This window comes from Adiantum capillus-veneris, chromosome 26 (genome assembly GCF_014529385.1).
Source record: "Adiantum capillus-veneris isolate H3 chromosome 26, ASM1452938v2, whole genome shotgun sequence".
NCBI classification, from domain to species: Eukaryota; Viridiplantae; Streptophyta; class Polypodiopsida; order Polypodiales; family Pteridaceae; genus Adiantum; species Adiantum capillus-veneris.
This window is the reverse complement of record NC_140956.1, coordinates 133,411,256-133,555,434: the sequence shown is the minus strand read 5'-3', so window position 1 is coordinate 133,555,434 and position 144,179 is coordinate 133,411,256. Positions and strand designations below refer to the sequence as shown.

The following is a 144,179-nucleotide window of genomic DNA, read 5'->3' as shown; positions in this document are numbered from 1 at the left end:
GAAAAACAGGTCACTGACGGAAATGGCACGATGTATGGTCAAAAGTCAAGCTTTTCCGCATTCTTTTTGGCTTGAGGCCATCATGTGTGCCACTTATGTACTTAACAGGTGTCCTACGAAAGCTTTGCAGTCTATTACTCCATATGAAGCATGGCATGATAGAAAGCCTCCTATTGAGCACATGCATGTTTTTGGCTGTTTGGCATATGCTTTGGTGCCACAAGTGTAGCGTTGAAAATTGGATGATAAGGCTGTGAAATGTATTTTTGTTGGTTATAGTGCTGAAAGCAAAGGTTACAGGTTGTATCATCCGCAAACAAAACGTATTTTGGTTTCACGGGATGTAGTGTTTGTGGAAGATTCTATTCGGCCCTTGCTGTCATGTACTAGAGACAGTAATGTAAGCTCACAGGACATTTATGACACTTTGTTGCCTCTTTTCAGTGGTGGAAATACGAATGTAATTTCCAATGAGGCAAATGTACATCCTATGGGGGTTTTTGAAAATGTTCTAGATCAGCCTATTACTGATGCAGATGTACATGATGTACTTGATGAGGAAAGGGCTGAAAATGAGCAGGCTAGAGGTATGCCAAAATGGCTGGTGCACACTTTGCGTGACAGTAAATTGGATGCACCTTTGTCTGGTCGTACTCGTTCAAGCTCTCGCCATGCATCTTATGCATCAGATTGTTATGCTTTGGTTGTGTCTAGCTTACATGATGTTGAGGATCTGTCTTTTGATGAAGCACATAATTCAGAAAATTGGATGGCTGCCATGCAATCAGAATATGATGCACTTATAGAAAATGACACATGGACATTATGTGATTTGCCTCCTGGCAAAAAGGCCATTGGTACGAAGTGGGTTTACAAGTTGAAACGCAAGCCGGATGGTGAGATCGATCGCCATAAGTCTTGACTTGTTGCAAAGGTTTATGCACAGCAAAAAGGCATTGATTATGAAGAGAATTTTTCTCCCACTTGTCGTATGACTAATGTACGTTTTCTATGTGCATTGGCAACTCATTTTGGTTGGGACGTACATCAATCAGACATTGGTACTGCTTTCTTGAATGGTGACATATTTGAGGAAGTTTATGTAACACAGCCTCGCGGTTTTGTCATAAAAGGACAAGAGGACAAAGTGTGCAAATGTAACAAGGCTTTGTATGGGTTGAAGCAATCTCCTCGTGCTTGGTATGAGAAATCTGACACTCATTTGGTCAAACAAGGCTTTCGTAACAGTCCAACAGAAAGCACATTGTATGTAAAGCGTGAGGGTGATGTACTTCTCATTGTGGTTCTTTATGTTGATGATTTGCTGATCACTGGACCAAATGAGAGACATATTGCTGAATTTAAGGCTGATTTGAATTCTACTTTCAAGATGAAAGATTTGGGGCTGTTGCATCATTGTTTGGGTATACAGTTTAAGGAGTGTGATGGCGGTATTGGCTTGTGTCAGAAAAGTTACATAGAGACATTGCTATGTAAGTTTGGACTTGAGGATTGCAAACCTATTGCCACTCCCATCGAAACAGGTTTGAAGTTGAGTCTACATGATGGTGGTGATCCTGCTGATGTCGCTCTTTACCAAACTGCTATTGGCTGCCTCATTTATGTATGCAACACGAGGCCGGATATCCAGTTTGTAGTCTCACAGGTCAGCAGATTTATGCATAGCCCAGGGTCTAAGCATTGGCAGGTTGTCAAGAGGATTTTCTGCTACCTTAGTGGCACTTTACATCTTGGCTTGTTTTATCCCAAGGGGGGATCATTGCCACCAGACTTACATGCTTTTTTGGACTCAGATTGGGCTGGTTGTTTTCACACGAGAGTGTCCACAAGTGGTTTTTGTTTCATGCTTGGCAGTTCATGTATATCATGGTTGAGCAAGAAGCAACCTACTGTGGCCACTTCGAGTTGTGAGGCTGAGTACAGGGCAGTCTTCACAGCTACAATTGAGTGTGTTTGGCTCAGACGCCTTATGGTTGATTTGGGTGTTGGACAGGACACTGCCAACACTATCTACACTGACAGTCAGAGCGCATTGGCAGTTGCGAGGAACCCAGTTTTTCATGGTCGCACAAAGCACATTGAGGTGCATTACCACTATGTCAGGGAGAGGCTCTCAACAGGAGAGATCAGCTTGGCTTATGTGCCAACACAAGACAACCTTGCAGATCTTTTCACAAAGGCATTGTCTCGTAAGAAGCTTGAAGCTTTCCGCAAAGCTTTGGGCTTACTCCCCTTTGTGGACTGATCATGTCCTCAGGGCATGGCACTTCCCTTTACTCATGTGCCAGCTCTCGTTCACCGCATCACTCCAGGGGGGATTTGTTACCATATACATGTGGTAGTGACGTGTGTGAACACACTAGGACCGCCGGGGCATTTTTTTCCTCTTTAGGAGGTTTTTCCCCCCGAGCATTGTATATACGCCCATCACTCTAGGGCTATCTATCTTTCCATTGCACACTAAGTAATACACTCTCTTTTGTGTTCCTTGAGCTTCCTTTGTCTTCTCCAAGCTGTGTGCGTTTCTCTGCAACCCTAATTCCAACAGTCACTGCTGTTGCTTTAGTGTGGGTTGCCCTTGTACCACCACACTAGGGTTCCCCAAGGCAACCCTCTCACAGTGGCTCTTTGACACTCGCACTTCCTGCTATTCGTTTGCTTTGCTTCTGACCTTGGATGCTCCTGTGGTTCCCAGGTCAGGTGCCTGCACCTCCTCTCTCCTCCTTCGATAGGTACATGGCAGTGACTTGCAGCCTGTTCGACGGCTGGTTCCATGGCACCACTGGCCTCTCTCTCTCTCTCTCTCTCTCTCTCTCTCTCTCTCTCTCTCTCTCTCTCTCTCTCTCTCTCTCTCTCTCTCTCTCTCTCTCTCTCTCTCTCGCCATGCCGAATTTGATGCACGCCTAAATCCCCTACTAATCTACCCGACTCCTACTGTACCCAGTTTCTCCTTGGTTTTCGATTCTCTGCACAGAAAATGGATTCCAAACTGCTTGATGTGAACCTTAGCCGATGTAGAGCAATACGCGCCAAGAAGCGAAGGGTACTACCAAAGCTCTGATACCAGTTGTAGGGGAAGCGGACTGCGTCCCTAAGAGACATAGCTATGGAGAATGAGAGCGCAGATAAGAGACGAGACGAGAAAAGAAGATAACACTCTAATATGTACAATATGTAAGAGAGTTCCAATTAAAGTTTGATGAGCCTTATAAAGGCATGTATAAGAGTGCATACACGGTGTCCACTTCACACTGTTCGCCCAAGTTAGGTTGACCCCAATAGAATAGGTCCAACCTTTCATGGAGAACATAGAGGGTGTACTTAATTAGCGATAGCAACATAATCGTTATACTTAATTAACTTGGAATGAAAAATACTTTTACAAGAGAGAGTATTGAAGAACATGACAACAATTGAGGATCGGATTTACTTGGAGCCGGTCGCCCTCAATAAGGCTTTTGTATTATAGATTCTCCCATCAAGAGAAACTTGGTACAATACAATCTTTGTGTTCCTTGTGACCTTGGTGATTCTATGAAGATGAAAAGCTTCACACATCCCGAGCATAACATAAAGCTTGTGAAAGCATTAACCATCCCCGGCCTTAGTCCCAAGGTCTCAAACACCTTCGAAGGTGAAAAGAGCTAGCGAGGAATGAGGGTAGGGAAGAGGAAGAAGAATCATTCATAGGAGAAAGAAATAGTTCCTCACTTATCATCACTCTTTTTGCTTAGCATAGCATAATAGCATAGTAATGAAGATGAAGAAGATGACAAGCTTAAGCATTGAAGCATAGCTTTTGGTTGGATTTGCATTCCATAGCCAAGAGTGTTGATGCAGGCTTTGAACTTCTCAACAAGCTTGCAAAAGGAGATGGATCTCTTGCAGTTTGCACTTTACACAATGAGAATGTGTGTGTGTGTGTGTGTGTGGGAGAGTATACTCCACTCTCATGCTTGGTCCCCTCTCCCTCTCTCTCTTTCTCTTTTGTATTATTTAATTATTTCATTTGGACATGTGTCCTCGTTTTTCTCTTTGCGAGAAAGAACTTACTTATTTATCTTTATGTATCTAAATTCTCATTGGACCCCTTTAAAGCCTATCCAATAGGATTCAAGCACATCATGAGGGCCAAATGGGGAGGATCTTGACATGTGTTTTTTATGCTTCTTAAGAGATCATGTTTGAATTGAACACTTCAAGCACCTTAGTCATTTAAGCATGAAAATTGTTTATGCCTCTTGAAAGATCATGTTTGAATTGAACACTTCAAGCACCTTAGTCATTTAAGCATGAGAAACACCTCAAGCTTGGGCAAGGTTCCCACCTTAAGATCAGCCCTATCTTGCATAAGGTCAAAGGACTTTTTAACACTAACTTTTGGAGGTCTTTAATGAAGCTAACCCTAAAGTCTTTAAGCTCCATTAGAGGTAGCATTGCTCTTTAACATACCATCTCTCATTTGGACCCCTATAACCTTGCCCCCGTGTTTGAGAGAGATCCATAAGACTATGCCTATATTCTAACCCTTGTTCCCGTTTATTATCCCACATTAAATGATCAATTTAATATGAGAAAATCATTTGGGTTGGTTGAATATTACATTTTATGACAAGTTACCTTTACGGAAGGGGAAGATGTATTTTTGCATGTGCCAGAGCATTCAAAACACCTAAATTGTCTCCGAGATATTGTGGGTTTTCAGGATACTCAATCGAGTTGGTGATAGAGCTTACAAACTCTCATTACCTGCGCACTCTTGTATTCATTCGATATTTCAGGTAAGTGGTTTGCTTGCATGGGGATGACAATGACATTGACCAACAAATTCTGGTTGATTTCATTAAACCTCAAGTCCAGCCGCATGAACCTGAATGCATCTTAGACTATCATGATTTTATGTGCTCGTCATCATGTGCGTCGACAAGTTTTAGTCAAGTGGAAAGACTAGCTTGAAGAAGATGCCACTTGGGAAAACACTTCTTCAAGGAGGGAGTAATGTAAGGCCAAGGGCATCCCAAGAGGTCACGGACTCAGACTAAGGGCCAACTGTCTAGATGTGAACAGGGAATCCTAAACATAGAAGGCTAAGGGCTTATAAATAGGACTGTAGGGAAGAGAATTCTCAGGGAAGTTCCCTGAGTTCTCTCTTTCTCTCTCTCTCTCTCTCTCTCTCACACACACACACACACACACACACACACACACACACACACACACACACACACACACACACGCACGCACACCTCCTCACTATCTCACACGGACATGAGTAGGAGGGGATTAATATTGACCCTGGTCTGTTGAGGGGATTGAGTTCAATCTTCTTTTTGTAATTAAAAAAAAAGGCAAACTTGGGTGCGTAAAACATGTAAATTCAACACCCCCCCCCCCCCCCCCCCCCCCCCCAATTTCGAAATCGGGGCGTCACGTTTACTAGCCTATCGGGAGATGTGTTTTTTCTATGATGAAATCGCTGCATTGTAAATTCGGGTCAATTTAGTATACTCGGGCAAATTGGTGAATTAGGGCGACGTCGCAAGATTGGTGGCCCACGATGTCTGCGCTCCCCGAAATAAGCGTGCCTCCTGCCCATGCCCATGTGAGGCACGCACGCACGCGGGCCTTATAAGAGACTTTGAGCTTTGAAACTGAAATGAAACTAGAAGAGAGCCTACGTGAATGGAATGGTCGGCAGGCTGGAGGAGAGAAACGTCATGAAGGCAAATTGACAGGCCTCGGCCCTCGTCAAGAAACAGCAGTGAGCAGTGAGCAGCGGCCAGCCGCCCTAGAATTCAGGACGCCCAGGACTCAGGAGCCGTTTGAGGATGGTGGGTGGACGGCAACTGCCAACATAAATATAGTTGAATAGATAAATAAAGAAGTACGTCGCACGTATGGCGAGACAGAGAGGCGACCTTTCCTAATACCTACAAGGTGTGTGTGAAGTCACCGCCTCAGAACTCGTGCAACCGGTACAGAAACTTGAAAGCCATTGACGTTCGTCCGCAGTGTCCGGACAGGTGTGAACTTCGAAGTATAGTATGTTGGTACCCTCGACCGTTGTACACAAATGGGGATTTGGAAACAGCAGGCCTAATCAAATTCTTATGAGTCGTGCCCGGAAAAATCATTTTCACAAGCACTCACAATTTCTTTGTAAGCGAATTCTCAAGAGAAAATTTTGGACTAATTTTCACTAGGCTAGGTGGAATTAAATATTTTTCCTTTCCGTCTCAACAGTTTGAATTAAGCAAAAATTACCAAAATACCCCTATAGTTTGTGGAAATTCCCAATATACCCCTCAAATTTCCAAAAATTCCCAAAATACCCTTGTATCTATTTTCGTTGGATCTTCAAGATTTTCTAAACTTTATTCTTATTTGACAATTGAGATCGGTTTTTGAGTGCTTAGCATGTAATTTTTTGCAAATTACCTCCCAAAAAAAAGGCAATTATGTCTAAATATAATGAAGAAATTCATCTCCAAAGCCTACATAACCAACTCAAATTTTAGTTTTAGCATCTTCTATGGTAGACAATCACTCTTCTTACGAAAAGCTACAATTTTTTTTGCTTTTGGAGAAATTTACTCTCACAACCGGGGGTATTTTGGGAATTTTGGAAAATTTGAAGGGTATTTTGGGAATTTATGACAAATTATGGGGGTACTTTGGGAATTTTTGAAATTTGAGGGGTATTGTGGGAATTTCCACAAATTAGAGGGGTATTTTGGTAATTTTTCCTTGAATTAAGGAAAAATTACCAAAATACCCCTCTAATTTGAGGAAATTCCCAAAATACCCTTGTATCTATTTTGGTTGGATTGTTCAAGATTTTCTAATCTTCATTCGTTTTTGACAATTGAGATCCGTTTTTGAGTGCTCAGCATGTAATTTGTCACCAGTTACCATCGCAAAAAAGGCAATTATGTTTCAAAATAATGAAGCAATTCATCTCCAAAGCCTATGTAACCAACTCAAATTGTAGTTTTAGCATCTTTTACGATGAACAATGGCTCTTCTTGTGAAGACCTACAAAAAAATTTATTTTTCGAGAAATTTACTCTCACACCCAAGGGTATTTTGGGAATTTTGGAAAATTTGAAGGGCATTTTGGGAATTTATGACAAAATATCGGGGGTACTTTGGGATTTTTTTAAATTTGAGGGGTATTTTGGTAATTTTCCCTTGAATTAATTATTTTTGAATTCAATTTGCTTGTAACTTTGACATAAACTCTTCTAGTTATTGTGGTTTCGCTGAACTAACCAATTTGTTAGTGTGTGGGACTGTTTGCTTCGGTGTCTTTTATTTCTTTTTTCCATCATAACTTTTTGTATTATAGAGAGCAAGACCTTAGTACATCATGGGTTGGATGTGTTGTTGGAGACAAGGTTGCATGCTTATTCAAAAGCTGATACATCATTATGAGAATAGAAGCTAGTGTATACAAGGAAGGGGATGGGGGGATTTCAGGGTAGGATAGCAATAGCATCCTGAATAGAATCCATGAAGTTCAGTGACTTCATGACCAATTGAGAGGCTTCTCTAATCCTGTCCAAGTTCTCTCCAAGAGTTGAGAACTTTTCTCCAACTTGCCTCTGAGGGCCTGCCAGTGAGTTGTACATAGCATGAATGTCCTTGATAATGTGGGTTCTGATGTAGTAGGTGGCCACTTTAGACTGCTTTGTATCTATAATCTACAAATTAAAATCAATAAACAGGGATTTCCGACTTGAGTTCTAGTAAGCCCTGTCAAAATAAACCTTGTTTCTTTGCTTTCAAATAATCCAAAAGAATTCAACACTGATTCAATTCCAATAGGAAGATAAAACACATCAAGGCATCAATTTCAAGGCATTAGCATTGTCACTCTTATTTATGTATCTTTAATCTGCAAAATCTCTCATCAACTTTTCGAAAGCTTTATATTGTTTTGCATGTTTAATTGTAAGTTTGGAGCACAATGGGGCAAAGTACTTGACATCGGGCATTGGTTCAAATACAACAAGCCACCTTGTGACAATGTTAGTTGTTAAGTGTAGGACATAAAAACTAATGTATTTTAATATCTCCTACTTATAAGACATACTGGCGGGTTTCTTATTTTATTGCATAGAATCTTCCAAGATTTGTTCATTGCCTCTTTTGATAGTAGCGCACAACGAAAGAACCCCTCTCAGAATCGAACTCCAACTTGCATGACTCAAGGTCATTGAGCTAACTACCTTGTCATGTTGGTTTCATTGTCTACACAATATCTCTATAGGCTACTTTAAGAAAAAAGAACTCCCACAAACTGCTTCCTGTTGCCTGCAAGTGTTTCGGCCGATGTTGAACGTGGACAAGTGCTACCACCCTATTGCTCATCATGCTCACGCTTCTGTCACTTGTTGTCGTCCTCGCATCGACATCTACACGATTCCCCCTGTTTCGCGCAACAATTCTTAATAATTCTCACTTTTGAATATGGCCCAATACTTGTCACATCTAATGTGATTCGCCTCCTACTTTCTTCACACTAGTGTGATAGGTTGGTCTACCGGCTGGCCTATTTCATTTTTTTTTTGTCCCCTTTGTGGACATAAATGAATGTGAAAATATAGAATCAACAACTACTTAAAATCACGGCTGCACATAGAGAATGAGAGACTGAGACGCAAAGAGAGAGAATTGACAACACTTAAATAAACAAATTCACCATCAAAATGTAACTTGTTGTTTACATCTAGGGGGGGGGAGAGAGAGAGAGAGAGAGAGAGAGAGAGAGAGAGAGAGAGAGAGAGAGAGAGAGAGAGAGAGAGAGAGAGATTTCAACACTTGCAAACACAAACTCATCATCAGTATCAAAATCATCATGATGGAACACTTGTCATTGATAATACAAGATCCGGATCTAAGTTTTCTCGACACAACATTTGTCACCACTTGAGTAAACAATCTCAGTCGATATTATTCATGATAGTCTATAATGGGCATTGCATTTATGGGACGTTGAAAGCTAGCAAACCAATTTTGGTTAGTGTCTTCATGGGAATCAAAGAAAATATGGGAGTATCCGAGAAGGATCGATGTCATTCCCCAGATATTGTAAGCTATCTCGTATATGCCAACAAAAACATGCAGGTGTTTGCAACATTGTTTGCAAAGTAAAAAACAATTTCTAGTTTCAAATAGATATGTTATCTCAACACACTAGAGCATTCTAGCACTTGAATTAATCTTGTTGCCGATATATGCCCTCTCCATTGTAATGGATCTATTTGAAAGAATGCAACAAAGCGTAAGTCTAGAAAATAGGTAAAGTTTTTAAAGCCTAGAAAAAGAGACAGATATGATACATCTTACCTTGCATAAACTCTAGCGGCTCCCCAATAATATAGTAGATATCACTATTACAATCCATCTGTCATCATAAATAATTCTACCACTATACTTGAAAAAAACCAATGGCTAGCACAAAAGTCTACGGAAGTAGGCGAAGACATCATATGCTTCAAGTCCTTCCATTTGCCTTTTGCAACACTTTTCTTGTCATTAATATAATTAGAAGTTCTTCCACTAACTATTGCATTGTCTTGTTGTAGATCAATTTTATTGTCTTCAATCACAACCTTGATAGTGGTAGAAGACTTCACATGTGACATTGCAACATCCAATAGTCCATGGCTAAATGCAAAAGATGCCAAATATAATCCCAAGATTCCAAGTGTTTGTCATTGTGCCTTATTGATTATCATTCCAAATGCAAGCTTGATAGGAAACTGCCACATTGCATCTCAAATGGTAGTCTTAGGGAGCTGGAAGAAATGAAATCATTTCTTGGTATGAGCACTCTATCTCCGTTATTCTTACTTGTGAGCATTTTTGCATCTATGAATTTGTCATATAGTTCCTTTCATAAAAGTCTTGTGCCACTACATAGACAATGCCTTGGATCTAAATTGCGAAGTAGCATGATTGGAGCATTAACTTTTAAGTGTAGCTCATGAGGAGGAAAACCACCACCAAGATCTAAGTTGTTCAAGAACTCAACTATGTATAAGTGGTGGATATGATCATCATTGGAACAAATAGAGCCCGCACTAAGATACTCTTTGTAAGGACCTTGTACTTCACACAGTGGTAGACTATTTATAACATCAACATCCTTGTTTTTTGGTACAATTATACCACACTCTTTAAAAAAAGAGAGAATTTTTCAATGCACATGATTTCTAGATGTATAAAGTCAATAAGAGATTGAACAGAATTCCCTTCAAGGAGCATACTTGAAGGTAGTATAACCTCATTGCACTTATTCATAGATACATCTTTGTTGCCAATATCAAGCACCCATTTAGCATAGACTCACTCACTTTTAATAGTTGTGCAATTTTCCAACCACATATTCTCAGTATGATGAAATAACTTTATATGATCCTAAATATATGAATTGCATAATGAAGCATCCACTATATCCTCACTTTAGGGACAACAGGTTAAATCTGTCTAAAATCACCTCCAGACAATATTATCTTTCCTCCAAACAAATCGTCCAATTGCATAATATCACTTAAGGTTCTTTCTAAGGACTCAAAAGCATATTTGTGAATCATAGGAGCTTCATCCCAGACAACCATACACGTTTTTCTCAATAGCTCTACAAGGCTACTGTTAGCCTTTATGCTGCATGTCAATGCACTATTAACTTCTATTGGTATTTTAAAATTTGAGTGAGCGGTTCTACAATTGCGGAGAAGCAACCTAGCAATACCTGAGGATGCACATGCAAGACCAATTTTCCTTGGTCTCAAATTTTAGAAAGTAATGCATTATATAGAAATGTCTTCCGAGATCCACCAGGTCCATCAAGAAAGAATACAACTATCTCATTTTGTTCAATTGCCTCAAGCACTTTCTTGTAGACTTCATGCTTATCTTGATTTAGTTGTCTTTCCATTTGAAAGGCAATATGTAGTTGTTCATTTACAGCAAACATCGTCTCTTTAGCGAGCAAAGAATTTTCAAGAAAGTGCATTTGGGACCAACAAAATTGAGGCATGGCAAGAAAGTCACACAAAGTCTTTCTATATCCTCTTAAAAGCCTCTACAAGTTTGTGAGCGCTTTTGTTTTGCCACATCACCAGAAACAACAAATAGTCCTCTAAAAGTTCCATTGAAAACCTGTGCATGGTTGTATAAGGCATGCAAATAGTCCTCAAAAAGTTCAATTGAAACCTGTTTCATAACTGTCCAGGAGAGACATGAATACAATACACCAACAATATAGAAAATAACTCACGTAACTATGCTCCACTACAAAAAGCAGTAGTCTCTTCCAAGCACATCAATCACTCTTCATCACTTTGCAGCATTCCCCTGGCATTGCAAGCATCCTTGGTTGGATGAATGCACCCATTAATTGTGCAAAGATTTTCAAATGATTTACAACCCTTGCAAATAGTAATTAGCATTCTCATAAAGAATAGGTCTCATGCAATGGGTGCCACATTGAACACTCGCCCAATGTACTTGCCCTTTTGACGTCGCATCCAACACTTCAAACTTTTGTTCAAAACCCATCTATCAAGAAAATCTATATACAAAAGATCATGTGAATCATTAGACTATTGATTGGCAACAAACCATTCTATCAATGTTGCCTTTCAGTTATTCTCATTACGTACAACATCTTGAACATCCTCTGAATCCCAAAACATCATTGTATTTTCTCCAAGAAGGTGAACCTAAAGACACTAAACACTGGGCTTTTCATGGTGCAAATCAAGAACAAATATTCTCTATACTACCTCCGATAAACATACATAGCGTGCATCAAGATAGCTCTAGATTTCATCGTTCACTCCATCCTCATCTTGCATGAAACCGTAGCTTGATCATGCCCCTTATATATATGTTTATATAGATACTTTACGACACTAATCATGGCAAATATCTCTACATTGATATGAGATTTATATCTCATAGATAGAAATGGATTGTACGGAATAATCCACCTATTATCAAGATTAATATTATTAACAAAAATATAAGTACCATCATCTCTCCTCCTATATGTAGGATATTTATTTTGATCCAATGTCATTGAGGCACAAGGGCCTTCAAGGATATTTAAATCGACATCTTTCATCAACCATGCATGGGAATCGGGCCTATAAAGACCACATGGGCCATGTGCATTGCAACACTGAATTATCTCATAATAAATCAAGAAACATCTGCTTATTAGGAAATTCGGCACATACCAACTTGTCATAGTCATTCAATTTGATGGGTTTGTGTCTTGCAGCAAGAATTAACAATATATGTGCATGAGGAAGACCTCTCTTTTGGAACTCAATTACACACACATGACCCACCACATCTCCAAACAATGCCTTTTTGGTTAGTAGGTGTATCATATTTGTGAATTTTTGATAGAAAACTCTACTCACCAGATCCAAACGATTTGAGGCTGTCTATCTTGACAAAAATTCATCTTGGATCTCTTTCTATTTTGGACTTCAAGTAAATGTTATAAATAAATTTGGCTTTTCTCTTTTCCAAACAATGACTGTAGGATCTTGATATAATTGATGCATATACCTTGGTCCATCTATAAAAGAAGATGGCAAATCAGCTCTCTTCCCAATAGACGTTCCAACAAGTCAATCTACACCATCTCTCCCTTGGACCATGTCAACTAATCTCTTATGGAGTGTAGCTTTTAGAATCCTTTGATTGTTTTGCATCCACAACAATCTAGACTCTTCTATAGAGATATGCATCAATATGTACTGTTAAAGGAGTCTACTACCATGCAACAAACACTTTATAGTATCATCTCTAATTTGTAGACGATAAGAATAATATTCTTTTTGGCTTGGACCCAAAGAGATATGCCATCCATCTTCCCTCTAGGAGTAAGAGTACATAAAGCAAAGGCATATAAGATCTATGTAAGTTTGAAATTCTTTTGAAACTTCCATCACAAAGATTAATTAAAATATCTCGATATCCAATGATAGTTATTTCATCTCCTTGACCTGGTATCATGGATGCTACTTCAGCTTCATGTGGAGCTAGATATTTCCAGTCATTTGACCTAGTTTCAATTATCAACATAGAGATTGATGTAGCAGATGTGACCTACATCATATGACTCGTAGAGTGAATGGCTTGAGCATAAGGATTTCAGTGATGCATCACATCTTGTAGAATTTTGAGAATACTCTCATCAACATTAGAAACATGATGCATCGCTACAATGAAGCTCATGCTCCGTATTAAAAAAGTACAATTGAGCAAAGAAAGGTATCTGATCATTGCTTTCAAAAGGCACCGGAAACCCAATACCATGGTACATCTGACCATGCGCTCTAAAGGTGTAAACTCTTCTCCTTGTAAAAATTATTCATCTATGGGTGCACCCAAAGATGCAAAAGCCAGAACACTATTGTAAACACCTATGCTTTTAATTTTTTTTTTATTGATAGTAGAGTCTCCTTGCGTTAGAGTTTTTAACTCTTCTGGTGGATCTGGCAAGGATAGTATTTGATGTGGAACATTGTCCACAGAACTAAAATTTCTCACAAAGTCTCTGATTGACCTACCTTTGAATTTCTAGAAAAGATCTTTACACTTTCAACACTCATAGTAGGTAATTTCACCTAAATTATGCACCACATATTTCCCATTCAAGAGAGGCAACATAGATAATGTCATAGCTATGCCGTTATTCAAATATCTATAACAAATCAAAATACAACCTTTCTTCACTTTTGTATAGTCTCCTTCTAAATTAGTCAAACACACATGGTTTAAAATGGGTTCAATATCTTCAAGAGCTTCATTTTCTCTATCAACTAAATGAATAGAGTCAATATTTTCTATATTGGAATGATTATGATGCAAAAAGAATTGATCTCAAAGAGAAATCATTTTACATCATGTCAGCATCGGAGGGAGATCACTTCCTTGTCTCTTTGATCTACAGATACTCTTGAAGTTTTTTGATTATTAGCAACATGATCCACAGTTGATCCAAGTACTATCCCCATTGAAGTTGAAATCTTGCTTGCTTGGAGTGGATGAAGGTTGACAAAAGCTTTCTTGCTAAAACCTTCACTCCATGATCTTAGGCTTATTTTCATCTACCATTTTTGCACAATCAAAGACGACCTTATCAATATTTTTGGTGTGCTTGCATTTTCTTTGTTAATAATTGAGACTCCTCCATTGATGCTCTCCTTGTAATAATGAGAAAAGATCATAAACAAATAAAATATTTTAGATGTTATAGTACGATTAACATGTTTGAATGAAATCTATGTCATATAGAGCACATTTTACTGTACCATCGGCCTTACCTAGTTCACTTCTCTGAATTTATTGAATGTTGTTGATTGATTCCTGACCACAACTTGCTGCTTTTTGCCTAGTTCACTTCTGTGAATTCATTGAATGTTGTTGATGATTTCATGACCACAACTTGCTGCTTTTTGCCAAAGCCCTTTTTGCATCATCATCCCTGTGGCCTTGAAATTCACTACGTTTATTTGTATTTTTGTCTTTTTATTGGTTGGTGGGATATGGATCCAAGCTGATACATGGGCTTGAAGACCTTGCCAAGCATTGGAGACTTGCCATGAAGTGTGTAAGTGGGAACAGCTTCCCGCTGTCCACTTTTAGGGTAATGGCCTTTGAGTATGAACTCAAGGGCCCCTGGTGCAACTGACGCGAGAGAGAGAGAGAGAGAGAGAGAGAGAGAGAGAGAGAGAGAGAGAGAGAGAGAGAGAGAGAGAGAGAGAGAGAGAGAGAGAGAGAGAGAGAGGCTGAAAAAGTGAATAATACACTCTTGATCAGCCAGGTTGTGGTATGTTTTGTGTTGATCCGCCATGGCTCCTCCTCCACGCAAGCGGCTGCTCCTACGATCTTTGGCTTTGGAATTCCTTGTTTGTGTGTATGCAAGCCGTGCTTCCCATGTGCCATTTTCAGCCCCGTAGTCATCCTATTGTTCATGGCTTCAGTCATGCTTTCCATGAGCACCTGCATTGTGCCCTACTAACAACAACAAAACATTATTGTGTTTGCAAAACAAAGTAATCCTTAACACTAGGTTGGTAACCTAATAGGACATAAAAGTGTCCTTTCAGGGTTTTGAAAAAAACCTCCAAAACCATAGTAGATCCACTCATTTTGTAAAAACCTTTCATGAGGTTATAGTTCAAGGCCTACTACACATGGAAAAAATAAGAAACTTGTAAAATTTCTCATCTTTTGGTCACACCAAGCCTCCAAAGTTGATGGACCAATACATTTTCATCAAAACAGTCATTTCTTACGTTTTGTTGCATAAAAATAAGATTAGGGATTTTTGTAGGACTTGAGATAAATTCCCTAGTTAACTTCAATGGGTTGGTGATCAGAACATATGATTGCTTCTCACTCACTATTTTTTGTTTTGCCAAAAGAAATAGGTACAAAAAAGTTGAATTTTTACCATTCTGCAAACCTATCATCAAAGTTTCTATAGCCACGCTCAATACAAATAATATATGCATGTTTTCTTAGTTCCCTATTGTCCTTTAGGTTCATAAGGAGCCATGGAGCATGTCAAAAGAATAATACATCTCTTACCAAGGGGAATCTTGGGGACAAAGATGAAGTGCTAAATACAGCAAACATGAAAAAACTGGGTTCAACATTATGAGTTGTAGAATCACATAGAAACTATTCAATATCTAGCCAAATTTGATCCTTATGACTAGATATGGTTACTACCTAGAAAATGCATGTAGTTGTCACAAGAAACTAACAATATTGAAAAAGCTATACTTGATATACTAGAATGTTTCGTTTTCTTCTATAATTGAAAAAATCAACAATCGTTGTCTACTATGCAAAATAGGGTATTAGGTGCCCGAAAACTCAAGGAATATTAGCTTTATGTTACAATATGCGACATAGAAAATCAAAACTGCATTTGGATATCATGAAAGCCACCCAAAAAATCATAGAAGAGCTAAAATTGGCTAAAAAACAGGATTTGACAATTTTTGTAATTTGGTCATAACTTACAACTTTAACATTTATTTCTCCCTAGAAGCATCAGAACATGTTGAGGACTACTAAAGATAGTTCTCCAGCATTATAGACCTCACAAACATGAATTCTAGAGTGGTATAGTTGCAAAAAGTTGAAAAAAGCCAAAAACAGGACCCGTTTTTTCACACAGTTTAGGTTGTGAAATGTTGTGCAAGGACAAGGTTAAAGATGGAATTGATATTCCAAAAAAATGTCGAGTTTTTTTCAGCTCATGAGACAACTTTCTAGACAGATAGCACCTCAAAATCCATTTTGAAACTCTTGACATAATTCGAGGAGAATGGTCACTTAGCAGGACATAAAAGTGTCCCATTACCAACCTAGTGTTAAGAACCATGGCAAACATAAATTGAGGGGAACCAAGAACAAGGTATTGTTGTTCTCCGTACAAGGCAGACTCCTAAACCATACCACATCTGTGAGGAAGTCATTAGGAAAGAGTCCCAAATGAGCTGCTTTGGTGTGCTTACAGCCCTCCAGTGTTTCTCTTCTCAATCTAGTGCATAGACTTCCATTTAATGCAAAATATGTACTAAGAGCAGTGGTCCTTGGTGGTCTTGGGATCGTGGCTTGTAGTTCAAGGATTGCTCAGTGCCTGTCAAAAACATAGGTGACTGGCCTAATCAAGGTAGATTTTTATTCTCTTGTTGATCTCCTTGTGTGTATTTGCGCCCACTTTGCAAAATTTCCTTAAGAAAAACAAGGTTCTTGTTGCCAGCATTTCCCACTCTATATGTCTCTCATTAAAATGGGTTTCAAGAATCTGAAACGCTAGAATGACTGCAACATCCACATCATCAACTTCATGCTCTTTACTTACAGTTTGCAGAGATTGCATTGTCAAAATCAACACATGATGCAAGCGTGCATTTGACATCAACAAGCACATGTGTCATTTGCCAAGAACCATTCACTTATTGTAGCATAGCAAGGTCTTTAAGACCATCTCTTAAGTGAGGCATTTGAGAAAGAAGCCAAGCTTGCAAGCTGGCTAATTGTACCCTCCCCTCGCTGCAGAAAAGGGCTTGCATTCTTGAAAAACTTTGAAGCACTTGTGGCTTGAGAAAAAGCACTAGCACCAGGAAATCTCAAGTGCCTTTGCGCTACAAAAAGTCCCCAATTTCCAAACGTTTACAATGCTTGTATAAGCGCAAAGTGGTGGAAGCTACCTAGAGGCTGCATGTGCTGCAAGTCCATGGCGGGGTGCATCTCTAAAGCCCTTCACTTGAGCTTGCAGTGGCTGGAGGTGCTCCAGGCACACCTTCGCTACTCCCCTTAATCCGAGGAACAACCCTAAATGATACCTCATTGGCGCAAAAGTAGTTAAGGCATAATCCCATTAGCAAAGCAGGCACACCTTTGCTACTCCTCTTAATTTGGGACACAACCCTAGATGATACCACGTCGGTGTGGAAGTAGTTAAGGCATAATCCCATAAACAAAGCAAGCACACCTTCACTAATCCTCTCAATCGGGGGCATAGCCCTAAATGATACCGCGTCCGCACGAAAGTAGTTAAGGCATAATCCCATTAGCAAAGCAAGCACACCTTTGCTACTCCTCTCAATTTGGGGCACAGCCCTAGATGACACCGCGCATAAGTAGTTAAGGCATAATCCCATTAAAAAAACAAGGATATTAGCTTATGTTTTTTTCAATAAATCGTATATCATAAATCTCTTCTTATCCTTGCTCCCCCACAAGTAAAGCCTTTCTTCACACTCTGCCTCGCTCACCCTCTGGAGTATTGAGAATGACAAGCAGTTCATCGAGTCTCTACCCATATCCTCTCCTCTCCTAAATATGCTAGAGCTACCCTTCACTACCCAATTGACGTAGTGCAAGCCATCCTCTACTTGGGCGTCCGCGTGCACCTACAGTTGTAGCTTGCCTCATGAAAAAACCATCTTGCCTCACTCAAGCACTGGCCTAACGCGCGTTGCAATCTGGAAGAACGACAACAATGGGATATTACCCTAAACTGTCCTGCACCGACACGGGAGTAGTTAGAGGAATGCCCAACTTGCATAGATGTAATGTGTGAAATTAATGCAAATTCACAAGGTATCTCCCTCCCTCTCTCTAACGTCCTCTGTGACCTTATAGTGAGTGAATTTCTAGGTCAGGCCCAAATCCCTTTCACAACACCTCACCCCAACACTGGCCTGGCATGCATTGCAATTTCGAAGGACAAGAGAAATGGGACATTACCCTAAACTATCCCATGCCGACAAGGGAGTAGTTAGGGCAATGTCCAACTCATACATATGAAATGTGTGAGATTTTTAAGCTTGATGTGTAAGAGCCTACATGGTTGGCAAGTGTTGCTTTGGAGTCATGCCAAGTTCTATCGATGGCCAGATTATATGCTTTGCCGATGCCAATTAGGGTTGAGGAGGGAACTAGAGTTCACAAAATCAATGCATGCAGAGTTGAAAGGGGGAAAAATAGAGTTGGGAAACATTATAACTGTAGGTATTGAGAGAAAATAAGAAGTTGAGAGATATATGCCGAGAGAACGCAGAGGTTTTGATGATAAGAAGTTGAGAGAAAGAAAACTTGTATTAGTCAATTAAGGTTGACAGGAGGAAAATGGAGCGCAGAGGTGTAGACTATTAAGAGTGAGGAGGAAAATAGAAGGCGTGTAAGGGGTTGAGAGAGGCAAAGTCAGTGTGTGTGTGTGTGTGTGTGTGTTGAATAAAAATCTTTTTCATATAACTCAATCAACAGTTCTAGAAAAATAGAGATACAATACAGGAAAAGAGTGTGCAAAAATCACGGCCAATCCTTATTGACCCCGAAGGAACTCTTGAAGATGATTACCATAGACCAAATTTTATTACTGTCACTACACGGTTTACAATGTACCACATACCAAGCAAAATTGTTCTGTTGCTCCATGTCTTTGGACGTAGAAGAAGGTGCCTTGAAGAGTCTGGGCAATTAGGCGCATAGAGCCTGATTGAAGAATGACATGTTTTGGTGTTCTTCTTGGAGACAAAGTACGTTGTAGTAGGTTCATTAAAAAAAAAAAGATAATGTAAAAAATGGTGTTCTTGCACCTTGCTTTTAGGAAAGGAGAAAATATATACCCGTGGGTGCCAAACCCGGAGAAATTATGGAGGGGTTTGCATGGTTTTCCAATGATAGTAACACTCATGCATGGAATATTGATGTTATGATTATTGATTCCCGGTATTGTAGGTTGTTGAAGCTATGGAAACCTATCTGCTTTCATTGGCGGTTGAGATGCTGCAATAGAATGTATTTGTGCTATGACAAAGTTGCAGCATAGTAGAACGACTACCGTAGTGGGCAATGTGGAACACAATCTAGTAGTTTCCATGCTAAATTCAGGGATGGTAAGCATGTTAGATGGAGGTCAAAATTAACCAAAGACTTAGGAGAGGCTAGCATTGGCAGAAGCATGTAAGCACAACTAGTGAGAGAGGTTATATTGGTATCTGATTCGTCACATGTTTTCCATGTTAGCACTTCTAGCTCGATTTAAAAGGGGGTGACTTATGTTGTGCCCATTGTAGAATTCCTTTGATGTACTTGAGAGGATTAATTAAAAAAGAGTCAGTAAGTGCCTCATGTACGTGCCTTGCAAATACATGTACTTTGTGTATTTTTGTGTCCTTGGGTTGATACTTTAGCTCACGAGTTTGTGCACCAGGTTGCACTAATAAAAGTAGAGCTTTACTAGGGATTGTGTGGGGCCATAGTTTCAGCATAGCATCAATTGTATGAGCTAAGGTTAATAGTCCTCTATGGATTGGCCATTTTTTTGGATTCCTTGTAATTGCCATTGTGAGATGGGTGCCTATTATACTTGTTTTGTTTTGTTAGCTTGTGTTACTTAATAAAGTAGGAATTTATAGTGTAGCAGCGATTACCTTCTATGGATTGACTATTTTGTTGGATTTCTTGCATTTGATATTATGGTAGGGCTTAATACAAAAAGGATTTTTGCGTTACAATTCTCTCTACTTACGCTAAAAAAAATGACACGCTCGGTTTTTTTCGCTCGGTGTATGGATTTCCTGTGGCTTAAATGGTAAGGCTTCTTTGGCCTTACAAATAGCCTTCTTTATGAAGTCTTCAATTCCCACTTTACTTTCAGCGGCGTGAAAATTTTCTTTGTTGGTCAAGTTTGTGACTATGAAACAAAATGTTTTACATAAAAGATTCAAAGATTCCTTTTTTTGGCTTAACTCCAGTATGATTTGCAAATAAATAATTATTATTAGATAAAGATTGAGGATTCTATAAATAGTTTTCTTTGGGAAATCTACACGGGCAACATGAATGACTAAGTGCTATAGCTATATCTAGCATAAACAGAGTTCAACAACTTAAAAAGGCACACACAATCAAATTGTATGACTAAATGTCAGAAAAAGTTGTACATGTTTTTAAATGACACACATAAACAACATGTGTGACTAAGTGTGAAATTAAATCGTGCTCTAAATCTACTACAAAGCAAAACATAGCGTAAATGACACACACAACCATAGAATATGACCAAATGTTCAACAAACTATGTATCTTCTAAGAACAAAAATTATGATCAACATATGATCTTTGTGGAAGCCGGAAGATGCTTTTCTTACACTAACCATATGCAAGCTTGCCCATTTATTCGTAACCGTAACTCAGTCCTTGTATACGGCACACAACCAATTTTTATGGAAAAGTGATGAAAGGATGAACACCTACTTTGAAGAGAGAGAGAGAGAGAGAGAGAGAGAGAGAGAGAGAGAGAGAGATTTACATCAAATCATTTTTTAAGAATATATTATTTGAGGAAATTTTGTCAACAGAGACAGAGGCGAGAGGTGAGATGTTGCTTTTTATAACTTCTACGGTGAGTTAAATTAAAAGATCATCAGGCACTGCAGATAAAAATAGAGAGTATTGTCACTTTTTTTATTGAAAATATTCTTTTTTTAGGTCAATAAATTCTCTATTCAACATTTATATCTTATTATTTTTCATGTTCTTCCTCTCGCTCTCTCTCTCTCTATGATTGTTTGAATATTCTAATTGTCTTAATTTTTCCTATTTCTATATTTTTTACCCTACTTCTCTTTTTGTCAACATTTTCTTTCTATACTTTCTCTCAAATTTTCACTTTTTTTAACTCTCTCAATCTCCCTCTCTGTTTTTTGTTATTATTTTTTCTCTCATGTTGAATGTCTTACCCATATATTCAAATAGTATATATTTTCCCCATCTCTCTCTCTTTCTCTATAAATATTTTTTCCATTTTATTTTCTCTCTTTTGTCTTATCATTGTTTTCTCTAGTATTTGAATGTATAAATAATAGTTTTTAAAATTTTTGTTATATTGTGTGGATTAAATAAATGGATTAAAATTTAGAGGTAAATTTCAAAATTAGAAGGTGTGGTTACACTTAACCTAGGGTTTTTGAATTTTTCAATTATACTATGGTCAAATGATTTCTACTAAATGTTTCTAAATAAATTTTGTAGGTTTTCACCTTCAAATTGAAAAGTTAGAGATAAGTCTCAAAATTCAAAGACAGCTTTGACCCATCTTTGACACCTTCTACTCGAGATTGAAAGCTTTCACTGTCAAGCTTGACAACCCCAGCACTTAATGCGCACTATATTGGTTACAAATTGTAGGCAAGATATCATCAATGTCTCAAAGATGGTCACATGATAACCATGGGCCCCATCGAGTCAGCTCATAGAGAAGGGCTTTTTGACATGGTTATGGGTCAAGCAGCTTATTGTCTGAGGTCGTTGTGGGATCATTGTCAGTCCTTAAAAACCTTTGTATGAAACCTTTGATTCTGTATAGATTGTTGGCTGAAAATGTAACAATCTGAATTTCACCATTCTTGAGGAAACACTTGCATGAAGCTCAAAATGGGTTCATTGAGGTGTCCCTTGAGTCCTTTATAACTTGCAGTTGCTACTCGTCTACTATTTTCTTTTTAACAGCTCAAGCTACTAGGGGAAATTTAAAAGGGATGCAAATTGGCCAAGAACATGTGGTGGCCTTGGGGTTTACATGTCATTGTCACTTTTCTGCTGCAAGCTAAGAATGCAAACATTGGGAAATGCATGAACTATCTAAATATTTACTCACTGTCAGTAGGACTGAATATAAACTTGGAAAAATCTAGCCTTACAGATGTATCTGCATACAATTGCAATAGTCTCATTTAGAGGGGGAAAAGAATATGCAGGGGTATAGTGTCTACGCATCTAGATTAGCCACTTGGTGTAGATGTGACCTCTAAGAAGTTGATAGATTGGGTAGAAGATAGAGTATGTTCCAAGATTGTCAGCTGGCATCATGTGATGAGTGACCTTTCCAAGGATTCTACAAGCTATTTTGGTGCCATATGTGCTGAATTTTCTACCTTTGTTGGATCGGTCTGATTTGGCATTTAATAGGTTCAAATCCACGTACCTGAAATTTTTGCGGTGACCTCGTGGCATAAAGCCTGGTACGCTTGGGACTATGTTGCAATTCCTGTTGAATTAGGAGGATTGGGAATTTAACATTTGAAAATGCAGATGCAAGCTAGAAGAGACACACTTTTTAAACACATGTTGAATCTGGATAAATGTTGGTGTAGGCTGCTCTAGTTTCTAATTGATAAAGCTATTGTTCACTTCCATGGTTTTTGGGAAATGGAGCCTTGGGATAAACTGTTCTCTACTGCTCCTCTTAAGCTATGTGATAAAATTGTTAATATGCTTGTTAAATCATGGAAAGAGGTATGTTCAAAGCTGGTGTGGGCTGGAAGGGCTAAATACCTATGGAATTCCTTAGGAGTGGAATCTTGTTTTTGGAGCTTTGTCTTTCAAAAACCTCCTGCATTGTTATTGGGAAAGAAAGCCTTAACCCTCTTTAAAAGAGGAGTCAATGTAATTGAACAAGTTTTGGAATCTAACAGCCAGTTGGTTTCCTTTTTGGTTGCTAGGAGACTCTTCAAGTTGGACACTGGACTCAAGGTAGCATGGGCTCTGCTTTTTGCTTGTGTCTTCAACATACAAATTCCACGTAATCAAAATTCAAGTCAGAGATTCCAAGATTGGGAGCTACCAAACTCCTCACCTAATTGGTGGACTTCTACTACCAAAATATTCTATCAGATGCTGCTTGATAGAGCAATTCATGTGAGATGTAAAAGAATTTGGGGACTTGGTAATACCAAACGATGATGGATGCAACAAATACAGCTCACTTGGGATGTACATTGTGCCTACATGCATAGAGTCTTTATATGGAGAGTTATGATTGGTGCCTTACCAATTGGGGAGTTGCTAGCCACGAAAAATGTAATGCAAGGAGCTTGTGTCAGATGTAATAAATTAGAGTCTATGAAGCATTTGTTTCTCAATTGTAGACATGTGAGGATATGGTGGAAAACTCTCCAAGATTATGGTTGTTGTGTTGCTAGACTAAAATTACCAAGTTTAAAATGCTCTTTGGGTTCATACAAACTGATTAATTGGGTCTTCATTTATGCTTGTTGTCTATCAAAGTATAGATGGTTTCTCTTATGTGGCAGGCCAAGAATTTAGCAATATTTGACAAGCACTCTCATGCATTTCCACTTGAAAAATAGGCTTCTTGAGGATTATTTGTCGTTGCCAAAGTTTTTGCAGAATCAGATGCAAAAGTATATAGATGCCTTATAGGGGATGATATGTAAAGAAAATGTACCGAACAATGTAATATAGACAAAGTTTTCCACACACACACACACACACACATAGAGAGAGAGAGTGAATATTATTACTCAAACGTCTTGTGAGCGCTTTGGCCTTAGTGATTGGGAACCTTTGTAATTTGCATGGTGGATCAACAAAGAGTACAGCCAGTATGATTGCTCTGAGGCATTGTGCTAGATGTGGCTGGTTTGTCTTTTGCTGTTTCGTTAGTGGTGTTAAACATTGAGGATCACAGTCAGGATTATCATATTATTTTGGGGAGACCATGGTTATGCCAAGCCAGGGTAAAGCGTAATTGGGAGGCAAATATGTTGACAGTTAAAAAGGGTCGCAGAAAAGTTATGGCCTAGAAAATCACATCAGCCATACACAACAGTTGCTACCTGCCTACCCAGGACCTTGGTACCTATTTCAACCCTTTATCCCTCACCTGCTAGAATCCATAGCACTACAACACATATTTCAACACCGACCAACTTTGGTCCCACCATCATTGGCCACCCCCTAGTTGAACTTGAACGAGAATCTTCTCTATAGGGGTATTCCTCAAAGTAGCACTCGATATCACAATTGCTTTAAGCCAATTTAAAAATGATTATGTTTTTTCAGGATGATGAGAGGTGCTTGTGAAATCATCAATACACCACAAAAAATAATACGTGTGTCTTAAAGACCATGTTGGTATGTGAGATTTGTCATGCACGATAGAGCATTCTTCGCAACAAGAACATGATTGTTGCATCTGTTATTGCATGGAAAGCATATTCAATCCTTAGCAAATGTTCACTCTTGCCACAGAACATTATTTGATTGGTATATTTGTCTAGTATTTTATGATTCACTATTTTTCATATTAAGGAGGTGACTCTCATTGTTTAAAACTCATATATTTCCCATTTTCCTGTGATTTCTTGCATCGGTGTTCTATAGCTTCAACCTAGAAGGGTGCATTGATGACCTTTGTGGAGAACCTAGATATGACAAAAATAGTTAACACATGAACATAAATAGGCTAGATGAAAGTTGTGTTAGGCTATGGAGATGTTTGTGAAACTTTGAAGTTGACAAACAAGATTAAAGTGTACCAAAGGGGGAGGGATTTCATGATAAAGTACAATATTCTATGTAGTCTTGATATGTGCATACATTCTAGTGCCTTGAAAACTTATCGAAACATGAATTGGTTTTCCTTGTCAGGAGCATGTAGAGGGGAGCTAGGGAGCTTGTAGCTTATAATGTTGCCAATCTTACAAATGATCAAGTTAATAGATGGGTCTTGTTTGAAGATGCTATGCATTTGGGATGATTTGATATTACCACTATTCACGATAGTAGAGAGCTCTCAAACTTCAAGATGTTGCTCTTTTAGGCCAATTTTTGTTACCATCACTTATTTTAAAACATTTGTTGAATATACAAAAAATAAAATCAAAGAGATAGCATTCTCCGAGTGATTTTTGTGGAGTTTGGCATAGGGTTAAGATGCTTCTTGGTGTATAACCTATCTAGTTTCCTAAGGATGCCTATGTGGCATAAATCATGTGATAGCATGCACTTACTTTTTACCTAAGATGGTGATGAATATGGTGAGGTTTCATTCCAAGACGTGTCCATGAAATTGCCCTTTATGAGTTCCTATATAAGAGGCTTGTAATCTCTCTTTTTTAATGCATAACCAAGAGTTCATTTGGACTCTACAATTTGTCTTTCTATCTTTTAGCCCCCCTCCCTCCTCCTCTCTCTCTCTCTCTCTCTCTCTCTCTCACTCTCTCACCCGCACACACACACACACACACACACACACACACACACACACACACACACACACACACACACACAACAAATACTACTCTCACTAATCCACCCTAACCCTCCAAGTACTATCAAAGATTGAAGGGGATTAATCCTCTTATTGTCAATTAGCACTAATTACTCGTCTCTCTCTATTAGCTCTCCCCAACTTCCAATTAGCATCCAATTAAGTAGTGTGAGCATGTTCTAAAGACGATCTCTTTAGCCACTACCCTCCTAATTATTTAAGCTTAATTGGCGATGGATTATTGCATTTAACATTATTCATAAGATCATTAATTGAGCATTCCCACATCTCTTAGTTAGTATGTGTAGATGCTTGAATTTTCATTTTCATCTTCTCATTAGCCATCAACAGTAGGAGTTCTATTCCCCTACTTATTGTGTGTGCTTAGTCAATAACACATAGATTGTACTTATTGTTACTTTGGACTTTTTTTTGGTCATCCTTGGGTCCACCATCAGAAACCTTCCTCTCATATTGTAGATTGGAATTTGCATGTGGAGAAAGCTCTCATTGAAGTCTTGCAATCGAGCATGGTTGTGCATAATTTAATGTTTTCACTTACCCATTTTGTTGCATTGACCATGATCTTGAAAATTATATTAAAGGACTGATTTGATGCTTGATTATCATTAGCTGTATGTGATTTTCACCTCCAACTAAAGCATCTTTAGTGTGCATGTTCATAGTTTTTTTTGAGAGCTTGTTGTACAAATCTAGTCTTAAGATTTACATACATAAGTGAATAGAAATTTTCTTCATTTTCAAAGGCTATGAAGAATGGACTAATAAAAAATCTTGCTATCTAATCAAATTGGGAATCCATGGCAAATCAAAACACAAGGGAAAATGACAAGGTCAACTAAGAGCAGTCTAGTTGATAATACCGCTTGGCAACCAATTACATCTTGAGAGTCTGACCAATAGACGTGTCACAACCAGTCTCACCGAATCATTGCCATTGTGGATTGGTGGGCTTCACAATAACAAGCTGACACTTTCATTTGGAAATTTACATGTAATGGAAATGGACTATGAACATTGAGAATAGCGGAATTAAGAAAATTGTAGTGAGCATTTTTATGAGAATACTTTGAGAAAGTAGAGGGATAGCAACATAACCATTATACTTAATTAACTTGGCATGAACAATACTTTGCAAGAGAGAGAATTAGAGAACTTGACAACAGTTGAGGACCGGATTTATGTGGAGCCCGGTCCCCCCTCCAAAAGGCTTTTGTATTATAGTTTCTCCCATAAAGAGAGACTTGGCACAATACAAGCTTTGTGTTCCTTGAGACCTTGATGGTGCGATAAAGATAGAGAGCTTCATGCACCACAATTATGCCTCTAATTTAATCTAATGAAAGCATTTCATCCATGGCCTTAGTCCCAAGACCTCAAACACTTTCGAAGGTGGAGAGAGCTAGCAAGGAATGAGGGTAGGGAAGAGGAAGAAGAAGTAACTTACGAGACAGAAATACTTTCCTCTCATACCATTATTCATAGAGCTTAACAAAGCAGAGTAATGGAGATGAAGAAGATAGCTAGCATAACATTGAAGCATGGCTCTTGGTTGGATTTGCATTCCATAGCCAAGAGTTGTTGGTGTAGTCTCTCAAGTTCTCAAGCTTGGAGAAGGGGATGGAGTTCTTGCACTTTCACAAAGTGAGAATGAGAGTGTGTGAGAGTGAATGAGAGAGGGTATATGGTCAAGCACACCCCCTCCTTGCTTGGGTCGACCCCCTCTTCTAGCTCTAGCTTGGAGATGATTGGACCTTCTCAAGCCTATCCAATCACAAGCTTTGTATATAACAAGCAACAAGGGTAGCATTGGGACAAATGTCCTCCTTACACCTTTGGGAGAGAGGACTTGAATAAAGATTAAACAATTAATTAATTCAACTAAATTCTCTTTGGAACTCTCTCAAAGGCATCCAATAGGCTTTAGGCACACTATGGGGGCAACTTAGCTAGGGCCTTGACATGTGTCCTATTTGCCTCTTTGAGCAAGGGGTGTCCCTTGGGTGAGGGAAATACCAATCAACCCCACCCCTACTCTTGGGGCTCATCTCCTCCTTTGTAGGCCTTGCTTTGACTTCAAGTACCTCAAGCATCTTGACCCCCAAGTACCTTAAGCACCTTAGTCATAAAGCATGACAAGCACCTCAAGAACCTTAGTCATCAAGCATGACAAGAACCTCAAGAAATTTAGTCATGAAGCATGACAAGCACCTTAAGAACCTTAGTCATAAAGCATGACAAGAACCTCAAGCACCTTAGTCATCAAGCATGACAAGCACCTCAAGTAGCTTAGTCAGCTCAAGCACGACAAGCACCTCAAGCTTGGGTCGGGTCCCACCTCAAGCTTAGCCCTAGCTTGCCTAAGGTCCTAGGTCTAAGGACTTTTAGCACTAACCTTTGGAGGTTTTTAATGAAGCTAACTCTAAGGTATTTCAAGCTCCATTAGCTAGCATTGCTCTTTGACATACCATCTCTCATTTGGACCCATTGACTTTGGTCTCTTGCTGAGATAGATCCATAAGCACATGTCTATATTCTAACTCTTGTTCCTGTTTATTCTCCCACATTAAATGATCAGTTTAATATGAGAAAATCATTTTGGTTAGTTAGATGTTAGATTTTATGATATTACCTCTCTCTTGAAATCATAGTCGTCCTTGACTATGAGGTAGAGAAGATAAAGACTTAATCATTGGTCTATGTTTCTTAGAGAGTAGAGGATTCCTTCTTACCCTACGACATCATTCCAAGATAGATGACTAATCCATTTGGGGCTTGAGAGACTTAGCTATCGGCAAGCATGTCTGCTCTTGATTCCATTTCATTCTCCCAAAGTAGAGTACAAATTCTACTTGGTGTTTGAGAGATGTCATCATCACAAACATGATTCTAAGCAAGCATACTACTTAAATTTGTGCGCAATAAAAAGAGAACTAGTATTATAAGACAAAAAAAATGATCATTTAAAAGAAACATTTACATTTGCTTACTCTAATGTAGCATTGATAGCATTTAAAAAGAGAACTAGTATTTTAAGACAAAAAAATTGATCATTTAAAAGAAACATTTTACATTTGCTTACTCTAATGTAGCATTGACAAGATTCATACTATCCTTAAGTTGTGTTCCTTGCATCCATCTAGCATCTTCAAAAGGATAATTTTTGAAGTTAATAAGATACCGTTAGATAATCTTACCATGTCTTAGTACCTTGTCTTCATGTTGAAGAATCGATTCGGGTTGAAGCACCTCTTCTTGATCCTCGATCTCGGGCGGGTCCTCAATTATTGGTTCTTGTGGTGGCTCTCCTTTGTAAGGCTTAAGTAGGCTCACATGGAAAGCATTATGAATGAGCCAATGGTTGTGCAACTTGAATTGATAGGCCATCTCATTGATCGGTTTTAGAATTTGAAAAGGACCATAGTATCTTTTTGTTAGTTTAATATAATACTTTTGGTGGCTCGTATAATTTTTGCACGTAGTTTGCCTCAATCGAGCCTTGGGAAATTTGAGTAGGACCTAATTTTTTTCCTTGAAAGCTAAGGCCCTTATGTGCTTGTTAGCAGAAGCCTTTTGCCTTTGTTGCGAGATGGATATAGCCTCCTTAACCTTTTGGAAAGATTCTTGTAGGTCTCGGCTATACTCATCGGTAGATAGCAAAGATCTTACCATGTATCCTAAGTAGCAAGAGGCTTTTAAATCTTCCTTCAATGATTTTGGACAGTATTATTGTACGCATTCTCTATAAGAGGTAGGTACGTTTTTCACTAGGAATGTCGATCTACTTTGGTAGCATAAGTCTTAAGTATATCTAGAATTGTAAGGTTGGCTATTTCACTTTGGTCATCCGTTTGTGGGATGATAGGCAATAGACAAATTAAGCCTACTACCTAGATTCTCAAAGAGACCCTTCCAAAAATTATTGGTCATTCGAGGATCTCTATTTGACACTATTGATGCTGGCAAGCCATCATGTTTACAAATTTGGGATATGAAGAGGGTTTCCATTTGGTGTGCCTTAATAGTCTTTTGAACAGGTATAAAATGTGCTTGTTTGTCAAACCTGTCTACTATTGTCCATATTTTCGTATTCCCATGGATGGACTTGGACAATCCAAAGATAAAATCCATGGATGTGCTCTTCCATGGTGAATTAGAAATTGGGAAAGGATGGAGCAATTCAGCTTGATTCCCCCTATCATACTTTGTCTTTTGGCATACTTTGACACATAGTCTTGTATGTCCGTCTTCATGGTAGCCCAATAGAAATACGTCTCTACTCCGTGAAGGGTAGGTTGAATCCCTTGATGCCCCGCATAGGGCGAAGCATGGTTTTTATATATCACTTTCTCACAAAGAGAGTGAGTAACACATAGCCTATTGCCATAGAGACGATAACCATCCTGCAAGGTGAATGGTTCTTCTTTCTTCCCTAAGGCAAGTGCTGAAATTACATCTTTAAAATCGGGGTCAATAGCATTCTACTCATCTCTCTTAGTAGATAGATCATTGTGAGTTGCTATGGACACCACATTGGCTACTTGATTGTGCTTGCCAGCAATGTGAGCTATATGCAAATTGAATTGTGAAAGAAAAGTTCCCCACCTCATTTGTTTGTTGGAGAGTTTGGTTTGTTTCATGAAGTACTTGAGACTTTGGTGGTCCGTTCGTAAGATGAATGGAGTCCCCAATAGATAATGCTTCCAAATGTCGAGGACTTGTAGGACAGCTAATAGCTCCTTCTCGTAGATACCAAATGCTCGCTCGTCGGAATTCAGTCTTCGACTCTCATATGCTATGGCATGCCCTTCTTGAAGCAAAACTGCTCCAAGGCAATCTCCACAAGCATCACATTGGACCTCAAATGGTTTTGAGAGATCCAGTAGTGTAAGCACGGATTGAGAAGTAAGCTTTTCTTTAGGCTGTTCAAAAGCACTTTGCTCTTTAGCAGTCCATATGTACTTAACATTTTTCTGGGTCAAGTCATGTAGTGGTCTTGCCATTTGGGAGAATTTAGCTATGAAGTGTCTATAGTATGCACATATACCAATAAATCTTCGTAGCTCATGTAGATTTCTTTGGGTTAGGCCATCCTTTTATTACCTCAAGGTTGGTTGGATCCATACGGATATCATCTTGAGAGATAATATGACCTAAGTATTGAATCTCTTGGAGGGAAACCTTGTAGCTTATCAAACAGATCTTCTACCCGTGGTACGGGAAATCTATTTTTGATAGTGATACAATTTAGTGCTCAATAGTCTACACACATGTGCTATGTTCCATCTTTATTTTGCACTAAAAGGACTGGAGTACAAAAGGGAGAGGAGCTAGGTCTCACCATCCCCTTGTCTACTAGCTCATGCACTTGCTTCATAATCTCCTCTTGTTGAGTTTGAGAAAGTCTACAAGGAGTTTATTAGGCGGTGAGCTCCAGGGTAAAAGCTCTATCATATGGTCATCATCCCCTCGTTTTGGAGGTAACTCCATAGAGATGTCATCAATAAATACATTTTGGAATCTTTTTTAAAAATTAAACGTCTAATGCTTCTTGATTCCTACCACTTTGTTTTGTTAAAGCATTAACATCATTTAGAGACTCTTTGACAAAAATCATGTATGGGAAAACCGAGCTTTTCATTGACTTATCAAAAGCAGGTGAATTTACAAGTGGTATAGTATGAACAAACTCATTAGCATCTATATACATGCTCTTTTCCCTGTAGGTGAAGTAGATTCTCCTTTCAACGAACTTCATGTTGGCAACCATGTGGTTGAACCATGGTGCCCCTAGAACAACATCCTCATGTTGGAGAGGCGAGATGAAAAGTCTTCTTTGTCGACGTAGCTTTGGAAATGAAGCCTCAACTTCCCAATTAAGGGAGTAACAGAAGCTTGTTATCTCTTAAAAGCCCCATCGGCAGTTACTATACCTCCCATCTCGAAAGCTTGTATGCCAAGCTTTGTGGCCAACTCCGTTGATATGAAGTTGTGAGTAGAGCTAGTATCAAATAGGATGAAGGCATCATGGTCCCTCACCTTCCCCCAAGCATATGAAAGGGATAATCCTCTTTTGGAGCTACGACCATGGAAGCTCTAGGAGTCTCATTGCGCACATTTCTTTTGGGGCAATAACGATAGCGATGTCGTTGCTCCCCACACTTAAAACATTTGTGATCTTTATGAAAAGCCTCTAGCTCTTTAGGAGAGAGTTTGTTTTTACCTTTGTAAACTCCTTTCTCCTTGGTCTTGTTGTTGTTGGAACTGCGTTTCGAAGAACTTTGAGGATTGTTCTTCCCCTTTGCATTGTTTCGATCTTTGTTTTCCATGGGCTTGGAATTTCTTTTAGCCCCTTGTTGAAAATTGATACGAGATGCAACCATAGTATGGTGGATGACTTCGGTGATAGAACCAGGCTGTTGGGAGTTGACATACTTGGCCATTTCTTCAGGTAATCTCGTACAAAATTGTTGCTTTTGCTCGGCAAATTCTATCTTTTGAAAGACTGTAGCTTTGAGATGTAAATCTCAAAACTTGTCTATATATTTGTGGATAGACTCATGGGAGAGTGGCTTAAAGCTTCTCCATTCAGTAAGCACTTTGTTCTTGGCATCACTTGGAAGGAATCACTTCATTATGGAAACTCGTAGAGTTTTCCATGTCCTTGGGGCTTCGCCATTCCCGTGGAGACTAGCCCACCATTGAGGAGAAGATTTTTGAAAGTGCATAGCTACATGAGGTAGCTTGGAGGATTCAGTGAAGCCCTCATCTCCAAAGGCCGCATCGAATTGTTGGATGAAGGCTAATACTTTGTCAGTACCACCAAAGGTGTCATCATAGGTGAGAAAAGAGATACTCTTTCCTCCCTCTTTGAACTTCTTAAGCTTGTGGGACCTTTTCCAAGTAGGTTAGGATTTTTGATGTCCTCTTCTCTTGTATTCTCTAGGAGAATAATTGTTGCTTCCGTCGGAAGAGGATGAAGTTGAAGAAGAAGGAGAAGAGGGTGACCTCTTTCTTGCCTTTTTCTTCCTTTCTTTCCTCTCTTCCCTTTCAGAGTGACGAGAAGAAGGATTATATGATGATCTTTTCCTTTTGGGAGGAGTTGGGGATTGTCGAGACGGCCGTCTTTATGGAGCCACATCTTAAGAGGAATTCGGGGATTCCCTTCTTTCTCGTTCATTGTCTCTTATCAAAAAGAGAGTCTTCTTAGGGAAGTCCAAGAAGAGGCTTCATAAGCTCTCTCCCTTCTTAAAGAGGTAGGGAGATCCCATAAGCACGAAGTTGTTGGGTAACTTCGGCTTCCAAGGCAGGGTTGCCCATAGCTTATTGCAACCTAGTAACAAGATCATTGGGGCATCATCGGTAGCACCTTCATGTGCAAAATCAAAGTTGTCATATTAATTCTACTCTCTTGATTATTGTCAGCCATGTTAATTAAACTTATATAATGCTACTTTGTGCTTTCGTATCCTCAAAAACCTTAGTTGATACTCTTGTTTTCTTTCAAAAATTAGCTCTCAAGCAACGACACCCATGGTTTAGAGACTATTGATTGCAAAGAGTAGTCAAGAGGGTTTACCATTGCCCGGTTGATTATGGTTCCCCTTGAGCTTGCTAGTAGCTCAATAATGGTTAAGTCAAAGGCAAGCCCCAAGAGACTCCATTAATAAGTCTGTAGTTCCTAATGGTGTACCTCGAACTAAGTCCTTTTCAACCAGGACAATAGATCCTGTCCCACTTACCCTCTTGTAATGAACAAGTCAAACCTTTTATTGACAACTTAAGGACCTCTCTTCTTAAGCAAGAAAAGAGAAACCAGTAGCTCTGACACTACCAATGTAATGGAAATGGACTATGGACATAAGAATAATGTAATTAAGAAAACTGTAGTGAGCATTTTTATGAGAATACTTTGAGAAAATGGAGGGTGAACTTGATTGGAGATAGCAACATAAAAATTATACTTAATTAACTTGGCATAAACAATACTTGGCAAGAGAGAGAATTAGAGAACTTGACAACAGTTGAGGACTGAATTTATGTGGAGTTGGTCCCCGCTCCAAAAGGCTTTTGTATTATAGTTTCTCCTATAAAGATAGACTTGATACAATACAAGCTTTGTGATCCTTGAGACCTTGATGGTGCGATGGAGATAGAGAGCTTCATGCACCACAATTATGCTTGTAACTTAATCTAATGAAAGCATTAATTTGTCCCTGGCCTCAGTCCCGAGACCTCGGATACCTTCGAAGGTGGAGAGAGCTAGCAGTGAATGAGGGTAGGGAAGAGAAAGAAGAAGTAACTTACGAGATAGAAATAGTGTCCTCCCATACCATTACTCATAGAGCTTCATAGGATAGTAGCATAGTAATGGAGATGAAGAAGATGACTAGCACAACATTGAAGTATTGACTCTTGGTTGGATTTGCAGTCCATAGGCAAGAGTTGTTGGTGTAGGCTCTCAACTTCTCAAGCTTGGAGAAGGAGATGGAGTTCTTGCACTTTCACCAAGTGAGAATGAGAGTGTGTGTGAGAGAGAATGAGAGAGGGTATATGGTCAAGCACACCCCCTCCTTGCTTGGGTTGAACCCCTCTTTTAACTCTAGCTTGGAAATAATTGGACCTTCTCAAGCCTATCCAATCACAAGCTTTGTGTATAACAAGCAACAAGGGTAGCATTAGGACAAGTGCCCTACTTACCTCTTTGGAAGAGTGAATAAAGCTTAAACAATTAATTAATTCAATTAAATTCTCATCGGACCTCTCTCAAAGGCATTCAATAGGCTTTAGACACACTATGGGGGCAACCTAGCTAGGGCCTTGACATGTGTCCTATTTGTCTCTTTGAGCAAGGGGTGTCCCTTGGGTGAGAAAAAGACCATTCAACCCCACCCCCTACTCTTGGGGCTCGCCCCTCCTTTATAGGCCTTGCTTTGACTTCAAGTACCTCAAGCATCTTGGGTCCCAAGTACCTTAAGCACCTTAGTCATAAAGCGTGACAAGCACCTCAAGAACCTTAATCATCAAGAACGACAAGCACCTCAAACACCTTAGTCTGAAGCACAACAAGCACATTAGTCAGCTCAAGCACGATAAGCACCTTAAGCTTGGGCCGTGTCCCACCTCAAGCTCAGTCTTAGCTTACCTAAGGTCCTAGATTAACCTTTGGAGGTCTTTAACGATGCTAACCTTAAGGTCTTTCAAGCTCCATTAGCTAGCATTGCTCTTTGGCATACCATCTCTCATTTGAACGAAATTGACTTTGGTCTCGTGCTAAGATAGATCCATAAGCACATGTCCATATTCTAACTCTTGTTCTCATTTATTCTCCCACATTAAATGATCAATTTAATATGAGAAAATCAGCGCAAGCTCTTTCGATGTTCCTTAGCAAACAACAAACATGTGGAAAATCACCCCTTGTAGGTAAAATCAAGTTTGTACACAATTACCATCTACAAAAGCATCCTGTTGTAGCAAATGCAATATTAAAGAGGAAATTGGATAGCTATTAGTGCATAAGTGCTTAGAGCCAAATTTAGCCACTTTGACAACACCACTTAAAGACATTTTTAGTTTGGGGGATTTTTCTTTTTGAAAGGTTCTTTTAATTAATTGAGGGGACGTTTGAAGCAATTTCACACAAGCATATTTTGTCTCAAGGGGAGGTTTGACACTAAAGACACAACATTTATAACAAATATGGAGTACACACACATCAACTTGAAATCAATTTATAGAGAGGATTATCATGAATACATAGAATATCTTGCACAACCCAAAGCAACAGAAAATCATAATCAAGCCAAAAGGAAGTTTCAAGGACTACCAACCAAAGGCGGTACAAAGCTCAAGAAAGTAGACTTGAATTAAGAGAAAGTAACCACAACCATGTTAATTATGAATATGATAAGTGATGACATTCTAGATTTCTTTTGACTTGTCCATTTGTGGTGGAGTTATATTAATCTTGGTCCCAATCTAGTCTACATTGTTTGAAGGGAGGTGTTCCGTTTTGTCTTTAGCGATGCTTTCTATTGGATAGGAGATGTTCTATTTGCCTCTTGGATTGGGGATGCTCTCCTAGAGTATGAATGCCACTTTATTTGCTCTTGGATTGGCATGTATTTGATCATTTTGTCACTTATCCTAGCCCAAACCCCAAGGGGATGGTTGTTCAGATTTGTAGGATTGGGCACATGGTTATACTTCTTGGTGTGTATCCCTATTAGTCTACTAGGATGCCTATGTGGCATAAATCATGTGATAGCATGTGGTTACTTTTCACCTATTAAGATGTATAGGGTGAGGTTTCACCCCATTGGCACCTATGTGCACGCCTATTTGTTACCCTATATATCTTCCAAAGAAACACAGTTCTAGAAACCATCTATTGTAAATGTATAGTTCCCAACATGCTACATGCTCACCCCTAGTTATTTGGAATAGTCCCTTGAGCAACTCTTTTAGTGTGGTAGGATTAGAGATGGGAATCCCAAACCATGTTCTTACCCTTTTTCCTTACCTAGAAACCTTGAGCTGAGATCCTTGAGGACAAGGATGACGAAGGACCTCCTTGAGAGGCAGGGGCTGCTAGCTCCTCAACCTCAAGGTAATGCCCCAAACTCTCCTCACAAGCTATATCTGTTGTTCACCAGGGTAAGTGTCCTTAAACAAAGGGAGTGGAGCACCATTTAAGTCGCGAACTCGAACCAGACGTCGGTGCAACATGATACAAATCAACACGCCTACAAGCAACAGCAACGGTGATAATACCATAACTCCATAAAGCAATTTTTGATGCGTTAATGACCATTGACACACCAGTTTGATAACCGTTGCCAACAATCCCAAAGCGCTGTACAACAAAGGTAAGCAAAAATCCCTGAAAATTTGAAAATAGAACTGTCTATGGGAGCCATCCAGGATGCTACTACAAAGCTCCTTTGATGGAACCAAACATAATACCTACCTACATCCAAGGATGACAAGAAAAAGGAACAAGGCGTCTGGAGACGATGTTGGCATTGCCTTTTACTTCGACTCAAGAAAGAGAGAGAAAGTGGGCGAGAGAGAAGGAAACAAAGAAGAGACTATAGATTAAAGAGGAGAGAAATAAAACATACCTTCTTAAAATTGGAAGGGTGCTCCGTTGTACACGGGCTGAAATTCCCTAACATTTACCCTCCCTTTTGCTGAAAGGGAGCGAAAGGGAGTGTCAACAAATATACAGCTATGGAACAACCCTCTCAAAGAGTTGCGAAAAGGAAGGAATTGGGGAAGGGACAGGCGGTGTACCGCTTTCCAGACATTATGAAATTGCAATCAATCTAAAAGTTATCGATTCATCTCTTAACAGTTTATCTAATGAACAGAGGCATGGATAGGATGCCTTCATCTGTATATGCTATTTGTGTCATCATTCGAGTTCTGACAAACAATTAAAGAATAGAGATAATGGGGCAAGAGTTTGAATATATACTTGGCATACGAGGATTTCATGGTACATACACGCCCCTTCTATATGATGATGGGGAGCTTAAGCACTCAAACTTTCTTGAAGAATGTTTTCAACAAACCTCTTATAACCTTGATAAACCAAGCAAGGTTTAAAATAGCAAAACATGGGGGTACAACAAGCAAGCAGTAATAAGCAGGTGCACTCATTCTCTGAACCTGTCATAGCAGAATATATCAGTCAGAGGATTTGATGAAAATGTGAAGGATTATAATTTACATCTCGAAAATTCACCTGATCATAATGATTATAGAGATGGATGAAAAAGAAGACAAACAAAAGTATCCTTGCAACCTACAAAACATACTGCAATTAGTATCAGAATTAGTATCAACTACTTGAGAGAGAGAGAGAGAGAGAGAGAGAGAGAGAGAGAGAGAGAGAGAGACCATCCATCCTAGGAACAATAAAACTCCGTTTATAACATAGACCCTTGAGTTCTTCAATCCTGCAATGCTTAGATACCTGCATTTTCCAATGAGAACTTCATGAACAAAAAAAGACAGCTAATTGCATATCTAGCTGCTCTCTTGCAATAGCTCATACCATCTCAAGTTGACAAACGGAGTGGTTGACTCTGAAAGGAGCATCATGTAGACATAAAAGCTACCCTCTCCACTATAGACGGGCAGTGCTAAAGAAACCATTGACAACCCGTGGTGCACTATCTGTTCAAGTAGAAAAGGGGAAAAAATGGTTGACAACCCAGTAGCTCTTCACTGGACACTACCCGTTCTGAATGTTGCAACTTACATATTCTTTTCCCCCCAATGCCGGATAGAACCATACGATCATGCCCAAGTCAGATATGAAATAGCCAACAGACATCTGCACACAAGTATTAACCACTCAGCCGTCTCTCTCTCTCTCTCTCTCTCTCTCTCTCTCTCTCTCTCACAAAGAAAGTGACTAATTTCTAAATGTTGTCGATTCTGAGGCCAGTACATCACTGTTTACAAAGCAGGCCCGAAGGCAACAAACTGGAAACTGTAGAAACTGGATACAACTAGTTACATGGAAAACTGTAGAAACTGAAAGCCAAGGTTTAAAAAAACTGTCCTGAAGACGGTAAAAATTTCCCTGGCAAGCTAAGTGGAGAGAGGATGGGCACTTCCACCAAAAGCACACTCTGCAACTGTATATCAAAAACTTGAACCACCCAAAGCCACCAGTGGTAAGAAGGATAAGGAACATGTGTAATGGTAAGAGTTTGATAAGGCATATGCCCGCAGACTGGGATCATCTGATAGCAAAAGGCAATCGATAAACAGGAGGGAGGGAGCAATCGATGACGAAGATGATGGATAAGAAACAGCTGATATCACCAAGAAACTATAGGAGGAGGCCACAAGAGGAGTAGCAAAGCGCTGCAATGGAGCAAGACAAAAGGAGCTGTCAGCCAGCATAGAGACCAGTCCACTTGCTGAAGGTGGCTCCTGATAACTTAAGTGGGAAGGGAACTCCAAGAAGACAGTGAAGGAGGCTCTGATGACAACCATGTGAAAGTTCACTTTAGAAACCCGGAAGAGAGAGTGGAGCAGCAAGCCAACAGCCCAGCAACCCAAAACAACAAACCAAGAAACAAGAGAAGAACAACCCAAGAAATCCATAACCAAAAAAAAAACATACAAGCGAAAAACAAACAAACTCTAAAGACAAACCTCACCCCCCCCCCCCCCCAACACACACACACACAACCACACCCCAAAGCAAGTCTCAAGAGAATGATGAAAATGAAACAAACAAACCCACACCCCACACACACTTTTACTGGTTTGATTAATTTACTGGTGGGAAACCTCCAAGTGAGGAAAACTCCGCTCTGGGGCTAGTGTAATCTGTTCTCACCGAAAAGATCATATACAAGGGAAGGAACACAGAAGTGTTCGGCTGTACAATATGGCTAAAAGCATTCATAGGAAAGCTGATGTATCTCTACGGAGATATCACCAGCTTCCAAGGCGAACTGTAAAGATTGCCTAAGAGAAAGCCTAAAGAACGAGAAGGCCTCTGCATGACTATGATGGAACATATAGCCGTTACGTTGACGCCATAGGGTTCAGTAAGCCCCAAATTTGACCCACATGAAAAAGACCGCGAAGCGCTGCAATGTCGGTGAGAAAATGCCAAATGCCTAGAACCGTTTATGGAAAACGGAGCCGCATACACGTCAATACGCGGCAAAGGAAATCTTTAGTAATGCAACAATCCCACAACAATTGACAAACATTCTCTTCTGCACTCGAGCAACGGTGTAACGTGCAACGGAATGAATGTTGAACTTTGCTGAAGATGAGTGCTCCGAACTGTGCTCAAGGTTCCTTTTTTTCTTACAGAAGGGAGAGCCTTCCGTTCTTAATGAGAGTGCAATGGACACAAACAAAGTGAATGGACACTGTGCGTGGAAGTGCATGAGACTGAGAGATAGAGAGAGAAGAGATACGACACCAGAGACGTTGTAAACCCTCCTCCAAGGGCCCCACTCTCGACCACGAGAGTGGTCTATGCAATTGATTGCACAATCTGGGACAATGGCTGATGCAAATCTAATGACTATGTCGAGGTCGACGGTGTGGACGACGAGGACGAGACTATGGCTGAAAACCGGGTGCTTCGATGCTGATTACGGCTAGATCCTGCCGCCTTCAAACGCTGTTGTACTGCTGTCACGTCTCTGCTGAACTTGTCGCTATGAAAACGCTGCACTGCTGTTATAAAACGCTGATTTTGCAGGTCTTCACACTGCTGAATTTGCTTGCATGAAACGCTGTCTTGCTATTGTCAAAAACGCTACCATCTGTCTTGAAAACGCTAGCAAGCAGGGGCTGGAATCGCTGCTGATAAATGCTGGAGTTGATGGCTTCAAAATGCTGATGGAACTGTCCTAAAAACGCAGCATAGGCTGGTGGAAGTACTGCTGAAAACGCTGGTTTAAGGATCCAAAAACACTGGCTTGTTACTGGCCAAGCTAGGTGTAAAAATGCAAGGTTGGTGGGGGGGTCGTCTTGCTGAGAAGTGTCTCCAGAGGCCTGTTGCACCTGAGTGCCTGATGCTCTCCTTCTTCTTCTGCCAGAAAGTGCTAGCCTTAGGTTTGCTTATATATCCTACCTAGTTCCCAACAAAAGTCACTTAATAAATAAGTGAAAAATGTCAAAAATAGGGAAAATAGGTTTAATACACTAGAAAATTCCCTTGATGGATTCTGATGAATTCTGATGGGAATGCTGATGATCATGCTGATGATCATGCTGTGTGCAACCGCAAGATATGCATCTAATCTAAGTGATTGGTCATGCACGGTCTGCGAACAGACTCACAAAAGTGCCAGATCACTTCCTATTCTAGACTGACTTGAGAGAACTGAACCCTGGTCATGCTGTAGCTTGTCCACCGACACATAGGGTTGGATGTGTCACGTGACATCCCCTCCTTTTCAAAGTGAGGTACTGGTACCGAACTGTATGGCGTCGAGGAAGATCGCCAATAACATCCGGAATCCTCAAAAGGACTCTTCGCCGGCCCAGTCTGAGGTGTGGTTCGTGCGATACTTGAACTTCATAAAGGTTTGCAAAGCTTGCTTCTTTGGGCCGCGCCGAAAGCGACACAAAGTCTTCTGTGGCTCCTTCGATGCTTCAACTTCGTCCATAGTCATGCGTCTACCTTCTTTAAGAATCTCCGAGGCTGAAAATTCCTGAAACCACTTCCAACACAAAAACATGAACATACACATTCCATGTAAAGTGACTGGAAAAATACTATTCTTCTGTAAAGCCTGTGCATGCACTGTAGATGAACATAGAGATGGAGTGCCAAACCGTTCATCAAACACATGCAAACAATGGGGTCGAATCTTGTCTTTCTGATCTAAATCAATCAATTGTGGCAAATCACAATGGACATGCCCAAGCTTAATGCTCAATCTTTCTTGTGCTCTTTTTGATACTGTGTCATGCCAAGGAAGAGACATGGAATGTGACTTCCTTGAATGCATACTTCTCAGCTTTTCATGAGAAATCCGAATACATCCGTGCTCAACGTACAATATGGCATGCCTAGGAAAAGGGATCACATAAAGACACTGGCTAAAATACAAGAAACGATCACGAATGAAACACTCGAACAATGCGTGCTGACTAATCACTCGAACACATAATACTTCCTATGAGGATTCTTTGACTTAGGCTCGAGAGCCAAGATCGATTCTTCCTGAGGGGGTTCTTGGGACCTAGGCTCGAGAGCCAAGATCGGTTCTTCCTGAGGGGGTTCTTTGGACCTTGACTCGAGAGCCAAGATCGGTTCTTTGTGATTGATCGAATCTGCAAGGAGGTTAGCTTCACTAGAAACAGTATCAACTAACACATCATCCTTGTGAACAATCACATCATCTTCATGCAAATCATCATGCTTGTGAGAAATCACATCTTGATCATCATGCTTGTCCTTATCATCCAAATCATCATGCTCATCATTATCATGCAATTCATCATGCTTTGGAAAAGAAGAGACTAAGAGAGTCTCCTTTTCCCAAATCTCTTGCATCTGTGCCTGCACTTGAGAAAAGAGTCGCAACATCTTGCAACATCTCTTTCATGTGTTGGTCGTTCATGGCTTTTCTTGTTTTGTTCTCGCGATCCATTTCTGCTTTTCTTTCTGCACATTCACGATCAAATTCTACCATTCTTTCTGCTCTTCTTGCTTCGCGTTCTAACTTCCTGTCCATCATCATCATCATGTCGAAAGGCTCCATAGGAGTTAGTGCAATCATTTGCGTAGATGGGGAAGGGAGAGGGTCGGAAAAACCTCTTGGTGGGGAAAATTCTTCTTCGCCTCTCTTATGCTCATCATTTCCAAGCGTAGTATCCATTCCGCTTTGAGTGATGACCGTCCATTGAAGTTTGGGTTCTTGTGGGTTCTTGTCACAAAGTGGTGACGTGGCTACCGGCAGCAGAAACCCTAATTTCTGCCAAAAACCCTAAAAATCCTGCAAACCCTAATTTCTGCCAGAAACCCTAATTTCTGGAAACCCTAACCCTAACCGCTGGCTGAAACCCTAAGTGGCTGAAAACCCTAATTTCTGGCACCAGTGCCACGTGGCAGCAGTGTACGGAAGATCCTGGATTTTGCGGAGGCTGAAAAAAAGAACTAGCAACGTTACTTTTGCAACTTTTGGCCACGCAAAAGATTTGGAGAGAGAGAGAGAGAGAGAGAGAGAGAGAGTGAGTGGAATTGCTTTATTTTGCTCTCATGGAGAGAGAGAGAAAAACTGCTTTTGATTTTAAGCTTTTGGGGCTCTGCTTTTGGGCATCCCTTGTAATCTTTATATGCACGGTTTAGGGCTCACTTCTCAGAGCATCTGGACGCAGAGTCTGAGAGTGAAACCATAACCGCTCTTTGTACTTTGACATTGATTTAATACATAAAGAAATACCGAAAGAGGCACCAATCTTTGGGGCCAATATCTCTAGGCACGGAACTCCGCCGGGCCAGTGCAAATCTATTGTGATCTGTGAATTGTTTTGAAGTGGTTGTTTGGTGCTGTCGCGATTGATTCTTGACTTGGCGTGTCCAAGTCTGTTTACAGAGGTATCAGAGCACGGATGATTTCTCTTCTACAGGAAATCCGATCCCCAATTTTTTTTTCCGCGGTACCTATGGCTTCACGCAAGGATCAGTCGACTCCCTCTACATCTGGAGATGCGGACAGGGATCACAACGAAGATTCAGACAGAGAGTATGGCCCGCCTCGGTCTACTCAGGCGGAGCAAAGAGAGATGACGCGTCGTCAATTGATCGCGATGCAACAAAGATGATGCTCAATTTTGTGAAGGACCCGAAATTGGCAAAATATATGAGCGAGACTTCTTTTTAGGAAGTGCATGCGCAGTGGCAAAAAACCACAACACCATCCCCAAAACCCGCTCTCAAGAAACCTTCTGATCACAAGCAATATTCAGAGAAGGAATTAGAAGAGGTGGTTGATGCACGGATTGCTCAGCTTTTTGACGCGCAGAACAAAGGTAAAAAGCATGGCAAAAAGCAGAAGAAAGGCACCGACTTCCTGGGTTATTTGGGTCGTCAGTCGACATTTGACAAAGCAAAGAAACAGAAGAAGCGTGTTCGATTTGAAGAAATACCTAGTTCTTCTTCTTCTGACATTTCTTCTAGCTCTTCAGATTCGAGCGAAGAAGACAGAAAAGGCAAAAAGCGAAGCAAGAAACAACGCTTCGAAAAGGGCAAGAAAAAGGCAAAGAAGTCTAAATCTCTCCCAGTGAGTGACAGTTCTATAGAGGACTCGTCTACGGATAGTTCAGACTCTAATGACGGAAAATTTTATGCGAAAAAGAAGAATTTTTATAAAGCCAACCAGTATGATTTTTTGGAAGATAAAAGCAAGAAAGTCCGAGAATTTAAGGAAGGTGGACAATCGATCAAACTTGACACTTTTTCAGGATACAAAGATGCTTCGAAGGCTGTCTTTCATACAGTTTGACATCGCTTTCGTGGGAGGACGCTACTCAGAGCACTCCAAGATTCGGAGAGCTGCCTCTTATTTTAAGGGGAATGCTCGAACTTGGTGGTCCACGCTTCTTTTAAACAAGACTGCGCCAATTAAATGGCTCTTGCCCGATGGTACGCGGCCCTTGCCCGACCATGTAACATGGCTAATATTTGGAAGGGATAAACACATCTGGAGCCCTGTGGGCCCTATGGTGTGTCGAAAAAAAAAGGCTGAAATTTAAGAAGCTTTTTATTTCTTCTTGGTTGACGCAAGAGTATGCACGCGATATACGAGCTGCTTGGAACCATCTTTAGATGACCAAGAGAGATACAGTGGATGCTTACCGTGAGAGATTTTGGAGCTCTTTTCTACCCGCCTCTTCATTCAAGAAGATCTCGTTCAGAGAGCAGATTGAGCGGTTCACCTTGGGTCTACCTACAAAGATCCGAGATCACTGCTTGGAACAGAAGTCAGCTTCTATTCAGGAGTTGATGAGTCATGCGAAGCGAGGCTTTGCCATTCACTCTGGCAATCTGACCTACCCCACCGATGAGGTCATGACACAACGAGCCGAACAAACTTCTGGGAATGAAAGTAGAAAGAGAAAGAGCAACCCAGAGAAGAAGGATGCACGACCCAAGCTTACTCCTCAGGAGAGAGCTCGCTTCATAAGAGAGGGGAAGTGCTTTGGATGCGGGGAACATGGACATATCTCCGCAAAGTGCCCTAAAAAGGCACAGAAAGAACAAAATGATAAGGACGACGACAGGCCTGAGAGTTCGAGAGCAGCTGAGGAACGTGGCAAAAAAGGCAAGATGAAAACAGGATTGGTTCCAAATTGTATGGGTATCGATCCCAACACCATGGACGAGAGTACAAAACTTTGCCGAGCTTGGGGCAAAGTGAAAGACCAAGAGGCCCTGATCTTCTTTGATGGAGAAGCCAAGGCCAACTTCATTTCACCACAATTGGCGGCGCGGCTCCAGATCACTCCCGATCGGATGGGACCACTTGCGGAGGCAGTTCTAGCGGCACCCGACAGGGATGTAGCCATTACACCTGTCATTGGCAAACTTCGGTTGCATTGTCAGGGGTATTTGGGGCATGAGGACTTTTTCATAATGCCTTTGGAAGGTTGTGATGTCCTCTTAGGGATTCCCTGGTACCACCTGCTCGTCCTGAAGATCATACCATTGATCTGATACCTGGAAGAGCACCACCGAACCGGCCACCTTACCGTGTGAGCCGAGCACAGAATGAAGAGATTATGAACCAAGTGAAAGACCTCTTGGAAAAGGGTCTTGTCCAACCTAGTACTTCACCGTATTGCTCTCTAGGGTTGTTGGTTTTCGAGAAAGACGGATCTTGGAGAATGTGCATCGATTATAGAGCTCTCAACACAATCACCATCAAGAACAGATTTCCGATTCCTAGGATTGATGATATACTCGATAGATTACAGCGATCCTCGTGCTTTAGTAGGATTGATCTGAAGAGTGGACATCATCAGATCAGGATCGCGCCGAGAGACGTCTACAAGACAGCTTTTCGGACGACTTTTGGGTTATTTGAGTTTTTGGTGATGCCTTTTGGCTTAACCAATGTTCCTGCGACATTTAACCGGATGATGGACAGGATTTTTCGAGAGCACGGGCTATTTGTTGACACTTTCTTTGACGATATCATTGTTTTCTCTAAGAGTGAGGCAAAACACAGAGATCATTTGCTTCAGGTCTTTCAAGCATTACGAGATCACAAGTTAGTGATTAATGCAAAGAAAAGTGAATTTTTCCTACCAGAGATACACTTTTTGGGACACATTGTCTCAGTGGCGGCATTACCTACTCGGAGCGGATTTTACTGTCTTTACAGACCATCAGAGTTTGCGCTACTTCTTGTCACAGAAGCAGCTTTCCGAAAAGCAGATGCGGTGGGCGAACATCTTGTCACAGTTTCACTTCCAGATTGTCCATGTGCAGGGACAGAAGAATGTGGTGGCAGATGCTTTGTCTTGGAAGCCGTTGGTTTTGGCTATTTCCGCGATACATCATAGGAGCTTCGAGGATATGGTCGACCAGTATGCCACAGATACAGATTTTGCAGATGTTTTTACACGGATACGGGATGGGGAGACAGTAGCAGGATACTCCATTCGGGAAGGCTACTTGATGAGAAAAACCATGTTGTGCGTTACACAGCCATTGAGGGAAAAGGTTATGACTGAATGTCATTGTTCACCTTTTATGGGTCACCGCGGCATTGCTACCACCATGAAAGGGGTAGAGAGATACTTCTTTTGGGCCAGACTCAAAAAGGATGTGGAAGAGTTTGTGCGCAGTTGCTTAGTATGCCAGAAGGTCAAGTTTGACGGCATAAAGCATAGGGATTGTTACAGCCTTTACCCATACCCACCCGCCCCTGGCAAAGTATTGCAATGGATTACATTTTTGATCTCCCAAGAACACAGAGTGGTCACGATGGTAACTGGACTGTTATTGACAGATTTAGAAAACAGGCTCACGTCATTCCAGTGAAGAAAATAGTCAAGCCGGATCACTTAGCGAGACTGTTTGTGGCCCAGATCTTCAGATTACATGGCATGCCTGAGACGATTGTCTCCGACAGGGACCCCAGATTTACAAGTTTGTTTTGGAAGGCAATTTGGGAGAACATTGGCACGCGGTTGCAGTTCTTATCATCGTTCCATCCACAGACTAACGAGAAATCTGAGATTGCAAATTCAGTGGTTTTAGATTTATTGAAGTCTTATATCTCGGATCAGAAGACTCAATGGGAAAAGTACCTACCTTTGGTGGAATTTGCCTACAATAACACGATACACTCTTCGATGGGGAAGGCGCCATTTGAGATTGTTGAAGGTGCTGCGAAGGTTCCACCCTTCCTAAGCACAAAGGATAAGATTTTTGAAGCGGATGAATATACGCGAGACTTAGATACGGCTTTTGCCAAGGTTCACGAGACTTTGCAAAAGTCTCAAGAACGACAAAAAAAGGCAGCGGATCGCCATCGTCGCGACTTGAAATTGAAGGAGGATGATTGGGTGCTCTTACGTTTTGAAAAGGCACGCCTGAGAAAGAAAAAGGTAAAGGAGAGGCTTTTTCCAAAGCTTAGTATGCGATACTACGGCCCTTTCCAAATCACTAAAAAGATAAATGATGTCTCCTTCTGACTGAAACTACCAGATACTTGTAGGATTCACAATGCATTTCATGTGAGTCTCTTGAAACCTTTTAAAGGTGATGTGCCTGATGATGGGGAGCCTGATGATCAACCCGAAGTGGAAGAAAACCAGGAGATCCTTGTTCCTGAACAGATTTTGGCACATAAGGATACGAAGAATAAAGGTAAAGTCCGAAGGCGGTTCTTGGTCAAGTTCAAGAACTATCCTGCATTGGATGCGAAGTGGATGGAGGAGAAGGACCTCGCAGATACTCCTCAGATTGTGAAACTTTACCTCGATGCTTTTGGTTTAGCATAGTCTACTCCAAACGGAACCCAGAATTCAGCTTGGCCGGAGATCTAGTGCAGTGGGATGCACAAGAGGGGAGTCACTCCGCTCCTTTGTCAGCAGATGCCTTGATTTAGATACTAGAGTCACTGATGTCTCTTTGAGCTTCAGGGATACTGAAAGCTGACAGTATTCTGTTGTATGACTTTATGAAATGGAATTCCTGATTATGATATTGATTTGTTCTTGACTTCTTTTAAGAGCAGGAACTAATAGACGAAATGACTGCAGCGTTTTGGTCTGATTGATCTCGAATAGACATGATTGCAATAGGGGTTAGTCAATCGGACATCAATGAGGTCCCAATTGGATCTAGATGCGATTGCTAGCTACATTGCCGATAAATCATGGTCTAAGATCCGAATGAATGTTGAATGTCATGTGATGTCTAGTGATGTCCTGTGATGTCCTATGATGTGACTATCGATTGGTACATGTGCTAGATGTGTGTTCCTAGTACGTAGGTACTAACAGTCAGTGTCTGCTAAGACGGTTTATGGCCTCTGTCTGTTTTGCAAGCGTAATCGAGGGCGATTACAATGCTTTCAAGAGGGGGGTATGTCACAAAGTGATGACGTGTCTGCCCGAGAGCATGCGGGAACCCTGACTGCTGCTGAAAACCCAGATTCTGGAAACCCTAACCCTAAAACCTGCCAAATACCCTAAAAACAGCAAAAACCCTAACCCTAACCCTAACCCTAACCTTAAATCTAACCCTAACCCTAAAAGGACAGCAGAGCTGATTTTCCGTGGTGATGATGTGGCAGAATTTCCGTAAAGTTCGGCGGTTTTTCAGCGTTTGGTGTCAGCTTTTTCCTACGCAAATTGGAGAATAGAGAGAGAGAGAACACTGTTGCTTTATTTTCTCTACGCAATTGCCAGGGGAGAGAGAGAGAGAGAGAGAGAGAGAGAGAGAGAGAGAGAGAGAATTGGATTGCTTTATTTTTACAACTCAAGAGAGAGCTTGGGAGAGAAGACCTTTTGCTTTTATTTTAAGGCTTTTGATCTGAAGCTTTTGGGGCTCTGCTTTTGGCATCCCTTGTAAACATTTAAATAAGTGGTGAGGGCTTACACTCTACAGAGCATCTGGACGCAGAGTCTGAGAGTGAAACCCTAACCACTCTCTTGTACTTTGAACTGACTAATACATAAAGAAATACCGAAAGAGGTGCCAGTCTTTGGGGCCAATATCTCTAGGCATGGAACTCCGTCGGGCCATTGCAAATCTATTGTGAACTGTGAACTGTTTTGAAGTGATTATTTGGTGCTGTTGTGATTGATTCTTGACTTGGAGTGTCGAAGTCTGTTACAACTAACACACACACACACACACACTCAATGTAGGCACTTAATGAAGGAGAAGCACATTTTTTCTCTCAAAAATGGGCGCCTCCTCTTCATGCACCTTGCAAATAAAAGCAACAAAAACCACACCCCTTTTCTCCCTCTATTCTAGCAAGAGCAAAAACGATCTCTCTCTCCTTAATTGGGTGCCCCCCCTTTGGCCAAAAACAGCCAACGTAATGTTTTTAAAATCAGGCAGCAGCCAGCGCAAAGGGTGTGCCACAGAGCTGCAGCGCAGAAAGAAGAGAAATCCAGCACTAGTGGAATAAGGAAGCTGCTGCAGATTTCAGCCATGGAGTCGTCGCCGCCGGTGATGCCCTTGGCTGCCCCCAGTGTACCAGATGTCGCCAAGACCTAGTGCGCAAGTTCCATCGCGAAGAAGTGCCTACAGAGAAAGTTTCCATCGCGACAAGTTGCTGTTTTTCTCTGTTTTCAGCCCATAAACGTCATAGACCGGGCCGGTTTTGCGAGAAGGAACCCAAGAGCACACCTCTTTTGTGTGTAGGATTGGAAGAGACGCTTCTCTGTGACGAGAACTCTTCGGGGGAATTGCTTTTCGAGAACCGAATTGCGTTTCGAGCGGTAATGTTTTTCATGTTATGATCACTAAGTATTTGTTTACAGGTGTACTTCCTCTTCGCGAGGGAGTAGGAGCAGAGGAAGGCATGAGCCTCTGCAGGAGAAAAGCGCTATGAAGAACTAGATCAAGATCAGCCCAAGGGTTTCGTACCGGAGTTTGGGAAGTAGACCCATGGATTCAAGAGAGGTAGACTCTCGAGATGTGATCCGGAAGTTGAGATTCCCAAGGGAAGGACTCCGTGTCCAGGAAAGCAGAGTTATTCTGCACAGAGGATCTGGAAACCGAGTCGGAAGAGAGTTGCACGGACTCCATGCCCTCAATCTGGAAGGTGAGATCCAAAGGAGAGAATCTTGATTCTCAAGGATTCGGAATAAGGAAAGGGAGTTCCTTGGAATAGGGTTCGGCCCTAGGAATAGGAAGTTGAGGCTTCCGGGAACCATCAAGTCTTATTCTAGAAAAACGTGGTAATACGTTCGGTTCAAGTGCTTGTATAGACTTCTCCTTAGTAATAAAGATACTATTACGGGGGGGATCAGCCCATCTTCTGGTCCCAGAGCTGTTTTAGCTGCTTAGTCCACACCCAACAGTCTAGGATTCCATAATATTTTATTTTGTCATTTTGTCATCTTGTCACTCTGACTTTGTATCAGATCCACCACATTGTAACTTTCTAGTCTCATAGGTCACTTTGGCCTTTTGAAGACGTTAATATAACATTTCATTTCATTTCATTTCTCTCTCTCTCTCTCTCTCTCTCTCTCTCTCTCTCTCTCTCTCTCTCTCTCTCTCTCTCTCTCTCTCTCTCTCTCTCTCTCTCTCTATATATATATATATATATATATATATATATATATATATATATACTTACTCTCTGGCTTCAGTATTAAGCGATAAATTCTATTTATCCGAGTATATTTTATATTGTTATGCGATAATACTAGGAAAATAAACGATGGGAACAAGACCAGATTTTTTGTGAGCAGAAGCATCAGTACAGTTATTAAAAAGCCAGCATCATTTATCCTCCAAACATTTTCACTTCCAAGTTTACAGCCCCAAACCCATGAAATGTTTTGCAAAGAAGGACCTAATATCATTTGCTTTGTGCAATCAACAAACTCCTACAATCTTTCCTCAAGTGCATAAAGCTCCTGAAATTATAATTACCAGCAATCAACTTTTAAATACAGTTCATGAAGCAAAAGAATTCAACAATAACTCACCCCCAAGGTGAATTGTGATGATAAAGAGCTGCGAAATACCACAGGACCATAGGGAGCATCATCTTTATATAGACTACTAATGAAAATAAAATACATTGCTGCTGCAGAAATTGCTACTGAGTGAGCAGTAGAAAATCCCCTGAAAAGTAGCCAGATGATATATAATGAACTCTCCTTGAAAACTGACGTTTATGTAAATCTCAAATTCTGAACTTTCCTGCAAAATAAAGACAACTACAAATAACTTGAGCTTTCAAAGTAAGAATTTCCCCTTTACACATAACACCTTTCCTTGCTGTTCTCCAGCAGATAGAAACAGCAAGCAGGGTAAGTTACCTGCCTGGGAAAGAATGCAGCTGGAAACAGTCCACAATGGCTTCAAGCACAGAAGCACAACACAGTGATAGCTACTTTACTGTGTAATTCTTGACCACAAGAAAATGGATGTACATTTCGATATGACAGCAATTCATCTCGCGCACCTTGCATTCATCTGGTTTGGGTTTCTTAAAAAACAGTACACGGTCGTATATAGTGAGAAGTCGGAGAACAGGGCTTTTGGCGAGTCCTCGTCTTACATCTGTCTACATCTCACAGTGTGGCATAAGTTTATATCTTCTGTATTCCATCTCCTCAATCAGCTATCATCTGTTTTCCAACTGATCATGCAACAATTAGTCTAGCATCCTCTCTCCTTCCCAAGTCCACTCGATTTAGTTTTCTCATACAACAATCAGAACTCAACATCTTGCTGCTGGCAGTTTGCTTCCACGCACTCTTTTGTTCCTTATCATCTACGCTTAGCTTGTGCCTAGAGCTTCAACTTGCAGTGGGTCTGCACAACAGAATGCTTAGACAACAACTCTGTACTCACATCATTCTGCTGCCTATTTTGTCGCATGTAACAACTGTACTCCTGATTTATTTATTTTTCTTCAGCTTTTGATCTGATTCCTGACTGAAAATGGATTCTGAAGCTTTGCCCCAATTGTGCACCTGCATTAATCATCATGTTGAGGTGATCTTCCAATATTCAAAAGCTCTCATGACATTCCCCAACCTCATAGGGGTAGTGGCCCTTCGTTCATAACTGTATTTAGTGATCTTTCAATACTCAAAAGCTCTCATGAAAATCCTCCCAACCTCATAAGGGTAGTGACCCTTTGTTCAGAACTATAATTAGTTTCCTGCATTTGTAACAAAAGCAATGTGGGAGAGGTGGCCCAACTGTTTCTCTAAAAAGATGTACTGCAGTCATGTAGAAAGGAGAGGTCAAACAAGGAGTTGGAAATGGGGAACCACCAAATGAAATGAGGCTGGGGAAAAATCACTGAAATGCAATGTTCAACTCACCTCAATTAGCACTCATCCAAGTAATGTCCAATATGACCTCCTTTCCTTTAACTTACACGAGTCTACAAGCTGTAGCTGGGCTAGTGTCACATGCGCTCATCAGATAGTTACAATTTGTATGGGGTTCACACTTGGGCGGACACTTGTCCAATGGACTAGGGTTGTTGGAGGTGTAGTAGACCTGCTTAGCGGGGCACAGAGGAGTGGTAGCCAAGTGGACACCGTGGCCAGCATACCACTCCCCACTACAGTCCAGAGATATTTAGCTATCTCTCAGAGATCTTTCCTACTAGTCTTGCGTGATATGCGTCAGTTGTATATATGGTCTGTCTTGCATGGGGTGGAGATATAAATCTTTGGTCCAGACTCTAGAGTCTAGTCCTACACGCAGCACTCTTCCTACACTGTTTGAGCCTCAGCATCACTTGCTTTTCGGGCCTAGATCCTTGTTAAGTGTAGCCCTGGGAACACTTTAGTAGATCAGTGCATGGTTGCACAATTGAAGAGTGACTCCTAGCACTGGTACTTTGTGACTAATCAATATAAACGAAGTAAAGAAAGGGGTGCCAGACTCTGGGGCCAATGCATCTGGAAGTGGAACTCCATCACTTCCCGTAGTGACTGCTGTTTGATTTCAAGTTTTAGTGTTGAAGTTTTCAGTTTTGTGCATGTGTTGCTGTGAGATTACCGCTTTGTCAATGCCAAGCGGGTTACACACACAAAGGGTCTACGTGACTAGAAAAATGATGATATGTGGATCGCCACCCCAGGTTGTCCTCGTCAACCTTTTATACTTGAAGAGGGCAACTTAGAGTGCCCTTACTTTTCAATCCACATTGGAAAACCCTCTTGAACACTTTGATGATGAGTTATTGAAATGGCTAGCGAAACCAAAGCAATTCCCTACTATGGGGTTACCATCTAGCCACCACCTGAGGGCCAAAACCTCCCAATCTAGTTTCGTTGAGCACACTAGCTCCCAATCCTAGGCGTGACCGAACTTTTCTAATTAAACAGGTGCCTTCTATTTCATTATCACAGGTACTGTCAAGTTGGCATTTCTCACCAATAACCAACAGTGAGCCTCTATATCTAAGGAGAACACGTAGACAAGCATCTAAGTCACCACTCGAATGATTTTAGATTTACTCCTAAAGAAGCAGCAGTCCAACACAGCACTCAATTTTTTTGTTTTTGCAGTTTTTGGTTCATTCATTTATATAGTTGGCCATGCTGTCCTCTGACCTATATTGCATTGAGACCTTTGCTGGAAGTACCAGCTTTTTTGGATGTGCTCTGAAAGGGGGTAAATGCTTTCCCTTGAAGTTTTGGGCGTGTTCAATTACATGCTTCAGGAGGAGAGGTTGTCTATGCTATCACAACCTTCATCTATGTAACATGTTGATGGATACCATATTGCAAGCTACTTTTAAGTGTTCTTCCCTCTCCTAAAGCATCAACCTAAAGATTGTGCTTAGTGAACAGCATATGGGTGTGGCATCTCAAATGAAGTTTCTTGTACATAAATCAAGTGTGGTGTTATGTCAAAATGAACAAGCTTTTTGTTTTAACTTTTAACTAGCTCTTCAAGTTCATGAGGATACTAAAAGGCAAGCTATCACCTGGAATCGAATTGTGCTTATCTCTTTTATTGAGGACGGTGATTGCATCTCTCGCTTGAAGAAGACCTACCATTGCAAGGGTCTATCTTGTACCTAACGACTTCTCCAACCCAAGTGGTGAGTCTCTCATCTCGAGCCCTAGTGGAATGGTATGTATGGTGCCAGTCTTGTTACCATGAGAAAGGAGTATGTTTTGGGGAGTTTGCCATCAAGATATGTTATTTTATAACCTGAGTTTATGGTTTGAATCTCTCTACTTGCTGTGACAATCTCTGGAGCATCTAAAGGTTGGAGATTTAGTTCTTCTATGATTCGAGTTCTTTAATTGCTCCTGGTGACTACCTTTGTAGAGAGGGACAAAGTATCCTAAGTGATCCAAATGATGCCTTCAATCTTTTATAAAAAGGGTCAGCACTTCAAACTTTTGATACAAATGAGAATGGGAAGTCGGAAGGTTAAAGAGGGTCTCTTTTTCAAAGGGTCAAACGAGTGAGGTGGACAAAAGCCATGCCTGAGTGACACATGGCAAGTTGGCATCATTCTGAGCTTGCGATTGGAATGGTTGATCCTCGGCCAGATGCACACATCGTGAGTGGAGGGTCTGATGTCCTAAGCGAACACATTGGTAATTAATGGAAAGAAGAGTGAGTTCTTTCTATCAGATACAGGACACGTCATTTTGTCCAAGGGTGTTAGCATGGATCTAGCTAAAGTGTTGGCTATTCGAGATTGGCCTACATTGAAGAATGTACATGATGTTCGTAGCTTTTTGGGATTATGACCTTACACACAGTTCATCAAATAGTTTGCGGAGATTGCTTCACCCGTTGCACACCCAGACTCAAAAAAGGGTATCATTCATTTGGGGACCTGCACAAATTGCAGCTTTTGAGAGACTTAAGCAGAATTTGATTGACGGGTCAGTGCTGAAGTTACCAGACTTGCAGAAATCTTTTGAGGTTCATTGTGACACTTGCGGAGGCAGGTCTTAATGCAAGATGGCCATGTCATAGCTTACGAGAGTTGGATGTTATCCAAGCTAGAGAGGGTTGCATAGATATATGGAAAGGAGCTCTTAGCAATTATTTATGCTTTGACTCAATAGAGGCATTACTTGCTTGGGACAAATTTCACAACGGACAGGGAGCATTAGAGTCTACTATATTTCTTGTCCCAAGCTTTCAGAGAAGCATGTGAGATAGGCAAACAATTCGTTGCAATTTCAATTCTAGATAGTATATTTGAAGGGGACAAAGAATGTAGTGGCAGGTGCATCATCTCGCAAGCCATAGACATCCGATGCCACTTCAATGCATCATCACGATTGTGATGCGATGCAGGAGGAATATGCTACAAACCCGGATTTTGCTGCAAATTTTGGTATAGAGTGGGAGGAGGTGTCATGTTGTTCTCTCAAGAAAGGGTTTTAGGTATGAAAGACCATGTTGAGTGTGATGCGGTTTGCGGCACAGGTGTTGATGGAGTGTCACGATCCTCCTTTTGTTGGGAACAAGGGCATAGAAGCGAACACTAAAGGGTGTTGAGATACTTCTATTGGCCACATCTCAAGAAGGATGTGCATTGAGGATGAGTTTGTCCATATTTGTTGGTATGTCAACAAGTGAAGTATGACAAGCACAAATTGACAGGACTCTAATAGCCTTTATTGATTCTAGATCGACCATGAGAGAGTATAGCGATGGACTTTATCTTTGATCTTCCCAGGACTCACAGCGGGCATGATGGTATTTGCCGCGGTAACTCTTCAAGATGAAGCACCTCCGGGCTGATTTGATGCACCTTTAGATGTGTCTCAATGAGGGGTTGTTGATGGCCAGCAAGGGGTACATCTGGGGCTGATTTGCGCTCCCGATGTGAGAGGAAACAAGGGCTGAAAGCTGGCTGCAGAAACGCAGTCAATCTATCGCGAAAAGCAGGGCTAAAAACACAGATCTTGATGATGCCGATGATGGGCAGCAATGGGAGCACTCGATGCGGCGAGGGAATAGCCGAGGAGAGGCTCAATGGGCTACCAAAGTATTGGACAGCAACGGAGAGGCTAGCGGTGATAGATCCGGGCCGGTTCCGACGAGGGAGGGCTAAAATTTGAAAACGTTGGGCTGATCTGTCTCCGAGTGTTGACGCTAGGCTGATCTGCTGTGTAGATGCAAAAACGCTAAGGACTGATTGCTAATGCAAAAATGCTGGCTGGTCTGCTGCAAAAACGATTTGGGCGCTAGCTGATCTAAATGATATCGCTCTTTATAGGTGAGGTAACAGGTTATAAACCTCTTAGGCCTTAGGTAGGGCAAAAACTTTGTCATAGTTTATAAAATAAATCAATAAAATTGACTTATTAATAAACTTGACTAGGGCTAGATTTGGGGTGAAACTGTCATCTGTTCACCCCCGAATCTGATTGACGTGGGGAATGGCTCGTTGGATTCCTCTAACCTAAAACTACATGCACGTCATGCCAGAGGCCCATTGTAGAGTAGCACATCTTTCGCTTGTACAATCCATTTGTGCAAGAGGGTTTCCAAAACTGGAAAACCTAATCTAATGGACTCATCCGAACATGCAGGTCCTGCGAACAAGCTCACAAAATTGCGGGTACTAATCCTCCTAGGATTCTAGAGACTCCTATCTAGGGCTAGGTGGAAAATTGGCTCTGGAAGTCGATGTAGCATGTCCACGTGACACGCAGAGCCATGTGCACGTGACATCCCATCCTGCTTGAGGTGAGGCACGGGTACCGAGCTACATGGTCTCCTTGTATGAGGCTACCAAACTTGGATGGTCGATGAAAAATCCCTCATCCACCCAAGCATAGCTTCATGTATTCCTCGATTCTTGAACTTCACGAAGTTGGTTTTTCCTTCCTATTGTGTGGCAGGGATCAGACTAAGTGGATTATGCATACAGTGTTGGACTAGCTCCATGTTTAGGCTCTCGATCTCTCTCACCACACGGGAGACTTGGGGGTGACAGACTTGGTACAGACTACTCTGTGGCCATTGGCCAAGTTCTCTCTGACACCACCAAATGCAGCAGGATGTAGACACATTGTGGTATACTTTTTTGAAGAGTGCACCATGCTATGTATATGTTCATGAGGACTCTTGGACAAAGGATGTAGCTCTACGGACTGCAAGCCCCGCTTGGGTATGGGTCCGACAGACACTCCAGGCACGGCTCTCTCGACGTCACTCGGATGCGGATTACTCCCCATCCAAGCCTGCCTTGAAGATTGCAAGATTGGTTGCGATAGCAGCATTGACTTTTCCCCCCTATGAGGATTGTCTCATAGAATGTACAGGGGCTAGGTGGACCCCAGTTTATACGTCAAAGGGGTCGACTCTGACAGGAGCTGTAGAGATGCCTTGTGGGTGGAGCAATCGATTTTCTTATGCACATGGAGCATTACTTGTGTGAGATTTGTTGGGTTAAAGGCCTAAATAACCCCTTTTTGTACATTTTTATACTTTGTCCAGGTTCATATTGAACCTGGACACATTTTTTAAAGGTCACTTATAATAAAAGTGGGAAAACCCAAAACTCACTTATTGAGTTTTCCCCAAAAACGTGAGCTCTCTCTCTCTCCCTCTTCGTTCTGCTAGCGCTTCCCTTCTGCAGCACAGTGCCTCCGCTTCAAGCCTCAAGGCCTGCACATCTTCGCGTGCTCTATCACTTGCACACACCGCCGCGCGCTCATCAACTGGTATCAGAGCCAGATTAGGGTTTCAGAAGTTTTGCACAGGTGGCTGGACAGCAGGCGAAAGGCTTCTCTCGCATCAAATTTCCGCTTTCATCGCGAAGCAGTCCAATTCTGAATTTTCTGCAAATTTACTGTTTTGGCACATCAATTTGCATCAAATGGACCTATTTTGAGTGGGAAAAGCAAGGGGCATTCACGGGAATCGATTTAGAACACCTGCGTTTTGCTGTTTTTGACCTGTAATTTTCTGGTTTTTACCTGTTTTGACCTAATTTCAACCTGTTTTAGGCTGTTTTGGAAACCCTAATCACCCTAAGGTGACACCCTAAGTTGAAGGCCAATTATGAGAATGCCACCCCTGTGAACCAGGTGCATTTGATGCGCAAACTGGTGAACATGATGCTTGACGAAGCCAAGTCGGCTTCTGAGCACTTAAGTGCTTTCACCAGTGTTATGAGTCAGCTACAAGATACTGGGCTTCAACCTTTTGATGACAAGTTGAAAGCCATATTTTTGTTGATGACTTTGCCAGACTCTTGGGAAACGCTTGTGGTTTCTTTGAGTAATAGCCCCAACCTCACATATGATGGAGTGCGAGGCTCCATCTTAAATGAGGAAATTAGACGCAAGTCTAGTGGTGGGGAAGGTGGCAGTTCTGCTTACAATGCGAGAGACAGAAGTCAGAAGCAAAATACAGGTACCAAGACTCAAAACAGGAGCAAAAGCAAGTCTAGGGATAAGGATGTGACTTGTTATCAGTGTGGCAGAAAAGGCCATAAGAAGCCAGATTGCAGGTATTTCAAGAAAGAGCAGGAAAGAAAGAAGGAATCACAAGAGAAGAAGAAGACAGAGGATAAGAAAGGGGAAAAATCAGCAGGTACCTTCTCCAAGGATTCGGAGACTATCAATGTATCCTCTAGTGTGGTTATCACAAAGTTATCCAACAGTGAGGAGATCTTGGTTGCAGCTTCATGCCCCTCAGATTTTTTTGTAGCAAATGCACAAGACATGCTTATCTCACGTAGAGATGTCATTGATGCATTGCTAAGTGCAAATGATGGCCTTACACAGTCTTGGATAGTAGATTCGGGTGCCTCATTTCATGTGACTCCATCTGTGGAATGTTTTGCTTCTTATCATGCAGGCAAGTATGGCAAGGTTTACCTTGGGGATAACCATGCTTGTGACATTGAAGGAATGGGCACTCTGCGCTTGGCATTAAACAATGGCCAAGAGTTTATGCTTAAAGATGTAAGGTATGTACCAGGCATCAAGAACATAGTTACAGGGGACGGGGGGGACGGGCCCTAGGGCCGGGGAACGGCCGTAACCGGGCTGGGAACGGCTGGGAACGCCGAGGGACGGACGGAAAACGGGCCGGACGGGCGGGTCGCAGGGGGGACGGACCGGGGACGGCCGGGGCCGGACGGACCGGACGGAGACGACAGGGGTCGGCCGGGGTCGGATTCAAAAAAGTGACCGTTTGCAACGGCTCTGTGCAGCCCCAACTGCCATATTTTTTAAGCCTTGGCCCTTGGGATGCTATAAAAGGCTCCCTCGGGCCTCTTAATACTCATAGTCTCAATGCTCAATGCTCATTCCATTTCCCTCAAGCTCAAGGCTCAAGCTCAAGGCTCAAGCTCATTCCATTTCCCTCAAGCTCAAGGCTCAAGCTCAAGGCTCAAGCTCATTCCATTTCCCTCAAGCTCAAGGCTCAAGTTTGAACTTTGAAGCTCTCCTCTCCCTCTTCTACCCACTTTGAAGCTCTCCTTTACTCTCTCTCCACACAAGCTCTCCTCTAACCCTTCTAACTTCTAAGCTCTACTCTCTCGAGTCTCTCCACCATCATGTCATCTCAAGCCAACTCCACTTCTCAAGCCGCTTCTTCTCGAAGGAGGCCTGCCGTGCAAACGTGGTCGTGGTGGGATGAAGTCGACTTTAGCTCGCGTGGCAAAGGTGGCGGTGCAAGACCATGGACGTGCAAGCTATGTCCATACAAGAGATCGGGTGGTTCAAACAAAGTGCGAGCCCATCTTCTTCATGAACCCGGTCACGAGGTGAAGTTTTGCCCTCATGTAGCTCCCGAGAAGAGGTTGGATCTTCTTGAGAAACTCACGGTGTATGAGGTTGCGGAAGCGGCCAAGAGGGGCCGTTTTGTTGCCGTTGATCCCTCCGCCACGGCGACACCGCGAGAGCAAAGGGAAGCCAACCTTGACGACATCTCTCGAACCTTCAAGAGCCATGGATCTACACCGTCCTCTTCCCTTCCGCATCGCCAAACCACTCTCAACGAAAATTGGAATCCTAAATTGAAGGAAGAGGTAGATAGGTCGGTTGCCCGATTCTTCTTCCACGACCACATTGCCTTCCATGCTTCGCGGTGAGTTTCCCTTGGCATATGCACATTGCAATCTTCCATTTTGTATTCATAATGGGTTATAATTTCTCGACTCTCCATACTAACGCAACATGCTCTATTTTGTGTGGATAGGTCTCTATACTTTCGAACCATGGTTACGAAAATAGGGGAATATGGCTCCTCTTATGTGCCACCTTCATCGGAGAGGCTTCACACCACCCTCCTTGACAAAGAGAAGCTTGCCGTGGAGCAAGCGGCCCAAGCAACAAAGGATTTGTGGGAGACCAATGGCGTCTCTCTTCTTGTAGATGGATGGAGCGACACCCCCAAGCGGTCCATCCACGGGGTGGTGGCCTACTCTCGGGGGGAGATGTACTTTGTGGAGTCACATGATGCATCCGATAGTGGCAAGGCCGCCGAGATGCTTGCTGCGGAGTGGACAAGCACCATAGAGATCACCGGCCCGGAGAATGTCCTTTGTATGGTTGCAGATGGAGAGGCGTCAAATAGGGCAGCCGGAGCTATCATTGAGGGCATGTATCCCAGCATCCATGTCACATTTTGCATGGCGCATTGCCTCAATAACCTCCTCAAGGACATAGGGAGCTTGTCATGGATTTCACCCACCATTGGTGACGCCTCTCGAATTGTCTCCTTTGTGCTCAACCATCAAAAAGTGCGCCATGAATTCTCAAAGAGGAGCCACTTGTCTTTGCTCAAATATTCAGAGACAAGATTTGCATTCAATTGGCTTATGCTAGGCCGCTTGTCTACATGTGGCGGAGCCTTAAGGGGCCTCTTTCTCAGTGATGAGTTCCAGGCCATGCCGGAGTCTACATCAGCAGTAGGATTGAAATGCCGAGAATGGGCCGACGACGCAGCTTGGTGGGAGGAGGTGAAGACTCTTGACGCCATGGTCAAGCCTATTCTACACCTACTTCGAGTGGTGGATGGCTTGCAGCCATGCATTGGCAAAGTCTACGAAGCCATGGATCGGATGATAGAGGCACTTGAGAAGCTTGTGCCTGACCCTGTTCAGTATGCGGAGATTCATGGCTTGTGTGAGTTGAGGTGGAATGGATACTACTCTCCACTTCATGCGGCAGCTTATGTGCTTGACCCTGAGTTTCAAGGAAGGCGTCAAGAGACCGACAAGGAGGTGAGCAAAGGATGGCGGCTTGCATTGGAGCGCCTTGAGCCTAGCAGTGACATTAGGCGCAAGATTAGAGACGAGCTACTCAACTACAGGCAAAAGAAGGGCTCCTATGGATGTGTAGATGCACAGCTTGATCGCAACAAGATTGGCTCGGTTTTGTGGTGGGAAGACTATGGAGGAGATGGCCCACATTTGCAGCGCTTGGCTGTTCGTGTCCTTAGCCAAGCATGTACCACTAGTTGCTTGGAGCAACTATGGAGTGTGTACAGCCACATTGCCTCTAAGAAGAGGAATCGCCTTGGCGTTCAGAGGGCCAATGATTTGGTGTTTGTGAGCGCTAACTTGCGCATGCTTGCCAAGAGCGTCACACACAAGGCAGATCCTTTCACTGAGTGAGAGATGGCACAAGAGAATCCATCTATGGCCGATACTCTTTTGGAGGAGCTAGAGGAGGATTTCGAGCCTCAATGCGAGCCTCCCGAGCCGGAGCCCATACGTTGCTGACGACCTCGACTACGACGACGATGTGGAGATTCAACAAGCGAGCACTTCTTGAGTTTGATGATCATTGATCACTCGACTCTCGAGTCTAGACTCTTGAGTCTACGACTCTACCTACTACATAGCCCTTTCTACTTTTTGTTATCCTTGAGGCCTCAGGCTTGTCCTAAGTCCTTTAGGCTTTTTGACTCTTGAGGCCTTGTGGCATGCACTTCTCATTTTGTATCCATCGATCATCGATGTTTTATTAGCACATTTCAGCCTATATGACTCGTGTTCTTTGGTCTATTTAGTGTAAATTTATGGTCAAAGTGATGCTCTATGTGTGTGGCATGTGTGTAGGTCAAAAAATGCCAAAAAAACTCTCTTTTTTTTTTTGCCGTTCCGACCCCCGTCCCCGTTTCCTGACTTTTGCCGTCCCGACCCCGTTCCCGACCCCGACCCGCCGTCCCATGTAACTATGATCAAGAAGAGTCTATTGTCTGTTGGCCAGATGGATGCACGGGGTTATACAACCATTTTTGCTGGGGGTTCATGGAAGTTGCTTAAGGGATCCATGCTCATTGTCAAGGGATGCAAGAGTGGTACATTGTACTATTTACATGGCAAGTTTCTTGCAGTGGCCAAAGTTCCTTCTCATTTGGAGTTGTGGCACAAAAGACTTGGCCATATGAGCCAGAAGGGACTTGATGTGCTCTCCTCTTTGAAGAGGGTTGATGTAAAGGGCACCAAGTTAGATTTTTGTAATGACTGTTTGTATGGTAAACAAAAGAAGTCTTCTTATTATTCTGGTGTCTCGCGCAAAGCTAATGCTCTTGATTTAATTCACTCCGATGTATGTTCAATGCCTGTTAAGTCTTTTGGTGGTGCATCATACTTTGTTACATTCATTGATGATTGCACTAGGAAAGGCTGGGCATATTTGTTAAAGAATAAGAGTGAGACATTTAATGCATTTAAGAGGTTTCATGCTTTTGTGACCACGCAAAAGGGTAGTCAGCTTAAATGTCTAAGATCTAACAATGGGGGGGAGTACACGTTTGCTGAATTTCAGCGTTATTGCGAAGAATATGGGATTAAAAGGGAGTTGACAGCCCCTTATAATCCATCTTCTAATGGTGTGGCTGAAAGGTATAACCGTACTTTATGTGAGAGAGTGCGTTGCATGTTGTCCATGACTAATCTCCCTCATGGGTTTTGGGAAGAGGCTTTGAAAACTGCACTTCATGTATGCAATCGCTCTCCTAACAGTACGCTGAAAAATGACATTCCAAAGGAGGTTTGGTCTGGCAAACCTGCCTCTTATGATCATTTGAGAGTGTTTGGCTGCGAGGCTTTTGTCCATGTTCGTAATGACTTGAGGACAAAGCTAGATGCCAAGTCCATCCAAGGACTCTTCCTAGGTTATGGGGAAGAGGATGAAATGGGCTACGGGATATGGTTGCCTCAGTTTAAGAGGGTTGTACCTTGCCGAGATGTAGTGTTCAATGAGGCTAAATTGCTGAAAAATGCTACATCTTATGAAATTGACAAGAAATCGGTCAAATTTCAGCCTCTCTTGCCACCTATTGATGTTGAAAAAGAGCCTCAGGATGCATTACCGCAAGCTGAAATTGATAATCAGCCGGTTAACCTTGAGCCAGAAGAGGTAGGACATGATTTAGATGCTCCAAATGAGGATGGACAGCCACCTGTCATGGCTGAAAATGATTTTCAACAGCATGAGCATGCTGAAAATGAGTTGCCTCCTGATGTAGAACCTGTGCCTGAGAATGTAGATCATTGGGTACGCAGGTCTACTCATGTCAGAAGGTTGATACAACGCTTTGACCCCTCTTTGCATCATGTTATGTTGACAGATGAGGGAGAGCCTCTTACGTATAAAGAGGCAAAGACATGTGAGTCAAGCAGTAAGTGGGAGCTTGCAATGCAAGAGGAAATGAAATCCTTGCATGCAAACAATACTTGGGATCTTGTGCCATTGCCTAAAGGAAGAAAGGCTCTTCTTAACAAATGGGTTTACAAGGTCAAATGTGTTGATGGAAAGCCCAACTATAAAGCAAGGTTAGTTGCCAAAGAGTATGCACAGAAAGAGGGGATTGACTTTCAAGAGATCTTTTCTCCTGTTGTAAAGCTTACGACATTGCGTGCCCTTTTTGCTCTCGCTGCAGTGCTTGACTTAGAATTGAATCAAATGGATGTAAAAACAGCTTTTCTTCATGGTGACATTGATGAAGATATCTACATGAAGCAACCTGAGGGTTTTGTAGTTCCGGATAGAAAGGAACTTGTATGCAAACTAAGAAGGGCATTGTATGGTTTGAGGCAGTCATCACGTCAGTGGTACAAAAAGTTTGATACTTTTATGTTGTCTCAAGGCTTTAAACGCAGCCATTCATACCATTGTTTGTATACAAAGAAGGATAATGATGGAAGTCCTATAATCCTTGTGCTATATGTAGATGATATGTTGATTGCTGGGAAGCATAAGTCTACCATTGATGCTTTTAAACGTCACCTGAATTCAGCTTTTGCAATGAAGGATTTAGGTGATGCTGAGCACATCTTGGGCATGAGAATCAAGAGAGATAGAAAGATGAAATTGCTCTTCTTATCTCAAGAAAAGTACATTGCTAAAGTACTTGACAGGTTTAACATGGCTGAAGCTAAGTCACTTGGAGTACCTTTACCTCCACACACAAAACTTAGCAAAGCCGATTGCCCAAAGGATGACGTGGCAGTGAATGCTATGAAGGGAATCCCTTATGCATCAGCTTGTGGTTCTCTTATGTATGCTATGGTTGCCACTCGTCCTGACATTGCCCATGCGGTGGGAGTTGTTAGTAGATACATGTCCAATCCCGGCAAAGCACATTGGGAAGCTCTGAAATGCATTCTGAGATACTTGTCAGGTACACAATCTAGGTGTATATGCTATGGCAAAAGTGACCTGAAGTTGCAGGGCTATTGTGATGCAGATATGGCAGGTGACTTGGATACTAGAAAGTCCACTAGTGGCTATGTGTTTGCTATTGCTGGTGGTGCTGTCTCTTGGTGTTCACGACTGCAGAAAATTGTGGCATTGAGTACTACTGAGACTGAATATATTTCAGCCATTGAGGCTTCTAAAGAGGCCATATGGTTGGGCAGACTTGTCAAAGAGCTTGGTATGCCTGCTAGTACTCCTGTCTTGGGATGTGATAGCCAGAGTGCTGTCTATTTGGCCAAGAATGCCATGTTTCATGCACGGACAAAGCACATTGATGTGCGATACCACTTCATACAACAGGTATTGGAGGATGGTCTAGTCACCTTGACTAAGATTCACACACAGGATAACCCTGCAGATGTTCTCACCAAGAGTCTTGCTAAGGCTCAACATGAGCATTGCATAGAGCTGGTGGGAGTTGGTTAACTTAAAGACGTCATTTATGCCTTTAAGTGGGAGGTTGTTGGATTAAAGGCCTAAATAACCCCTTTTTGTACATTTTTATACTTTGTCCAGGTTCAACATTTTTTAAAGGTCACTTATAATAAAAGTGGGAAAACCCAAAACTCACTTATTGAGTTTTTCCCAAAAACGTGAGCTCTCTCTCTCTCCCTCTTCATTCTGCTAGCGCTTCCCTTCTGCAGCACAGTGCCTCCGCTTCAAGCCTCAAGGCTTGCACATCTTCGCGTGCTCTATCACTTGCACACACCGCCGCGCGCTCATCAAGATTTTGTATCAAGCGTTGTGGATAGATCACTATGTGCCCAACCATGCGAGTGCACGGGCTGAGTTTTGGTCACATTTGGTGGAGTCCCTACCTCATGCAGAGCAGTGGTACATTGGGGGGATTTCAACATGCTTGAGGACCCTTCAGACAAGATTAGGGGTAGCCATGCTACTGTACATGGGGTCGAGTTGGCTGCTTGGGGTACGACTATGTATGGCTATGAGGATCGCAAATGTATGCAGGCATGCGAGCTTTGCGGCCCTCAGATAGCCTCTCATTTTCCCGATCTGACCACAGATTAGGAGGAGTGAATATATCCAGGATAGATCGTTTCTATGCTGGTGATCACTTATGTGAATTGGGTGGTACAGTATGCATTTCGGCAGGGACTATTTATTCTGATCATGCGCCAGTGATCCTTACTCTGTCCAACAGGCAGAGGTGACAGTGTGTTAGGTGCAACGGAATGAATGTTTGCGCTTTGCTCAAGATGAGTGCTCTGAACTTTGCTCAAGTTTCCTTTTGTTCTTATGGAAGGTAGAGCCTTCCGTTCTTAGTGAGAGAATGCTATGATCACAAACAAAGTGAATGGACACTGTGCGTGCAAGTGTATGAGACTGAGAGATAGAGAGAGAAGAGAGATACGACACCAGAGACGTTGTAAAACCCTCCTTCGAAGGCCCCACTCTCGTCGGCGAGAGTGGTCTACTTATGATTGCACAATCTAAGGGCTGAAATCTGCAATCTTGCTACTGCTGTCCAAAAACGCTATGGGCTGAAATTTGCTGCTAGTCCAAAAATGCTGATTTTGGGGGTTGTTTTTGTAGGTCTTTGTCGCTGAAAATCTGCAGGTTTAGGGCTGAAAAGTGAGGTTCTTAAGGCTGAAAACTGTTGGGTCTTTCCGGGCTGAATCTGCTACTCTTAGGGCTGAATATGCAAGTCCTTCATGGCTGAAAAACACTGCACTGCTGTGGCTGAAAACGCTGCAAATCTGCAAACGCTATAATCTATAAAGACGCTAGGGAAAGGCTCTGCAAAAACGCAATCTGATGGGGGTTCTGGCGATGATGCTGAGGGAAAAACGCCAGGCTGATGTAGGGGCTAGCGAAGGTGCTTGGTGAAGAAAACGCTAGAGGGATGAGTATTGCTTGGAGGGAAAATCCACCCAGTTCTTATTGAGAAGTTGCCTGCTGAGCTTGGCTCCTGTTGCCTCTTCTGCCATTTAGTGCTAGTCTAGGTTTGCTTATATACAAACTTAGCAAAATTGCCCTACCTACTTTCCAACAAAAGTCACTTAAAAATAATAAGTGAAAAATGTCAAAAATAGGTAAAATAGGCTAAATGCACTGGAAAATTCTCCTGATGGAATCTGATGGAATCTGATGGATTCTGATGGGAATACTAATGATCATGTTGTGTGCAACCAAAGGATATACATCTACACTAAGTGACTGGGCATGCACGGTCTACGAATAGACTCACAAAAGTATCAGATCACTTCTAAATCTAGACTGATTGGACTGACTAAACCCTTGTCGTGTTGTAGCTTGTCCACGGACACATAGGGTTGGATGTGTCACGTGACATCCCCTCTTTTTCAAAGTGAGGTACTGGTACCGAACTATATGGCGTCGAGGGAGATCGCCGATAGCATCCAAAATCCTGGAAGGGACTCTTCGCCGGCCCACTCTGATGTGTGGGTCGTGCGGTAATTGAACTTCGTAAAGGTCTGCAAAGCTTGCTTCTTTGGGCCGCGTTGAAAGCGACACAAAGTCTTCTGTGGCTCCTTCGATACTTCAACTTCGTCGAGAGTCATGCTTCTTTCTTCTTCAAGAATCTCCATGGCTGAAAATTCCTGAAACCATTTCCAACACAAAACCATGAACATACCTATTCCATGTAAAGTGAGTGGAAAAAATATTGTCTTCCTCAAAGACTGTGCATGCAATGTCGATGAACCAATAGACGGAGTGCCAAACCGTTCACCACACACACGCAAACAATGAGATCGAATCTTTCTCTTCTGATCTAAATCAATCAACTGTGGCAATTTACAACAGAAATGCCCATGCTTGGTGCTCATACTTTCATGTGCTCTTTCTACAACTGTGTCATGCCAAGGAAGAGACATGGCATGTGACTTCCTTGAATGTATACTTTTCAGCTTTTCATGAAAAATCCGCATATATTCGTGCTCATTCATGAGTGAAACGTGATCAACGTACAATATGTCATGCCTAGGAAAAGGGATCACATATAGACGCTGACTAAAATACAAGAAACGATCACGAATAAAACACTCGAACAATGCGTACGTATCAATCATGTGAACACATAATACTTCCTGTAAGGGTTCTTTGGATCTAGGCTCGAGAGCCCAGATTGGTTCTTCCTGAATGATCGAATCGTCCTGTGGGGGTTCTTTGGACCTTGACTCGAAAGCCGAGATCGGTGCTTCGTGACTGATCGAATCTACAACAAGGTTAACTTCGCTAGAAAAGCATCCACTAACTCATCGTCCTTGTGAACAATCACATCATCTTCATGCAACTCATCGTGCTTGTGAGAAATCACATCGTGATCATGCAAATCATCATGCTTGTCATTGTCATCCAAATCATCATGCTTATCAATATCATTCAAATCATCATGCTTATCATCATCATTCAAATCATCATGCTTCTCAGAATCATGCAAATCTTGTGTGTCATGCTTTGGTGAAGAAGAGACTAAGAGACTCTCCTTTCCCAAATCTCTTGCATCTGTGCCTGAACATGAGAATAGAATCGCCAGAACTCTTTGTTTTGTCGGTCGCTCTGCTCTTGTATTGCTTTGGCTTTCTTCCTTACTGCTTTTCTGCGTGTCTGCGTTCCATTTCTGCCATTCTTTCTGCATATCTTGCTTCGCGTGCTAATTTCCTTTCCAGAAACATCTGGTCTAAAGCCTCCATAGAAGTTAGTACAATCCATGTCGTAGATGGGAAAGGGGGAGGGTAAGAAAAACCTCCTGGTGGGAAAATTCTTCTTCGCCTCTCTCATGCTCATCACCTCCAAGTGAAATATCCATTCCGCTTCGAGTGATGACCATCCACTGAAGTCGTGGATTCTTGTGGGTGTCTTGTGGTCTTGGGTTCTTAAGTTCACGAGAAACTTGGGTTCTTGGGAGTCTTGGGTTCTTAAGTTCACGAGGAACTTGGGTTCTTGGGGGTCTTGGTTTCTTGAGGTTCTTGAGGTTCTTGTGATTCTTCTTTCGCTTGCAAACCGTGTTGGAGAAGGATCTTCTCTTCACTCGAGTTCTACTCCTTTCTACGGGCGCACCCCTTGGCAGCCTTGCGCTCACACCAAGGTTGCTTTTTCCCACCTCACGTTGGTTGGCCGGCCGCTAAATGCACAGTCCGCTCTCAATGAGTGAAAAGAGACACAAGGGGAGGCTTGACAAGCCCTTCTTTCTTGGGATTCCTATCACTTCAAAAATACGATTAGGAATCGACACGCCCAAGCGAACTTGGGTTCGTGCAGCCGCAACAAGCAAAAAAATTCTTGTCATTCTTGTGGTTACTTCCTTGAGTGATACAGAACACTGTCAAAGCTCTGATACCAATGTTATGTGCAGCGGAATGAATGTTTGCACTTTGCTCAAGATGAGTGCTCCGAACTGTGCTCAAGTTTCCTTTTGTTCTTATGGAAGGTAGAGCCTTCCATTCTAGTGAGAGAATGCTATGATCACAAACAAAGTGAATGGACACTGTGCGTACAAGTATATGAGACTGAGAGATAGAGAGAGAAGAGAGATACGACACTAGAGACGTTGTAAAACCCTCATCCGAAGGCCCCACTCTCGTCGGCGAGAGTGGTCTACTTATGATTGCACAATCTAAGGGCTGAAATCTGCGCTACTGCTGTCCAAAAACGCTATGGGCTGAAATCTGCTGCTAGTCCAAAAACGCTGATTTTGGGGGCTGTTTCTGTAGGTCTTTGTCGCTGAAAATCTGCAGGTTTAGGGCTGAAAACTGAGGTTCTTAAGGCTGAAAACTGTTGGTCTTTCCGGGCTGAATCTGCTACTCTTTAGGGCTGAATATGCAGGTCCTTCATGGCTGAAAAACGCTGCACTGCTGCCTGGCGTTTTTGCCTCAGCATCATCGCCAAAACCCCCATCAGATTGCGTTTTTGCAGAGCCTTTCCCTAGCGGTTTTACAGATTATAGTGTTTGCACATTTGCAGCGTTTTCAGCCACGGCTAGCAAAGGTGCTTGGTGAAGAAAACGCTAGAGGGATGAGTCTTGCTTGGAGGGAAAATCCACCCAGTTCTTGTTGAGAAGTTGTCTGTTGAGCTTGGCTCCTGTTGCTCTTCTGCCATTTAGTGCTAGTCTAGGTTTGCTTATATACAAACTTAGCAAAATTGCCCTACCTGCTTTCCAACAAAAGTCACTTAAAAATAATAAGTGAAAAATGTCAAAAATAGGTAAACTAGGCTAAATGCACTAGAAAATTCCCCTGATGGAATTTGATGGATTCTGATGGGAATACTGATGATCATGCTGTGTGCAACCAGAGGATATGCATCTACACTAAGTGACTGGGCATGCACGGTCTACGAATAGACTCACAAAAGTGCCAGATCACTTCTAAATCTAGACTAACTGGACTGACTGAACCCTTGTCGTGTTGTAGCTTGTCCACGGACACATAGGGTTGGATGTGTCACGTGACACGGTGTTGTGTTATGCATCCCACAGAAGATTTTGCTAGATATCGAGCTGAGAGAGCAGGTTGTTGCGCTTTGGACCAAGAGTCTAGATACACAGGGGGATGTTGCTACTAGAGTAGCCAATGGCCTCAACGAGCTTAGTCGCTTCTTTCTCCAGGAGCTGACAGTGTGATTGGCTGCGGTCTGAGCAAAAGAGAAGCGGCTAGATCGGGGCATTGCCTCCTTACAGAGGATGCAAGAGTAGCACCCATGTAGTCTCTGGATGGAGGACCACATGTAGCAGGCTAGACAGGAGCTAATCACTATTGAGGAGCAGCGCCACGAGTTTGCCTACCACTGTCATCCATCTCAATGGACCCAGGTGGGCGACAGAGTTACTCGAGAGTTTTTTTAAGATGGTGGGTCCCCGCCATGCGCATACTAGTGTTCGCCAGTGAGGAGACAAGATGGGTCTGTTGCCACAGCCTGATGACAAGTGGTCAATAGCTACTGACTTTTACTGTGAGCTGCTCTCAGCTGACCCACAATTAGAGCGCAGGGATGCATGCAGAGAGTAGGCGTGGGCACAAATGCCTTGCCTCGTCACTGAGGAGATGCGACATAGGTGTGCTTATATAGTCATTGTCACAAAGTGATGACGTGGCATGCTTGACTGGAAGAGAAATGGCTGAGTGGACAAGAGGAACTGAACCCAGAAGATGGGTCGTGGGCCTACGAACTGAAAGAACTCGGGAAGCACCGGTTGTGGGGCCTAACCCTAGAAATCCCGAAGCTTGAACTTTGGAGAATGATTTCAGTAAAACACGTTGACATACTCAGTCCTGACGTGGAATGTTGTACGGATTTTCCGCAATTTGCGTTGCTAGTGCCACGTGGCAAGCTGTACGGAATCTCGTAAATTACACTAGCTGACTTCAGTGCCAACATTTGGGAACAGATACTTTTGGGGAAAGAGATTCTAGTGCATCAAGATGTCTATCTGGATGAGATGATTGGGTACTGTTGTGAGTGCATCAAGAGTTCAAGAAGGATGAGATGGCTGCATAGTGATCTTGGTGCATCAAGAGTTCTCGACGAAATGAGATGGCTAGATTGAATGATTGAAAACACGGTGTTCAGTGTGGAGTAAGTGTGAGATTTTGTGAACCGCATGCTATGTGGATGTATTGTCGTGTGGAGATGGTCATGGGCATGGTTTGCTTGGTTGAAATGTGAAATGAAAGGATGTGAATCTAATAGTAACAAGGTTTAGTAGTGTCACGTGACACATCCCAACCCTATGTGTCCGTGGACAAGCTACACCACAGCAGGGTTCAGTCAGTTCAGTCAAGTCTAGATTAGCAGTGATCTGGCACTTTTGTGAGTCTATTCGTAGACCGTGCATGCCCAGTCACTTAGCATAGATGCATATCCTCCGGTTGCACACAGCATGATCATCGGAATTCCCATCAGAATCCATTAGCATCAGTTAGGGGAATTTTCCAATGCATTTAGCTTATTTTCCTATTTTTGGTTATTTTCACTTATTATTTTTAAGTGACTTTCCAACAAAAGTAGGTAGGGTAATTTTGCTAAGTTAATATATAAGCAAGCCCAAGTTAGCACTTTCTGGCAGAAGAGGCAGCAAGAGCACCTTGCTCAACAAGCAACTTCTCAGCAAGACCAACCCCCGCGACTACTCTGGCGTTTTCTCCACAGAAGACCTAGCGTTTTTGCATCAGATCAGCCTTGGCGATTTGTGCACAGCCGATCACCCCGACGTCATCACGACACAACAGATCAGCCTAGCGTTTTTGCATTTGTAGAACCCTGGCGACAGAAGGACTAATTTCAGCCCCTGCGTTTTTGGATTTCAGCAGCAAATTAAGACCGGCATTATTTACCTAAAGTGTAGCAGATTCAGCCCGTAAAGACCATCAGTTTTCAGCCCTAAGAAACCTCATTTTTCAGCCAAGAAAACACAGCCAAAACAGTCATTTTCAGCCACCGAAACAGTCCCGAAATTCAGCGATTAGAAGATCTCAGATTTCAGCCATCGTCGTCGTCGTCGTCGTCACCGTCGTCGTCATCGGCATAGACCAAGTTGCATAGTCCATTGCATACGCATTGTACACCTTTGTGCAATCAAAGAATAGACCACTCGCCGACGAGAGTGGGGCCTTCGGAGGAGGGTTTTACAACCTCTCGGGTGTCGTATCTCTTCTCTCTCCTCCTCTCAGTCTCATTCACTTGCATGCACAATATCCACCCACTTTGTTCGTGATCATAGCATTCTCCATAAGACGGAAAGCTCTCTCTTTCCCTCAGAACTAAAAGGAACCTTGAGCAATAAAGATCACTAATCTTGAGAAAAAACAACATTCATTCCGCTGCACCTAACATTGGTATCAGAGCTTTGGAAGTGTTCTGCATTACTCAAGGAAAGAACCACAAGAACCACAAGAACCACAAGAATTTTTTTTGCTTGTTGCGATCGCACGAACCCAAGTTTACTTGGGCGTGGCGATTTCTAATCGTGTTTTGTTGAAGAGTGACAGGAATCCCAAGAAAGAAGGGCTTGTCCAGCCTCCCCTTGTGGCTCTTTTCACTCATTGAGAGCGTACCGTGCACTTAGCAGCCAGCCAATCGACGTGAGGTGGGAAAAAGCAACCTTGGTGTGAGCGCAAGGCCGCCAAGGGGTGCGCCCGCAGAAAAGGGTAGAACTCGGGTGAAGAGAAGATCCTTCTCCAACGCGATTTGCAAGCAAAAGACAACCTCAAGAACCCAAGATTCTCACGAATCAAGGACCTCAAGAACCTCAAGAACCCAAGATTCTCACGAATCAAGGACCTCAAGAACCTCAAGATCCCCAAGAACCCAAGTTCCTCGTGAACTTAAGAACCCACAAGAACCCACGATTGTAGAATGGTCATCACTCGAAGCGGAATGGATACTTCGCTTGGAGGTGATGAGCATGAGAGAGGCGAAGAAGAATTTTCCACACTAGGAGGTTTTTCCGACCCTCCCCCTTCACCATCTACAACAAAGATTGCACTAACTCCTATGGAGGAGTTGAAACAAGAAAGAGAAGCAGACAGAAAAGCCTACGAAGAAGACATGGCAGCCATCGAGCGTAAGTACCAAGAAAGAATGGCAGCCATAGCGCACGAGAGCAAAGCAAGACAAGCAGATTTTGATCACGAGATCAAAGCACAAAAAGAAAAGAGCGACCGACAAAACAAAGAGTTCTTGAGACTTTTTTCTCAAGTACATGCATACTTTGCACAGAATCACGGAAAGGAGACTGTCTCAGTCTCTTCTTCTCCAAAGCAGGATACACAGGATTTGCATGATTGTTTGAAGCATGATGATAATTTGAATGACAATGATAAGCATGATGATTTCAATGCCAATGATTTGCATAATGATTTGGATGACAATGACAAGCATGATGATTTGCATGATCAAGATGTGATTTCTCACAAGCATGATGAGTTGCATGAAGAAGATGTGATTGTTCACCAGGATGATGTGTTAGTGGATGCTTTTTCTAGCGAAGCTAACCTCGTTGTAGATTCGATCAATCACGAAAAAGCCGTCTTGGCTTTCGAGTCGAGGTCCAAAGAACCCCCACAGGACGATTCGATCATTCAGGACGAACCGATCTTGGCTCTCGAGCCTTGATCCAAAGAACCATCACAGGAAGTATTGTGTTCGCATGATTGGTACACACGCATTGTTCGAGTGTTTCATTCGTGAAGGTTTCCTGTATTTTAGTCAGCATCGTTATGTGATCCCTTTTCCTAGGCATGACATATTGTATGTTGAGCATGTTTCTATCATGGATGAGCACGAATGTATACGGATTGTTCATGAAAAGTTGAAAAGTTTGTATGTAAGGAAGTCGCATTGCATGTCTCTTCCTTGGCATGACGCATTTTCCGAACGAGCACATGAACGTATGAGCACCAAGCATGGGCATTTCCATTGTGAGTTGCCACAGTTGATTGATTTCGATCAAACAGAAAAGATTCGAACGCATTGTTTGCATGTGTTTGATGAACGGTTTGTCACTCCGTCTCTATGTTCGTCTACATTGCATACACAGTCTTTAGAGAAGACAAGTTTTTTTTCCTTCACTTCACATGGAATGGGTATGTTCATGGTTTTGTGTTGGAGATTCTTTCAGGAATTTTCAGCCATGGAGATTCTTGAAGACGAAAGAAGCAGGACTCTAGACGAAGTTGAAGCAAGAAAGGAGATTCATAAGACTTTGTGTCGCTTTCGGCGCGGCCCAAAGAAGCAAGCGTTGCAGACCTTTATGAAGTTCGAGTACCGCACGACCCACACATCAAAGTGGGCCGGCGAAGAGTCCCTTCCAAGATTCCGGATGTTGTTGGCGATCTCCCTCGACGCCATACAGTTCGGTACTAGTACCTCACTTTGAAAAGGAGGGGATGTCACGTGACACATCCCAACCCTATGTGTCCGTGGACAAGCTACACCACAGCAGGGTTCAATCAGTTCAGTCAAGTCTAGATTAGCAGTGATCTGACACTTTTGTGAGTCTATTCGTAGACCGTGCATGCCCAGTCACTTAGCATAGATGCATATCCTCCGGTTGCACACAGCATGATCATCGGAATTCCCATCAGAATCCATTAGCATCATTTAGGGGAATTTTCCAGTGCATTTAGCCTATTTTCCTATTTTTGGTTATTTTCACTTATTATTTTTAAGTGACTTTCCAACAAAAGTAGGTAAGGCAATTTTGCTAAGTTAATATATAAGCAAAACCAAGTTAGCACTTTCTAGCAGAAGAGGCAGCAGGAGCACCTTGCTCAACAAGCAACTTCTCAGCAAGACCAACCCCCACGACTACTCTGGCGTTTTCTCCACAGAAGACCTAGCGTTTTTGCATCAGATCAGCCTTGGCGATTTGTGCACAGCAGATCAGCCCCAACGTCATCACGACACAGCAGATCAGCCTAGCGTTTTTGCATTTGCAGAACCCCGGCGACAGAAGGACCAATTTCAGCCCCTGGCGTTTTTGGATTTCAGCAGCAATTAAGACCGGCTTTATTCACCTAAAGTGTAGCAGATTCAGCCCGTAAAGACCATCAGTTTTCAGCCCTAAGAAACCTCATTTTTCAGCCAAGAAAACGCAGCCAAAACAGTCATTTTCAGCCACCGAAACAGTCCCGAAATTCAGCGATTAGAAGATCTCAGATTTCAGCCATCGTCGTCGTCATCGTCATCGTCGTCGTAGAGCAAGTTGCATAGTCCATTGCATACGCATTGTACACCTTTGTGCAATCAAAGAATAGACCAGTCTCGCCGACGAGAGTGGGGCCTTCAAAAGAGGGTTTTACAACCTCTCGGGTGTCGTATCTCTTCTCTTTCCTTCTCTCAGTCTCATTCACTTGCACGCACAATATCCACCCACTTTGTTCGTGATCATAGCATTCTCCACAAGACAGAAAGCTCTTTCTTTCTTTAAGAACTAAAAGGAACCTTGAGCAATAAAGATCACTTATCTTGAGAAAAAACAACATTCATTCCGCTGCACCTAACAAGTAGCTCAAGACATCCGTGAAAAGATCAATGTGATCTGGATGTGATTGCTAAATGGTTACAATGATTAGGATCTGTATCTGAGACCTTCGACGGAAATGTGATTGATCAGTGACTGATGTATTTGTAGAAGTGTTGGATGGTGGAGTCTAGTGCATGAGGACATAGAGTCAGTGTCTACTGAAAAAAGCTTTTGTCCTTTGGCTGTTTTTGCAGGCGTAATCTAGGGCAATTATAAATCTTCCAAGAGGGGGGAATGTCATAAAGTGATGATGTAGCATGCCCAACTGGAAGAAGAGAAACTCAACCCAGGAGATGGGCCGTGGGCCTACAAACTGAAAGAACTTATGAAGCACCGGTCGTGAAACCTAACCATAAAAATCCAGAAGCTTGAACTCTGGAGATGATTTCCGTAAAACGAGCTGACATACTCACATGGAACATTGTACGGATTTTCCGCAATTTACATTGTTGGTGCCACGTGGCAGGCTATACGAATTTTCGCAAATTGCGCTGGCTGATTTAAGTGCGAACTTTTGGGAACAGATGCTTTTGGGGTTTAGTGCTTTTGAATTGATTGTTTTTGGGGCGCTGCTTTTGGGCATCCCTTGTAAGTTTAAAAGAGCCCTTGGGCCTCTCACTCTGCAAAGCATCTGGACGCAGAGTCTGAGAGGAGAGAACCCTCAGGAGTTGTACTTTGCAATGATCAATAATAAACAAATACCGAAAGGGGTGCCAATCTTTGGGGCTAGTGCTTCTGGACGCGGAGCTTCCAATGCCGTGTCAATTCTCTCTCTCTCTAGTAGAAAGTTTAGTGATTTGAAGTTTCTCTTTGTGTGTTGCTATTGATTTCTCGCTTGGAGTGTCAAAGCCTGTTATAGTCACCTTAGCAAATTGCCCTACCCAGAATTTAACAAATAAATAAAATAAATATCTAAAGCCAAGATAAATATTGGAATCACATTGGGCCGTTCACTTGAGATGCCATAACTTTAACACCCTCTCTGTAGCTCAGTGGACATAAATAGTGAGACCAAGTTGATGAAGAAGCTACCATGGACACCCCAACAGAAGGCCTTGTACTACTGGATACACCTCGGTTTTGCTACCCTCAACTTTTTACCTTAGAAGAATGCCATCTTGAGCATCGGTTGCCTTATAGAAAATTGAATTGTAGAACACACTACGTCCAAGAATCCCCATTCATTAACTGTGAACACATCACGTCCATACTTTCCAGACAATGAACTTTGAAACACATCCAATCTATAATCCGGCCAACAACAATGGATTAGTGCACTCATCCATAGTGTTTTAGATACATCTGATTGGTTCCTTGCCAGTTGCATGTGCATTGAACTTTGACCAACGTGTTCAAACGCCGATAACTTGAACTCCAACACATGGGTCCAAATTATTTGTAGGGAGCTTTATTTTGCCCAAAAGCAGCTGATCCCAAAAGCTCATGCTGGAGACTCCCAAAAGCAACCAACGTAATTTGTGGGAATTCCGTACAGCCTGCCTCGTGGCACCTGCAGTGCAAATCGCAAAAATTTCATACAGCGTTGCCACGTCAGCATGTCAGCGCATTTTACGAAAATTTCTTTCAGGGTTAAGCTTTTGTTCAAGGTTTCGGGCCCCACGGTTGGTGCTTCATAAGTTCTTCAAGTTAGTCTATTCAGTTTCTCTTGTCCACTTGACCATTTCTCTGCTAATTGGTCATGCCACGTCATCACTTTGTGACATTTCCCCCTCTTGAAAGAATTGTAATCGCCCTCGATTACGCTTACAAACAGCCAAAGGACAAAAACTTTCTTCAGTAGACACTCACTCTATGTACTCATGCACCAAACTCCACCAATGCAGCACTTCTCCAAAGACATCAGACACTAATCAATCACATTTCTGTCGAGGGTCTGAGATACAAATCGTGATCATTGTAACCATTTAGCAATCACATCCAGATCTGTCATTGATCTTTTCATGGATGTCTTGATCTACTAAACCTTGTTACTATCAGATTCATATCCTTTTATATTTCAATCAAGAAAACCATGTCCATGACTATCCCCACAAGACATTACATCCACATAGCATGCGGTTCACAAATCACACACTTAGTTCACACTGAACATTCAAATCACATTTCACATCACTATGCTCATCGAGATCTTGGATGAGAATCATTATCTATTGTAACGTATTTAGCAATCGTATCCAGATTTGTCACTGGTCTCTTGGAGATGGCTTGATTGACTAAATCTGGTTACTATCATGTCCGTCTCATCTCTCCGGACAACAAGACCGAAATGCTGCAGTCATTTCATCTTTCAAACATGCACTCAAATATATATATATATATATATATATATATATATATATATATATATATATATATATATATATATATATATATATATATATATATATATATATACCTAGATGAATTCACGATAAGTTAGATTCACCTTTAAAGGAAATTGCAAGGAATAGGCCCATGGTAGTCACCCACAAGACAATATAGCTACTCACTTGAGAGCACATGCAACAGATTCATTTCAAGAATTCCAAGTTCGAAGTACTTCTTTCATTAAGCCATTCAGCAGAATACTGTCAGTCCCCTCAATATCCCTGAAATCCAAAGGAAGTCAGTGACTTTATTCCATCTAGGTAATCTGTGACAAAGGAGCGGAGTAACTCCCCTCTTGTGAAGTCCCGGCTTTACCAGATTCAGTGTAAGGTGCAGCAGAAATGAATGTTGAACTTTGCTCAAGATGAGTGCTTCGAACTGTGCTCAAGGGCTCCTTTTACTTACGGAAGGGAGAGCCTTCCGTTCCTTTAGTGAGAGAGTGCAATGAACAGAAACAAAGTGATGAACACTGTGAATGAAGATGCTGAGACTGAGAGATAGAGAGAGAAGAATACGACACCACAATGTTGTCAAACCCTCCTCCAAAGGCCCCACTCTCTATGGCGAGAGCAATCTTCTATTGATCGCACAAATCACTACAATGCTTTGAACTTGCCGACGATGAGTACGACGACGAGACGAGCTGAAATCTGAAAACGCTACTGGCTGAAATCTGCAAATCTTTATCTGCTGAATTCTGACTCTATGTCGGTGACAATGTCGATGGTGACTATGCGACGACAACACGCTGAAAACGTAGAGGCTGAAATCTGCGTTTTCCGAGCTGAAACTGCAAACTGTGTTGGATCTGACCGTGCGGCGAGAATTTGCTGTGGGAAGGTGAGATCTGCGAGGTTTGGGACTTCTTCTACGATGTCTGAATGCTGAAAACTGAAAACGCTGATGCTTTTTGGTGTTCCGTCGCGGTGAATCTGTAAAACGCCGAGCTTGATCTGCAAACCAAAAACGCTAGGGCTGAAAAATGTTCTGCTGCGGGGGATCTGCTAGCGCTAGGGCTGTTCTGTGGTCTTGCTGTTGCCACGCTGCTGGAATGCAAAAACGCTGGGCTGATCTTGGTCTTGGTGCAAATATGCTAGGCTTTGCATCTGGTGCAAAAACGCTAGGTCTGTTGGGAGGGTTCCTGCTGAGAAGTTGCCTGTTGAACAGAAGTTCCTGCAGCCTCTTCTACCAGAAAGTGCTAGCGCTAGGTTTTCTTATATACTTCACTTGCTAATTTGCCCTACCCAGTTCCCAACAAAAGTCACTTAAAAATAAGGGAAAATTACCAAAATACCCCCCTAATTTGTGGAAATTTCCCAAATACCCCTCGAATTTCAAAAATTTCCCAAAATACCCCCAATATTTTGTCATAAATTTCCAAAATGCCCCTCCAATTTTCCAAAATTCTCAAAGTATCCCTGGTTGTGACATTAAATTTCTCCAAAAATAAAAAACTTTGTACCTTTCATAAGAAGACTGATTGTCTATCAATACAAGATACTAAACTAGAATTTGAGTTGGTTATGTAGGCTTTGGAGATGAATTGATTCATAATTTTTAGATATAATAGATATAATTGCTCTTTTTTGCGAGGTAATTTGTGACAAATTACATGCTAAGCACTCAAAAACGGATCTCGATTATAAAAAAAGAATAAAGAACTGATAAGCTTGAATAATCCAACCAAAATAGATACAAGCGTATTTTGGGAATTTCCACAAATTAGAGGGGTATTTTGGTAATTTTTCCTAAAAATAATAAGTGAAAATGTCAAAAATAGGGAAAATAGGTCTATGCACTGTAAAAATGTTCCTAATGGGTTCTGATGGAAATCTGACGATCATGCTCTATGCAACCAAAGGATATGCATCTAATCTAAGTGTCTGGACATGCAGTGTGCACGGTCTGCGAACAGACTCACAAAAGTGTCAGATCACTTCCTAGGCTAACTGAACTGAATTGAACCCATGCCATGAAGTAGCTTGTCCACGTACACATCGGGTTAGATGTGCATGTGACATCCCCTCCTTTTCAAAGTGAGGTACTCGTACCGAACTGTATGGCGTCGAGGGAGATCGCCAACAGAATTTGGAATCCTAGAAAGGACTCTTCGCCGGCCCACTCTGATGCGTGGGTCATGCGATACTTGAACTTCATAAAGGTCTGCAACGCTTGCCTCTTTGGGCCGCGCCGAAAGCGACACAAAGTCTTCTGTGGCTCCTTCAATGCTTCAACTTCGTCTATAGTCATGCGTCTACCTTCTTCAAGAATCTCCCAGGATGAAAATTCCTGAAACCACTTTCAACACAAAAACATGAACATACACATTCCATGTAAAGTGACTAGAAAAATTCTATTCTTCCTTAGAGATTGTGCATGCAATGTAGATGAACATAGAGACGGAGTGTCAAACCATTCATCAAACACACGCAAACAATGAGATTGAATCTTAACTTTTTTTTTGAGAAAAAGATCCTTCTATTAGTTAATGAAAACTGCCCATAGGGCTACATCCACCTCTGCAGGAGAGGGCTACAACAAGCATGATAGGGAGACTCTCCCAATGAAAAAACAGCATATATACAATGGGGCTAAATCAAGAGATGGGAGGAGGGAAGAGCCACACAGGTGGACAGTAGTGCCATCTGAGCACCCCCTGGACCATGGTGTAGAAAGGCTCAGGGCGCCAGAGTCGAAGGAAAGCCTCGCGGCGCTCCCGCATGCGGTGGGAGCTGCCCTGTAGTCCCTCAAGCTGTCCTCTGAGAGTATGGATCAGCTCTAGCCAAAAGTCACGAACAGTCTCTGCTGGTGGCACAAGGCGAGCCTCAAAGATGCGGAAACAGCGGGCCCGCCAGATGAACCAGAGAGCTAGGCCGCTGATGAGCTCCCAACACTCCTCTCTCTCACTGCACCACTCCTGTGGAGTAAGATCTGTAGCAGGCTGGAGTGTAGGTCGCCCCCCCTGTATCACTATCATCCTGTTGGTGGAAGATAGCTCAAACTGAAGTGCCGGGCCCGTGAGGGTGGACCAAGCCGTTGCCCCCCAAGTGTACTGTCGAGCCGTGGAGAGGGCAGGCATCAGCCGAAGAACTCGTAGCCACACCTGCTGGGCCGAGGGACAGTCCCAAAGACAGTGACGCTGACTCTCCACCAACTGGTCACAGGCTGTACATGCGGCCGAGAGACCACTATGCACAAGCCAGCTCCCTACTGCTGTGGCTCTGTGTGCAACCAACCACTGGAACAAAGTGACGCGCCTCGGCTGTCTGGAGTCCCAGAGCCTCTGCCAAAAAGCTGCCAAGAACTCGACTGTGAGGCCCTCCTCCTGCCAATGACGTGCTGCAGCGGGGCGGGCCTCTCTCTGTGCTGCAAGTATATGACGTCCAAGCCGAACAGTGTACTGAAAGAAAGGGACTCCTGGGCGGTCTGCAGAAGAGAAGGGGTCCCTCCATAGCCACTCACCAGGATCCCACTGTACTCGTGCCAGTGGACAGCACTCCCAAGCCCAAAGCCTCCAGTGTCCTCTCTCAAGAGCTGCTGGGTCAGGATCTATGACGCAAGTCCTCCCACAGATGCCCACAACTCGGATCCTCTGGAAACAGCACTCTGCTACCTGCGGGGCCTCTACTGCAACTCGCTGTAATCGTCCCCCACCCTGACGCTCGAAGAACAAGGCTGAGACAGTCTCTGAACAAGCCCTGACTGAAATGAGAACCTCCAGTCGTGTGAAGGCTCCCATCCATCGGGGTGCTACTGGATCGAGAGGCGTGAGCCACTCAACTGGAACTGACTCTGAGATGTCCTGACACATGCTCTGAACCCCTCTTATGCCCTGTAGCTGGACAGCCTGCACCTCCTCTGAAAAACCTGTGAACTCTAGCCAGTCACCTAGAGAGCGCGCTGGACTTGCTGCCATGGGACCCCAAGAAACATGAGGCCTACCCCAACCAAGTGGCCTCTCTGAGTGCTAACCATGGGGTTCCAGACGAGGGGCTGCCGTAGGCGCTCCTCCGTGCACGTCAGTTGTCTCTGCTCTAGGCCACGCCGTAAGAGCTCCCAAGAACGAAGCAAACTCACAGCGAATCGGTCCTCCAGTCTCCTGCTCAAACCAACTCGGCGCAACTCTGTAAAGATCCATCTGGTCGAAGGTTGCCAAGGGCCTCCTGACTGAGGCACCCTGGCACGAAGCCTCTGCAGCAAGAACTCCTTCCAGGGCTCCTCGCCTGGAAGAAGTCCTCTGACGACGAATTTCCCAAGAAGGGCTCTGCTCTGCTGTGCTGGATCAATGATCCCAAGCCCTCCCTGAGAACAAGGAAGTGTGATGACCGACCAAGCCACCTTGGCTCGGGCAATCTGAGTGTCGCGACCTGACCAAAGGAAGTTCCTGATCAGCCTCTCTACCTGGCTGATACAAGAACTCAAGAAGATCCAGCAGGAAGTGACGTACCACATAGTCGCCAACAACACCTGGTTGGCAACTACTACTCTACCAGCCAGCGAAAGTCGTGCTTTCTCCTGATGGACAGGAGAAGAGGAGCAATCTGCTGCTCGGGGGACAAATCCAAACCAACCTGACAACCCAAGTATCGAACTGCAGTCCCTGGAGGAATCCACCTGAAACCCTCTCCTGGCATCCAATCTGGCACAAGAGCACTGCCAACCGAGAAAGCCACTATCTTTCTCCAGTTGATCAGTGCGCCCGATGCACAGCAGAAGGTCTCCAAAGCCTGCCCACATCTGTGTAAATTGGCCTCCTGGCCCTCTAAGTACAAGGCCGAGTCGTCGGTAAACTCAACGTCCAGAAGCTCATCTCCCTCAAACCAACCTGCTGTGACACCAAAAATCTGCTCATCGCCTCCACATAGAACAGAAAGAGAAAGGGGGCAAGAGGACAACCTTGTCTGACCGATCGTGTGAGCATGAAGCGCTCACCTCTACCTCCTGCCAAAAGCACCTGACTGTGAGCTTGTCTGTACAAAGCTGACACCCCTCTAATCCAAGCATCTGAAAAGCCCATCCTGCGAAGCGTGCCCTCTAGAAAGTCCCAATCAACTCTGTCGTATGCCTTCTCAAAATCGAGAAGAAGAATCACAAGGTCCTCTCCACGGAGACATGCCAGGGCAGAAGCCTCCCAGAAAGTGAAGATGTTGTCAAGGATACTGCGTTCCTTGACAAAACCTGTCTGAGTCCCATGTATAAGGCTCTCCAAAAGTGGCCGAATCCTCAAACTCAGAGCCTTGGCAAGAATTTTGTAGGCTGAGTTGAGGATGGTGATGGGGCGCCACTGTCGAATCTCATCCAAGGAGCCACCCTCCTTTGGAATGAGGTAAATCAGGCCCTCACTCATGCTATCCGGCATCACTCCTGTGTGCAGAATGTACTGAAAGGCACTACAAAGATCTGGGCCAAGCAGGTCCCAGTACTCCAAGAAGAAGCTGGGAGTCAGCCCATCCTCACCTGGACAGCTACCACGAGGGAGGGCCCTAAGAGCCGTGTGAAGCTCCTCAAGCTGAAGAGGTATCTCTAGCCTCTGGCGCATCTCCTCAGTCACAAGACAAGGCATCTGCGCCCAAACCTGCATGCATCCTATCTCTCTGACTGGGGCTCAGCCAACAATAGCTCACGGTAAAAGTCAGTAGCAACTGCACGCATATCCTCAGGCTCACAAGCAACTGACCCATCGGGTCTCCTCAGCTGATTGACCTTGGCATGCGAGTGCCGAGGTCCCACTGTCTCAAAAAAAACACCTGTCACTCTGTCACCCACCTGAGTCCACTGAGATGCCTGTCGGTGAAAGGCAAACTCATGGCGCCTCTCCTCTGTGCAAGCAAGCTCCTGTCGAGCCTGTTGTAACTGCTCCTCCAACCATGGACTGTCTGGATGCTGCTCCTGCATCCTCTGTAGTGAAGCAATGCCTCGTCTGAGACGCTGCTCCTCCTCTCACTGCAGCCCGTCGAGCCAGAGACTCCTGGAGAAAAAAGTGGCTAAGTTGAGCTAGGCCTAAGGCCACTCTGTCTGCAGGTAGAGCCTGGCTGTCCATGCCCTCTGTCCAGAGAGCCTCTACCCTCTCTCTGAGTGCTGAGTCCAACAAGACCCGCTCTGGGATGCGAAGCATCGTGCTCCCACTCCTCTACCTGTCTGCCATTGTGAGGATCACTGGTGCATGGTCCGAGAAGGATGTCCCTGCCAGGATGCCCACTGATCCCCCCGAACAATGCGTGATGACTAATCATGCGAACACATAATACTTCTTGTGAGGATTTGTTGGACCTCGACTCAAGAGCCAAGATCGGTTCTTCGTGATTGATCGAATCTTCCTGTGGGGGTGCTGTGGAACTCGACTCGAAAGCCAAGATCGGTTCTTCGTGATTGATCGAATCTGCAACGAGGTTAGCTTCGCTGGAAAAAGCATCAACTGAACCAACATCCTTGTGAACAATCACATCATCTTCCTGCAAATCATCATGCTTATCATTATCATGCAAATCATGTAATTCATCTATGTCATGTTGTGGAGAAGAAGAGACTGAGAGAGTCTCCTTCTCACGATTCTTGTCAAACTGCGCCTACAAAATTGAAAAGGGTCGGAACAACTTTTGCATGTGTTGGGCTCTCTGTTCTTCATACGCTAACCGTCTTTCTTCGCACTTGCGATCCAATTCGGCTAGGCTTTCTTTGGCCTTTCTTTCTGCTTGCTCGCGCTCACGCGCTATGGCTGTCATTCTTTCTTCGTATTTACGCTCTATGGCTGCCGTACTTTCGTCGCTTTCTAGCTCCCTGTCCATCATCATCTTGTCGAAAGCCTCCATAGGAGTTAGTGCAATCCTTTGCGTAGATGGGGAAGGGGGAGGGTCGGAAAAAACTCCTGGTGAGGTGTCACGTGACACATCCAACCCTATGTGTCCGTGGACAAGCTACAGCATGATCAAGGTTCAGTCAGTCCAGTCAGGCTAGATTAGAAGTGATCTGGCACTTTTGTGAGTCTATTCGTAGACCGTGCATGCCCAATCACTTAGTGTAGATGCATATCCTCTGGTTGCACACAGCATGATCATAAGCATTCCCATCAGAATCCATCAGAATCAGTCACAGGAATTTTCCAGTGATTTTAGCCTACATTCCCTATTTTTGACATTTTTCACTTATTAATTTAAGTGACTTTCCAACAAAAGTAGGTGGGGCAATTTGGGTAAGAAAATATATAAGCAAACCAAAGTTAGCACTAAATGGCAGAAGAGGCAACAGGAGCCAAGCTCAACAAGCAACTTCTCACAAGACCCTTGGTAGATTCCCTCCAAGCAAGGACCTTCGCCATGGACCCTTCCCTCACCTAGCGTTTTTGCCAACATCCTCAGCCTGGCGTTTTGCATCAGATTGCACCGCCGACGAAACCTGCACCTAGCGTTTTTGGAGCACAACAGCTGGCGTTTCTGACATCAACAAGCTTGTGTTTTTAGCCTCAGCCACAGCGACTCAGCAATAGATCAAGACCAGCAAGATACCCCTCAAGTGTAGCAGATTCAGCCCAGTAGAGACCTCAGTTTTCAGCCATGATGAACCTCAGTTTTCAGCCGTAAACCTGCAGATTTTCAGCGTCAAAAGACCCACAGAAAAGAGCCCCCGAATCAGCGTTTTTGACTCGGTCGCAGATTTCAGCCCATAGCGTTTTTGGACAGCAGTTAGAAGGTTGCAGATTTCAGCCCTTAGGTCGTCGTCGCCGTCCCCGTCGTCATTGTCGACATAGCTTAGATTTGCATCAGTCACTTGCATTCATTTGTACTAGATTGTGCAATCATAAGTAGACCACTCTCGCCGACGAGAGTGGGACCTTCGGAGGAGGGTTTTACAACGTCTCTGGTGTCGTATTCTCTCTTCTCTCTCTATCTCTCAGTCTCATACACTTGCACGCACAGTGTCCATTCACTTTGTTTGTGATCATAGCATTCTCTCATTAAGAACGGAAGGCTCTCCCTTCCATAAGAACAAAAGGAACCTTGAGCACAGTTCGGAGCACTCATCTTGAGCAAAGTGCAAACATTCATTCCGCTGCACCTAACATGAGGAAAACTCTTCTTCGCCACTCCCACGCTCACCACCTCCATGCGAAGTATCCATTCCGCTTCGGGTGATGACCATCAACTGAAGTAGTGGGTTCTTAAGGTCACGAGGAACTTGGGTTCTTGTGGGTCTTGGGTTCTTGGGTTCTTGAGTTCTTGAGGTTCTTGAGATTCTTGAGGTTCTTCTTGATCTTGCAATCTGTGTTGGAGAAGGATCTTCTCTTACCTGAGCTCTACTCTTTTCGGCGGGCGCACCTTGGCGGCCTTGCGCTCACACCAAGGTTGCTTTTTCCCACCTCACGTCGATTGGCCGGCCGCTAAGTGCACGGTCCGCTCTCAATGAGTGAAAAGAGAAACAAGGGGAGGCTGGACAAGCCCTTCTTTCTTGGATTTCCTGTCACTCTTCAAAAACACGATTAGGAATCGACACGCCCAAGTAACTTGGGTTACGTGCAACCGCAACAAGCAAAAAACATTATGTGGTTCTTGTGGTTCTTTCCTTGAGTGATACAGAACACTACCAAAGCTCTGATACCAATGTAAGGTGCAACGGAAGTGAATGTTGAACTTTGCTCAAGATGAGTGCTTCGAACTGTGCTCAAGGGTTCCTTTTACTTATGGAAGGGAGAGCCTTCCGTTCCTTTAGTGAGAGAGTGCAATGAACACAAACAAAGTGATGAACACTGTGAATGAAGGTGCTAAGACTGAGAGATAGAGAGAGAAGAATACGACACCAGAATGATGTCAAACCCTCCTCCGAAGGCCCCACTCTCTATGGCGAGAGCGATATACTATTGATTGCACAAATCACTACATGCTTTGGACTTGCCGACGACGATGAGTACGACGACGAGACGGGCTGAAATCCGAAAACGCTAAGGGCTGAAATCTGCAAATCTTTATCTGCTGAATTTTGACTCTATGTCGGTGACGATGTTGATGATGACTATGCAACGACGACGCGCTGAAAACGCAGATGCTGAAATCTGCGTTTTCCGGGCTGAAACTGCAAACTGTGCTAGATCTGACCGTGCGGCGAGCATCTGCTGCGGGAAGGTGAGATCTGTGAGGTTTGGGACTTCTTCTACGATGTCTGACTACTGAAAACTGAAAACGCTGATGCTTCTTGGTGTTCCGTCGCGGTGAATCTGCAGAACGCCAAGGCTGATCTGCAAACCAAAAACGCTAGGGCTGAAAACTGTTCTGCTGCGGGGAATCTGCTAACGCTAGGGCTGTTCTGTGGTCTTGATGTCGCCAGGCTGCTACAATGCAAAAACGCTGAGCTGATCTTGGTCTTGGTGCAAAAACGCTACGCTTTGCAGCTGGTGCAAAAACGCTAGGTCTGCTGGGAGGGTTCCTGCTGAGAATTTGCTTGTTGAACCGAAGTTCCTGCTACCTCTTCTGCCAGAAAGTGCTAGCGCTAGGTTTTCTTATATACTTCACTTGCTAATTTGCCCTACACAGTTCCCAACAAAAGTCACTTAAAAATAATATGTGAAAGATGTCAAAAATAGCGAAAATACTAAATAGTTCTATGCACTGTAAAAATGCTCCTGATGGAAATCAGATGACCATGCTGTGTGCAACCAGAGGATATGCATCTAATCTAAGTGTCTGGACATGCACGGTCTGCGAAGAGACTCACAAAAGTGCCATATCACTTCCTAGGCTAAGTGAACTGAACTGAACCCATGCCATGAAGTAGCTTGTCCACATACACATAGGGTTAGATGTGCACGTGACATTCAACCTGCTTATCTCCGGGATCTCTCGGGATAATCGAAGCTAGACCGAAAGCCTCAAGGTAAAGTTCCAGTATCTGAGGAGTATCTACTAGATCTTCCTCCTCCATCCACTTCGCATCCAATGCGAGATAGTTCTTGACTAAGAACCGCCGTTCACTTTACCTTTCACTTTTCTTTCCTTGTGAGCCAGTATCTGTTCCGGAACAAGAATCCCCTCGTTCTCTTCCACTTCACGTTGCTCCTCAGGCTCCCTCTCCACTGGCACCTCACCTTTGAAAGGTTTTCAACAAACTCACATGAAATGTAGTGTGAATCTTCCAAGTATCTGTAACTTCAATCTGAAGGATACATCATTGATCTTCTCTTGAATTTCAAAAGGGCCATAATATTGCATACTTAGCTTTGGAAAAAGCCGCTTCTTACCCTTTCGTTTCCGTAAGCGTGCCTTCTCAAACCATAAAAGCACCCAATCATTCTCCTTCAGCTGCAAGTCGCGTCGATGCTTGTCCACTGCCTTCTTATGCCTTGCTTGAGACTTCTCAAGAGCCTCGCGTACCTTGGCAAAAGCAATATCCAGATCTAGATCATACTAATCTGCCAAAAATCTTATCTTGGGTGAAACAAGCCCGTGGGGCGGTAGCCTTTGGCTTTCACCCGAAATTCTTTACTTTAATCACACAGAGAGAGAGAGAGAGAGAGAGAGAGAGAGAGTACTTTGCAAAGGAAACCTGCGGCGGGAAGTAACACTTAAAGCACACACACGGCTCGGAAGCTAGAATGCTCCGAGCAGACACCGACAACCTGTAGGCCCCAAAATTGGCGTCCCTTTCGGTATTTCTTTACTCTTTAAGAGGGTAATTACAAAGAAGAGTCCTGGGAATTCTTTGCCTGTATCCAACTAGATACCACCTGTTTTGGCAAAATTTCGACACCATAACAACCCCAAAACTTGCCCGAAACCAAATCCCCTGCTGAACTCACTTCCACTCGCATAAACCCTCTGATTCCTGCCCAAAAACAGTAAATTCAGCACGCTGTATTTACTGTTTTTTGCCCTGTTTTCAGCCCTAAACAGTCCTTGAACTGCCCTCTAGCAGTGGGGCACTATTCCCAAGAAATATGGCGTCCGAATGGCTGAAAAACAGTCAAAATATAGAGCATAACCAGCGCTGAAATCGCACCTATACGGTGAGGTTATCACCGTCACCAGTGCCTGCTTTTAGAGCAACAGTCAGCTACTCCTGTTCCTGCTCAGGAAGGCTCTTGCCTCAGCAAAAACACATGTAACCACACAGTTGTACATGAGTCAAATATAGACCCTCTTGTGGGGCATCACATTACTGCACGTAGGGAAGAGAGAGAGCAGTGTGGGGTGTGTAGGACATGACTTCTTGCACCACACTATACATGAGAGGGAAAGCTTGCAGTCAATAGCTCTTAACCTGTGGCAAGCTGCAAATGAAGCTCCTCTCATCTTAAAATTCAGCGCCCATTTTTTTGCAAGAGGAAAGTGCACCAAATTGTGCCACTTGGCACGTTTACAAGCAATTTCTTGTTTCGGGGTTGCCGCTTGAAAATCTCCCAACTCGTTGCCCAGTTGACTTTGCAGCAGAGTTCTACAAATGTTCCCCTTGTCATTTCGGAGGTAATGACGCGAACAGATTTCATGGCCCAGTATTGCAGTTCCCTAGGCTCCCACAAGTCTTCTGACCATCTATCCCCATTGGGACCGCATCTAAAAATGCAAAATGGCCCAACTGTCGGGTACTTTCATTTGGTGACCCCAGTGACCCACCTTGGCTTGATGCCTTTATTGAGTTCACTTCCTAGTATCCACCAGCTTGCTAAGTGTGACAGGGGGACCTACATGATCTTGAATTGAGCCTAGACATCCTCTTATTATACGAATTCCAGTGCCGACCCACTTCCCGTCTACGGGTGAATCTACTGTTCACATTGGCCATACAATGTCCAACCATTTGCAACTTCAAAAAGAGGGTCTCAAAAATAAAACAAAAATAGAAACCAACAACTAAGGTTAGCAGTTGCCGCGTCCTCATGACATAGTTAACAGTTGCCACGTCCTTGTGACATACCCCCATCTTGAAATCGCAAACGTCCTCGATTGCATACCATAAATACATGCCACTGATGATCTTGTGTTGTTAGCACTCTTTTATCATCGCATGTATCCGCAAGAAAGGTCGTAACACATAGATACAAATGACTTAATAAGACCTTCATACTTTTGTCATTTCCATCTATTACACTGAATTCATATGTACATTTGATGCGCTAGCCCTATCATTACCCCTCCTTTGCACACTTGGGTTGGGGCATAAGTAGGTTGTAACCCAAAGGCTTCAAGGTAACGCTGCAATACATTTGGTGACACTGACAATTCATGCTCTTCCATCCACTTTGCATCCATAGGCAGATAGTTCTTGAACTTCACCAAGTAGCGTCTTGCAACCTGTCCTTTAACTTTTCTGTCCTTATGTGCCAAAACTTGTTCAGATAATGACGTGCCAATGTTCTCCCAAATTGCTCTCCACAACAAACTAGTGAATCGGGGATCTCTCTCCGAAACAATAGACTCAGGCATACCATGTAATCGGAAAATCTGTGAACAGTTTGGCCAAATGATCGGGCTTAACTGTCTTCTTGACTGAAAAAAAAAAATCAGTCTGCTTATGAAATCTGTCGATGACTGTTCAAATGTCATCATGCCCACTCGGAGTCTTAGGAAGATAATAAACGAAATCCATTACTATACTTTCCCATGGTTGGCTAGGGACCAATAAAGGTTGCAAAAGACCTGGTGCCTCATGCCTGTCAAACTTGACCCTTTGGCATATATGAAACAAACTTGTCCACATCTTTTTTGATCCTCGGCCCGTAGAAGAACCACTGCACACCTGTCACTGGTGGTTTCTATGCCGCGATGACTCGAAAAAGGTGGACAGTGGCACTCTGTCAAAACCTTATTTCTCAACGCTTGTGTCACACACAAGTAGTTTTTCTGCATCAAATTGTCACGTGACACATCCCAACCCTATGTGTCCGTGGACATGCTATGGTGAACCCTATGTGTCCGTGGACAAGCTACACCATAGCAGAGTTTCCGTCAAGTCCAGTCAGTTTTAGATTAGAGGTGATTTGGCACTTTTGTGAGTCTATTCGTAGACCGTGCATGCCCAGTCACTCAGTGTAGATGCATATCCTCTGGTTGCACACTGCATAAGCATAAGCATTTCCATCAGATTCCATCAGAGTCAGTTTAGGGATTTTTCAGATGACTTTATCCCATTTTTCCCTATTTTTGACATTTTTCACTTATTTATTAAGTGACTTTTGTTGGGTACTCAGTAGGGCAAATTGGGTAAGTTAATATATAAGCAAACCCAAGTTAGCACAAATTGGCAGATGAGCAAAGGCACAGCAGGCTTCCCCAAGCAACAGGTGTCCCTCCCTCTCTCAGCAAGACCCTCCCCAAGCCCTTGGCGAGGCCACTCCACCAGCCAGCGTTTCCATCATCACCATAAGGATCCATCCCCTTGGCGTTTATCCAGATTCAGCCATCGCCATTCCAACACCATTGCCTGGCGTTTTCCCCCTTCAAAGCCTCCCAAAGCCAGCGTTTTCTAGATCGCTAAACCATCAGTAGGCTGCAGTGTTTTTGCCTCAGCTTTTCAGCTGTAAACGCAGCCTTGACTGAAGCAACCTCACCGTTTTTACCATCAGTCTCAGCCCTTGAAAAACGCAGCAATTCCTCAGCGTTTTCAGCCGGCAGCAGTCCTTCAAAAACGCAGCCTGAACCATTTGATCTCAGCGTTTTATTTCAGCCTAGAAACATCGACTAAACAGGGATTTTCAGCCACCAAGATCACCCCAATTCTTAGCCCTTAAGCCCTTGTGGACAGCAGATACAAGAAGACCCAAATCAGCCCCAAAGTCATCATCGTCGTCATCGACATAGACCTCATTTGCATCGGTCCATGCATCATCATTGTACACCTTTGTGTGTCACGTGACACATCCCAACCCTATGTGTCCGTGGACAAGCTACACCATAGCAGGGTTCCCGTCAAGTCCAGTCAAGTTAGATCTGGCACTTTTGTGAGTCTATTCGTAGACCGTGCATGCCCAGTCACTCAGTATAGATGCATATCCTCTGGTTGCACCTTGCATAAGCATAAGCATTTCCATCAGATTCCATCAGAGTCAGTTTGGGGATTTTTCAGATGACTTTATCCCATTTTTTCCTATTTTTGACATTTTTCACTTATTTATTAAGTGACTTTTGTTGGGTAGTCAGTAGGGCAAATTGGGTAAGTTAATTTATAAGCAAACCCGAGTTAGCACTAATTGGCAGATGAACAGAGAGCACAACAGGCTTCCCCAAGCAGCAGGTGTTCCCTCCCTCTCTCAACAAGAACCTCTCCTACCCTTGGCGAGGCCACACCCCATCAGCCAGCGTTTTGTCCACAGCTTGCTTCCTCCCCCATCTGGCGTTTTCCCCATCCAGCCATCATCGCCAGCAAGACCATAGACCTGGCGTTTATTCCTGCTCTCAACAACGTTTTTCAAAGACACTAACGCTAGACAGTCACCATCAGCATTGGAGGTTTCTCACCATCAGCGGGCAGCAGCAGATAAGTCCTTCCATCGCTAGCCTTGCTTGGGAAATTCAGCAGCGTTTCCAGTCACAAAAACGCAGCCAGAACCAGCCTTGAAACTGCAGGAAAATCAGCCTTGCATCCCCAGCGATCCAGCCCCTGAAACGCAGCAGAGACTCAGTTTTTCAGCCACCAACAGTCCCCTTCAAAAACGCAGCAAACCCTAGAAACCAGCGTTTTCTTTCAGCAGCTATACCAGCGATTTTCTTCATCAGTTCAGCCCTCTCAAGGACAGTCAAATTCAGCAGTAGGAAACAGTCCAGATCAGCCATAAACAGTCCCAGTTTCAGCTACGATGTCGTCGTCGTCTCCATCGTCGTCATCACCGTCGTCGTCATGGGCATAGTCCAATAGCATCAGTCCTTTGCATTCGCATTGTACTCTTTCGTGCATTCAAGTGGACCACTCTCGCCGACGAGAGTGGGGCCTTCGGAGGAGGGTTTACAACCTCTCGGTGTCGTAACTTTCTCTCTCCTTCTCTTAGTCTCATTCACTTGCACGCACAACATCCACCCACTTTGTCGTGACCACAGCACTCTACCAGATGGAAAGCTCTCTCTTTCCCTAAAGAACTAAAAGGAACCTTGAGCAATAAAGATCACTAATCTTGAAAAAATACAACATTCATTCCGCTGCACCTTACATTGGTATCAGAGCTTTGGAAGTGTTTTGCAATACTCAAGGGAAGAACCACAAATTTTTTTTGCTTGTTGCGATCGCACGAACCCAAGTTTACTTGGGCATGGCGATTCCTAATCGTGTTTTGTTGAAGAGTGACACGAATCCCAAGAAAGAAGGGCTTGTCCAGCCTCCCCTTGTGTCTCTTTTCACTCATTGAGAGCGGACCGTGCACTTCGCGGCCGGCCAATCGACGTGAGGTGGGAAAAAGCAACCTTGGTGTGAGTGCAAGGCCGCCAAGGGGTGTGCCCGCAGAAAGGAGTAGAACTCAGGTGAAGAGAAGATCCTTCTCCAACGCGATTTGCAAGCAAAAGAAACCCTCAAGAACCTGAAGAACCCAAGATTCTCACGAATCAAGGACCTCAAGAACCTCAAGAACCTCAAGACCCTCAAGAACCAAGTTCCTCGCGAGCTTAAGACCACAAGATCATAGTGCATGGTCGTCACCCAAAGCGGCATGGATACTTTGCCTTCAGGTGATGAGCATGAGAGAGGCGACGAAGGATTCTCCCCACCAGGAGGTTTTTCCAACCTTCCTCCTTTGCCATCTACGCCAGACCGTATGGAGGCAATGATGAAGCAAATGATGGCCATGATGGATCGACAGGAAGACAAGCGCCTTGCTTTGGAGCGCGAGCGCGACGCAAGAAAAGAAAGAAAAGAACTAAGGAAGGAAGAAGCCGCAGCAAGAAACGCAGCATTGGAGGCCGATCGTGCTGCCCATAGATTGGCTATGGAGGCCGAGCGTGAAGCTCAAAGGGAGCTTCGCAATCAAGAATTTATTGCCCAAGTCCTAGCCTCGAAGACAGATCCACCCAAAGATCGGGGAAGTTCGCCAAGTGGCGCAAGCCACGACGCGGATTCCAATCCTCCAGTCACAGAAAAGTTGACTTTCAGTAAGTATGACGGTAAGACGGATGCTACAGTTATTCATTCTTGGTTGCATCAATTTAATGCTTATTTTGCGACAACTAAGAAAATAGGAAATAGCAAAGTTTTGACGGCAGCTATGTACCTTGCCGGTGATACCATCAATTGGTACCATGCATGGCAAGAGGCACAGCTAGCTGCGCACCTAGAGGCAGCCGAAGATTTCACGCCCCTCTCTTTTAGTTGGGCTGATTTCCAATACAAGCTCAAGGCGCGGTTTATGCCACCTCAGTATCTTGCACGCTTGAAAGAGAATTGGCGTAATCTCAAGCAACATGGTATGCCAGTCATGTCTTTTTCTAACCGTGTTTTGCAGCTAGGCACTCAACTACGAAAGTCGAATGATGAGCGCAAAGAGGCTTTTCTCTTAGGGTTAGACGAATACATCAAGTTTGATGTTGAAGTCTTTGACCCCGCGGATCTCAACAAGGCGGTAGCAATCGCTCTCGCCCAAGAGATGAAGCACAACAAGGGAAAGCCTAAGGAGAACAAGTCTTCTAAAGAGACATCTCAGAATTCTCAGACCACACAGAACGGTAAGAATGGTAATTCTTCTAGCCCTTTTTCCTCTAATTCCTCGGAAAAGAACTCTCACAATGAATCTAAGGGTAAAGCTAAAGCACCTGCAAAACCTTAGCTAACCCCTGATGAAAAAGCTTCTCAAGGAATTATAGGAGGATACATCACGGCGGAAGAACAAGTGATTTATGCGAAAGAAAGTAGATGTTTTCAATATCACATTAAGGGTCACATTAAGAAAAACTATCATAAGACAGTCCCACCTAAAGAACCAAAGGCACCCACAACTACCACAAACTGTCACAACACAACCAGCATCTTCTCCTAACTCTGACACGCACATTGATGAATCTCTCTTGAAGTGTTATGGTCATGTAAAAGACAGCGTTTCATCATATTGTTTGATCCAAGTAGTATGCATGATGTGATTAGTCCCCCTCTTGTTGAGAGCGCTCGCCTAGAGGGTAGTCAGAAATCTCCTCTCGAGGTTTCTAGCTTCGCTCCTAGTATGGACTCTCTCATCACGAAGGAGTGCCTTGATGTGATGTTTACCATTCAGCAAGCTTCTTTTCGTAGGAAATTTCTCGTGTCTCCTCTCTCAAGATGTGATATGATTTTGGGCATAAAACGGTTTCGTGAAGTCAACGCTCTCATTAATTTTGAAGCTAACACTCTCATTTTACATGCCAAATCTGATTCCCCCCTCATCATTCGTGCTGAGGAGGGCTTGCATTCTTTGCCTCTCATCTCGCATGTACAGGTAAAGCGTGAATTACGACGAGGACCACAAGCGGCGTTCATTTATGCTGCTCCAGTTTCCCAGAGCATTCAGGCTCCAGGTAAGTATTCGGAGATGTTTACGAAATTTAAACAACTCTTTTTGCAGGATGATCTTCTTCCTCGTCTCCCACCGGAGCGGCCGGAGGACCATCGCATCGAGCTTCTGGAGGAGGCACAACGGGTCAGTAAGGCTCCCTACCGTTTGAACAAGTCACAAGAGGAAGAGTTAGAGCGACAACTCACGGAGTTGGTGGCTAGAGGATTCATACGTCCTAGTTAAGTCCTTTTGCTGCTCCTATTTTGTTCGTTCGCAAGAAGGACGGTTCGTCTCGTTTGTGTGTTGATTACAGGGCATTAAACAAGATGACCGTCAAGAACAAGTTTCCGATGCCTCGCATTGAGTATATCCTCGATAGGCTCAATGGGGCAAAGGTTTTCAGCAAGGTCGATCTCAAAAGTGGATACCATCAAGTACAGGTATTCAAAGGGGACATTTTCAAGACCGCCTTTCACACCGAGCAAGGGCAATGGGAGTATATTGTTATGCCTTTTGGATTGACAGGAGCCGTGGGTACGTTCAATCGTCTCATGGTAGGTCGTTTCGGCAATATGGTAGGTGTACGTGTGTTCATCTTTTTAGATGATATTCTTATCTTTTCTACATCATAGGAACAACATGAAAGAGATGTTGAAAGGATACTAACTCGTTTGGATGAGTGTCAGTTGTACATTGCAGCTAAGAAGTCTGAATTTTTTCTTACTAAAGTCACTTATCTTGGTTATATCATTTCTGCATAAGGCGTCAAGCTAGACCCCGCGAAGGTGGAACAGGTTCGTAATTGGGATTTGTCCAAAACTGCATATGATGTGCGTTCTTTTCTTGGTTTATGTCAAGCATATAGTTCGCACATAGAGAATTTTGCACGCATTGCTGCACCTATGACTGATGTTTTGAAAGGGGTAAAGACTCGCCGTCAACGCGTAGACTTGCCCGAGGCAACCATTGAGGCTTTCGCAGCTCTCAAGGTTGCGGTGATAGAAGCACCATGTCTTATCTTTGCTTCTTGGGATGATCCCTTTGAGGTATGGACGGATGCGAGCAATGTCGCCATAGGCGCTGTGCTCCAGCACATGGTCGCCCAGTAGCTTTCCTTAGCCGGAAGCTCAATAGTACGGAAAAGAATTATTCAGTTTATGATAAAGAACTTTTGTCTATTCACTCTCTTAAGCATTGAAAGCATTTTTTGTATGGTAGAGAGTTTAGAGTACGCACAGATCATCAAGCCCTCAAGTGGCTCCAGTCTATGCCTAGTGCACATTGGAGTGATCGCCAAGCCCGGTGGTCACAATTTTTTGAGCAATTTGGCAGTTTGATTGAGTATGTGCCTGGAAAAGCTAACCCTATTGCAGATGCGTTGAGTCGCAAAGGACAGATTTTAGCTCTTGAGTCAAGAACAACATTTTCTATACAAGGTGAGTCTTTCGACAGCATGAAGAATCAGTATGCAGATTCGGAGTTTGGTAAGTATTGGTTGCAGGTTCTTGCTTCCCAAGGGCCCAGCAACTATCTCATTCGTGATGGATTGTTATTTTTTCGTCAGCGTCTATGTGTGTTTCCCTCTCTCAGGCCAGCCATATTGCATGATGCACATGACTCTCTCACGGGTGGGCACAGGGGAATGAACACCACATTGGAAAAGATTGAACGATTTTTCTATTGGCCTAAAATGCGAAAAGATGTGTTTAGTTATGTCACACATTGCACTATTTGTCAAAAAGTGAAAGCTCCTCCGGGTAAGCAGCAAGGCCTCTTGCTTCCACTGCCTATTCCCGAGGGACCTTTCCAGGATATCTCTATGGATTTTGTGACTAACTTACCACCAAGTCAGCATTCAAGGAACACTCAATGTTTAACTATTGTTGATCGTTTCAGCAAATTCTACATGTTGATTCCTTGTAAGGCCATAGTTACTGCACAGGATGTTGCACGATTGTTCATAAAGCATTGGTACCCCCTCTGTGGTTTGCCAAAGTCCATTGTTTCAGATAGGGATGTTAAGTTTACGTCCAACTTTTGGCGTGCACTTTTTGAAAATTTTGGCACAAAGTTGAATTTTTCATCCGCTTTTCATCCACAGTCAAATGGTCAAACGGAAATTTATAATCAGTTAGCTTTTGATGTGTTGAAGTCTTATGTTCATGATCAACAGTCTCAATGGGAGCTCTATCTCCCATTGGTACAAGCTATTCTCAATGATTCCTTCTCTTCTGCTATTGGTCGAACTCCATATGAGGTAGCTTTTGGCCGCCGATTATTGACTCGATCGGTCAGTCAAATGCATGATGCCAATGCTGAGAGTCAGTCATTGGATGAGATTTCTGAGAGTGTGAAGCTTCGGCTAAGCAAGGCTCAGGAATCTTATTCTCGACATGCTAACAAGCATCGTCAGGAGGTCTCGATCAAGGAAGGAGATTGGCTGTATCTACGGATTATGAAACAGCGTCTTAAGCAAGTTGGAAAGAAATGTCCTAAATTATCTTTTCGTATGTATGGTCCATTTCCAGTCATCAAAAAGATTAATGAGGTTTCAATGAAATTAAAGTTGCCTCACTTATGGTCAATGCACAACGTTTTCCATGTTTCTTGGTTGAATGTGTTTCAGGGAACACCTCCAAAGGACGTTTCGGAAGAAGAGGAGCCGGAGATCATCGATGAAGCAGAGGTCATGGAGCCGGAGCAAGTTTTGTTGCATCGGTTTCGCCATGGTTCGAAGAAACAAGTACGAAAGTATTTTTTAAAGTTCAAAGATCGAGGAACCCATGAAGCGGTGTGGGTAGACGAAGAGTTCTTCAAGGATTATCCAGAGTTGTTGGCAGACTACAAGGAAGCCATGCAGCTCGGTACCAGTACCTCACTTTAAAAAGGAGGGGATGTCACGTGACACATCCCAACCCTATGTGTCCGTGGACAAGCTACACCATAGCAGGGTTCCTGTCAAGTCCAGTCAAGTTAAATTAGAAGTGATCTGGCACTTTTGTGAGTCTATTCGTAGACCATGCATGCCCAGTCACTCAGTATAGATGCATATCCTCTGGTTGCACCTTGCATAAGCATAAGCATTTCCATCAGATTCCATCAGAGTCAGTTTGAGGATTTTTCAGATGACTTTATCCCATTTTTTTCTATTTTTGACATTTTTCACTTATTTATTAAGTGACTTTTGTTGGGTAGTCAGTAGGGCAAATTGGGTAAGTTAATTTATAAGCAAACCCAAGTTAGCACTAATTGGCAGATGAACAGAGAGCACAACAGGCTTCCCCAAGCAGCGGTGTTCCCTCCCTCTCTCAGCAAGAACCTCTCCTACTCTTGGCGAGGCCACACCCCATCAGCCAGCGTTTTGTCCACAGCTTGCTTCCTCCCCCATCTGGCGTTTTCCCCATCCAGCCATCATCGCCAGCAAGACCATAGACCTGGCGTTTATTCCTGCTCTCAACAGCGTTTTTCAAAGACACTAACGCTAGACAGTCACCATCAGCATTGGAGGTTTCTCACCATCAGCGGGCAGCAGCAGATAAGTCCTTCCATCGCTAGCCTTGCTTGGGAAATTCAGCAGCGTTTCCAGTCACAAAAACGCAGCCAGAACCAGCCTTGAAACTGCAGGAAAATCAGCCTTGCATCCCCAGCGATTCAGCCCCTGAAACGCAGCAGAGACTCAGTTTTTCAGCCACCAACAGTCCCCTTCAAAAACGCAGCAAACCCTAGAAACCAGCGTTTTCTTTCAGCAGCTATACCAGCGATTTTCTTCATCAGTTCAGCCCCTTCAAGGACAGTCAAATTCAGCAGTAGGAAACAGTCCAGATCAGCCATAAACAGTCCCAGTTTCAGCCACGATGTCGTCGTCGTCATCGGCATAGTCCAATAGCATCAGTCCTTTGCATTCGCATTGTACTCTTTCGTGCAATCAAGTAGACCACTCTCGCCAACGAGAGTGGGGCCTTCGGAGGAGGGTTTTCAACCTCTCGGTGTCGTAACTTTCTCTCTCCTTCTCTCAGTCTCATTCACTTGCACGCACAACATCCACCCACTTTGTCATGACCACAGCACTCTACCAGACGGAAAGCTCTCTCTTTCCCTAAAGAACTAAAAGGAACCTTGAGCAATAAAGATCACTAATCTTGAGAAAATACAACATTCATTCCGCTGCACCTTACATTGTGCAATCAAAGTTAGACCACTCTCGCCGACGAGAGTGGGGCCTTCAGAGGAGCGTTTTACAACCTCTCGGGTGTCGTATCTCTTTTCTCTCCTTCTCTCAGTCTCATTCACTTGCACGCACAATATCCACTCACTTTGTTCGTGATCATAGCACCCTCCATAAAGACGGAAGGCTCTCTCCTTCCCTAAGAACTAAAAGGAACCTTGAGAAATAAAGATCACTAATCTTGAGAAAATACAACATTCATTCCGCTGCACCTTACATTGGTATCAGAGCTTTGGAAGTGTTCTGCATTACTCAAGGAAAGAACTACAAGAACCACAAGAATTTTTTTTGCTGGTTGCGGTCGCACGAACCCAAGTTTACTTGGGCTTGGTGATTCCTAATCGTGTTTTGTTGAAGAGTGACAAGAATCCCAAGAAAGAAGGGTTTGTCCAGCCTCCCCTTGTGTCTCTTTTCACTCATTGAGAGGACCGTGCACTTAGCGGCCGGCCGATCGACGTGAGGTGGGAAAAAGTGTTGCTAAGTTGGCTTTATCTTACACAAAAATAATTCTAAATGAATTATTGGATTTATAAGTGAGAGGGTTTTCTCGCTTGGAACACCAAGGAAAAATAATTCTAAATGAATTATTGGAATTTTAAGTGAAAGGGTTTTTCTCACTGGAGACATCTGAGTACAGAGTATTCCTAGTGCGTCATTCAAAGTAATGACGGGAGCACTGAGAACGGAAATATCTGTAAGGCCACCAGGAACGGGTACTTCTGATGCGTCACATCGGATGGGTGACAGGGAGCATCGGGAAGAAGTATCCGACCATCTGGGAATGGACATCTCTGATGCGTCATAGGATGGGTGACATAGAGCATCGCGAAGGAGATTGTATGTAACAGACTTGGACACTCCAAGTCAAGAATCAACCGCGACAGCACCAAATAACCTCTTCAAAACAATTCACAGATCACAATAGATTTGCACTGGCCCAGCGGAGTTCCGTGCCTAGAGATATTGGCCCCAAAGACTGGCGCTTCTTTCGGTATTTCTTTTTGTATTAATCAATCATCAAAGTACAAGACAGCGGTTAGGGTTTCACTCTCAGACTCTGCGTCCAGATGCTCTGAGAAGTGAGGCCCTCACCACTAATTTAAAGATTACAAGGGATGCCCAAAAGAAGAGCCCCAAAAGCTTCAAATCAAAAGCAATTGCTCTCTCTCTCATAGAGAGTCAAAACTTGAAAGCAAAAGCATTCTCTCTTTCTCATATTGTAGAGAAAAAGCAAAATTTGCGTCGCTCATCATTTTATTTTATTTTCAGTATCATAATCAGGAATTCTATTTCATAAAGTCATCCAGCAGAATACTGTCAGCTCTCAGTATCCCTGAAGCTCAAAGAGACATCAGTGACTTTAGTATCAAAATCGAGGCATTTGTTGACAAAGGAGCGGAGTAACTCCCCTCTTGTGCATCCCACTGCACCAGATCTTCGGCCAAGCTGAGTTTCTGGGTTCCGTTTGGAGTAGACTATGCTAAACCAAAACATCGAGGTAAAGTTTCACAATCCGAGGAGTATCTGCTAGGTCCTCCTCTTCCATCCACTTCGCATCAAATGCAGGAAAGTTCTTGAACTTAACCAAGAACCCGCCTTCGGACTTTACCTTTCTTCGTATCGTTATGTGCCAAAATCTGTTCAGGAACAAGGACTTTCTCGTTTTCTTCCAATTCGGGTTGCTCATCAGGCTCCCCATCATCAGGCATATCACCCTTAACAGGGTTCAAGAGACTCACATGCAATGCATTGTGAATCCTCCAAGTATCTAGCAGTTCCAATCGGAAGGAGACATCATTAATCTTTTCAGTAATCTGGAAAGGTCCGTAGTATCACATACTAAGCTTTGGAAAAAGCCTCTCCTTTCCCTTTTTCTTTCTTAGGCGTGCCTTCTCAAAAGTAAGAGCACCCAATCATACTCCTTCAGTTTCAAGTCGCAACGATGGCGATCCGTTGGCTTTTTCTATCGTTCTTGAGACTCCTGCAAAGTCTCGCGAACCTTGGCAAAAGCCATATTCAAATCTTGCGAATATTTATGCGCTTCAAATATCTAATCTTTCGTGCTCAGGAAGGATGGAACCTTCGCAGCACTTTCAACAATCTCACATGGCGTCTTCCCCGTCAAAGAGTGTATCGTGTTATTGTAGGCAAATTCCACCAAAGGTAAGTTCTTTTCCCATTGAGTCTTTTGATCCGAGATACAAGACTTCAATAAATCTAAAATCACTGAATTGGCAATCTCAAATTGCCCGTCAGTCTGCAAGTGGAACGATGACGAGAACTGCAACTGCGTGCCAATGTTCTCCCAAATTGCCTTCCAAAACAAACTCATAAATTTGGGGTCTCTGTCGGAGACAATCGTCCCAGACGTGCTATGTAATCGGAAAATCATCGTGATCATTTTGTGTTCTCGGGAGATCAAAATTGAAATCCATTGCAATACTTTCCCAGGGGTGGGTGGGTATGGGTAAAGACTGTAACAATCCCTGTGCCTTATGCCTGTCAAACTTGACCTTCTGGCATACCAAGCAACTGCGCACAAACTCTTCCACATCCTTTTTGAGTCTCGGCCCAAAGAAGTATCTCTCTACCCCTTTCATGGTGGTAGCAATGCCGCGGTGACCCGTAAAAGGTGGACAGTGGCATTCAGTCATAACCTTATCTCTCAACGGCTGTGTAACGCACAACATAGTCTGTTTCATCAAGTAGCCTTCCCGAAGGGAGTATCCAGCTACTGTCTCCCCATCCCGTAGCCGTGTGAAAATATCTGCAAAATATGTATCTGTGGCATACTGATCGACCATATCCTCGAAGCTCCTATGATGTATCGCGGAAATAGCCAAAACCAACGGTTTCCGAGACAAAGCATCTGCCACCATATTCTTCTGTCCCTGCACATGGACAATCTGGAAGTGGAACTGTGACAAGATGTTCGCCCACCGCATCTGCTTTTCCGAAAGCTGCTTCTATGACAAGAAGTAGCGCCAACTCTGATGGTCTGTAAAGACAGTGAAATCCGCTCCGAGTAGGTAATGCCGCCACTGAGTAAGAGCATGGATAACCACCAAAAGCTCTTTCTCATAAATCTGTGCTGTCATCTCCGGCCTAGAGAACAAACGGCTCTCGTAAGCTATGACATGGCCTTCTTGCATCAAGACCGCACCCAGACTACGACCACAAGCATCACAATATACTTCAAATGACTTCTGCAAGTCCGGCAAAGTCAAAATAGGTCCCGTAGTCAATTTCTCTTTCAATATCCGAAAGGCAGTCACCTCTGTGGGTCCCCACGAAAAAGGTACTCCTTTCTGTGTCAAGGTATGCAAAGGGGAAGCAACCTCTGCAAACTTTCGTATGAACCGCCTGTAGTACGAACACAGTCCCAAGAAGCTTCTAACTTCATGGACATTCCTCAAATCGGGCCAATCACGGATAGTCTCTATCTTGGCCGGGTCCATTTGCACTTCTGCTGTGCTGACACAATGTGTCCCAAAAAGTGTATCTCTGGTAGGAAAAATTCACTTTTCTTTGCATTAATCACTAACGTGTGATCTCGTAATGCCTGAAAGACTTGAAGCAGATGATCTCCGTGTTCTGCCTCATTCTTGGAGAAAACAATGATGTCGTCAAAGAAAGTGCCAGCAAATAGCCTGTACTCTCGAAAAATCCTGTCCATCATCCGGTTAAATGTCGCAGGAGCATTGGTTAAGCCAAAAGGCATCACCAAAAACTCAAATAACCCAAAAGTCGTTCGAAAAGCAGTCTTGTAGACATCTCCTGGCGCTATCCTGATCTGATGATATCCACTCTTCAAGTCAATCCTGCTAAAGCACGAGGATCCCTGTAACTTGTCGAGTATATCATCGATCCTAGGAATCGGAAATCTGTTCTTGATGGTGATTTCGTTGAGAGTGCTATAATCGATGCACATTCTCCAAGATCCGTCTTTCTTCAAAACCAACAACACTGGAGAGCAATACGGTGAAGTACTAGGTTGGACAAGACCCTTTTCCAAGAGGTCTTTCACTCGGTTCATAATATTTTCATTCTGTACTCGGCTCACAAGGTAAGGTGGCCGATTCGGTGGCATGCTTCCCAATATCAGATCAATGGTTTGATCTTCAGGCCCTCTGAAAAGCAATCGGCATGAGTGTGGAGAAAAATCTTGGCGTTCTTTTGATCAGGTCAAAACATATTCAACCTTTATCCAGCGTTCAGTTCTCTCCCAAAAGAATGAGTAAGAAACTGAAGTTCATCAAGTACAATCTCTAAGCCCTCCATTTATCAAAGTTGCTTTCTCGGCCCGGTAGTCAACCACGGCGTAGTTCTTGTGGTACCAAGGGATCCCGAGTAGAACGTCACTCACGTGCCCTGAACACACCTGACATTGCAAACAAAGTTTGCCAATGCTCGATGTAATGGCAACATCCCATCCGGATGCCAGTAGAACTACCACCGCCTGTGGCGTCAGTCTGTTGGGCGTATTTCCAAATCGAGCCGCCAATTCCAAGTGAAAAGAAGTTGGCCTTGGCTCCTTCAAAAGAGCTTCCTGATCCTTTACTTTGCCCCAAAAGCGGCAAAGTTTGTACTTTCATTCATTTTATTCGGTTCAGGTCCCACGCCATGTGGTACCAGTTCTGCTTTTCTATCTGCCTTTTCTGCCACATTCCTCAGCTGCTCTCGAACTCTCAGACCTGTCGTCGTCTTTATCATTCTGTTCTTTCTGTGCCTTTTTAGGGCACTTCGCGGAGATATGTCCATGTTCCCCGCATCCAAAGCACTTCCCCTCTCTAATGAAGCGAGCTCTCTTCTCAGGAGTAAGCTTGGGTCATGCATCCTTTTTCTCTGGGTTGCTCTTTTTCTTTCTACTTTCATTCCCAGAAGTCTGTTCGGCTCGTTGTGTCATGGCCTCATCTGTGGGGTAGGTCAGACTGCCAGAGTGAATGGCAAAGCCCCGCTTCGCATGACTCATCAACTCCTAAATAGAAGCTGACTTCTATTCCAAGCAGTGATCTCGGATCTCTGTAGGTAGACCCAAGGTAAACCGTTCAATCTGTTCTCTGAACAAGATCTTCTTGAATGAAGAAGAGGGTAGAAAGAGCTCCAGAATCTTTCACAGTAAGTATTTACTGTATCACTCTTGGTCATCCGAAGATGGTTCCAAGCAGCTCGTATATCTCGTTCAAACTCTTGAGTCAACCAAGAAGAAATAAAAAGCCTCTTGAATTTCAGCCATGTAACTGGCACTGTCTTGCTTAATAGAAGCGTGGACCACCAAGTACGAGCATTCCCCTTAAGGTAAGAGGTAGCTCTCCGAATCTTAGAGTGCTCTGAATAGCATCCTCCCGCGAAAGCGATGTCAAACTACTGTATAAAAGACAAAGCCTTCGAAGCATCTGAGTATCCTGAAAAGTATCAAACTTGATCGAGTGGCCACCTTCCTTAAACTCTCGGACTTTCTTGCTTTTATCTTCGAGAAAGTCATACTCGTTGGCTTTGTAAAAATTCTTCTTGTTCGCATAAAACTTTCCGTCATCGGAATCTGAGCTGTCTGTAGACGAGTCCTCAGTAGAACTGTCAGTCTCTGGGCGAGATGTAGCCTTCTTTGCCTTTTTCTTGCCCTTTCCGAAGCGTTGTTACTGGCTTCGCTTTTTGCTTTTCGTGTCTTCTTCGCTCGAGTCCGAGGAGCTAGAAGAACTATCAGAAGAAGAACTGGGTACTCCTTCAAATCGAACACGCTTCTTCTGTTTCTTTGCCTTGTCAAATGTCGACCGACGACCCAAATATCCCGGGAAGTCAATGCCTTTCTTCTGCTTTTTGCCGTGCTTTTTGCCTTTCTTTTGCACGTCGAAAAGCTGAGCAATCCGTGCATAAACCACGTTCTCCAGTTCCTTCTCCGTATATTCCTTGGAGGCAAAAAGGTTTCTTGAGAGCGGGTTTCGGGAGTGGTGTTGTGGTTCTCTGCCACTCCATCTGTACCTCTTCCAAAGAGGTCTGCTTCATATATTTTGCCATCTTCGGATCCTTGGCAAAATTGAGCATCATCTTTGTTGCATCGCCTGATCAATTGACGACGCGTCATCTCTCTTTGCTCCGCTTGAGTAGGCCGAGGCGGGCCATACTCTCTGTCAGAATCTTCGTTGTGATCCCAGCCCGCAACTCCAGATGCAGAGGGAGTCGACTAATCATTGCTTGAAGCCATAGGTGCCGCGGAAGAAAAATTCGGGGATCGGATTTCCCGTAGAAGAGAAATCGGCCGTGCTCTGATACCACTGTAACAGACTTGGACACTCCAAGTCAAGAATCGACCACGACAGCACCAAATAACCACTTCAAAACAATTCACAGATCACAATAGATTTGCACTGGCCCGGCGGAGTTCCGTGCCTAGAGATATTGGCCCCAAAGACTAGCGCCCCTTTCGGTATTTCTTTTTGTATTAATTAATCATCAAAGTACAAGAGAGCGGTTAGGGTTTCACTCTCAGACTCTGCGTCCAGATGCTCTGAGAAGTGAGGCCCTCACCACTAATTTAAAGATTACAAGGGATGCCCAAAAGCAGAGCCCCAAAAGCTTCAAATCAAAAGCAATTGCTCTCTCTCTCTCATAGAGAGTCAAAACTTGAAAGCAAAAGCATTCTCTCTTTCTCATATTGTAGAGAAAAAGCAAAATTTGCGTCGCTCATCATTTTATTTTATTTTTAGCCTCCGCGATTTTCGGAAATTAGGGTTTCTTGCAGAAATTAGGGTTTCTGCTGTCCGCCACGTCATCACTTTGTGACATTGTACCGTAAATTCGGTAGGAAAGGACTAGGTTGGGGGTATTCTTGATGCGTCACAAGGTGGATGACGGGTACATCGGAAAGGGAATATTCATAGTCAGGAGGAAATTCCGAACTGTGTTAGAATTGTGCACAAGGAAAACGCAAGCACTTGAATGAAGATGGGTTCAAAGGAAACTTTGAGGAAAAACAGATGCTCTTTGAGAAAGCGGGATTGCCTTTCGGGAAAGCAGATGCTTTCTCGCGAGGAAATCTATGTCTGCATTGCAACTGTGCATGTGATTGCATCCAGGGATGCCTGGGAAGTGCTGTGAAAGCATTGTTTTTAACTTATAAGGTTTTATTGAGTTTTTGGACAGATTCATACCATTTTTAAAGGTGACCGACCGCCCACTTAATAAGTGGGCAGCCATCTGATAAATAAGGCAACAGATCAGCCAACGTTTTCTCTCTCTCTTTTTCTGGCAGAGCAACGAAAACAAAAAAAAAAAAAACGGCCGCGATCTCTACGCGAGCAGCTATTCGTGCCCGTGGCGAGGAGCTATAAAAGCATCACATGCCCTTACTCAGGAGGAGGACCAATCTTTGCAAGGAGGAGATGCTGCTGCTGCAGATTTCAGCCGCCGTAAAGAAGACGTTGCCGGTGATGCCCATGGCTGCCCCAAGTGTACCAGATGTCGCCAAGACCCAGTGCGCGAGTTCCCTCGCGAAGAAGTGCCTACGAAGCGTGTTTCCATCGCGACAAGTTGCTGTTTTTCTCTGTTTTCAGCCCATAAACGTCGTAGACGGGGCTGATTTACAAGAAGGAACCCGAGAACACACCTCTTTTGTGTGTAGGATTGGAAGAGAGGATTTTCTATGGAGAGATCTCTTCCGGGGAATTGCTTTTCGAGAACGGAGTTGCGTTTCGAGCGTCGAGACTTTGAAGGTAACAATTTTCATGTTATGAACTCTGAGTATTTGTTTGCAGGTGTACTTCCTCTTAGTGAGGGAGTAGGAGCAGAGGAAGATATGAGCCTCTGCAAGAGAAAAGCGCTCTGAGGAACTAGAGCCAGATCAGCCCAGGGGTTTCGTACCCGAGTTTGGGAAGTAGATCCACGGATCGGAGAGAGGTAGTCTCTCAAGTTGTGATCCGAAAGTTGGGATTCCCAAGTAAGGACTTCGTGTCCGGGAAAGCAGAGTTGTTCTGCGGGAAGAGGACTCTGGAAAGAGAGTTGGAAAAGAGTTGCAGGGATGCCATGCCCTGAGTCTGGAAGGTGAGATCCAGAGGCGAGAACCTTGATTCTCGAGGAATTGAAATAAGGAACGGAAGTTCCTTGGAATAGGGTTTTGCCCTAGGAATCGGAAGCTGAGGCTTCCGGGAACCATCAAGTCTTATTCTAGAATGAACGTGGTAATAGTTCGGTTCAAGTGCTTGTATAGACTTCTCCTCAATAATAAAGATACTATTACGAGGGGGGGACCAGCCCATCTTCTGGTCCCAAGTACTCTGTCGATCTTCTCACTCTCTATCTCTCTCTCTATTTATTTCTCTCTATATCCTCTGGCTTCAGTAATAAGTGATAAATCCTATTTATCCGAATGTATTTTATATTGTTATGCGCTCCCGTTTGTGACAAAAAGCAACCTACTTCGCATACAGGTGATGAGCATGAGAGAGGCGACGAAGACTCATCCCCACCCGGAGATGATTTCTTCAACCCTCCCCCTTCGCCATCTACGCCACCAAGTGCACCAAACCCTATGGAGGCAATGGTCAAGCAGATGATGGCCATGATGGATAGACAAGAAGCAAATCGCCTTGCTTAGGACCGTGAGCGCCTTGCTCTTGCCGCAAAACAAGAAGAAAATCGACTTGCATCCGAACGCGAGCGCGATGAACGTGAAGCTCAAAGGGAGATTCGCAATCAAGAATTTATTTCCCACATGCTAGCTTCGAAGACCGAACCACCGAAAGATCGTGGGAGTTCCTCTAGTGGTGCAAGCCACGATGCGGATTCCAACAACCCAATCACCGAAAAGTTGACTTTCAGTAACTATGATGGTAAGATGGATGCTACGGTGATTCATTCTTGGTTGCATCAATTTAATGCTTATTTTGCGACAACTAAGAAAACAGTAAATAGCAAAGTTTTGACGGCATCTATGTACCTTGCCGGTGATACCATCAATTTACCATGCATGGCAAGAGGCACAGCTGGCCGCACACCTAGAGGCACCCGACGATTTCACGCCCCTCTTTTAGTTGGGCTGATTTCCAAGACAAGCTCAAGGCGCAGTTTATGCCCCCTCAGTACCTTGCACGATTGAAAGAGCATTGGCGTAATCTCAAGCAACATAGTATGCCAGTCATGTCGTTTTCTAACCATGTTTTGCAGCAAGGCACTCAATTACGCAAGTCGGATGATGAGCGCAAAGAGGCTTTTCTCTTTGGATTAGACGAATACATCAAGTTTGATATTGAAGTCTTTGACCCCGCGGATCTCATCGAGGCGGCAGCAATCGCTCTCGCCCAAGAGATGAAGCACAACAAGGGAAAGCCTAAGGAGAACAAATCTTCTCAAGGGACATCTCAGAATTCTCAGAACACACACAATGGTAAGAACGGTAAGAATGGTAATTCTTCAAGCCCTTCTTCCTCTAATTCCTCGGAAAAGAACTCTAACAATGAATCTAAGGGTAAAGCTAAAGCACCTGCAAAACCTAAGCTAACCCCTGATGAAAAAGCTTCTCAAGGAATTATAGGAGGATACATCACGACAGAAGAACAAGTGATTTATGCGAAAGAAGGTAGATGTTTTCAATGTCACATTAAGGGTCAAATTAAGAAAATCTGTCCTAAGACAGTCCCACCTAAAGAACCAAAGGTACCCACAACTACCACAAACTCTGTCACAACACAACCAGCATCTTCTCCTGACTCTGACACGCACATTGATAAATCTCTCTTGAAGTGTTATGGTCATGTAAAAGGACAGCGTTTCATCATATTGTTTGATCCAGGCAGTATGCATGATGTGATTAGTCCCCCTCTTGTTGAGAGAGCCCGCCTAGAGCTTAGTCAAAAATCTCCTCTCGAGGTTTCTGGCTTCGCTCCTGGTATGGACTCTCTCATCACGAAGGAGTGCCTTGATGTGATGTTTACCGTTCAGCAAGCTTTTTTTCGTAGGAAATTTCTTGTGTCTCCTCTCTCAGGATGTGATATGATTTTAGGATGAAATGGTTTCGTGAATTGAAACCTCTCGTTGATTGAGAGGCTAACACTCTCATTTTACATGCCAAAACAGATTTCCCCTCATCATTCGTGCTGAGGAGGGCTTGCATTCTTTGCCTCTCATCTCGCATGTGCAAGTAAAGCGTGAATTACGACGAGGAGCACAAGCGCCATTCATCTATGCTGCTCCAGTTTCCCAGAGCATTCAAGCTCCAGGTTAGAAGATGGAGTTGTTTACAAAATTTAAACATCTCTTTTTGCAGAATGATCTTTCACCTCGTCTCCCACCGGAGCGGCCGGAGAACCATCGCATCGAGCTTATGGAGGGAGCACAGCCTGTCAGTAAGGCTCCCTACCGTTTGAACAAGTCACAGGATGAAGAATTAGAGCGACAACTCACGGAGTTGGTGGCTAGAGGATTCATACGTCCTAGTGTAAGTCCTTTTGTTGCTCCTATTTTGTTCGTTCGCAAGAAGGATGGTTCGTCTCGTTTGTGTGTTGATTACAGGGCATTAAACAAGATAACCGTCAAGAACAAGTTTCCGATGCCTCGCATTGAGTATATCCTCGATAGGCTCAATGGGGCAAAGGTTTTCAGCAAGGTCGATCTCAAAAGTGGATACCATCAAGTACAGGTATTCAAAGGGGACATTTTCAAGACCGCCTTTCACACCGAGCGAGGGCAATGGGAGTATATTGTTATGCCTTTTGGATTGACAAGAGCCGTGGGTACGTTGAATCGTCTCATGGTAGGTCGTTTCGGCAATATGGTAGGTGTACGTGTGTTCATCTTTTTAGATGATATTCTTATCTTTTCTACATCATAGGAACAACATGAAAGAGATGTTGAAAGGGTACTAACTCGTTTGGATGAGTGTCAGTTGTACATTGCAGCTAAGAAGTCTAAATTTTTTCTTACTAAAGTCACTTATCTCGGTTATATCATTTCTGCAGAAGGCGTCAAGCTAGATCCCGCGAAGGTGGAACACGTTCGTAATTGGGATTTGCCCAAAACTGCATATGATGTGCGTTCTTTTCTTGGTTTATGTCAAGCATATAGTTCGCACATAGAGAATTTTGCACGCATTGCTGCACCTATGACTGATGTTTTGAAAGGGGTAAAGACTCGCCGTCAATGCGTAGACTTGCCTGAGGCAGCCATTGAGGCTTTTGCAGCTCTCAAGGTTGCGGAGACAGAAGCTCCGTGTCTTATCCTTGCTTCTTGGGATGATCCCTTTGAGGTATGGACGGATGCGAGCAATGTCGCCATAGGCGCTGTGCTCCAGCAGCATGGTCGTCCTGTAGCTTTCCTTAGCCGGAAGCTCAATAGTGCGGAAAAGAATTATTCAGTTTATGATAAAGAACTTTTGTCTGTCATTCACTCTCTTAAACATTGGAAGCATTTTTTGTATGGTAGAGAGTTTACAGTGCGCACAGATCATCAAGCCCTCAAGTGGTCCAGTCTATGCCTAGTGCACATTAGAGTGATCGCCAAGCGCGGTGGTCACAATTTTTTGAGCAATTTGGCGGTTTGATTGAGTATGTGCCTGGAAAAGCTAACCCTGTTGCAGATGCGTTGAGTCGCAAAGAACAGATTTTGGCTCTTGAGTCAAGAACCACATTTTCTATACAGGGTGAGTCTTTTGACAGCATGAAGAATCAGTATGCAAATTCGAAGTTTGGTAAGTATTGGTTGCAGGCTCTTGCTTCCCAAGGGCCCAGCAACTATCTCATTCGTGATGGATTGTTATTTTTTCGTCAGCGTCTATGTGTGTTGCCCTCTCTCAGGCCAACCATATTGCATGATGCACATGACTCTCTCACGGGTGGACACAGGGGAATGAACACCACATTGGAAAAGATTGAACGTTTTTTTTATTGGCCGAAAATGCGGAAAGAAGTGTTTCATTATGTCACACACTGCACCATATGTCAAAAAGTAAAAGCTCCTCGGGGTAAGCAGCAAGGCCTCTTGCTTCCGCTGCCTATTTCCAAGGGACCTTTTCAAGATATCTCTATGGATTTTGTGACTAACTTACCACCAAGTCTGCATTCAAGGAACACTCAATGTTTAACGATTGTTGATCGTTTCAGCAAATTCTGCATGTTGATTCCTTGTAAGGCCACAGTTACTGCACAAGATGTTGCACGATTGTTCATAAAGCATTGGTACCCCCTATGTGGTTTGCCAAAGTCCATTGTTTCAGATAGGGATGTTAAGTTTACGTCCAACTTTTGACGTGCTCTCTTTGAAAATTTTGGCACAAAGTTGAATTTTTCATCCGCTTTTCATCCACAGTCAGATGGTCAAACGGAAATTTATAATCAGTTGGCTTTTGATGTGTTGAAGTCTTATGTTCATGATCAGCAGTCTCAATGGGATCTCTAGAGCTCCCATTGGTTCAGAGTATTCTCAATGATTCCTTTTCTTCTGCTATTGGTCGAACTCCGTATGAGGCAGCTTTTGGCCACCGATTCCAGTCACTGTTGACTCGATCGATCAGTCAAATGTCTGATGCCAATGCCGAGAGTCAGTCATTGGATGAGATTTCTGAGAGTGTGAAGCTTCGGCTAAGCAAAGCTCAGGAATCTTATTCTCGAAAAGCTAACAAGCATCGTCAGGAGGTCTCGATCAAGGAAGGAGATTGGGTATATCTACGAATCATGAAACAGCGTCTTAAGCAAGTTGGAAAGAAATGTCCTAAGTTATCTTTTCGTATGTATGGTCCTTTTCCAGTCATCAAAAAGATTAATGAGGTTTCAATGAAATTGAAGTTGCCTAACTCATGGTCAATGCACAACGTTTTCCATGTTTCTTGGTTGAAAGTGTTTCAGGGAACACCTCCAAAGGACGTTTCGGAAGAAGAAGAACCAGAGATCATCGATGAAGCTGAAGTCATGGAGCCAGAGCAAGTTTTGTTGCATCGGTTTCGCCATGGTTCGAAGAAACAAGTACGACAGTATTTTTTGAAGTTCAAAGATTGAGGAACCCATGAAGCAGTGTGGGTAGACGAAGAGTTCTTCAAGGATTATCCAGAGTTGTTGGCAGACTACAAGGAAGCCATGCAGCTCGGTACCAGTACCTCACTTTAAAAGGAAGGGGATGTCACGTGACACATCCCAACCCTATGTGTCCGTGGACAAGCTACACCATAGCACGGTTTCCGTCAAGTTCAGTCAGTTTTAGATTAGAAGTGATCTGGCACTTTTGTGAGTATTCGTAGACCGTGCATGCCCAGTCACTCAATGTAGATGCATATCCTTTGGTTGCACACTGCATAAGCATAAGCATTTCCATCAGATTCCATCAGAGTCAGTTTGGGGATTTTTCAAGTGACTTTATCTCATTTTTTCCTATTTTTGACATTTTTCACTTATTTATTAAGTGACTTTTGTTGGGTACTCAGTAGGGCAAATTGGGTAAGTTAATATATAAGCAAACCCAAGTTAGCACAAATTGGCAGATGAGCAAAGGCACAGCAGGCTTCCCCAAGCAACAGGTGTCCCTCCCTCTCTCAACAAGACCCTCCCCAAGCCCTTGGTGAGGCCACTCCACCAGCCAGCGTTTCCATCATCGCCATAAGGATCCATCCCCTTGGCGTTTATCCAAATTCAGCCATCGCCATTCCAACACCATTGCCTGGCGTTTTCCCCCTTCAAAGCCTCCCAAAGCCAGCGTTTTCTAGATCGCTAAACCATCAGCAGGCTACAGTGTTTTTGCCTCAGCTTTTCAGCATTAAAACGCAGCCTTGACTGAAGCAACCTCAGCGTTTTTACCATCAGTCTCAGCCCTTGAAAAACACAGCAATTCCTAAGCGTTTTCAGCCGGCAGCAGTCCTTCAAAAACGCAGCCTGAACCATTTGATCTCAGCATTTTATTTCAGCCTAGAAACATCGACTAAACAGGGATTTTCAGCCACCAAGATCACCCCAATTCTCAGCCCTTAAGCCCTTGTGGACAGCAGATACAAGAAGACCCAAATCAGCCCCAAAGTCATCATCGTCGTCATCGACATAGACCTCATTTGCATCAGTCCATGCATCATCATTGTACACCTTTGTGCAATCAAAGTTAGACCACTCTCGCCGACGAGAGTGGGGCCTTTGGAGGAGGGTTTTACAACCTCTCGGGTGTCGTATCTCTTTTCTCTCCTTCTCTCAGTCTCATTCACTTGCACGCGCAATATCCACTCACTTTGTTCGTGATCATAGCACTCTCCATAAAGACGGAAGGCTCTCTCCTTCCCTACGAACTAAAAGGAACCTTGAGAAATAAAGATCACTAATCTTGAGAAAATACAACATTCATTCCACTGCACCTTACAAATAGCCTTCCATGAGTGGATAGCCTGCAACCACTTCCCAATTCTGTCGTCGAAACCCTTTCTGTGTCAAAGCATGTAGAGGAGAAGCAATCTCCACAAATCTTTGAATGAACCATCGGTAGTAAGAGCAAAAACCCAAAAAAGCTTCGGATATTCTTCAAATCGGGCCAATCTCTTAGGGTCTCCATCTTGGCCAGGTCCATTCTAATACCCTCCGCACAAACAATGTATCCCAAAAACCGGATCTTAGGTAAGAAAAACTAGCTCTTCTTCCCATACATCACCAATTGATGTTGCCTCAGTGCTTGGAAAAACCTGTAACAGATGGTGTATGTGCTCTGCCTCATTCTTGGAGAAGACGATGTCATCGTCAAAAAAGGTTGCCCACAAATGACCTATACTCTCTGAAAATCGTATCCATCATCCTGTGAAACATTGTTGGGGTACTCGTGTCACGTGTGCACTTCATTTGCGCCACGTGGACATGCTTCTACCATATTCTAGCGTCAGTCTTAGCGTAGGACCTAGCCTCGCACCGTTGTGAGCCTCTAGCAAGACGTGCATGTCCAAGCCGGTCACAGTTGCATGCCCTCTCTTGCACAGTAAGCTAGCATGAGCATTTTCCGGAGCATAGAACCCTTTTTGCCAAAGTACACATTTTTCACTTATTTATTAATAAGTGACTTTTGTTGGAAAAGTAGGTGGGGCAAATTGCTAAAGAAACTATAAAAGAAAACCATTGGGCACTCACTAGAAGCAGAGGAGCAGTAATCCAACAAAGGAGCCTCTCAGCAGAAGTCCAAGCAGCAGCTAGCGTTTTGCATCCACTGCAAAGCCTAGCGTTTTTGGCAGTTTTCAACCATCAGCGTTTTTGCCAAGCCTCGTCGCGTACCAGATCTCAAGGAGCCTTAGCGTTTTCTCAAGAAGAAAAACTTAAAAGACCCAGATCAGCCTGGCGTTTCTAGATTTCGGCAGATCAGCCTGGCGTTTTCAGAATTCAACAGACACCCTAGTGTTAGCAGATTCAGCCCAAACAGCCTGGCATTTTTGCTTTTCAGCACTTAACCTCGTCAAATCCGACCGGATTCAGTAGCAGATGCTTGCCACAAGTGCCACCTTGTTGCAGATCTGCCAGTAGACAGTTTTCAGCCCAAAACAGTACTAGCGTCTTGCAATTCAGCCAGATCAGCCAGCGTCTTGCATTTTCAGCCCTTGCACAACACGGCGGTTGTAGATCAGCCCCGCATTACCGCCACAGTAGCAGATCCATAGCAGAGCATCTAGCGTTTTCAGTTTTCAGCCCTGACGCCGTCATCTTCAACACCATCGTCGTCATCGTCATCGTCATCGTCATCGTCATCGCAGTCCCCATCTTGACGACGACACCTTCATCATCGTCATCGCAGATCCCTATCTTGACGACGACACCTTCGCCATCGTCATCGCAAATCCATATCTTGACGACGACACCTGTCGCCATCATCACACATCCCGGACTTGACGACGACACCATCATCGTCATCGTCATAGTCTCCATCGTCGTCGACGACATCATCGTCGTCGACATAGTCATCATCAAGTACCACAGCATCTAGACCGTTGTACCAGATTTGTGCAATCTATAGCATAGACCTCTCTCGCCATAGAGAGGGGGGCCCTTGGAGGGGCGTTTGAGAACCATCTGGTGTCGCATTCCTCCCTCTCTCTCTCTCTCTCTCTCTCTCTCTCTCTCTCTCAGCACTCTCCTTCACAGTAGCATTCACTTTGTTTGTGATCATTGCACTTGCACTCTCTCTATAAGAAGAACGGAAGGCTCTCCCTTCCATAAGTAAAAGGAACCCTTGAGCACAACGGAGCACTCATTCTGAGCACTATTAACATGTAGCACAGCATGTAAGTTTCTGTATCATTTAAATAAGGCTAATGAAAAGGAGCTAGAGCGCCAACTAGATGAGTTTTTGGAGGAAGGGTTTATGCATCCCACTGTAAGTCCTTTTGTTGCTCCTAATCTTTTTGTTCGTAAGAAGGATGGCTCAACCTGGGCGTGTGTTGATTACAGGGCCCTCAATAACATGACGGTCAAAAACACGTTCTCTATGCCTCACATCGAGTGCATCTTGAAGCGGTCAATGGGGCAAAGGTATTTTCATCGACCTGAAGAGTGGCTACCACCAAGTAAGTATTGCAAAGAGACATCTACAAGACAGCCTTTAGGACTTAGCGAGGGCATCACAAGGTGTCGGTATGCCACTCGGTCTTACAGCCACACCTTGTACATTTAATCGTATGATAATGTCACATGCACATGGCTCTGTATACCACGTGACATGCTACATCAACTTCCAATTTTGTACCTACAGGCAAGATTGAGGATAATGTAACAGTCATATGAGTGTGGATTTCAAAAGTTTTTTGAGACCCCTGTATGTGCCCTTTGGCATGGCCCTACCATCATTCAATTGTTTAATTTGAACAGACAATCATTGCTCTCCTAACCAAAAGAAAATGAGATAACTAGTGGCCTCACTCAAATAGCGCCAAATAAAAATTTAACTTATGTTTGCTAGATGACAGCATGCTTAAGATATTAAAGAGGCTGGTTTAAATTGGCAATGACTAAAACATTAAAATCTACAAAAACACAACCAAATCGAAGAAACTCCTAAATACAAACCTGGGGGAATAAAAACTCAGATTCACGTCAAGAATTTACACAGATTCTAATGGGAAAGATTGTCACATCCACCACAAGTGTTGCTCCAGAAGACAGGACACGCCTACTCCTAAAAGCTACGTGGACTTGGCCACACAGCCTTTCCATACTCCATTACATTGACCATAGGACTATCAGCCCAGCCAACTACCTGCCTACTGCCTTGTACATTGTTAGTGGCTTGCCCCAAAGTACCGCAAAATCATCCGTACAAGCTAATTTTGACTTCTCCAGATTGCAAGTTTGAGACAATTTTTGCTGTACCTAGAACCCAAACCCACAATCTGTTATTGCATGAATCAGTCCACATTGCCAATGTTCAGTCAGTGGTGCACACCATCACCAGCAACCACCTGCCAATGACTTATGCATGAATGGTGAGCCATTTGTCATAAAGTCTCACAAATGGTCGGTGTAAGCTAAACCTCCATTTGTCCACAGGTTAGAGGCAGTTTACAACATAAATTTTCTGTAACGACCTTGACAGCCTTGAGTGGATATAAAACCATGCCATGCACTTTTTTGCTTGCAAATGCATTTCAAGGGGGTCTTCCTGTTTTATTCTTCTCAAAACGCTTTCTTTGGGAAGATAGAGGAAGAAGATTACGAGATGGACACCCAGGTAAAGACCATTGTACATGCATAAAGCGTCAAGTGGTCAGGATCGGATACCTGTTGTCCCATTCAACCTTTTCTGCTTTGGATAGCTTGGAGTAGTGGGGAACAAGAGGGCTAAACGCTTTCATGACATTATAAATCTGTCCATCAATGACGAGACGAGCACATGGATTGATAAGGGTTGCAAGCGAGCAGCAAGTATGAAGGAAGGACGAAAAGGAGAGAGTGGAACTCACAGTTTTACAAGCAAGAATGCCAAGTGTGACAGACGAAACCCAAGGGGTGAGCTGGGAGCGTGGATCATCTCCCACGACAGAGGCATGGAAAAACCGTGAGGTCGCCATTACCAGCGAACCCACTATAGAGAAAGAGAGAGTATGAACAAGAATACTTGTCGTCCGGAATCTCAGAGAATCTCTCTGTCGATTATGAATGCATGCTGAATCGGTCAGGTGTGCCCAACGGCAGGCGGGCCCTCGCGGCTCCTCGGGACTAAGTGGCACGGGCATAGGAGGGTGGGATCTACAGCGGGGGCATTGTGAAGTGACGGCGCCGAAAGTAAATTAGGGTACCATAGATTACTTTTATAAAAAGCCCGTCCCTAATTTACTTAAAAAAGGGCCCCCATGTTTCACAACGCATGCATGGCGTAGTGGTTAGGGTAGGCGCCTCTCATGCGTGAGGTCTCGGGTTCAAACCCAACACCATAAAATAGGGGTACCCTATATTATTTTCGAAATGCGGGTACCCTAAATTACTTTTTACCCTAAACATGGACGAAAAAGGGATCCACGTTGGCACTTTTCACTTAGGGCTCAAGGGAAGAGAATTATTGAGGATGAAAGCGGAGAGGGATTGAGTGAATAATTTGGGAGGGCCTACTCTAGTAGAGGGTGCATTTTACAATAAGGTTAGTGGTTAGTAGTTAGTATTTATCACTAAAGAATATTTACAAAATCATTCACCAAATGGTGAGATATATGATGAGAAAAGTTCGAGAAGGGATGAGCTTGTAAAGAGAGGTTGAAGCTTTGGAGAAGTTGACATTCACCTCTTTACAGCACCGGAAGAAGAAGCAGTCAGCATGGCGAAGCAGCGCGTGTCGATGAAGCTATGTTATTTCAAACCTTGGAAAATTCATGATAAAAGCCTTCATTTGCAGAGGTTATCCTTGGATTTTTTTTGATTTTTTGAAGTTCTTTACAAAGCTGAAGAGAGTATGGTAATATGGACATATATGTAGAGAGAAAGGGGGACACATAGGGTGTAGAAATGGAGGATGAAGGCTATGGAGGTGTGAGAGATGTGGCAATGGTGAAGAGGGTGAATTAGGACATGGGAGTTGCAGGTTTGGGAGTGGGAAGGAGAGGGAGGAGTGTGTGTGAAAGAGGAAAATGATAAAGTGAAAGAGGGAGTGTGGCTGCATAGCATGGGCAAACTGGGGTCCACCAATAAAATCATAGCTCACAGCTTGTAGCTCAAAAAAATATGAAAAACTTTGAGCTAAAAGTTCAGCTCACGAGCTACAACTTTTGTTTGTATCACCTTTTCAAATTCGGGGAGCATGTGATCTTTAAAAATTCAACAAAACCGATTGTTTTTTCCACTACACAAGGTCCTTGTGAGGTCCTTCTTTGGATGATTCTTTTGAATACCTCCAAGAGTGAGCTCCCCATGGTGCATGCATGCATTCCACATACCCTTGACCTTATTTGGCAGGTCTATAATTGAAGATATTGTTGAGATCATGATATAAGTGAATAGTACAACTAAGAAAATCAAATATTGAGGGGTCTAAAAAAATATGTACATGTCAAATATAAATAATACAGGTGGAAAAAATATAAAGGGGTCAAAATACACACACACACTCATGAATATGAATGCCTCGTTGTGTTAATGATTGTCCAGTAAGCACCCCTAAAATGGGGCTATCACCCAGACAAAAGCTTCCCAAGAGTACTCATGTGGGAGTTACTTCCTCTCGCATGACACGAGCCAACTCCATGCGTCTCAGAGATTTAACCGAGGGAAGGGGTAATCCAAGGGATGCAAAGACCAAGGTAGAGGGATACATCCCTAAGCATGTGGATGGTGTCAGTGAGGCGCACGAAGAGCTGTTGCCTTCTCAAGAGGAGAGCTTCAACAGCCCCCCATGTCTCCTAGTGAAAAATTGCCAGCAACTCAGGTGAGAAGAAGCCCGCGGCTGGTCATGCATAATCCGCCCACGCCTCCTAGCCTCAACAACCGCCTGCGAAAGAAGATGGCTAGTTCAAGTGTTGACAATTCCTCCTACAACGAAGAGCTAAGGGATTATTCTAAGGGCATAGAAGAGAAAGCACAATCACCAAGGAAGGAAGAGGCAACATACATTGATCCTTGTAAATTCTATGTAGAGATTGAGCTCCCCAATCAAAGACTAGCACACCAATGTCGCGCAAGTGAGGATTGCCCCTCGCGTTCGGCCTTCATATTCAAGAGATTGAGGATGATGACTCACCTCAATGAGTCTCATGCTATTGACATAGAGATTTAAAAGCGCTCTGGAGGTTGGCCCTTGCACAAAGAGGCGGAGAGAAGAGCGAGTTTGCTACCTAATCGTGAGGTTAAGGCTTGGAAGAAAGCAGTCATGAAAAGGTTCGCCGGATAAAGATTGGAAGTTCAAGCAAAATTGCAAGCGATATCAACGCCTCATGCGCATTCGAGCATTACAAGTATGGAAGGAGCTTGGTGGATAGTACAAGGAGACAGATCAAGCTTCCTTTGTTCAAGAGTTTATAAGGGGGAGGATGAAACAATACATGGCGGACAAGGCTCGCCGGCTCGGCCAAATTCAAAAGAGAATTGAAGAAGGTGATGATGCACATGTGAGTGTCCTACTATCTTTGCTTCATCACAGTAAGCATGCATGTGTAATCACTTATTCCCTTAATGCTATGCATGCGCGTAAATAGAAGAGAGTTCATGATGTCCCTCCATGGCTTGAGGCTGCCTTGGATGACATTGATATTGAGGACCCCTTCTAGTTTGCTCCAAAAGGGTGAGGATCATGATAAAAACATAGAGAAGACTTTTGAAGCTATTGATACAAGAGGAGATCTTTCCGAGTCTTTAGTCAACCTCAATCTTGATGAGGTTTGTGGGAGGTGCTTCTACGTTTATGTCTCTTGTGAGAGGAGGTTCATGACTTACATGTTCACAAGGATGTCTTGTTTATGCCAGTTAAATAATGAGATGCATTTACCTTTTAGGATTATGTACTTACTTCTCCATCCAAGAAGAAGCTACCAAATCGGGGAGGCAAGACTTTCAACAAGGATGTCTTGTTTATGCCAGTTAAATAATGAGATGCATTTACCTTTTAGGATTATGTACCTACTTCTCCATCCAAGAAGAAGCTACCAAATCGGGGAGGCAAGACTTTCAACGAGCCTATTGATGTAGGATCACCTGATGACTGCTCTCATATGGCCCTTGAGTTATATGTCTCATATGGACACTTGCGCCTGGAAAAAAGGGGAACAAAATCTGCCCTCTGTCTCCGACACGGAGCAACTAAGCACTTTACAAGTATGATTTAGAGACATCTTCAAAATTTTTTGGCTTTCTTGTGCATGACAATCATTACATTGCTAGTTGTGACCTATTTGCACTAGATTCTCTTCGCATATACCCATCAGATTCAGTCCCATTCAATTTGGCATACACATGGACATGGATGATGAGGTGTTTCGCTTCATACTACATAGTGAAGCCTCAACAAAGACAATGAATTTATTTACAATGTAATCTTTTGATGTCAATCCTTTATTGTGTTTCTATGTATAAGTACAAGGAGTTAGAAGCATAAGTTGTGTGTCATAATAGGTGGATGGAGCACATTATAGGACCAGATGTGCTAAATCGAGTTACATTTGTCAATTCCATGTGGGTTCCAGTGGCAGAAGCAAGTCTAGGAAAGCAAGATGGCATACATGTTATGCAAAACTTCTTTGGGGAGAAGGATGTAAGCCATTGTGTGCTAACCATTTTTCCGATTGTTATGAGGTCATGCTAAACAGATACACATATGTTACATTTACCTAATGTGAGCAATGCTCTAAAATTTTCCTTCTTGTCTTTGCTGCAGAAATCATTGGACTTTATGTGTAATGTACCTTTCCACACATATAAAGATAACGGGTCTACATGGAAGAAAGCACCAGCTCCTCTTTTGTTAAATATGGAGCCTGATTTGTAATTTTTTGTATTAAAAATGCACGTTTGTAAGTCTCCTGTTATGAGGAGAATCCATCATGCGTGAAGAAAAATTACTGATCGAAAAACCAAAAATTAACGGCCGGTCTCTTTGCTCGAGACTGACTTCGCCAAAAGATTCCTTTTTGCCAAAATATTATGGTCGGACGGTGGCCGAAAAGTAGTCAAAAAACGGCCAGCCGGTTGTCTGGTAGTCAATGGCCAGTGGCCAGTGGCCAAATTCAATGGCCGGTGGCCGATTTCAAGGCGGGACTTGTCTTCTCAAGGGCGGCCACATATGGGCGCATTGGAGGGTCCAACTTGGACTTGTCTACTCAAGGGCGGCTACAACGACAGCCCCTCGTGAAAGAGGGCATCCCTTTTGGCCTATAAAAGGAGGCCTCTTCTACACACAAAATGCATTGTGGTGCATTGTGAAGTTGATGTGAGGTGGTGAGAGTGAAGCAAGGTGGGAGTTCTATTAAGCGAATAATCCGTTTGTAACCTACTTCTTGTTTGAAGTACTAAAGACATTGAGTGGTTGCTTTCCCATGGATGTAGCCCATATTGGGTGAACCACGTATATCGTGTGTGCTCTCTCTCTCTCTCTCTACACTATAATCTCTCATGTGTGAAAATTATCTCTCTCCATTAAGTAAACTACTTTAATATCTACTTAGCTACGTCCTATTTCCTAACAACTGTTATTAGAGCAAGGTTTGGTCGTAGCTAAAGGATCTCAAGGAAAGGATTCCTTGAATTCAGTGAGAGTAATGGCGGAGGAAGGGAAGATCAAGATCAAGATCAAGAAGTTCAACAACACGAACTACCAACACTGGAAGATGCAAAGTGAAGACTATCTCTCCCAGAAGGACCTTTATTTGCCACTAGGCGGTCTTGCAAAGAAGCCCGCAACAATGGTAGATCAAGTCCTTGTTCAAAAGGAATTAGCAACAATCCGGCTAAGCTTGGCGTCAACGGTGGCCTTCAACGTTTCGGAGAGGAAGACCATGGAGGACTTTGATGAAGTCACTTGACGATCTCTACGCGCAAACATTGGCATCCAATAAGGTATTTTTCATGAAGCGCTTGTTCAATCTAAAGATGGCAGAGAATGATTCAGTTGCAAAACACCTAAATGACTTTAACACTAATATAAGTCAACTTTGATCGATGAAGGTCAATTTTGACGACAAAGTGCGAGCCCTCCTTATACTATCGTCTGTACCAGATAGTTGGGACAGTCTTCTGATGGTTGTAAGTAACTTTGTCTTGGGCTTTGTTTCTGACACAAAAACTATAAAGTTTGATGATGTTGTGGGTGTTCTCCTAAGCGACGAAATGCGAAGGAGAAGCACAGGTGAATCATCAAGTGTTGCACTGTGGAAACAAGAGGAAGGCCTAAGGAGAGGTTCAAAAACCAAAAGGGTTGTGATCGCTCAAGGCGGAGCAAGTCACACACAAAGTCAGTTCTTGAATGTTGGAATTGCGGCAAGAAGGACCACGTCAAGAAGGATTGTTGGTCCAAGAAGAAGAAGGAGTCGGAGTCTCAAGACAACAAGCCAACATCGGAGGCCAATGTGGCAGGTAAAGTAGAGCAAGACGCTCTAATTGTGTCATTAGACAATGTGTCTAATTCTTGGATAGTAGACTCTGCGGCTTCATTTCATGCAACACCACACAAGCAGCAAAGGTAATTTTGGGTATGTATACTTGGGAGATGATAAATATTGTGAAATTATCAACAAAGGTACAATTTGTGTTAAAACTGCTAATGGAAACGAATGGAAGCTTAAAGATGTTATGCATGTTCCTTCTCTTCGCAAAAATTTGATCTCTACAAGACAATTGGACGATGAAGGTCACAACATTGCATTCGAAAAGAAACGTTGGAAGATTTCAAAGGGATCTGCCAAAGGAGAAAAGGTTGGTACAATTTACTTGTGTACTGTCAGCACGCAATCTTCAACTTCTGCAACATCTACAAAAGTCGACAGTGCAGCTTGGGCATGTGCGTGCCAAAGAAATGCAAATCCTTCAATCAAAGAAGCTTCTACTAGATTTGAAAGAAGTGGATTTAAAGTTCTGTGAAGATTGTGTTTATGGTAAGCAAAAGAGGGTAAAATTTCAAAAATTAGGAGATGAAAGAAAAAATAAAAAACTTGAGTTGGTTCATTCTGATGTTTGGGGTTCTACAAGTACACCATTACTTGGTGGCTCATTGTACTATGTAACATTCATAGACGATGCGACTAGGAAAACATAGGTTTATGTAATGAAGAATAAATCTGATGCGTTTTTCATATTTCAAAGGTGATGAGCCTTTGTGGAGAATGAAGCAGGTACCAACCTTAAATGTCTCAGATCTGACAATGGAGGTGAATATTGCAGCCAAGCTTTTGAAAGCTTTTGTGCTAGCAATGGCATTTGGAGGAAAGGGACAACCTCAAGGACACCTCAACAAAATGGCATTTTGAAAAGGATGAATAGAACAATCATGGAGCGAGCACGTAGCATGTGGCTACATGCAGGTCTATCACTTGAGCTTTGGCCGGAAGTAGTAAGTACCTCTGTTTACTTAATCAACTGGTCACCCTCAACGACATTGGATTGGGGAGTCTCAGAAGAGGCATGGACAAGTAAACCAGTGAATTATGCATTTCTCAAAGTGTTTGGGTGTGAAGCTTTCATGCACATAGATAGAAGCCTAAGATCAAAGCTAGATGCAAAGTCCAAAAAGTGTTTCTTCATTGGCTATGGAGAAGTTGACTTTGCGTATCGCCTATGGAATTTTGAAGATGGTAAATTTTTTAGAAGTAGGGATGTAATTTTCAACGAATAAAATATGTACAAAGATTACTTGGAAAGAAAGCAAACAAAAGATACAAGTGATGAGTACATGGAGCTTGAGGACAGTGAAGACTCAAGGAGTGCAAACAGTGACCACATGCAACAACGTCAACCAAAATGAGGAGCTTCAACCTATTCATCGAAGATCTACAAGAGCAAGTAGACCTCCAGAAAGGTTCGTTCCTTCTTTCAACCATCTCTTGGTCTCAGATTCTGGAGAGTTGAAATCATACAAAGAAGTTATGCAACACAAATCCAAAGAAGAATGAATGAAGAGCATGCAACTAGAGATGGACTCATTACATCACAACTAAAATTGGGAGTTGTTTGAGTTGCCTAAAGGTAAGCAGGCACTTCAGAACAAATGGGTGTACAAGCTGAAGGAAGAAGAAGGCGGAAAGAAAAGGTACAACTCCAAGCTTGTGGTAAAAGGGTTTAATCAAAACAAAGGTATTGATTTCAATGAAATATTTTCTCATGTTGTAAAAATGAACTCAATTAGGCTTGTCCTAAGTCTTGTGGCTGCTCATGATTTAAATCTTGAGCAAATGGATGTAAATACGACATTCCCTCAGGAGGATTTAGAGGAGGAAATTTACATGCTTCAACCAAAGGGATATGAAGTAAAAGGTAACGAAAAAATGGTTTGCAAATTAAAAAAGAGCTTGTATGGTTTAAAGCAAGCATCAAGATAGTGGTACTTGAAATTCGATCGATGGATGTTGGATCACGGATTCAAAAGATGCAACTCAGATCACTGCGTCTACACAAAGAATTTTAGAGATGGGAAGTTCATCATCCTAATGTTGTATGTTGATGACATGTTGATTGCAATGTGCTAACATGCAGGATATCAAAGACCCAAAAGAGGAATTGTCTAAATCTTTTTCAATGAAAGATTTAGGTGCTACAAAGTAGATACTTGGTATGAAGATGTCAAGGGATAAGACAAAGAAGACACTAAAACTATCTCAAAAGGATTACATCAAGAAGGTACTAGAAAGGTTTGCAATGCAATATGTAAAATTGGTTTCTACACCTTTGGCTAGTCACTTTAAACTGTCCAAAGACACAAGAGAAGGTAGCCTATATGTTTAAAGTTCCATATATTGTAGCGGTAGGTTCTCTAATGTATGTTATGGTCTAGACAAGGCCAGACATTGCACATGCAGTGGGAGTTGTAAGTAGATTCATGGACAATCCAAGTAAAGAGCACTGGCAAGCTATGAACTCGATAGGTATCTAAAAGGGAAAACAACAAATGCTTTGTATTTTGGAGGCATTGTCATTTTCTTGCAAAGGTATGCTCATGCAGATATGGCAAGTGACAAAGATACTCGAAGGAGCACTACTGGTTATGTATTCATAGTTGGAGGCACATCAGTAAGTTGGGCTTCAAACCTGAAGAAAGTGTTCTCACTTTCTACCTCGGAAGCAGAATATGTAGCAATGATAGAGGCAAGCAAGGAGATTTTGTGGCTTCATACATTCTTGGAGGATCTTGGATACCAGTAGAAAAATTGTGTCTTGTATAGTGACAGTCAAAGCGCTATTCATCTTGCGAAGAATTCAGTCTTTCACTCAAGGACAAAGCACATTGAGGTGAGATATCACTTCATACACACTCTTTTGGAAGAGGGACAACTAAAGCTAGGAAAGGTGCACACAAGTGAAAATCCTGCAGACATGTTTACAAAGGTAGTCAAGAAGGAGAAGTTGAGCTTTTGCTCATCTTCAATTGGCATTCAAGGATAAGAAGCTAGGATGGCAAGCAGTCATAGGTTTGGTGTGGAGATCAATCTCCAAGTGGGAGATTGTTAAGTATGGAGTCTGATTTATCCCTTGTGATTTAAAAAAAAATTAAAAACGCACATTTGTAAGGCCCCCATTATGAGGAGAAGCCATTGTGCGTGAAGAAAAATCACTCGTTGGAAAACCAAAAATTCACGGCCAGTCTTGAGCAAAGCTCGAGACTAGCTTCGCCGAAATATTCCTTTTTGTCAAAATATTATGGCCGACGAAAAGTGGTCAGAAAACGGTCGGTCGGTTGGCCGGTGGCCGAATTCAATGGCCAGTGGCCGATTTTAAGGCGGACTTGTCTTCTCAAAGGCGGCCACACATGGGCACATTGGAGGGTCCAACTTGGACTTGTCTATACAAGGGCGGCTACACACAATCTCCTCTCATGAGAGAGACCAGCCCTTTTGGCCTATAAAAGGAGGCCTCTTCTACACACAAAATGCATTGTGAAGTTGATGTTCTCTCACGTGTGAAAATTATTTCTCTCCATTAATGAAATACCCCTGGTGGGACTGCCTGAGAATGAACCTCCCAACCTCCCATTAAATAGCCCCTTGGGCCTCATTCCCTATCCACACTTGCAGCCGGCCCCTTGGGCTTGGTCCTTGACCATCGAGCATTGCCCTTGGCATGACATTACTCCCCCCTTGGAGAAGCGTTTTCGTCCTCGAAAACAAGAGTGATGATGCATTAATGCTTTCCACAGGGGCATCCTGCAGGGATGCAGTTGTTTGCTTGACCACAACACGGTTTAGTAGGAGGTTTAATGAAACCACAAGTAACAACTTGATTTTCCATATTGTTGTCCTGTTGCAACCGTCTTGGTGTAATCGTCGCATAGATAATATAGCGTGTAAACTCCATGTAAAACTCACTTAAGTAGCTAAATGAGTTATCACCACTAAGATGTATCCAAAGAGTACCTCGTTTCACTTTTCTTGAAGGTAGCTTGCTGACGTAACTCATCAGCCAAGTTTAAGTCCTTGACTTGTTCTCAAATTTCATCAGTAAACAACCCCAACATAACTAGTGTTCAAAGTTGAGAATCTGACTTATACATGAAAAGACTAAGCCTAGTTGAAAACATGCTTTTACTTATGGTAAGCAAACTCCAAGTAGAGCAATAAATGCTTATTAATTGGATTGCTTGGTGCTAATGTATGCGCTTTGCATATCCTTTAGCACAAGATTACACTTGTAATCTGCCTATCCCTTTGGATATGGAAAGTACTGAGTTGTGTTTCCCCCACGGTTCACAGATAGTCTTCCCAGATGACTTGTAAACGAGGATCACAAGATCATACAACATTGCTTAAACAACCATGTCCTGAAGAACCATCGAGGTTAACTTGAAAGATCTACCTGCACCCAAACTGAGCCATGACCTCTATTGGTGATTTGTAGACCCAAAAAGTAATCTCATAGAGATACTGCACAAAGTGTGAAAAATGCTTCATAAGCAACTAATGTGATGAATATGCATGCCGCTCCAAATCAGACTTTGCTAAAACACTAGGGTCCATAACACCTAGTGTGCATGAATTTAGGAAAAAAAAACAGATCCAAACCTATATATCCGTGATCATCCTTGCCAATACTTATGGCGAATGTGATGCGCCTAGCACACATTAAGAGGAATGTAAATAGTTCTGAAAAGAAACTAAATACTTTCAGTTGCAATCATTTTCAAGCCTTCCTAAAACGTCTGAACCATAATAGAAGGTGAAACAATTAGCACTTCTAGGTACACACAATAAAAATTTTTCATTAACAACTCAGAGCCTTGCTAGATGTATAAAAAACCATCTATAGTGTTGTTTAGCAATACTTGTACCTGAACAAGCCATTCTATGTATTCGACAATTTCTGGCCATCAAAATTGCTCTTGATACGTCGTGCTGAAAATGGTCTAGAAAACAGATTTGACCAGCACCTAGGGACTTTGTCATGACACATACTTGAAATAGTGGGCGCCAGTGTCAATCCCAGAGACTCATATTCGCCACATGTGGAATATGTCTCACCTAAGGATGTCTGAAAAAAGAACATCCTACAAGAGGTAAGTGCAAACACTCTTTGACGGGAGTGAGAGGGACCCTCATTGGCTTTCTCCACACTGGCTAAACCGAACTCCTTGAGTCCCTAAACCATATTGTATCCCATGTGACAACATGTGCCAAATAAACCCTACAAGTGGGTCTATAACTGCGTAATGCAAAAAAGGTATTTTGGACACAACGGCCCAAAATTCTTGGCTCTTTCGTTTCTCAGAAGAGAAAACATAGTGTAAACATCTTACATAGAAAAGCAAACCAAAAGAAACAAAACCAAAACAAATGCGTACCTTTAGGTTAAACATAGTGTTCACTTATCCGGAGTGAAGAGCACCTGCCCAATTTTCCCACCTGCAAAGGCCTAGGAACACGAAGTGAAATGCAAGTAATATTGCACCAGTAACTTTGGGGTTGCGTGTGCAAACCAAACCCCGTGGTTAAACTTTGTAGAAAAACTGCTCTACTAGCAGCCGGCCCTTGGCCTATGTCTGTGACCCCCCTTGGGTTGGCTCGTGGCAGTACATGCCGTTGAAAGTTGAAACTTTTTCACTACCCCTTGGCAGTCTGTGGACTTCTTTCCTTGAAAATGCAAGGGTGAAGGGTCCAATAATTGACCATCAACCCTACTAAGTGATTTAGTAATCACAAGCTAGGTCTTACCCCAAAACTGTACTCATATAGGCACTCTTAGTGCTAATAGGAGCTCCACTAAAATTGGAGTTGTATGCACAATTGAGGTGTTTGTGAGCAGTCATGAAGCCTGAAATGCTGGCTTCATCCATACACCTTGGTAGAGATAAGCCCTTACGAGTTTAAGACGTCCAAAAACTCAACTTGACTGTCACATGGAAAGTGTGGAGTGTGAAAGTAATGTCCAAAAAATCACTAATGGCAAGACTCTTGCTTGTTTATTATAATCGATGGTGACTCAACTAAATAGAATTTTTTGATCCTGAAAGTAATCACTATGGATTACCAACAGATGGCTCTTAGCCCTTCGTGTTATACCGTATTAACATAAAAAGATTTCAAGAAAATCATGCCTAGTTTCACCTTTCCCGCATAGAAATTGGAAAGAGAGAGAGAGAGAGAGAGAGAGAGAGAGAGAGAGAGAGAGAGAATGTTGGGCTAAGGAAAACCCCTTATGCGAATGTGTTGTATGCCAGACCATGTCTGTGTTTTATTCTATAAGCGTACAACTATGTACTTGTACCACGTCCTTGTAGAGAGAGGTACCATAAGTCACATCTTGACCCACTGACCGTGTATGTGACCGTGACTGTATCAGGGTAACTTGAAATGTGGCACTTTGCTTGTGAAGAACATTAAAAATGTTTTAAGATATCAATTTTATACCTTGTCCTTGATAGAGGATTTAGTGTTATAGCGGAAGCAAAATAAGAATGATATGGGACTATACCAATCTCGTTGACATGCCATGCACGCAGAGGTGTAATCCCTGGGAGACATTGATGGGCTCTACCAATCGACCTGATACCTAAAGTGCCTTAAAACTTAAAATTGTGTATGTTGGGTGTTGGGGTATAAAGCCCAATGTGGTCGCCCAGGTAAGTGGGCGGGCCGCCAGGTATGTACACATATTCTTTTGTAAAAACCTAATAAGAACTCACTATGCTCTACACATTACAGTAGAGCGAGTTCACCATATCGTCGTGCTCTTCTTCTCGCACTCTCTATCGCGTCGCACTTCCGCTCATACTCCTTCAACTGGTATCAGAGCTCAGATCGAGGCTCGGGGCAGCACTGCAGGAGGCTAGAGTCACCAACTCAGATTGGAGTGAAATTCGACAGGTGAAGACACGGCCCCAAATCTCATTGCCTGTCGAACTTGTCGAATTGCAGGTACTTCCACATGGGATGTATTGTCAGAGATGATGTATGTCTGTTGAGGGTTTGTTGGCTGTGAGTCACGCAGTAAACAACCGCCGTAGCGATTACAACATACAGTGGGAAATTTGTGGATGTATGACTTTGTGGGAAGTCTATGTACTGTCAGATTTACTGTAGCCTTTGTTGAGGGTCGAGTGAGGTTTTATTGAGCTGGGGGATTCTCGAATGTTGAGATCCTTTCGGTGATACAGGTCTTGGAGCGATCCCTAGAGCACCCTTAGATAGGCAGCTAGGATGTATTGACTGTGAGTTAGACAGTTGGGATTGCATCTTTGCTTTACTGCCATTGAGGCATTGTCGCAGTCTATGCTTACAGGACAGTGACAGGACAGTCAGAGACAGTACAGGTGCAGGACAGGTTTACCCACAGCTTACAGTGTTAGAGAGACAGTGGTTTTTTGAGCTGTTTTTTGGTCTGTTTTTAGTACACCAGAGCCATTTTACAAAGGAGACTCTGCCAAAATTTCTGCAGAATCTGAAGCTTTCTTGGTTCATTTGACAGGTTGATATTGGTTCAGAGGTCAGTTTACAGGGGAAACTCTGCCGAATTTTTCCCAGGAAAGTAAACTACTGTGAAGTGTAGCTATGGCTGGATCACAGGACACTGCTCTTTACAATATCAAGAAGCTGGATGGAACCAATTTCCCATTGTGGAAGAAGCAGATTTGGCACATGTTGGTACAAAAGAAGCAGATAAAACCTATAAAGCTCAAGGGGATAAAACCAAAAGATATGGACGAAGATGAATGGAGCGAAATGGATGAATTGGCACTTTCTACCATTATGCTGACTTTGGCAGAAAGCGTTTACTTCAATGTAGCAGACGAGATTTCGGCTTATCAAGCATGGTTAAAGCTGAGTGATCTTTATGAGAAGCAGAGTGCAGCTTCACAGCTATACTGGCTTAAGAAGCTTGTTGACTTGAAGATGAAAGAAGGGACACCTATGTCCAATCATTTGAATGAATTCAACACAATCTATAGTTAGTTGTCAGCTCAAGGTGTCAAGTTTGATGAACCTGTTAGAGCTATGTTCCTGTTGATCACATTGCCGGAAAGTTGGGACACTTTTCGCACAGCTTTGAGTAATTCTGCACCTCCAGATGGTTTGAACATAGCAGGTGTAGAAGGAAGTCTGCTTACTGAAGAAACCAATAGAAAGACAATGGACAAAGGCAAAGGAACAGCCTTAGTTGTCAGGGGAAGGACCACAGAAAAGTACAAAGGTGGAAAGAGGAATCAGTCTCGTAGCAAGTCCCGCAGTGCTAAAGGCAAGAGTGACATAGAATGCTACCATTGTGGCAAGAAGGGTCACATGAAAAGAGACTGCAAAGAATGGAAAGCAGAAAAAGGCAAAGAGAAAGCTGAAGACCATGGTGAGAAGAACAAGTCCTCAGTGAAGATTCAAGAAATAAATGTGACAAACACTGTTGCAGAGGATGACAGTCTAGTGTCAAGAGACATCTACTTCTTGAAGAATACAATGGACTCAGCTCTTCTTACAGCATCTGATGGAAATGCAATAAGTGAGTGGATTATAGACTCAGGGGCATCACTTCATGTGTCTCCAAACAAGGAGTGGTTTACCTCTTATGTGACCACTAAAGATCATGTTCGGCTAGGCAATGGGCAGACATGTGAGATCTTAGGTGTTGGAGATGTTCAATTGAAGTTTCAGAATGGCTCTTCTTTCATGCTGAAGAATGTGAGACATGTTCCCGCAATTACAAAGAGATTGATCAGCACAGGTTTACTTCATGATGCTGGCTACGTCACCACTTTTGGACAGAACATGTGGAAGATATCCAAGGGTTCTATGACAATAGCACATGGAGTAAAGTCTGGAGGACTTTACATGATTTATGTATCAAATGTCTCTAAAAATGTAATCAATGTAACCGAGCAGCCGAACGTTTCTTTGTGGCATAGCCGGTTAGGACATATGTCCAAGAAGGGAATGGAAATCTTGTCTCGTTCTGGTTATTTGCCTGGCTTTTCATTTAATGATTTTGAATTCTGTGAACATTGTCTGTATGGTAAGCAAACACAGTAGCCACATAAGAATAGAGGCAGTAGAAGAGATACACAGTTGGCACTTGTTCATAGTGATTTGTGTGGACCTATGCCTAACCTATCTCTAGGGGGAACTTCTTACTTTATGACATTTATAGATGATTACTCGAGGAAAGTATGGGTTTACTTTCTCAAGCACAAGGATGAAGCGTTTAGTGTTTTCAAAACGTTTGTGACACTTGTGGAGAATCAGAGTGGCAAGAAGCTTAAATGCTTACGCACTGACAATGGTGGAGAGTATGTTTCAAAGGCCTTTCAAGACTTTTGTGAGTCAAAAGGTATAAAACGTGAACTTACTGCTCCTTACAATCCTCCTCAAAATGGTGTTGCTGAGAGGATGAATAGGACCATACAAGAGAAGGTCAGAAGTATGTTGTCTAATGCACAGCTGCCAAATGGGTTTTGGGCTGAAGCTGTATCAACAGCTGTTCATCTTGTAAAAGATCTCCTAGCAAGGTTTTGCAGAAGGATTCAGTGCCAGAGATGGTATGGTCAGGCAAAATGCCCTCATACAAGCATCTCAGAGTCTTTGGCTGTGAGGCATATACTCACGTTCCAAAGGAATTTAGGAACAAACTTGAGCCAAAGAGTAGAAAGTGCATCTTTCTGGGCTATGGTAATTCTGGTGAGATGGGGTACAGACTTTGGGATCCCGAATCCAGAAAGGTTGTCCGCAGCAATGATGTTCACTTTAATGAATCCAAATATCATTCTAAACCAGAGAGGGTTGAGGAGATTAGAAGAGTTGTCTTCCAAGAAGATGGACCTGCACGTGCAAGACAAAATGTCAGGGCTCAAGAGGAGCAAGGACATGATAGAGTGGAACCACAGGTTGTGGCTGAGCCTGAGCCACCTATTGTGCGTAGATCTGGACGTGTCACGCGACCTCCTGATAGGTTTGTTCCATCTATGAACTATGTCATGTTGACTGATTGCAATGAGCCTTCATGTTACAAGGAAGCAGTGCAAATGAAGGACTCCGGGAATTGGCAATTGGCCATGCAGTCAGAGATGACAGCTCTGCATAAAAACAAGACATGGAAGCTAGTTAAATTACCACAGGGCAAAAAGGCTCTACCTTGTAAATGGTTTTACAGGTATAAGATCACCGCTCATGATAGTCAGCCAAAGTACAAAGCAAGGCTTGTTGCCAAGGGCTTTAAGCAAGAACAAGGCATTGACTTTGATGAATTCTTCTCTCCGGTGGTCAAGATGACTACATTGAGATGCTTTCTTGCATTGGTTGCCATATTAGATTTGGTGTTGCACCAAATGGATGTCAAGACAACGTTCTTGCATGGTGATTTAGATGTGGAAATTTACATGCAGCAGCCAGAAGGGTTTGTTGAGAAAGGCAAGGAAGATTGGGTATGCCAGTTGTTAAAGAGTCTTTATGGCTTAAAACAATCACCGAGGGCATGGTACCATAAATTCCACAAGTTTATGCTTTCTCAAGGCTACAAACGTAGTGAGTTCGATCACTGTCTATATACAAAGAAGGCTAAGGATGGTAGTTGGCTGATCCTTATTTTGTATGTGGATGACATGTTGATTGCTGGCAAGCACTTGGAAGAAATTTCAGCTTTGAAGTCAAAGATGGCAAAATCGTTTGACATGAAAGACATGGGTGAGGCAAGTCATATACTTGGTATGCGCATTGAGAGAGACAGATCAAAGAAGTTGATTTGGTTATCTCAAACAGAGTATATTGACAAGGTTTTGCAACGTTTCAATATGGAGAAGGGAAAGGCACTGAGTGTTCCATTGCCACCATATGTGAAACTTAGCAAACAAGATTGTCTTGTGTCTCAGGAAGAACAGGCTGAAATGGATAAGATTCCATATGCGTCTGTAGTGGGTAGTTTGATGTATGCAATGATTGCTACTCGCCCAGACATTGCATTTGCAGTGGGAGTAGTAAGTCGATACATGTCAAACCCAGGCAAGAAACATTGGGAGGCAGTGAAAGGAATATTGAGATACTTGAAAGCTACAAAGAGTATCTGTATATGCTATGGGAGTCAGGAGCTAAGTGTAAAGGGTTTTACAGACTCAGATTATGCAGGTGACTTAGACAACCGAAGGTCTACGTCAGGGTATGTCTTTACATTGGCTGGTGGAGCAGTATCATGGCGTTCTAGATTACAAGATTGTGTTACTCAGTCTACTACAGAGGCTGAATATGTTGCAGCATCAGAGGCATGCAAAGAATCAATTTGGCTTAATCGACTAGTAACATATTTGGGAATCAAAGAAGAGATGCCTGTGTTATATTGTGATAGTCAAAGTGCTATACAATTGGCTCTCAATCCAGTTTATCACTCAAAGACAAAGCATGTGGATGTGAAGTATCATTTCATCAGGGAAATGCTCGAGGATAAGCAACTTCAGCTTGTCAAAGTTCACACCACAGAAAATCCTGCTGATCTACTTACAAAAGGACTTCCCTCAGAGAGCTTTGCGCATTTTCGCAAGCAGTTAGGTGTAGGGTAGTACATCACTTCTCTACATCTCTTGTATATTAGCTTGTATAGTAGCTTCTCTCACATTTAAAGTACCACATTGGACTTTAAGTGGGAGGTTGTTGGGGTATAAAGCCCAATGTGGTCGCCCAGGTAAGTGGGCGGGCCGCCAGGTATGTACACATATTCTTTTGTAAAAACCTAATAAGAACTCACTATGCTCTACACATTACAGTAGAGCAAGTTCACCATATCGTCGTACTCTTCTTCTCGCACTCTCTCTCGCGTCGCACTTCCGCTCGTACTCCTTCAACATTGGGTGCCTAGCTGTGGCAAGTGTATTGCGGTTGGCAAAACTCTTTACAAATTGGCTCATAGCCATATCTTGTACAAAAAAGAAGTCGTTACATGCACCATATACACTGTCTTGTGATGCAAAAACCTGCTGTTTAACATATTCTACACCTGTGGAAACCATGATCCAAAATTTCATAAAAGAAGCCGTGCTTCACGTTAATGCTCATGTAGTGCTAGTGCTCATAGCGAATATATACTCCCGTTGACACACATGTGTCCAAGTGGAGAGCAATTGACCGTATCAAAATTGCTTAAAGAAAGAAAGCATTATGTATTATATCTTGACTGGATATGCTATACTAAGCAAGGTATTGTATCATATACAACTACCAAAAGGGTTATCTGAAAGAGGAGATAACCACTAAAGATCATGTAAGAAATTTATTGACTACTTAGCCGTAAAATCCATCAAAAAGGCCTAAGAATCCAATACCTAGGGACAATGTTTCCGTTGATGCTGTCCCATACAATTGAAACATAACTTTTGCAATTTGGCTTTTTGAAAGTCTACTATGGAAAGTCTCCTCTTTTCCACCTTGGCGGAGACTAGTTCGACAATTGCCACAGGTGTAGATACGATAGCCTGTGGGATGCACGAGATGACCAACTCTATAAGGTGATCCACCTGTGTGGCAAGCAATTGGACGCGAACCGCCAAATTGTGAAACCGTTCTTCAAATGATTGAAAGTCACGTCTTGTAACGTAATCTTTTTCATCGACGAGATTGCTAGTATCCTCCAAAATTTTCAGCACACTTTGAGGAGGAGGAGTAGATGCGGCTGAAGGAAGTTCAAAGTCAAAAAGATGATTCTTGGAAAGGTTTGTATCCAAAAAATCAAACGAGGAATCCATGACGGATTCGTGTGGTGCTAGCAAGGAAAGGGAAGAATATCAAAAGAATACCTTGATTCAAAAAGAGGTCGTACCCGTGGTATGCACCGCAGACAGTGATAATTAGCCGTGCTAATAATTCCTTCCCGTCAAAATTATGGCAATCCGTAAGTCCCATCATCCAAAGACACTGCTTGAAACATTCCAGATGACTTGATTGTCCCGAAGAAACGAGTTGTAATGAATACTTGGTGGAAAATCTCAAAACCGTCGAAAGTTAACCTTGACTCACCTGTGCAATTGCCGCAATTTTGCAAGAGCTGCAAAAAATCGATGGCCTGCCGACAAATTGCCCTACCCCTTGTCGACGAGATTATGTATGCCCGACACTGGTGGAAATACTGCAGACGGGGTGTGTGCCGAGGTGAGCATGCACCTTTATGATTTTTTTTTGAGTGAATTGCCCAAGGCCAAAGGCCTTAGGGCATTGATAGTGTAAAAAGAGAAACGGGCATTGTCTGTAATGGAAACCAATAGTGCTGCGAGGGTCTGCGAAGAAGATGGCGGCCCCTGTGTTGCGTTCTGGGGTTGCCTCCCGTGACGTGAAACGTCCAGAGCGGTAGTGCAAACCCGTCAAGCCTGACTGCGCAATAGATGGTGAAGGTTGAGTTCTCTCCCTCCTCGGCACAAGCCCCTCTGCACATGCTGCGGGCCTTCGACTCCTTTGCTTAGCAGGCGGCCATGCCCGCCTCCAATCTCCTCGACCCTCTTGGCTGCATGTGCATGCTAAAGTGGAGGTCCACAACCCAAACCACTTTGCCTAGAATAGACTTTGCTCTGATACCAGTGAAATGCCCCTAGTGGGACTGCTTGAGAATGAACCTCCCAACCTCCCATTAAATAGCCCCTTGGGCCTCATTCCCTATCCACACTTGCAGCCGGCCCCTTGGGCCTGGTCCTTGACCACCGGGCATTGCCCTTGGCATGACAATTAAGTAAAATACTCTAATATCTACTTAGCTATGTCCTTATTTCCTAACATCTTTTATGACTCCCTCGGTTGTAGTGCTCCGATGGATGTTATACCTTTCTTGCACAAGTACTAGCGTAATTGTGTATTTGGATTTTGCATGTCAGCTTATGTCTTTCACTCTTATATATGATTCATGTAGAGCTATGGAGGTGATGGGCCATGGAGCAAACAATCCTGCAGTGAAACATGCATTGCTGGAGTCATATAGCAGGTTTGAGATTAAAGTGCTACAAGTTTGATTTCTATGTGCTCTTGTGGCTGCTTAAAAACATGGACGTCCCTTATCATGTCATGGATTCGATGTAGGCCCACGTCAGCCGAATGGGATTGACTGTGGTTTCTAAGTCATGGCTGCCATTAGATATATAATATTATCTTGCCTTCGAGACAAGAGTAAGGTATGGTGCCATAACTTCCATGTGCTTGTCTAGTTGGTCCATATCTCTTCTCATTGCTTACTTATTACAGTGCTTCCATGTGACTGCCTATGTGTTGCAGGGAAAGAAGAAATGGTTTGACCATGATGACATATTGATGTTGAGGAAGAATCTCCATGGATGGTGTCTTGAGGTTGTGGCAGAAGACTAAGTTCACTATTTTGCTTCTTGTTTTGTTGGGAATGCTTGTCTGAAAGTGCATTGGTATAGCCTTGCCTTGGTATAGGCAAGTTACTTATTATGAGGCAAAATCTCCATGGATGGTGTCTTGAAGTTGAATAGTCTTTGTCAATTTTTTTTTCTATCATCTATTAAAAAATTTGACTAGTCGATCTATGTAAATGGTATTATGAAATTGGGAAATGACAATTTGACATTACCCAATTTTTCTTGAGTCTTTATGGTATGACACTTGAGTCATGGTTTATTGTGAGATCTACAATGTGTGTAAGTTTATGCCGAGTCCAAGTGATGAAAGTAGTGTGGTGTGTTTATTATGGCGAGGTTTAGGGTTTTTGGTGCATCCAAGTTTATAGCAAGTCAAGTTCCAGTTTTGTTGTTGTGGTATGGGTGAGGTTGCTACCTCTTATGTAAATTCTTTCAGATATCATTTATTATGTAGTTACTTGGTGTTTGGATGGTGAAGTATCGATGATGTTATTCTGATTTTTGGCATTATGGGGTTGAAGTGTGAATGATGATGATGACTATTTTAAGCAAGTTTTGCGAGGGTCATAAGTTGCTTTTCACTCAGTTTCATAATGTGTTGGCTTTGCTGTAATTGTATTTTCTAAAAACCTGGACTACTTATTGCAACTATGGTGTGTCCAGGTTTATGGCAAGGTTTATTGTTTGTGGTGTTTCCCTTTATGGTGAGGTCCTAGTTGTTTGTGTTCAATTGGCATAAGGTTCAGCTTTATGGCAGTTTAGGTTTATTTCGAGGTCCATGTTTATGTCCAAATTTATGGCAAGGTCGAAGTTTATTGAGAGGTCCATGTTTATGTCCAGGTTTTATGGAAAGTTTTGATTTATGGCAAGTTCCAGTTTATTGCAAGGTTTATGGCAAGTTATTGCATTTTTCTTGAGTTTTGTTACTTATGCGAGTCCACGATGGCGAGTTGTTTGCGAGTCCATGATGTCCAAGTTGTCTACATTCATTTATTGCAAGGTCCAGATTTATTGCGAGGTCCATGTTTATGGCGAGGTCCATGTTTATGTCTAGGTTTTATGGCAAGCTCTGGTTTATGGCGAGGTCCAGGTTTTTATGGCAAGGTCCAAGTTTATTACGAGGTCCATGTTTATGTCCAGATTTTATGGCAAGATCCCGTTTATTGCAAGGTTTATGGCAAGTTATTGCATTTTTCTTGAGTTTTGGTACTTATGCAAGTCTACGATGTCCAAGTTGTCTAGGTTCATTTATTGCAAGGTCCATGTTTATGTCCAGGTTTTATGGGGTGAGGTCCAGATTTTATGACAAGGTCCAGGTTTATTGCGAGTTCCATGTTTATGTCCAGATTTTATGGCAAGTTATTGCATTTTTCTTGAGTTTTGATACTTATGTGAGTCCACAATGTCCAAGTTGTCTACGTTCATTTATCACAAGGTCCAAGTTTATTGTAAGGTCCATGTTTATGGTGGCGAGGTCCAGGTTTATTGCGAGGTCCATGTTTATGTCCAGATTTTATGGCAAGTTCCGGTTTATGGTGAGGTCCAAGATTTATGGCAAGGTCCATATTTAGTGCGAGGTACATGTTTATGTTTAGATTTTATGGCAAGTTTCGGTTTATGGAGAGGTCCAAGTTTTATGGAAGTTTTGGTTTATTGCAAGGTTTATGGCAAGTTATTGCATTTTTCTTGAATTTTGGTGCTTATGCGAGTCTAGGATGGCGAGTTGTTTGTGAGTCCACGATGTCCAAGTTGTCTACGTTCATTTATCGCAAGGTCTAGGTTTATGGTAGTTCAGGTTTGTTGCGAGGCCCATGTTTATGGCAAGGTCTAGGTTTATTGCGAGGTCCATGTTTATGGCAGTCCAGGTTTATGGCAAGTTTTGGTTTATTGCAAGGTCTAGGTTTAGGGAAAGTTATTGCATTTTTCTTGAGTTATGCGAGTCCACCGCGAGTTGTTTGCGAGTCCACGATATCCAAGTTGTTTACGTTCATTTATTGCAAGGTCCAGGTTTATGGAAAGCTACTGCATTTGTCTTGAGTTTTGGTACTTATGCGAGAGCGAGTTTCTAAGCTCATTAAGCTGATTTTGATGGCGACTATGCTAGGTTACATGCTTGGTTTTTTGGCACTTTGGATACATATTGGTACATCCGGTTTGGCGAGGTATTCGTTTATGGAAGTTTTCTTGAGTCGAGGTACATATGAGGTTTGCATTCCAAGCAACAACAACAAAACCTCAGTCATGGTTGATTGTATGCATAAACATGCTCTCAATGTTATACAAGACCTTCTATAAACCCACACAATGGAAATGCATAAACTTGACAAGGGGATCACAACCCAACACAAACTCTTGTATCATAAAAAAAGACCCGTGGGAAGAAACAAGACCAAGAAGGCCACGATCGCCGGCACACAAACAAGACCGGTTGTATATACATGCCATAATGACTAATGTATATCTCAAAATGCCTACATAGCTGATGCACAACACTCCCATATAGACATAGTGCTTGCATGTCTGGCAAGCCTCCTCTTGGGGTTGATCCTACAATAATGGCGAACGTAAAGGCCCTACACGTTCATCACATAAGGGTTATGTGTATCCTTGATATGTAGATCTTTTCATAGATTCTATCATCATCAAGATTGAGTGTGAAATGCCATTCACTTCCTTCAAGTGGCACCTCATAGTCACACGCAATAATAAAACCTTTGATAAGCTGTTGCCATCCCAGTAGAAGATGCAGCCAAATGCTTTTGAAATAAAGGCAACAAAGCATGGCATATATGGCAGCATATTATGCAAGATTCATCAACAAGAAGAGTCTTACTACAACAACAAGGACAATAAATACGCCACCATTTTTAAAAGTGCACACCACTTCACCCTCGTTGGTGTTCGTGCCTCAACCAACCTGTGAGTCTCCTAGTATTGTTTGCCTAGGAGCTACCATCGAGTGCATCCGAAAGAGGATCAATGATACTTAACAGCCTGCCATGCCCAAGCCGTGTTTGCATGATATTGGTTTGAATTTTTTTAATGTTGCCTCTATATGGTATGCTCGCTTTCTTTGGCTCATGGAGATTTTTCAGGTCCTCCATAGAGATCTTTAATTGTCCAAGAGCTATGTCCTTCTACACCAATGTCCTTGTGGACAAATTATTCGAAAGCTACTGCAAGAAATCTCTAAACTTGTCAATACAAGAAACTATCTTTGTATCAATCCTGTCCATATCTTGCTCAAAGCTATGCATGTCAACACTCAGTTCTGCGGCATCACAACCACTCCCTACCTCCACATCCTGAGGACATTCTTGCATTCCGTTGTTTGTAGAAAGTTTAGCCATTGCATTCAAATTCTCCACAAGAGACTGCGTGTAGCATCCAAAAATGGATTTGCAATATTAGGAGCACTCTGTATAGATTATTGCATTGGGAGGACCAATTTGGGCAATCACAATAGGAGGAATATAAACTCACGTGATACCAAGTGTCCAAAGACACGCTTTGAATTTTGAATAGCAATATAGATTCGTTCACCACCTAAAGAGTAGATGGATTAGACTCATATCGTTGAAATAACTTTTGTTAGGAAATAGGACGTAGCTAGGTAGATTATTTGAGTAGTTCACTTAATTGGAGAGAGATATTTTCACACACGGGAGATTATAGAGTAGAGAGAGAGAGAGAGAGAGAGAGAGAGAGAGAGAGAGAGAGAGAGAGAGAGAGAGAGAGAGAGAGAGAGAGAGATACATGGCTCACCCAATGTGGACTACGTCCATGGGAAAGCAGTCACTCAATGGCTTTAGTACTTCAAACTAAAAGTAGGTTACAAAGGGATTATACCCTTAAATGGAATTCCCACCTTGCTTCACTCTCACCACCTCACATACACCTTGCTTCATTAACTTCACAATGCACCACAATGCCTTTTGTGTGTACAAGAGGCCTCTTTTTATAGGCCAAAAGGGCAATCCTCTCTTATGAGAGACAACCGTGTGCAGCCACCCTTTTGTATACAAGTCCAAGTTGGACTCTCCAATGCGTCTATGTGTGGCCGCCCTTGAGAAGACAAGTTTGCGCCTAGAAATCAGCCATCGGCCATTGACTACCAGCCACCACCGATCAACCGGCCAACCAATTTGCCCTTTTTTTATCACTTTCCGATCGTCGTCCGGTCATAATATTAAGGCAAAAAGGAAATATTCCGACGAAATTTTGGTTTTTTGTTGAGTGATTTTTTTTTACGCACCATGGATTCTCCTCATAATGGGGGCCTTACAAATGTGCGTTTTTAAAACTAAAAGTTACAAGGGGTAAATCAGGCTCCCTACTTAACAATCTCCCACTTGGAGATTGATCTCCACACCAAACCTGTGACTGCTTTCCATCATGGCTTCTTATCCTTGAATGCCGATTGAAGATGAGCAAAAGTTCAACTTCTCCTTGTTGACCACCTTTGTAAACATGTCTACATGATTCTCACTTGTGTGCACCTTTCTAGCTTTAGCTATCCCTCTTCCAAAAAAGTACGTATAAAGTGATATCTCACCTCAATGTGCTTTGTGCTTGAGTGAAAGACTGAATTCTTTGCAAGGTGAATGACGCTTTAACTGTCAATATGCAAGACATAATTTTTTTGCTTGTATCCAAGCTCCTCCAAGAATCTGTGAAGCCACAAAATTTCTTTGCTTGCCTCCATCATTGCTACATACTCTGCTTCTATGGTAGAAAGTGAGACCACTTTTTGCAGCTTTGAAGCCCAACTTAAAGTTGTGCCTCCAACTGTGAAGATATAGCTAATAGTGCTCCTTCAAGTATCTTTGTCACCTGCCATATCTGCATCAGCATATCCTTGCAGAAAAATATCAATGTCTCCAAAACACAAAGCATTTGTTGTTGTCCCTTTTAGATACCTAAGTATCCACTTCACAGCTTGCCAAAGCTCTTTACCTAGAGTGTCCATGAATCTACTTACAACTCCCACTGCATGTGCAATCTCTGGCTTTGTCCAGACCATAGCATACATGAGAGAACCTATCGATGCAACATATGGAACTTTAGACATATAGGCTATCTCTTCTTGTGTCTTTGGATACATTTCCTTTGGTTAGTTTAAAGTGACTAGTCAAAGGTGTAGAAAACGATTTTACATCTTGCATTGCAAACCTTTTTAGTACCTTCTTGATGTAATCCTCGTGAGATGGCTTTACTATCTTCTTCGTACTATCCCTTGATATCTTTATACCAAGTATCTACTTTGCAGCATCTAAATCTTTTATTGAAAAAGATTTAGACAGCTCCTCTTTTAGGTCTTTGATATCCTTCATGTTAGCACTTGCAATTAGCATGTCATCAACATACAACATTAGGATGATGAACTTCCCATCATTGATTAAACTTCAAGTACACTATCTTGATGCTTGCTTTAGACCATACAAGCTCTTCTTTAATCTGTGAACCATTTTCTCCTTATCCTTTACTTCATACCCCTTTGGTTGAAGCATGTAAATTTTCTCCTCTAAATCACCATGAGGGAATGCCATATTCACATCCATTTGATCAAGATTTAAGTCATGAATAACCACAAGGCTTAAGGCAAGCCTAATTGAGTTCATTTTTACAACAAGAGAAAATATCTCATTGAAATCAGTACCTTTCTTTTGGAAAACCCTTTGGTCACAAGCCTTGACTTGTATCTTTTCTTCCCACCTTCTTCTTCCTTCAAGTTATACACCCATTTGTTCTGCAAAGTGTGCTTACCTTTAGGAAACTCAAGCAACTCCCATGTTTGGTTGCGATGTATGAGTCTATCTCCGCTTACATGCTCTTTATCCATATTCGTGTTGCACAGCTTCTTCGCATGATTTTGGTTCTCGAGGATTTGAGACCAAGAGATGGTTGAAGGAAGGAATGAACCTTTCTAGAGGTCTGCTTTCTCTTGTAGATCTTTGGGGCATAGGTTGAGCAGCTGCATAAGTTCATCGTCTGCTAAAACTTGCTCATGCATGATTCTGAATTGATTGGTATCCTTAGCATCTGTGTTTGAGAACCCTTCCAAAGCTTCGTCCAATAAGCACATAAGGTCTAGGTCCACCGCTTGAGAAGGTTCCTCAATCCTGTACATCTCAGGTTGCTGTAAACTAAGATTTCCACATGTGACATGCATACTAACCGTATCCGCAGTAAACTTCTCTTCAAGTCTGTAGCACAAAGTTCAGCATGCACATTGAAATTTTCATCTACTTCCCTGTCTGTATCATAGGCACAGTGAAACCAATCATATTCATCAACAAGAGATTGCACTTCACTATGCACCCCCTCTGAATCAGCATCATCAAGTTCATGATCATTCTGCCTTAGTGTGAGCTGTGTGTCGCAGATTGTCAATAGAGAAGAAGTTTGCTCCCCTTCTAAATCATCAGCAAATTCAGGATCACTCTGCCAGATCGATAGCTCTAGGTCACAGAAGCGTGTCAAAGGAGTCTGTTGAATATCTCCTTCCATCTTCCTCTTGTTTCCGCTAACAGTGCAATATTTGATGATTCACATGTGTTTCTCCTTTGCATTTCATTGCTTAGGAGAACACCCACAACATCATCAAACTTAAGAGTCTTTGTGTTGGAGACAGAGTTACTTACAACCATCACAAGGCCGTCCTAGCTATCTGGTAGAGATGATAGTATAAGGAGGGCTTGCACTTCGTTGTCAAAATTGACCCTCACGAATCGAAGTTGACTTATGTTGGTGTTAAAGTCGTTCAAGTGTTCTGCAACTCCATGCCATTTTTAGATTGAACAAGCGCTTCATGAGAAATACCTTATTGGATGCCGATGGTTTCTCGTAAAGGTCGTCAAGTGACTTCATCAAGTCCTTCATAGTCTTCATCTCCAAAACGTTGAAGGCCACCTTTGATGCCAAGATTAGCCGGATTGTTCCTAATGACTTTCGGTCAAGGACAATCCATTCTTCGTCTGCCATTGTTGCAGGCTTCTTTGCAAGACCGTCTAGTGGCAAATAGAGATCTTTTTGGTAGAGATATTCTTTAATCTGCATCTTCTAGTGTTGGTAGATTTTGCCATTGAACTTCTGGATCTTGAGCTTACCTTCCTTAGCCATTACTCCCACTCAATTCAAGGAATCCTTTCCTTGAGATACTTTAGCTATGAGCAAACCTTGCTTTGATACCAGTTGTTGG

At 43.0% G+C, this 144,179-nt stretch overlaps 1 protein-coding gene and 1 pseudogene across 4 annotated transcripts; one reads left to right on the top strand and one right to left on the bottom strand.

Moving 5' to 3' along the window:
• Positions 1-36,989: 36,989 nt before the first annotated feature.
• On the bottom strand, positions 36,990-117,263 carry LOC147424235 (uncharacterized). Of its 4 annotated transcripts, none has more exons than XM_086501622.1 (11): positions 117,003-117,263; positions 116,821-116,906; positions 51,246-51,367; positions 50,854-51,030; positions 50,708-50,747; positions 50,372-50,510; positions 37,950-38,024; positions 37,743-37,864; positions 37,586-37,661; positions 37,431-37,490; positions 36,990-37,354 (listed from the first exon to the last, which is right to left on the bottom strand). In XM_086501622.1, the coding sequence occupies exons 4-11, from the start codon at positions 50,858-50,860 to the stop codon at positions 37,226-37,228; spliced, it is 648 nt and encodes a 215-aa protein (XP_086357748.1). In that variant the 5' UTR covers positions 50,861-51,030; positions 51,246-51,367; positions 116,821-116,906; positions 117,003-117,263; the 3' UTR covers positions 36,990-37,225. The 4 variants fall into 4 exon arrangements, with proteins under 4 accessions (XP_086357748.1, XP_086357749.1, XP_086357747.1 ...); XM_086501623.1 differs by having other exon boundaries at positions 50,854-51,019; XM_086501621.1 differs by having other exon boundaries at positions 50,712-50,747; positions 50,854-51,367.
• A 2,196-nt stretch (positions 117,264-119,459) lies between these two features.
• On the top strand, positions 119,460-136,961 carry LOC147424234 (uncharacterized; annotated as a pseudogene).
• The last annotated feature ends 7,218 nt before the right edge of the window (positions 136,962-144,179 follow it).

What these genes read in the sequence shown, in the direction of transcription:
- LOC147424235 (XM_086501620.1), bottom strand. Translation starts at nt 117,110, where the DNA reads ATGGCGACCTCACGGTTTTTCCATGCCTCTGTCGTGGGAGATGATCCA. An exon ending in GCATTCTTGCTTGTAAAACT is followed by an intron (nt 116,907 to 117,002) that starts GTGAGTTCCACT and finishes ATTGATGGACAG; the next exon opens with ATTTATAATGTCATGAAAGC. An exon ending in TCTATAATCATTATGATCAG is followed by an intron (nt 37,355 to 37,430) that starts GTGAATTTTCGA and finishes CTGCTATGACAG; the next exon opens with GTTCAGAGAATGAGTGCACC.